This window comes from Eleutherodactylus coqui, chromosome 4, assembly GCF_035609145.1.
Source record: "Eleutherodactylus coqui strain aEleCoq1 chromosome 4, aEleCoq1.hap1, whole genome shotgun sequence".
NCBI lineage: Eukaryota > Metazoa > Chordata > Amphibia > Anura > Eleutherodactylidae > Eleutherodactylus > Eleutherodactylus coqui.
In genome coordinates, this window is record NC_089840.1 from 235,692,138 (window position 1) to 235,836,316 (window position 144,179).

At 45.0% G+C, this 144,179-nt stretch overlaps 1 protein-coding gene across 3 annotated transcripts; it reads left to right on the forward strand.

Annotated features, from left to right (window-relative positions):
- The first annotated feature begins 9,643 nt into the window (after positions 1 to 9,643).
- On the forward strand, positions 9,644 to 107,178 carry NT5C2 (5'-nucleotidase, cytosolic II). 3 transcript variants are annotated; one of them, XM_066600903.1, is made up of 18 exons: positions 9,644 to 9,715; positions 38,251 to 38,366; positions 54,127 to 54,200; positions 68,112 to 68,229; positions 69,804 to 69,899; positions 72,835 to 72,926; positions 75,946 to 76,003; positions 76,162 to 76,255; positions 77,491 to 77,544; positions 77,783 to 77,866; positions 79,425 to 79,481; positions 81,855 to 81,962; positions 82,415 to 82,481; positions 84,250 to 84,420; positions 87,329 to 87,380; positions 89,197 to 89,257; positions 94,020 to 94,196; positions 98,983 to 107,178. In XM_066600903.1, the coding sequence occupies exons 2-18, from the start codon at positions 38,266 to 38,268 to the stop codon at positions 99,223 to 99,225; spliced, it is 1,707 nt and encodes a 568-aa protein (XP_066457000.1). In that variant the 5' UTR covers positions 9,644 to 9,715; positions 38,251 to 38,265; the 3' UTR covers positions 99,226 to 107,178. The 3 variants fall into 3 exon arrangements, with proteins under 3 accessions (XP_066457000.1, XP_066457002.1, XP_066457003.1); XM_066600905.1 differs by having other exon boundaries at positions 79,425 to 79,466; XM_066600906.1 differs by lacking the exons at positions 9,644 to 9,715; positions 38,251 to 38,366 and adding an exon at positions 44,416 to 44,646.
- Positions 107,179 to 144,179: the final 37,001 nt, after the last annotated feature.

Consider the following 144,179-nt stretch of genomic DNA (forward strand, 5'->3'; position numbering starts at 1 on the left):
CCTTATCAGAGCACACAAGCCCCTTCCCCATGACAAGGGGGTATTCATGGAAAGGATCAGCTGTGAACTGTTGTAGAAAATTTAGCCAGTTTCTGGTATGCATTATAGTAAATTTGTAGGTCCGCCCCCTTCTGCTGAACCCCACCCATGTTTTAGAAAAGAGGTGAGGGCAACATAGAAAAAGTTGCATATTTTTGCACAATTTGCACAAAAAGTTGTGAATTTTTTACACCAGAATTCTGGCCCAAGTTTTGTATAACAGCTCATTTTTATTAATACCATGTGTGTTTGGTGTGTATGTTAAATTCCCCATAGCCTATAGCCGTGCATATAAGGGGGGGATTTGCGCGGTTGGCAAAAACGCTGATCGCAGCTGTTGCTGGTGTGTATATAGCGAGCTTGGCTCCCAAGCGTGCTGCATACACACACATCCGACGTGTGTCATACATGTACGGCGCATATTTAGAAAGGGTTAAAAAAATTACTTAAGAATGCATAGGTGAGGAGTAGTTTGAATAGAGCGATGGTCAGGACTATGTCCCGAGACTGATGGGAACAGCTGGGAACTATTGCGCCAGAATTGCAATAAATTTGCATCAATTACCCAGAGGAGCGTGCATGGCCTTATAAGTCTCCTCACCCACCTCTCAGGTGTCTTCTCACACCCCTTCTGGGTGTTCTCCTTGGGAAGAGATGATGCCATCCCCCGACCCATTTGCCCCCTAGGTGTCGTCACACATTTTTTGGGTGCTCTCCTTAAGGAGAGACGACACCCCTCTTGACCTAGTATCGCAATACGAACACTATGTAATCACTGGCCTATTGTATATCATGGGCTGATGCAACAGTTTTGTCTTTTGCTTGATTACTTAGATTAGATAAAATAATAATATGAAGCCGTTATATAATAACTGTCTACTTCACCGCATCATTAAATTAGATAATGTACACAACTTGCTGTATCCTGTATTTCTGGAGAAGATCCATGGATATTTGCAATGTTGTTGAGCTAAGTGCTGTGCTGAAGGCCAAGAAAACACAAGCCAAGAGGGAAATGAAAGGGCTGTGCTATCTTTTCCTCTCCGAAGGTTCAAACTTCTCTTGCTTCATTATAATTTGCTGAGCTGGCCCAATCAGGGGGGCCGAGGCTGCGGTGCAAGGGATCAGGGACAAAGTGCTTCATTTTGACTGTGATAGCAGAAGACACTGACGTAAAGAGGAATATACACTGGAGGATTATGAGGCACGTACAAAAACAGAATAAAGTTTGATTGCATGCAGTTTATAGCATAAGCTGACTGATGACGGGAGGATCTTAACCCCTTCACGACCAGGCTGTTTTATACCTTAAGGACCAGACACTTTTGGGGGGATTTTACCCATGTGGCGGTTTTACTGCCCTATTTTTTTTTCTTTTAGCTACCAAAATGATTTTTGCTGTGTTTTTTTTTCCCATGACATATAGGGTGATTTTTAATATCTTTTTCATTGACTTTTTTTTCTCCGTTTTATTTTGTTTTATTGGGGGTAAAAAGCTAAAAAAATGATTTTTTTTTAACATTTGTACTTTTTTTTCCAATTAATATATTTATGCAAAAATAAAGTATGGGAATGGGTTCCTCATTTTGTTTCGGATGTTTTGATATATAATATGTATGGTTTTGGATTACAGGGCGCACGTGGCGACAGTTTTGGTTGGCTTTGGGTTATTTTCTTTCTGCATATATTTTTATTTTATTCTGTAATTTTTTTTTACTAATTACGTAATTATGTTTTTTTACTATCGATGTCCCTCATGACTTCATATAAGACCTCTGGGGGATATTCACATGGGTTTTTTTATTTTCCACTTTATCTAGGGCATCCATGGGTGCCTCAGTTACAGGAGAAACCAGCCCCCTGTAGTGACATCAGTCACTGACAGAGCTGATCAGGGTCAGTTAGGACCCTGCAACTCCACTGTGCAGGGAATCCTGTCGGCTCGCGTAGTGGAAGAAACACTTCCACTTTCACTTTTTAGTACATAGCGCTCATTGAGTGATATGTACTCAGGAAAGAAGAAAGTAAAAGTGGTTAAAAACCGCTTCTTCTCCGGGTTCTCACCAACCGTTGCTATAGATGTACAAAGCTACAGAAGTAACACAGCCCCAAAGACCAAATAAATACTGCGGACTTAACTGACCAGCAAACGCTGACCGTGACCAGAACTTCCACCATGCAGATGAATAACTGCCGCCTCCCAGAGGAGGGGTTAGAGTAACTGCACATTCATAATGGCTGATTGGCCAAATAGGGAACACCTCCACGTCAACCAATCAACCAACACACCAGCACCATGACATCACTCCTGACCACAGCCATTGTCCCGCAACAGGTTGCCCCAAAATCAGCACGTATTTCTTATCTATAATGTCTGATCACTGGCCTATCACTGGCACTTGCCTTGATCATGAGAGTAGGGGTCCCATCTCCCCATTTGAATGGAGCTCTAGCTGAATATGTGTACTGCCATTCCAATCAATGCTTCTGGGACTGATTGAGATAGTTGGGAACAGCACTTGGCTATCTTTGTCAGTCCCTAAATGTTTTAATGGCGCTGTTCCTTGCATGCGCAATTAGGGACAGAGGACCCCAATTATTGCCATTGGTGAGGATTTCAGCGGTTTGACTTAGAGCTACCTCTAGAGGCCGAATAAACTGAATTTTGTGGTGAAGATAAAGAGTTAGGCCCAATGTCCACAGGCGGATTTGAATTGCGGAATCCGCGGGGAACACCCACGCGGACGATTGGCAGTTCAAGACGCTCATAGGGAAACTTGGGTGCCTACAGCTGAATTAAAGCATGCGGATTTGCTTTGCGGATCTTTGGATGCGGAAATCAAATTGCAGTATGCTCCATTTCAGTGCGGTTCCTGCATGGACGGCTTCCGTTGAAGTCAATGTCCAATGTCCAATCCGCGGCCCATCCGCAATTCACATTGTGGATAGGCTGCGGATTCTGCGGGAAAGCTGGAGTCGTATTCCGCTGTGGGCTCCCGCATACGGAATCCGACCCGATCGTGGACATGAGGCCTCAGAGCAATCTTATGCCTCCTTGCACCACATGGTGAGACAGGGTCTGTCTCTAGGACAGATGCACCACTAGTGCCTTTTTTTTGGGACCCATTGATTTGCGTGGTAGACAACATACACATAGGCCCCCGTGTGAATGAGCCCTTTGTGGTAAAGGTTGTTGAAATCAACTAGAACAATGGATGTATTCTTTTGGTGTCTCTGTGGTTGTCATTTCTGGAAGCACGGATCGCCCGGGCTTACCAGGCTTGTCTAGATTTGGATATTCGTGAGTTTGAAGCTTCACTGCATTGAATCCATAATTGTACTGAAACAGGAGAAAAGCGTTTGTACATCTGGGATTTCTACCGTTCTATTCATGCTTGAGCATTGTTTGCTTTTTGCTTAGAGATGAACTATCCTTGATCCTTGATGTAGTTTCCATAGCTGCAGCAATTAACCTGCAAGTGCGTCTAGAATATATTCGACACATGCTCGGAAATAGTATAAAGCACCACTGACGGGGATTTACTGACAATATTTCTACTTATCAAAAACGCTCTTTTCATAAGCAATGACCGGGAATTGGAGGCCTTTAAAATATAACTTTTATTGACTAACACAAAGATTGCACAATCCCAGTATACGCTGCAGACCTGTAGATTTTATATTGTGGCTTATTACTATCCGCATTGTCAATGCTATCCCATATTCAGAGAGCTGCCAGTCTATGGATATAGGTATATTTGCATTTGTTACTCACCGGGTCAGTACTGGAGAGGATGATCAAATGGTCAAAAAATAAATGGGGCGCACATTCCCCTTAGGGACCAATAGCACAAAATAAATTCTCCTAGCTGGAGGTGCAAGGAGCGTTTATTTTGTGCTTTTGGTCTCTATGGGGAACGCACGCCCCATTTATTTTTTGACCATTTGATCATCCTTTCTGATTCCCTGGATCCAGCGAGATCTGAACGTTTATCATTCAGTGTAAATGCAGGCAGAAAACTGAACGATGAACCTTGGGATAGGTCTTTAATAGTTGATCAGAGAGGGGCTGGTGATCTAGATCCCTGCCAATCAGCTGTTCGTTTGGCCTGCTGTCAATGGAGTGGGCTGGACATTGTCATAGGTGGTCAGGGGAGGAAGTGTAATACCATTTCCCCCCAAAATAAGCCCTAGCAAATTAAAAAAAAACCAAAAACATCAATACTCACCTAGCTGGGGGCGTCTGAGTCTCTTGTGCCCTGGGCTGCGGCAGGCGCCGTGTCCTCTGCACTGACACAGAACTCTCCATCTGGGGATGGGGCTTTGAATACCCCGCCTCCAGCAAGTGAGTGCTGTGATTGGATCGAGTGCCAGCCAATCAGAACCAGCGCTTGATCATTCACAGCCATTCAGTGAATGACATCACTGAATGGCTGTAACTGGCTCTGATTGGCTGAGCCATGGCGCTCATGAGCCAATAACAGCACTCGCTTGCTGGAGGTGGGGTATTCATAGCCCCATCACCAGAAGGAGAGTTCTGTGTGAACGCAGAGGACACTGCAACCTGCCGCATTGCCGCCGGAGATTCGCAGTGCCAGGGACCCAGATGTCGCGGACCAGGTGAGTATAAGCCCCCCTCTTCAAAATAAGACACTGCGCCTCTTTTGGGGCCAAAATTAATATAAGACAGTGTCTTATTTTCAGGGAAACACGGTAGCTGGCTTCACTCCCATTGAAATCAATAGGAATGCTGTCTTCTACTACTCTTATGGCTTCTCATTGCGGTCAGTTCCTTTGACCGCAGATGTCGGGGATCAGTCAGGCTTTTCTTTATAACTGTATGTGAAACCCACCGAAATTGGACAGGCCTGCTCACAAAAATAGAACTGAAACAGGACATTAGAGGATTTATGTCTCACTTCTGTTCCATGTGGCTTTTTGCACTATTTTGTGTACTGTATATTAATGAACAGGGCTTAGTCAGTGAGCGCCCTGGTGCGACGTGCCAAGCCAATAACCCCCATTCTATAGAGTGTGACAGTCATGGAACTCGCTGTTCTTTTCACCACTACTATCACTAAACCTTACTATCAGAGCCGCACAGAGCTCCCCAAGTACAGTACATACTACCCAGGGCGGGGATCAGATGGTTTGTACTTTCTACAGTACAGTCATCAAAGTAATTTTAGGACACATCTGCAGAGTAGTTGTAATGTGGTGTCACTCTGAGATAAAAGAGGGACAGGGCGAAGTAGAGAATCTGATCCTGCCATCGACTTCTTTATTTTTAAAGGGGCTCTCTGGGATACTGGTGACCTGTCATTAAAATAAGCCATCAATATCAGAATGGAGGGGTTCAGACTCCTGGCAACCTGGTTGTACTTGGGCGAGCACCGCAGCCTCCTCCTCGCCTATGGTGCCACATTCATTGGTCACATGGCCTTTGTCCCATTCAAGTGATTGACATTGAGCTGCTATATCAGGCGCAGCCACTATGCAATGTGCTTCAAGCAGCTGATGGGCGAGGTGTCGGGAGTCAGACCCCCACCGTTATGACATTAAGTCTCAGGTGACCCCTTTAATAATGCCCAAGGAAGCAGAAGTAAATGTAATATTTTATATTATATGCAAGTGGCCATATTGTGACTCCATATGGTGCAGAGCAGTATTAGAGGGCCGTGAGCCTCTACTGTAACTCCCTGTGCCACTGATTATATATAGTTTTACACAGATGGAGTTTTGTCTGTCAGATTTCATGCTTCTAGGGGTAAATGTATAATACACTGCAGTACAGTGCATAGTTTGGTGCCACGTTTTGGACTATATTGTGGTCTGTAATACACGTGGTCATATGTACAAGGCACCCGAAAGTAGCAAAAACATAATGTACAAAAAATTTCTTTAGGCCCATGGGTGCAGCTAAAGGCTCATGGGTGCAACTAAAGGCTCATGGGTGTAGCTAAAGGTTTATGGGTGCAGCTAAAGGCTAATGGGTCGTGGTTAGAGATGAGCGAGCGTACTCGGATAAGCACTACTCGCTCGAGTAATTGGCTTTATCCGAGTATCGCTGTGCTCGGGTCTAAAGATTCGGGTGCCGCTGCGGCTGACAGGTGAGTCGCAGCGGGGAGCAGGGGAGAGCGGGCGGGAGAGAAGGAGAGAAAGATCTCCCCTCCGTTCCTCCCCACTCTCCCCTGCAGCTCCCCGCTCCGTGCCGCTCTCGAGCGAGTAGTGCTTATCCGAGTATGCTCGCTCATCTCTAGTCGTGGTGCAAAAGTCCAGCTTAGACACCCCCTAGTTCTTCATGGCTACTTCATGGATTGCCTACAACTTTCCACAGCATCGCCGCGTCTCTTACGTGACCCATCAATGCAGCACTAACCAGAGATGTTGCTAGAGTCGAAAAAGATCAGCGCCACAAGCTCCAAAACACGTCCATCACCCGCTTCCCTCAGTAAAAAAACTATAATATCTCATAAACAGCATATCTATAAGACTACTTTTATAACACAGCGGTCTCTGATACAGCAACTCAGCTCCAGTATACCTCTAAATAATGCAGTTACTGTATAATAGTCAGATACCCGTTCTACACAGTGATAGTGATTACAGTCCAGTTACCTCCAGTGATTACAGGTGGCGCCTCCTTTGGCAACGCAGCAGCAATAGCATGAGTCAGTGAGAATGAAGTGAGTCCACATAATGGATGGAGTTGCGGGGCCGGGTGAGTATAGTGCAAGGGGCCCCCTGGCTTAGAGGCCGGGTTGCAACTGCGACCCCTATAGCTACACCACTGTTTAGGCTGGTTTCAGATTTTTGCACTTTTATTATGTCCGCAACTCCAAGCTGAACTGTGGATTTAAAGAGAACCTGTCACCAGGATTATGCTGCAGGTACAACGGGCACAATGAACCCGGGACAGATATGCCCACTTGGCCAATATATGCTGTATTCTGCATTTACACGGCAGTGTTTCAGAATAACTCATACATTGAGTTGGGCATATCCGTCCGGGGTTTGTGGATCTCTGATTAGTTGGGGTCATTATACTCGCAGTTTCTTCTGGGATTTACGGCCATGATATGGAAATGACCTAATAAACCTGCCGTCATCTATTACAGACCGTCTTATAACCCAGCACAGAGCTGCCTGGAGCAGAAGACGGGGCAGGGAGGAATCCTTCAGATGCAATAACCACATCTTGTAGCAGTGAGATCTCATTTTGGGCCGTCTCTGTGATTTTTCTATACAGGGTGGTCCGTGGAGTAGTGGGCCGGCACCACACTGTTATGTAAGCTGTCTGAAATAAAATTTGCCTTTGTCGCCCGTAGCAACCAATTACAGCACAGCTTTAATTTCTTATACTGCTGAGGTAAAATGAAAGCTGCGCTGTGATTGGTTGCTATGGGGAACAAAGACAGATTTTCTTTTAGACAGGCTGTGGAGGCCGATGGGCGATGCTGCTCCCCGCTGGACTGCAATCTCCAGTTCTGCCGACCCTGTCACTGTCTTCCCCAGGCGGGGTGGCATGTTCCGCTTCCCACCTCCCGGGATGCAATGCTGCCGTAGCCCCTGAAGTCGGGCCCCCTCTCCCATGCCTGCTGTGACTTGTCCATGCGCTACTCTGCTGCCTCATCTCTCCGTCAGCTGTCTCCCCCTCCATGTCCGGTGCTCCAGTCCCGTCGACGCCTGCCACTGGGTACGCCGACGATCCCCCTGAGAAGCGCTGACATGTGTTCCCCTGCCAGAATCCCCGCTGACGCCGCTCTCACACATGTCGATACTCCTCTCTGCCTTCCCTGAAGCTCCTGGATGGTCACTGCTCTCTGCCCTCACTCGTGTAATGCCGGTCCCCCCCCCCCCCTCCAGGCACTGTGTGTGCCAGAGGGCTTTCCCGCTTACTGATGCTTGTCTCCACCCATCCCTTCCGGTGGAGACAAGATACATCAATACCCCATAGTATTTCCCCGGATAACCCCTTTAACAAGCTAAGAAAAATCTGCCTGAATGGCATTCAAGAACAAACAGACTGTGACCGACATGTTGAAATAATACAAAGATTTGGGACGCAACATGTCCCTCAATGTACATCTCATGCACTTGCACCTTGACTACTTCCAGTGACTTATCAGATGGGCAGGGTGACAGATTTCACCAGGACATACGTGCAATTGAAAAATAGTATAGAGGAAAGTGGATGCCGGCTGATTACTGCTGGAAGATTCCAAGGGATCTACACATCTTCATTCTACTGTTAGGGCTCATTCATACGAGCGTGCGGTAAAACACTGTATGTATAACACAACGTTTTACCGCAGTGTGATATGGCGTATCGCCGCATCCGGCAGCCATTTTGGAGTGCACATGACATCGTATCTCAGGTTTCATTTTTTTTTAAATTTCCCGCTCTGTCACCTAGTGACATTAAGTATACACGACGCACATATGCAGTGTAATAGCGTATGTACAGCGCTCTATATGCACGCATTGGCCTCTATCGCGTAATACGCAATACAACAGAACGTGCCGCGTTTTTTATGCGCGTTTATGCACAATGAAAAAACCGCTAGTGTGAGTGGGTCAGCGAAAACGAATGTTCTGATTAAACACTGATTGTTTGGTCGCTCTCATTCATTGGACCAGCGAACGGAATGATTTAAAAAAAAAAAAAAAGATGTGTTTGAACCGACTGTCCGAGCGAACTGTGACATCATCTGCTCAGGCGAATGATTTCTCGTTATGTGTAAAAGAACCCAAAGACTGGTGTCACACGAGCGTATTTGCGTATGCAGAAGTTGCAAGCCCAATAAGCAAAGAATAAAACCGCTTACGCGGGTGTGATGCTGGCCTTCGTTAGGAGTTTCAGGCTGGGTTCCCACAGGATGGAATTCCTGCGGAAGTCGTGCGGAATGTCTGCAGCGGGAACACATGGAAATTCTGCAAGATTTCCGCAGCAGTAAGACAGCTTCAAAACCATTTGGCGCGGGTTTGAAGTAGCTTTTCCGCCTGTATTCCGCTGCGCAAATCTCTCCCAATAGAAAGGAGAGCCCGCAGCGGAAACGGCGACACAATTGACACATGACGGATTTAAAGTCTGCGCCGCATGTCAGTTTCCGTGCGGCTTGTGATTTTTGCGAATCTCGTCCCCTTTGCTGCCTAGTCTCAGGTTTAAAAATGCTGGCGTAATTTCTTTGGCAATTCCGCCCCGTGTGAACCCAGCCTTAGGTTATTAAATGTACATATTGTATGGCCACCGAGTCCCATAGGGGCCGTGAAGAAGGGCACATTACACGCGGACCCCACTGAGGGGTTTCTAACAGCCGACAGTGGGGTCCGACAGTGACCGTGCCAACAGGCCCGTCTGCAGTTGCAGCATGCAGAGCTATGCAGATACTGCAGTGTGTACAGGACGGGTCGGGACTGCTGCATTTGTATTACATGAAGAGCCGTTTTGGAGCCAAACGATTCGGCTCACACAAGGGCCAGAATATCCATCACTGTGAGGGGGCGACGCGAGGGGTAGCGGCACTGACGTCTTCCGGTGACGTCCCTATACAAAGTATCTGCTCTCTGCGCTTTCGCCGGAGTTGGGAATTTGCCTTCGGTCCCTGAGTACGGGGCTCCGCGCATGCGCACTGCTGCTCCTTATTTCTGGTCGCTCTCTTGACAGGAAAGGAAGGTGAGTGCTGGTGACGGGGCGTCCTGAGCCGGGGAGTAAGGCCCGGGGCTTACCGGGGCTGGAGGGGGGTTGGTGGAGGTGACGTGTCCTTGGGGAGCCGGGACTGTATAGAGCTGTACTGTAACCGCTGCTTATACAAGGGACGTGCAAGGACAGACATCTGCCGCACACAGCCGCTTCCATGTGAATAGATGTATACCGAGCACACTGTATGCATCATGTATTCTCCTCCAGTATAGTATATAGGAAGTTCTGCCAATACACATGTGTTCAGACAGCCAGGATATAGGGGGGGACGCACAGAGCCGGGCGCTGGTATACAGGGGGGACGCACAGAGAGCCTGGATACAGGGGGACACACAGAGCCGGGGGACGCACAGAGAGCCAGGATACAGCAGGACACAGAGTGGAGCTGGAATACAGGGGGGGGCACACAGAGTGGAGCTGGGATACAGGGGGGACACACAGAGCCGGCCGTGGGGATAGGGGTAACACACCGAAAGCCAAGCGCCAGGATACAAGGGGGACGCACGGAGAGCCGGGATTCAGGGGAACGCACACAGAGCTGGCCGCCGTGGTAGAGGGAACACACCGAGAGCCAAGTGCCGGAACACAGGGGGGACGCACAGCGAGCCAGGTGCCAGGATACAGGGGGGGACGCACAGCGAGCCGGGTACCGGGTTACAGGGGGGGACGCACAGCGAGCCGGGTACCGGGATACAGGGGGGGGGACGCACAGCGAGCCGGGTACTGGGATACGGAGGGGACGCACAGCGAGCCGGGTACCGGGATACAGGGGGGACGCACAGCGAGCCGGGTACCGGGATACAGGGGGGACGCACAGCGAGCCGGGTACCGGGATACAGGGGGGACGCACAGTGAGCCGGGCGCCGGGATACGGGGGGGGGGGGGGGGCGTGACGCACAGCGGGTAACGGGATACAGGGGGGACGCACACAGAGCTGGGTCCCAGGATACAGGGGGGATGCACAGTGAGCCGGGTTCCAGGATACAGGGGGGATGCACAGTGAGCCGGGTCCCAGGATACAGGGGGGATGCACAGTGAGCCGGGTCCCAGGATACAGGGGGGATGCACAGCGAGCCGGGTCCCAGGATACAGGGGGGATGCACAGCGAGCCGGGTCCCAGGATACAGGGGGGATGCACAGCAGACAGGTGCCGGGATACATGGGGGATGCACAGCGAGCCGGGTGCCGGGATACATGGGGGGGACGCACAGCGAGCCGGAAGTCGGGATACATGGGGGGGACGCACAGCGGGCCGGGTACCTGGATACAGGGGGGGACGCACAGCGGGCCGGGTACCTGGATACAGGGGGGGACGCACAGCGGGCCGGGTACCTGGATACAGGGGGGGACGCACAGCGGGCCGGGTACCGGGATACAGGGGGGGACGCACAGCGGGCGGGTACCGGGATACAGGGGGGTGACGCACAGCGGGCCGGGTACCGGGATACAGGGGGGGACGCACAGCGAGCCGGGTACCGGGATACAGGGGGGGACGCACAGCGAGCCGGGTACCGGGATACAGGTGGGGAAGCACAGCGAGCCGGGTACCGGGATACAGGTGGGGAAGCACAGCGAGCCGGGTACCGGGATACAGGTGGGGAAGCACAGCGAGCCGGGTACCGGGCTACAGGTGGGGATGCACAGCGAGCCGGGTACCGGGATACAGGGGGGGACGCACAGCGAGCCGGGTGCTGGGATACAAGGGAGACGCACAGAGAGACTGGCGCCGGGATACAGCGGGGAATCAGAGAGCCGGGCGCTGGGACACCGGGGGTACGCACACAGATCCGGCCGCAGGGATAGAGGAAACACACCGAGAGCCAAGCGCCAGGATGCAAGGGGGACACACAGCGAGCCGGGTGCTGGGATACAGGGGGGACGCACAGGGAGCCGGGTACCGGGATACAGGTGGGGAAGCACAGCGAGCCGGGTATCGGGATACAGGGGGGGGACGGCCAAAGCGAGCCAGGTACCAGGATACGGGGGGGGACGCACAGCGAGCCAGGTACCTGTATATAGGGGGGACGCACAGTGAGCCGGGTGCCGGGATACAGGGGAGATGCACAGAGAGACTGGTGCCGGGATACAGGGGGGAATCAGAGAGCCGGGCGCTGGGACACCGGGGGGACGCACACAGATCCGGCCGCCGGGATAGAGGGAACACACCGAGAGCCAAGTGCCAGGATGCAAGGGGGACGCACAGCGAGCCGGGTGCCGGAATACAGGGGGGCCGCACAGCGAGCCGGGCGCCGGGACATGGGGGATGCACACATAGCCTGCCGCGGGGATAGAGGGAATACACCGAGAGCCAAGTGCTAGGATGCAAGGGGGACGCACAGCGGGCCGGGTGCTGGGATACAGGGGGAGACGCACAGCGAGCCGGGTGTCGGGACACAGGGGGGACGCACACAGAGCTGGCCCCTGGGATGGAGGGAACACACCGAGAGCCAAATGCCAGGATACTAGGGGGATGCATAGCGAGCCGGTTGCCGGGATACAGGGGGGATGCACTGTGAGCTGGATGCCGGGATACAGGGGGGGACACACAGCGAGCTGGGTGCTGGGATAACAGGGAGACGCACAGAGAGACTAGCGCTGGGATACAGGGGGAACTCAGAGAGCCAGGCGCCGGGATAGAGGGAACACACTGAGAGCCAAGCGCCAGGATACAAGGAGGATGCACACAGAGCTGGCTGGCGGGATACAGGGGGGCCGCAGAGCGAGCTGGGTGCTGAGATGCAAGGGGGACGCAAAGAGAGACTAGCGCTGGGATACAGGGGAAACTCAGAGATCCAGGCGCCGAGACACAGGGGGGACGCACACAGAGCTGGCCGCCGGGATAGAGGGAACACACCGAGAGCCAAGCGCCAGGATACAAGGGGGACGCATAACGAGCCGGATGCCAGGATACAGGGGGACGCATAGCGAACCGGATGCTGGGGTACAAGGGGGATGCACAGAGAGACTGGCCACGGTATACAGGGGGAACTCAGAGAGCTGGGCGCCGGGACACAGGGGGGACGCACACAGAGCTGGCTAGATAGATTGAACAGACCGAGAGCTAAGCGCCAGGATACAAGGGGGGTGCATAGCGAGTTGGCTGCAGAGATACAGGGGGGACGCACAGCAAGCTGAATGCCGGGATACAGGGCGGACGCACAGCGAGCCGGGTGCCGGGATACAAGGGGGACGCACAGAGACTGGCGCTGGGACACAAGGGGGACCCACACAGAGCTGGCCACCGGGATAGAGGGAACACACCGAGAGTCAAGCACCAGGATACAGGGGGGGGAGACGCACAGCGAGCCGGGTACCGGGATACAGGGGGGGGACGCACAGCGAGCTGTGTACCGGAATACAAGGGGGGACGCACAGCGAGCCAGGTACCTGTATATAGTCGGGACGCACAGCGAGCCGGGATACAGGGGGGACGCACAGAGAGACTGGCGCCGGGATACAGGGGGGACTCAGAGAGCAGGGCGCTGGGACACCGGGGGGACGCACACAGATTCGGCCGCCGGGATAGAGGGAACACACCGAGAGCCAAGTGCCAGGATGCAAGGGGGACGCATAGCGAGCCGGGCTCCGGGATACAGGGGGGGACGTACATAGAGCCGGACGCCGGGATACAGGGGGGGGGACGACGCATACAGAGCCGGGCGCCGGGATACAGGGGGGGGACGCATAGAGAGCCGGGCGCCCGGATACAGGGGGGGGGGGACGCACAGCGAGCTGGGTGCTGGGATACAGGGGGGATGCACAGAGAGACTGGTGCTGGGATACAGGGGGGACTCAGAGAGCTGAGACATGGGGGACGCACACAGAGCCGGCCGCCGGGATACAGAGGGGACGCACCGAGAACCAAGCGCCGGGATACAGGGGGGACACACAGAGAGCCGTGCGTCAGATACAGGGGGGGCACCAAGAACCAAGCGCCGGGATACAGTGGGGACGCACAAAGAGATGGGCACCGAGATATAGATGGGACTCACAGAGTGCTGAGATAGGGGGAGGATGCAGGATGTCGGGATACAAGGGAAACACACATAGAGCCGGGCCCTGGGATACGGGGGGGGGGGGGGGGCGCACACAGAGCTGGGTGCCTGTATATAGGGGGGACGCACACAGAACTGAGCACTGGGATGCACACAGAGCCGGGTGCTGGGATATAGGGGGAATACACTAACTAGCAGTAGGCTGCATTAACACTGTGATGTATACAAATACCTTGGTATTGTTTACAGGTTGGTGCAGATTTTCTTTAGCTGATCTGCTGCTGCAGCCTGTCCGCTCCGTGTGAACATGTCCTTAGTGATGTACAGAAAGTAGTACTGTGATGTATACAAATACCTTGGCAGCGCTCTACAGATAGATGCCCACAGTTGGCATCAGCCAACAAAGACTATTCGGGGTGATATTTTAAGCCAAAACCAGGAATGAGCCTAAATACAGGAAACCCAATGAGGAGGGTTATCCTTCGTGGGCCTCCATGAAAATACGGATATAAAATACCAGCTGAATCTACACTTTGTGAAAAAGGCGTAATAAAGGCAGAAAACTGGGCATCACATGGCTTTAGGGTTGCCATCTTTGTCACCTAAAAATACTGCTGAATGCAAAAAGGGGCATGGTTTAGGGGTGTGGTTAAGGGCGTGACTCGTCATGGCATGGTTTTACAGTCCTTATTCCAGTGGCCCCACAGTAATAGTGCTCCCTTTCAGTGGCCCCAACTGTAATAGTGCCCTTTTAGTGGCCCTAGTAATGATACTATCCCCTCTTGATGCCCTCCCCTTTGGTCAAGCCTGCCATCAAGTTCTGTAACTCGCTGCAGAGCTCTGGTTGGGGCGGGACGTTGCTGCAACTTACAGAGGATCCTGACTCCTCCCAGCATCTGCGCTATGTACAGTATGTGCAGGTACGCAGATGCCGGGAGGAGGAGTCAGAATCTTCTGTTAGCTGTAGCGGCATCCTGTCCTGAGCTTCACAATGAGTTACAGCTCTTGATGACAAGGCAGCTGGGCGCCCAGAGGTGCTCACATCGGGTAATGTTGCATTTTGTTTTTCATGCCATATAACATGGGCGTTAAAAAATGAATGCCAGCATCGGCCGAGACGGTAGTTTACTGGCCATTTGGTACCCATACATGGCATATACCTCAGTACACTTCCATTTACAAATCCTGAGCCTAAGAATCAAAAGGCTTCTAGGTAACTCAGAATATACACTGTGTTCCAAATTATTATGCAAGTTAAATATTGAAGGGGCATTCTGGCCTTAGTTTAACTAGTGACCGATCCTTTGGATAGGTCAACAGTAGTTGATGGCAGGGGTCCACTGCTCGGGACCCCCTGTCCATCAGCTGATTGTCTGGCCCACTGTCACTGCAGCGGGACCAAATGTAGTCATCAGAGGATAGGGGAGGAACCAGGCGCATTGGCTTCACTACCAGGAAAATCAATGGGAGCGCCGCGCTACTACGGCACTTCCTGCTCCTTGTTGAAAAAAGGTCGCAATACCTCTTTAAATGAGCAATTAGGTTTTAGTTTTTAAAGTAAAGTGTGTGTGTTTTATTTCTCATCTCCTTTTTAGATGTGTGGTATGAATCTCAGACAGGTTTGTTAGATTGCCAGGGGATCTTGGTTAAAGGGAAATCTACTTATTTAGCAAGTCCCAGTTCTCATGCAGTATGGGGAAGAAGAAAGACCTTTTTTGAAGACGAAAAGCGTCAGATAGACCAATGTGTTGCAAAAGACATGAAAACAATTGATATTTCACGGAAGCTGAAGAGAGATCACCGAACTGTGAAGAGATATGTGAGGGATTCCCAGCACAAGCGAATACGGTCTGATAAAGGGTTAATAAGGAAAGTCTCTGCCGGACAAATTAGTCTTATTAAAAGGTCAGCTGTAAAAAGGCCATTGAGGAGCAGCAAGCAGGTATTTGAAGGTGCCGGTGTCACCGGAGTGTCCCGAACCTCTCGGTGCCGGATCCTCCAGAGACTGGCGGTTGTGCATAGAGCTGTAGATCGCCCCCCCCCTGACCAAAGCTCACAAGGAGAGGCGCGTGCAGTGGGCTCAGAAATACATCAAGACTCATTACCAGACCGTTCTCTTCACCGATGAATGCCCGCCGCACTGGATGGAGCTCTGGATGGCTGATGAACGGCCCCCCTGTTCCTACAAGACCGAGCCGGCAGCGAGGAGGCAGCGGAGTGAGGTTTTGGGCTGGAATATTGGGAAGTGAGATGGTAGGCCCCTTTAGGGATCCCGGGGGTGTCAGAATGGACGCTGAACGATATGTGGAGTTGCTATCTGAGCATTTTCTGTCCTGGTATAAAAAGAAGAATCGTGCCTTCCGAAATAAAATCATTTTCATACAAGACAAGGCACCGTGCCATGCTGCAAAAACAACCACTAACTCCCTGGCTGCTATGGGCATAAAAGGGGGTAAAATCATGGTTTGGCCACCATCGTCTCCTGACCTCAATCCTATTGGGAACCTGTGGAGCATCCTTAAGAGGAAGATATATGAGAATGGGTGTCAGTATACCTCAAAACAGCAGCTCTGGGAGGCAATACTGGCAGCGTCTAATGGGATCCAAGCAGAAACTATACAAGGACTTGTCAGCTCAATGGATAAGAGATTGGCTCAAGTCATATCAAATAAGGGCTCATATATCGATCTGTAAGGGTGGTTTCATATCTGCGTTAGAACCTTCGGCCGAAGACTCTGGCTGAAAATACAGGAAGAAAAAGGGCCGCACTTCTTCTTCCGTCCAAAATCCAGCCAGCTAGGCTGATTCCCCTTTCCTGGTCGGTTTTCGGAATACCCAGCGCTGGTGTGCAACCACCATAACTTGTTCTGGAAATAAGAATGTTTGGTTTGAAGACGTGTTTATGTTTTTGCTAAATTCCCTGTGTCTGCAGCAAATAACACGCATGTTGGAAGTGATAGGAATGCGTTGTGTTCAAAAACCGAAATCGTCGTAATAATTTGGAACAACAGATTTTGTATTCATTTCAAAGTATTATCAGAACTTCGGCTTGTAATAACCTCCACATTGTAATAGAACTGTTGAGGAGTTAAAAAACTAAAATAAAATCCTTGCACAGGCTGTCCGATTGGGAAAAACCAACAAATGGCACGTATAGTAATTTGGAACAGAGTGTATTGGGCTTGCTCACATCAGTACTGGAGGTTCCATTTGAAAACTCCATCACTGGAAGAAAAAGGAAGTGCCTAATGCTGACATGATCGAACCCTTAGAGGGGTTTTCTGAGCAAAAACTATTGCTGACCTCTCCTCAGGACAGGTCATCAGTAGTTAATTGCCAAGGACCTGCCGCTCCGGATCTTCACCGATGAGCCGATTGCCCAGCCCTCTGCCAGAGCAGCGAGGCCGGAGGTTGTCAAAGGGGATGGCAGCGGAAGTGTCATAGCTGGCTTCACTCCCCTTGAAATCAATGGGAGCAGAAATGATCTTGACCCTTAGTACTCTTCCGTCACTTCTGACCCCGGGGACAGACGTGGAAATATAATAGCCGTTTCAGCTTCTACTGATTTCAATGGGAGTGAAGCCAGCTATGGCACTGCTGTTGCCTATGACAATGTCAGTGCAGCATGGCCGGGCATCCTGAGCGGCGGGGCCCCGCAATTAACTATTGATGACCCATCTTGTAGATAATCATCAATAGCTTTTTCCCCTTTTAGATCTAACAGTACATATCGTTCTATGCGCTCCCCGATGTTCTGTCTTGGCACTACATACATGCAGCATAATATGTGTCCATGTACACAGAAAGTAAAGGAGGTGGTGAGCAACTATTCTTTCCACTGCAACTCCCAAGTGTCTGTTTACCACCTTCAGGGTTTATACGTTTCATTTTTTTAATCTAGAGGGTAATGCCCTTTATATAAACACGGCGAACAAACTAAACCCACATGTGATGCCTACCAGGTTACATATCTGTTACTGCAGATGCCAAGCTAAATACCTACTTTAACACTTTCTCATCTAAGTGGCAACAAATGTATCCACCAGTATAGTCCCATCTGTCCTGCAACATTAAAGGGAAATCCAGTCTAGATGTCGGGACTACGGATGGGTTACATATGAAATTGCATCATTGATATTATTTTCTACTGGAGCAAACATGGATCCGTTTTTATGTCCGACAGAACATAATAGCGATGGCTACACCTACAGACGCTTCCATATGTTAATCCGTTTTCATAGACTAGCATGAACATATCCTTCATGACAAAAGGAGCGCTTGCCCCGTATTTTAAACACAGACATGAAAAAAATGCGCATGAAGAGCCCAATCGATTGTCAATGGCTCCGTAAAACACGGATGAAATACAGATTTCATGTTCATCTGAAATGGGCTTAGAAAATGCATGTGGAGGTAACGCGACACATTGGTTTATCCAACCACACTAAGGCTAAATTCACACGGCAAGCATGATATCGGACCGAGAAAGTTGGGCCAAAATCATGCTTGCTGACGTGTTTTTTTTTGTTTTTTTTTTCATGCCCATACGAGGCGTATTTAATTCAAAAACCTCATGTTTGTGTTTCACGTGTGGCAGAGGATCGCCAGTGTTTCCCATTGATTTCCATGGGAGACTTCACATCACGCTTGCGTGCACATCACACGGCGTGCGAGTACCGTGCAGTGTCTTTTATAGGCAACACCCAAAGCTGCGGATTTTATCCAGCATGCGCCTTACTGAATTCACCAAAGTATGGTCAGCATGGCTAGCTACATCGGAGACTGGTATTTAAAGCCCTTGGAGGGTGTTCGGATCTCTGATCCGTTTTGGGTCTCCGGACTTGGTGCCGCCAACATTCCCCCACCACCACCACACCCCTTCGCCTTTTTTCTTTTTGTTGCTGACCGACTAGCTTTTGGTTGTATGTTTATACGGTTGGAGGCTGTGCCGTAATCTGTGATTGTGGTGCGATAGGTTTTGATGGTGTGGACCAACTGTGCCGTTCGGTCTGGAATTTTTTGTTCATCTCTGTTCTATGCTGTCTTTTTGGTTGTATTTGTAATCCGTTACATCAAACAGTCTCTTGTGGTTGTTTTGTATGTACTTTAATTGTTGTAAAATTATGAAGAAGGACTTATTATTACTTTTTTTGTTTCTTCTTTTTTTTTACGTGATGGGAGATTCAGATCCGTATGTGAAAAAAAACCTCATTGAAATGGATGGGCATTTGCTGCAGAATGGGCGCAGGTTCCGTATCGGGTCCAGGTCACAATCCGCTGTGTGAGCACGGCCTAATTCCCAGTCTAGCATACAGTGACATATGCCGCTGCTGGCTGTGCTCAGCAGATGTTGATGGCATTGAAGCCCCATTGTACTGATATCCGTGTCCGGGCGTAATTAGCTATTTCAGCTTGTTACACGCAGTAATTGCAATTGGTTCTGCCTTTCTCATTTTTACAGCCATTAGTGACTGGTGACTCCACTGATGTGTTTAAGTAGGGACTGTGGAGTTTTATGGTGCTGAAGTCCCCTGGGGAGACTAATGACTCTCACGTCATACAGATGATAGTGGTGCTTGTTATTCACCGGCTAGTAGAATTTTCGGTTGTCACTAGAGAAGAACGAGCACGCTCGTTTAATGCTCGACAGGGCGTCGGTCTTTTCGAGTAACTGCTTACTCATCCGAGGAAATTCAGGGGTGGCGAGGGTGAGCGGGGGAGAGAGAGGGAGGGAGATCTCTCTCACTACCCCCCCCCCCCTGCATTTGCTCTTACGAGTAAGCAGGTACTTGAAAAGACCGATGCCCTCTCTAGCATCAGCCTTAAACGAGCGTGCTCGCTCAGCTCTAGTTGTCACTAAGGACTGCTAAGACTTGTGAAGAACTACCATACGACAAAAGGTACAGAGGTCCAAGCATCCTGCTGTGGCTGGTGGATACATTCAGACATCAGTGTACTGTATTTAAAGGGCCTGCATCTATCCCAATGGGTTCAAGTGTCTCTCCATTCTGTTACCTGATTCACATCTAGTTTCTTATATCAGAATATATTTGGCTTTAATAGGTGATGTTACTTGTATTAGTGATAGGATGTTTTTGTTTATTTTTGTGAAACCAATTACTGGATTTCCTCTACAAATCCGACCCCCAATTCCACAAAAGGGACGCTACGTAGAATGCAAAGATAAAAGAACGCAATGATTTGGAAATCTCAGATAACTATATTTTTTTCACAATAGAAAAGATATAAGAAGGTGGAAGGGAGACATTTTTTTCAATTTCATTTAAAAAGTGTACTCCTTTAGAAATTGATGGCAGCAACATAACTCAAAAAAGTTGGGACAGTAGTAACAAGAGGCTGGAAAAGTCAGTGGTGTTAATGAAAGTCAATGCTAAACCATATACTGCACCCATCACAACGGCATGGCTTCACAGAAGAAGAGTCCGGGGGCTGAACTGTCCGCCTGCAGTCCAGACCGTTCACCAATAGGAAACATTTGGCGTATTATGAAACTAAAAATCTGACAAAGACGACCCGGGATGGCTGAGCAGATAGAATCCTACATCAGACAGGAATGGGACATTATACCGCTCTCTAAACTCCAGCAACTGGTCTCCTCACTATGCAGAAGTTTAAGGACTGTTGTAAAAAGGAGAGGCAATGCTACACAATGGTAGATACGGTCTTGGGCCAACTTTTGTGAGTTGTGTTGTTGCCATCAATCACTTTCTCCTATTTTTCCCTGACCATCACCCCACCTCCTGTGATTGGCACAGATCACCCCATCTACCCTCACCGAGATGGGCATAGATTTTCACCCATGATCCCAGCTTGTTCTTGCCCAGTGTCTGAGTGAGCCTCTTCTTGTCTGGCTTGTAAGGGGTCATTCCTGCACCGCTGATGTAGTGCCTAATGTTTGTTCCTATGCCCCATACAAGGAGTCAGCCGCAACCTGTTGGTCACCATTACTTTCTGTTAGTTTTCAAGTTTATTTGCTTCCAAAATATACGTTCACGCGGGATGCATACACTGTGTACCGTTTCCTTGAAAGTAAGACCGGGTCTTATATAAATTTTTGCTCCAAAAGATTTTTTTTTTTTTTTTTTACATGTAAAGCTGCCTGGATGCTATTTAAATTGACTTTTTTATTAACTGTAACCAGGGCTAATTTTTGGAGTAGGGCTTATATTTCAAGCATCCTCAAAAACCCTGAAAAATCATGCTTCATCCTCAAAACTCCTGAAAAAGCATGGTAGAGTTTATTTTCAAGGTAGGTCTTATGAGGGAAACCGGGTATTTTACCATAGATTCATGTGGGGCAAATACACACTATATTGCAGCAGAGTAGATGGGATTTACAGAAATCTCATCCACACAATGCAGAAAAAATCTACCAATGAACCTGTGGTATAGATTCTAAGTCCACAGCGTGCCATTTTAGGTTGTGGATTTGGCGCAGATTTGTTGCGGATTTTCTCCATTGAGTCAAATCTGCAACAAATCCAAATTGGGGATTTTGCTGCGGATCTACAGGTAGTAAAAAAATAAAATTTACTCCCCACTTCCCCTCTCCCCTGCAGTCTCAACCCATGTGACTGTAGCAGATATATACATGTGTGTGTGTGTGTGTATGTATATATATATATTGTGTGTGTGTGTGTGCACGCAACAGCGGTTCGTCTGAAACTGCCAATTTACTTTAATGGGTCTGTGTGCTGTCCATATTCAGTCAGCAAAAAATAAGGACTGATCATGGACAGTAAGTAAGCCCTTAAGCCGGTTTTGCAAAAGCGCAAGAGTATTTGCGCGCACATCGTCGTACTTTTTGTGTGTGCAACTCGTGTCTGATTGTGCGCGCAAAAAAAACAAGCACTGATGCCCTCAGTCATTGAAATGGGCAAATGTTTCCTGAGTTCAAAATCCTCTTTCCCTGCGCAAATGTGTAGAAAATTAGAGCATGTTATTTATTTATTTTTGGCGTGACCGATTTGCGCATACCAAATACGTGAACAAACCCATTGAAATTAATAGGTTCTTTTTTTCAAGGTTTTATGTGTGCAAATTTTTTTCGTGTTAATGCACTCGTGTCAATCCGGCCTTATATTTCAGAAGACTGTGGTCTCCAGTAAGGTGGGTTACACACGACCCTAATACCAGCCACAATTTAGTTTCCATATTAGGACCAATGCTGCAAAACTTAGACCCCCAGGATGCTACTGAACCAAACTCGGGCCATAGCGGTCTGTGCTGCTCTGGGCATTGGACAGTGTATGGCCGCTGTAAGATAATGGAAGCCCCTTGTAATTGGTTTAGGCTGTCATCACTCACATGAGAAATAGGCACTGGGATCCATAAAGGGAACCTCTTGGTCTTGTCCGGAGGAGAAGGCTTGTTTTTGTGGACTGTCTTCCAGGAACCATTCCTGAAAGATCCCGAAGCCTGGCTTTCCTTAAGTTAATATTTACTGACCTCATTATGCTAAATGTCTAGCTGTAGCTCCTCGGCTCCCCGTGTGCAGGTGACAAGTCTGCTCATGTAGGAGGAGGATGAGGATAAGATCTGAAGGAGGTGTTGTAGCACCCGGCCTCCAAAGCTTTCTTCAACAATCATAGGACCGCTTACTCCTCTAAAGGAACATGCCTATCCGACCTCCAAGAACAAGAGTAGTAAATTGTATTAAGAGACAAGAACAGATAACAAGGTGGAAGTGAACCTTCAAATTTAGGGCCTGTTCACATCAGCGTTGGAAGTTCCATTTAGAACCTCCGTTACTGAGTTCTGTTAAAATGCAGGATGAAATCGTGCTGCCTGCAGAGCTATTCCATTCTGTCCAATGCATGCTGACCGTCCGTTTGGGAACCAGACGGACCCCATCATATCCAGTGGGGTCTACTTGGCGACATTTGGGTCCGTCCTTGACATTTCTGTTCGGCCAGTGGGTTCTATTTTCCTGCTCCCATAACGGAAATCTGTCCGTGGGAAGGAGCCCTTAAGGGCTCTTTTATGCCTGTTACAGTGCCTTGTCTAAAGGAGCCCATCTTGAGTTATAATACAATGTAACAGGTTTTCGTGGAGTGTTTTGTGTTAGTTGGTGTAAATGGGAAGATGGAACAATACCTCTGCAGCGCCACCTATTGGAAGCAGCATTCCTGCAAGTCAAAGTCAATTTCAAACGTTTTAAACAAGTCTTGTAACAATGACTGGGAATTGTGAGCCAAAGCCAGAATAATCATACACAGACAGCAGTTTCGAGGTTTTTGCCCCTCATCAGTGTGCAGCAGGTTTCAGGTTTTGCTAGTGAGAAGCCGTGAGTCAGGAAGGGTATTGTTTCTTCTTAAGGAGGGCACCTAGAAGGTGTGAGGAAACTTATGAGGCCATTCTGGGAAATATGCAAATGGGAAGATGGAACTATAGCTCTGCAGCGCCACCTATTGGAAGGCAGTGTGGGACATGAAAACCTTGCACAAACATCAAAAGCGTCTGACTGCTGTAGTGTCGTCCCAGAGTACCGTCTTTCCTTTGGATTGGACTCAGTATAACGTTAGTGTCTGCATAGACAGAAGGGGTTACTTAAATCTTGAATGTCAGTAATGGATTACCCTGGAAAGTCCCAGAGTGTCCCAAATCCAAGGCAGAGATAAGAGTGTAGGAGAGCAATGGTTACAGGAGATGTGGCACCATATGGCAATGTCATGGTGTTACTGTATAGCACGCCTGGAGGTAGGGCCGACCCTGATCCACCTGGGCAAACGGTAAGGATACCCGGTGCCCCCCACCCTGTGTGCCAGCGATTCCATGTTTCCCCATTATTTTACACCCGGCATCAGACGCCGGCCGTGTTTCCTAAGGATTTACCTGGAATATGAGACGTGACTTTCACATGTCCCGTGATCCCAGATGATTTCATCATTCATCTATTCATGAATTGGCCGCCACTCAGCAAACTGCATTTTTTCCCCACTGTGTATTTAAGTACAGACTCTTGGCTTAACCTTTAACCCTTCACTCCTCTCGGTAAATAGGCAAACCTCCCCCCCAAGTGATTACACATGGAAAATGTGCAGAAAAGCTCTTTTTCTTTTCGGAGATGAGCCTTTAATGGTCACGGTTCTCCAGCGCTATTAACTGGCGGTGCTGTAATACGGAATATGTCGTAAGGGAGTTAAGAATGGGATTACTGCACTTTAGTGTCAAGCGTGCCTAAATGCTGTAATGCACCCGCTCTTCGGATCATATTGTATTGTGGCGCGTGCCTGTTTAGTCACACGTGTCCATGTGCTGGGTCTGGTGACAGCGTGCTTCAGGGATGCTCTGTATGGACGCAAAGGTATAAACGCACGTTCTCCGCTGACCAAGATTCACGAATGACCTAATATGGGCATATTTTTTCCTATATTATGACTTTAAAGGTCTCCATACAAATTAGGGGGAAAGTTATCCGAACCTGCCGATTTTGACAGGACCGGCTGACTGTGTATGGATGGGGGGCCTTTTGACTCTCCCACAATAGATGATGTCTTGGGGGGGCGTTTAGCGCAGTGTTTGAAACGCTGTAAACCGCCGTCTCCACTGATTTCAATGGGGCTTCTCAGACGAGCGACAAAAAAAAAAAAATGGCATGAGTCTAACCTGAGTCTGGCCGCCCTGCACGGTACAATGTGTTTGTAGCTATACCCATCTTTCCCTGGTGGCGGTGTGTGGGTAATTCAGTAATACCTACTAGAAGAGCAATTAGCCACTGCTCAGTATTATGGATGCCACTGACCTTCTCTTCATCCTGTAATGGATATATGTTAATTAGGCTTGGCAGTGCCAAATGTCACATCATTTATGCTAATGAAATTCTGTGAAAGGATAGAAGCAGCCGGGCGAGATCCACCGCAACGTGACTCGCTGTCAGCAAATTATCTGTCTAACGAATTTCTTTGTGTCAGTCCGAGGAACGCACTCTGTGTGAGTGCCGGGAATGTGGAAGGTGCGCTGTCCATGTATCAGTGAGAAGGTACAGGCTGGGAACGTCCCAGCACGGCTCCACTTGACTGACTGAGTGAGCAGAGGCATTGCGCTTTACTGTGACTGCACTTCGTCAACCCATTCTGAGCCCCCTCTTATTAGCCACGGCAATAGGGTACTAACTACCCATGGCTGAAGGAACACGTTGATCAAACCAGAAAAGCCTTGTTATGGGCAATATCATCCAAAAATTAGGATATGCTGCGATTTCTCTATCCCGCACTATTGGCATAGGCAAAAAAAATCTGCTTGTGTTACTTAACCCATTAAAATCAATGTTTCTTTTCCCCTCACGTTCCGTCCATATTACAGTTGAACGAAACCCTTTTTGGAATATCGTTAGTGTGCGCCCTTAAGGGCACATCTGCATAGCACGGCACGGAGCGCAGTAGACTCGGTACCGCATTAGCCAAGTATGGGAGTGTATGCGATGTGAAATATGAAACATCTCGAATTTACCGTCGGATTTTCCTGCGCCGCGTGTTATTTAAGGTCACCCATCGTCAAGAACATTTAGAGGAATTTGCTTCCAGCAGATAGCCACAGCAATAAACTGATCTGTGCTTCATGGATGCAGAGTAACACAAAAGCCTTTAAACCTTACAGAAAGCTCCTGCCACAACATCAAGTCATTTTCAGAGGCTTAAACAGGACAAGCTTATAACGTTGGAGCAAGTCCAGTGCCGATATGTACTTATGGGAATATTCAGGGAGCTTTTATATTATATAGAAAAGACGGAATCCAAGGCTCAGGAATTAATCGAAAGGGGGATTGGGCATGTTACTTCATTATACCTGCTGATGCAGAACTGTCATTTGTTACCCTGCATTGACCATGTGTATCACTGAAGCTGATATGTCGTATATTACTGCAATAATTAGGCAGATTTGCTTTTCCGGTACCTGCGAAATCTCAAAGTCCTGTAGGAGTAATGATGGCTATATTGGCTCCAAGTGTAACCAAAAAAGAACTGCACAGAATAGGACTACTTAGAAACCTTTGGGCTTACCAAGATCACAAGTTATCCTCAATCCACTGGATAGTGGATAACTTGCTGATCGATCTGGGTCACCATTGATTTTCGGCACCATGTAATACTTTTTATTTCCCCTGTGGGGGCACTGCAGGGAAATTGAACACTCCCAAGCAGATCTGCTTGCTGCAGTGGGACAGCCTGTGATCATATTATTTGATCACAGCAGTAAGGTGTTTTTTTAAAATAATTTTTAGGTGATGGACTAATAGTTACATTAAACCCTATTTTTTGACTTTTATAGGCAAGTTTTGCTTTTCCGGTACCTGCGAAATCTGAGTGGCAAGTCCTGTAGGAGTAATGATGGCTATATTGGCTCCAAGTGTAACCAAAAAAGAACTGCACAGAATAGGACTACTTAGAAACTTCTATTAACCCCTTTGGTGGCATGCCTAGAAAATCTCTGGGGATTGCTGCAGTGAAATGTGCTGAAGACTACCTTAACCTGCTACTGAAAGGGTTAAAGGGGTTTACCAAAATCACAAGTTATCCCCTATCCACAGGATAGTGGATAACTTTGTGATCGGTCTGGGCCACCATTCATTTTCGGCACCGTGTAATACTTTATTTCCCCTGTGGGGGCATTGCAGGGAAATTGAACACTCCCATGCAGATCTGCTCGCTGCAGCGGGACAGCCTGTGATCATCTTACTTGTCCACAGCAGTAAAGTCTTTTTTTAAAATACTTTTTAGGCGATGGACTACTAGTTACATTAAATCCTATTTTCTGACTTGTATAGGCAAATTTTTTTAAATTATTCATGATAATTAGAGTTTTAATAAAGGGAAATCCTCATCCCTAGATTTTACTAATTAAAACCAGATAGCGAAACATTTTACTTTACAGCAGCCTCAATGGGCCGTAAAGACAGGAAAAGACTCATTGACCTTTGTGGGAGAGTTTTGTGGGCATGCTCACTGACCTGTGCAGGAAGGAGGAAGAGGTGAGCTGTGACCATCACCTATTGTGAATAGTGGATTCTGTGTCTGCTTGTCTATTTACCTCCTTTCATAGTAATCCTGCCTGTGATGATGATAAGATGACTATTGAAAAGTTATCCTTACTGAACATGAAGTGTCAGGCTATCATCAAATTGCTTTTGTGTTGGACTAGCCTGTGTATTTTAGCATTGCCTTTAAGGTACCGTAATAATGTCTTCCTTTTTCATTCTATACTGTCACGAAATGGTTAATCTGGAAAGAATTCTCAAGTAGGGAAAGAATGCTGCAAATCATCTTCGCAGGCACAGAGATTAAGAAGTGCAAGAAAAGATTATTGATTTACATGACGCCTTTTATTGTTTTACGGCCCTGGCGGTATTAATTTGGCTGCGAATACATTTCCATTGTCAGTGTCAGCTGCCGTGCTTTGCTGCTCCCTAAGTGAGCGGAATGATACCAAGCAGTCATATTTATTACACTTTATGTAATTAGTTGCGTTGTGTATTTAGGAGGCTCAGAAAGGTTAGCGGCAGCCTGCGTAATAACATAATGCTGGATATTCGCCAGGGATAGGAGTATTCCATCTTGGCAAGTCATTTTTTTTTATCTCTAGGATATAACGTCACCCCCGCCCCACTTCAGGAACTCGCCAGTCGGGTGAACGGAGGAGCTGAGGACTCACTGGCACTTAGACTGGTCTCACATGAACGGATTCCGCGATCGTTGTCTGTAATGCTGATTGAAATGCATTGACTTTCACTGATTCGCTCACACTTACAGACAGGAGCTGCAGATCCCGCAAATGGAAGAAAAGTTGCAGCATGCTCTGATCTCCACGGCTTTCACGCGCATGAGCTCCATTGATCTCTTTGGATGCGTTCGATCCGCAGTGTATATGCAATTGCGTTGCATATGCACACGGATTCGCTTGCAAGTTGCTAGGAGAACAGATAGCAAATGGTATAAAGAAAGCAGGAAATTGTGGGCAGACAATGCAGGACAGAGTCTCGGGAGCCACACACCCATCCAGACAGCTGGCTGCAACCTCTGCTTATTCTTCTAGGCTCTTCTGCCACAAGAATAAGTGTTTTGGTTTTTTTTTAAGTGGTTTATACTACTTCCAAAATAAGTAGTATAAACCAGCCAAGCCCAGAGAGCAGAATCCCATTCAGAAGGCTCTTAGAACGGCTCTCACCATGACTGCCTGGGCGGCCACCTGAGTGATTGGGGGGTGTTTCCAGGGGCTTGGCCAACTTCTTAATGTCATTCGTTGCTTGCTTTTGTTCTTCCATGTGGACAATACGTTGTCCTTAAATGTACGATTCATTTTTGCAATCCTATGCAGGCCTTCCGCTGCGGATAACCGACCCGATTGTGTGAGCCCGGTCTTACACTGCCCAGTACCCTTTCTTCTCACCTGCAGCTCAGTTGTATTTAAGTGTTCTGAGTGCAGGGCAAAATTGAGAAGTTGCAGTGCCGCTTGCCCCTTATCCTAGCTTTTGGCCCGCCATCTGGTTAGGAAATGATGGCATATGGAGCCTCATGTGGTGTAGAGTGCTAAGGCAGCAGAAATGCTGTCCTAAGCTCTCGCTCATAACCTGAAGGTTGTGGGTTCAATCCCTGTGTGGTTCAGGTAGCCGGCTCAAGGTCGACTCAGCCTTCCATGGTCTGTAAAATGAGTACCCAGCTTGCTGGGGGATGGTAAATAAAATTACTTGAAAGTGCTGTGGAAGAAGTTGGAGCTATACAAATAATTTTTTTTTACTTTTCTATATTAATCCTGTTACGGCATCTTTATCCTTTGCTGTCCCTCAGCAACAAGTGTAGAATATTTTTTTTCTGGTTTTACTATTTATTTTATGTTTTTAATATGTAACATTGAAACTACTCAGTTATAATAGAAACCACGTAGATCTACAGATCCCACGGCTTTAGCGAAATGTCATGTGTCTGCAGACAGGGATTTGTATTGTGTGGGAGGAAATTGGGTTCAGTCAGTGTAAGTTCAGCGTTGGTTACAAGAATACGGTATCTTGTGTGTATGTGTCACGTATGGCAGGGCTGGATGATAGGCTTGAAGTTGAAGTTCATTGCAAAGGCACAAAGTATTCTGCGTGCAGACTTGTCACAGAGGTGGTGGCAGTTCTCATTCTAGCCTTAATCCCTGGAATGACTTTTGTACGATAACGATATGAAGATTGCCGTGTCCTATTGCAACATTGTATCTGATGACCGTCATTGGGATCGCGTTGCAACCTGTGACTGCAATACAACTGTTGCAAAAAACCCAGGACTTTTGGACACTATTTGCTATGATAGCAGCAAGGTAGTTGCAGCTTCTTTTTGCCATAGGAGAGCATTGAGTTTGCGGTGCAGTCGTGGTAATCCATCGTTTTTACGGCACTTCATGAAAACACCTTGAAGCTGTGCCCTAATATTCCTTATTTAATTACTATTCCTTTTTTCCCCCTTTTTCCTTACTCTCCATTTTTCTTTGCACTTAAAGGAGACCTGACAGATTTCTTGGTTGTTTTAGTAAGTTATTGCATTACCTATGGAATATTTTTTTTTTTCTTCGTAGAACTCTATATTTTGTTGTTCCTCCTCGAAATCTAGGCCTCCCTCACACAGGCGTTTTTGTACAGCGTTTAGCACTGCTTTTTCAGAACAGCGCTAAATAGTGTACAACGCTCCCATTTATGCTTTGACAGCGTTGCATGTTCCATTTTTGGCCGTTTTCAGCCCTGTATTGCCCATTGAAATGAATGAGTAGCGGTTTCAGCGCTACTTGGTATCGTGCTTTTGGCTGCGCTAAATGCCCAAGCTTCGCTGCCTGAGTCAAAATAAATAAATAAATACTTCCCCGACAGCACTCTCTGGACTTGGGAACTCTTTCTCTGGTGACGGGGATTTGTAATCCCCGTCTCCAATGAGAGATTACTCTGATTGGCTGAGCGCCGCTGAGTGACAGCCCACTCAGCCGATCACAGCCAGCGCTGGATGAGTCCAATCACAGCTATTCATTCATTAAATGGCTGTGATTGGACCCAAACAGTGTTGGCTTTGATTGGCTCAGCCAGCTGTCACTCAGTGGTGCTTAGCCAATCAGAGCAATCAGCCGGCTTCACAGTGGCATCAGGGACAGCGACTTCACCAGCTAGGTGAGTATTGATTGTCAAGGGAGTTTGGAAAGGTCTGGGAATGATTTGTGAATGATTTAACGATCACCTATTGCATGTAATGACTAACGAATAACGAGCAATGATTTTTATGCTTGCATAAAGCGAGCGACTCTCATATGAGATGGCTCCCTAGACCATCACACCAACCGTTGGGGCAGCCTGTTGCTCCACAGCAAAGACATGCTTGACACGCGCACCACGAGGCCTCCATACTCGGCACTGACCATCATCTGCTCCCAAACAAACCTGTATTCATCGCCAAAGACCATACGGTTCCTGTCCGTAGTGGTCCAAGTTATTTGTTCACGACACCACTGCAAACTAAGGCGAAGATATTGGGGTGTTAATGTCAGACGACGTAATGGGCGCCATGACCTCAAGTTTCCTTGGTAAATGGCACGGGCAGAGACAGGGTTAAGTAATGAAAGTGCCACTTGTGTCTAGATGGTGGACCGTGAAATTGTTGGATCTGCCTGGGCTTATTGGTGGATCAAACGACCCTTTCGACTGGTGGGCCATCAACCTGTTCACCTTGTGCGCTTGCCCTCTCCTAACTAGTGCTCTCAACACCTCCTAAAAGCTTGATCAGAATGACCATCCTGCTTCTCTCCTTCCACCGACGAGCCTCCTATCAATCTGTTAACTGGGATAAATGCCTTTAAGTGTATCGTTGAGATGTCTAGTGGTCAACGATCTCTCATCAAGAGGTCCACTACACAAAAGTAGCCTCTGAGAGCCTTTTTATAGGGCAACTGGGAGGCACTTGTATGGTCTTTGATGGTAAGACCAAACATCTAATCAGACCACAACTGTAACCATATACATATCCGCCTGAGACATAACCGAGTTTTGCCGTTATGACCTTTCTATCTGCGGGCATAATTCTGTATTTTTTTTTGTCAGTGAGTGGGCAGCAGACGGGAACTCTTTATAAAGTTCCTCTATCTAGACTTTGCTTCTCTCTTCTGCATTCAGGAGGCAGTAAGTCAACCAAACAATGGGTGCTAGTGTTGTCTTCTTTTCCTATGTCCGTGTCCAAGCCATTAACACCACTTCTATTTTTGAAGGAATATCGATCGGGTTACCGAATGTTTCTATTTTAAATGCCCTGTGGGTCTCCCTGCCAGGTTCTAATTTAAACGCCTCATTTGCACCGTCTGTGCCAGCTGGGGAATGACAGGTGCCCTTTATTTTCATAAATAGCCAGTAATAAAGAGCCGCGACTCTCCAAACCACAACATTGGCAGTTGGATTATCAAGATGATGAGACGCAACCATTCAGTGAGTGTAACTCATACGTGCGCCCGCCGGGGGTACCCTCTGTAGTTGTGCCGCACGCACCCATTTATCAAGGTTCATATAGCGAAAATAGCCGGTCGGCGAAGGAAGACGCTTCGTGTTACAGTACTTAAGGTCGTTCTCATTGACTGCTTGCCCAGTCTGAACGGAAATGTCTGTGTTATTTATGAATGTGCCGCTTTCTGCCCTTCACTTCAAGATGGTAACTTCTATTGCAGGTTTCTTTAAATCGTTTTTTGAATACTTTGTATTTAATACTAATAAACGTGTATTTATTTTAGTTACATTTGTAAAAAAAAAAGTAAGTTTGTCTCATTGTAGCAAAATGTCTTGTATGGAATGTTGTTTCCCTGTTATACCTGCTGTAGATCCTTCCTGAATGTATTATACATTCTTCCTTTTGGTCAAATTTAGAAGTTTTACTTGGATTTCTTTTTTAATCTTGTAAATATATACAGTAGTTTAATAAATGCCGAAGAGCAGCACAAATCGCATATCGGGCGGGGGTAGAGAATATCTATTTCATACGACCCATATAAATAGCAAATAGTCCCTCCTATAATATGTAGCAAACAGAAGAAAAGAGAACTGGAGTGCAGGACTTATGAAAATATAGATATTTATTACATAGAGAAAATTGATATAAAGAAAACACACAAAAATACAAAGTATAAAAACACATTAAATCTAAAAAAAAAAAATTCTCACATAACGATATGAGTCCCTGAGAGCATAATACAAATCAAACTAGATACATATCAGTAAATATGTCCAGGGCAATAGCCATCAGTGCATCTGCAGTATAACATAATTCTTTATATGAACTTTCTATATGAAATTATATATATATTACATAAGTCCTGCATTCCCGTTCCAAATATATTAGTGCCGCCATTGAGCAGTGGCTGCTGGCAAGGTCTGGTATTTTTATATACTGACAGCTTTCCTACCATGTCTGTTTTAGTAAAAACTTGTATTCCCCATTTAATAACAATTTTGAAGCTTTTTTTTTTTTTTTTTTTTTTTTTATTTCTTCATCTTTTAAAAAAAATTTTGCATTGTGCTGTTCCTCAGTTATTCATCCTGGAAGTGTAATGAATACGTAAACAACTGGGTGTTGGAATTCCCCTTGATAAAAAGGGTCTGTCGTTTCGACTCCCTGACCCCTCATACCCCTCCCCAACTCTCCCAGTTATATAAAAATGTTATGTAAAAGTGAATTAGGATGACATTTTTATTTGTGAAGCCAAAACAGCAAATGCATCTGAAATGTCAAAGTTTGTCCTGATTCAATAAAAACAAGTTTCAAAAAAAAAAAAAAAGGGTCTGTCTGTGCATCTCTGGTAAATAATCTGTGGCATTGGGGCTGCGTGAGGCCTACAGCACTATTCTATGCAGCCCCAACCATTGTAACATGCTGGTCTGTGTCCTGATGGGCCCTTTGGATGGAGTGCTGTCATCGGTTGTCTCTCCCCTGCGCTGATAATAGATATTAGAGCTGGATGTGGGGAAATACATGTGATAAGCTGCCATCAGCGCTCTCACCCCGTACTGATCATGGATATCAGTGCAGGACTTGGGACAATAAACATGAGCATCTTCTAGTTGCTGCTCACATCTATCAGCCATGTCATAGAGAAGAGTAGTGGGATAGATAAGTAGGAATTGGTGGATTTCTGTCTGGCTCTGTTGTGGGGGGACACTGGCTGGCTCTGTTGTGGGGGGACACTGGCTGGCTCTGTTGTGGGGGGACACTGGCTGGCTCTGTTGTGGGGGGACACTGGCTGGCACTGTTGTGGGAGGGGGACACTGGCAGGCACTGTTGTCGGAGGGGGACACTGGCAGGCTCTGTTGTGGGAGGGGGACACTTGCAGGCACTGTTGTGGGAGGGGGACACTGGCAGGCACTGTTGTGGGAGGGGGACACTGACAGGCACTGTTGTGGGAGGGGGACACTGGCAGGCACTGTTGTGGGAGGGGGACACTGGCAGGCACTGTTGTGCGGGGGGGGGGGGGCACTGGCTGGCTCTATTGTGGGAGGGGGACGCTGGCTGCCACTGTTGTGGGAGGGGACGCTGGCTGGCTGTGTTGTGGGAGGGGACGCTGGCTGGCTGTGTTGTGGGAGGGGGACGCTGGCTGGCTCTGTTGTGGGAGGGGGACGCTGGCTGGCACTGTTGTGGGAGGGGGACGCTGGCTGGCACTGTTGTGGGAGGGGGACGCTGGCTGGCACTGTTGTGGGAGGGGGACGCTGGCTGGCACTGTTGTGGGAGGGGGACGCTGGCTGGCTCTGTTGTGCGGGGGAGGGGGACGCTGGCTGGCTCTGTTGTGCGGGAGAGGGGGACGCTGGCTGGCTCTGTTGTGCGGGGGAGGGGGACACTGGCTGGCTCTTGTGCGGGGGAGGGGGACGCTGGCTGGCTCTTGTGCGGGGGAGGGGGACGCTAGCTGGCTCTGTTGTGCGGGGGAGGGGACGCTGGCTGGCTCTGTTGTGGGAGGGGGACGCTGGCTGGCTGTGTTGTGGGAGGGGGACGCTGGCTGGCTGTGTTGTGGGAGGGGGACGCTGGCTGGCACTGTTGTGGGAGGGGGACGCTGGCTGGCACTGTTGTGGGAGGGGGACGCTGGCTGGCACTGTTGTGGGAGGGGACGCTGGCTGGCACTGTTGTGGGAGGGGGACGCTGGCTGGCTCTGTTGTGGGAGGGGGACGCTGGCTGGCACTGTTGTGGGAGGGGGACGCTGGCTGGCACTGTTGTGGGAGGGGGACGCTGGCTGGCACTGTTGTGGGAGGGGGACGCTGGCTGGCTCTGTTGTGCGGGGGAGGGGGACGCTGGCTGGCTCTTGTGCGGGGGAGGGGGACGCTGGCTGGCTCTGTTGTGCGGGGGAGGGGACGCTGGCTGGCTCTGTTGTGGGAGGGGGACGCTGGCTGGCTGTGTTGTGGGAGGGGGACGCTGGCTGGCTGTGTTGTGGGAGGGGGACGCTGGCTGGCTGTGTTGTGGGAGGGGGACGCTGGCTGGCACTGTTGTGGGAGGGGGACGCTGTCTGGCACTGTTGTGGGAGGGGGACGCTGTCTGGCACTGTTGTGGGAGGGGACGCTGGCTGGCTCTGTTGTGCGGGGGAGGGGGACGCTGGCTGGCTCTGTTGTGCGGGGGAGGGGGACGCTGGCTGGCTCTGTTGTGCGGGGGAGGGGGACGCTGGCTGGCTCTGTTGTGCAGGGGAGGGGACGCTGGCTGGCTCTGTTGTGCAGGGGAGGGGACGCTGGCTGGCTGTGTTGTGGGAGGGGGACGCTGGCTGGCTGTGTTGTGCGGGGGAGGGGGACACTGGCTGGCACTGTTGTGCGGGGGAGGGGGACACTGGCTGGCTCTGTTGTGCGGGGGAGGGGGACACTGGCTGGCTCTGTTGTGCGGGGGAGGGGGACACTGGCTGGCTCTGTTGTGCGGGGGAGAGGGACACTGGATGGCTCTGTTGTGCGGGGGAGAGGGACACTGGCTGGCACTGTTGTGCCGGGGAGAGGGACACTGGCTGGCTCTGTTGTGGGAGGGGGACACTGGCTGGCTCTGTTGTGGGAGGGGGACACTGGCTGGCACTGGTGCGAGGGAGGGGGCACTGTTGTGGGGGGGGGGCACTGGCTGGCACTGTTGTCGGGGGAGGACACTGGCTGGCACTGTTGTGGGAGGGGGACACTGGCTGGCTCTGTTGTGCGGGGAGCACACTGGCTGGCACTGGTGCGAGGGGGGGGCACTGTTGTGGGGGGGGGGGCACTGGCTGGCACTGTTGTCGGGGGAGGACACTGGCTGGCACTGTTGTGGGGGGTGGGGGGGAGAGACAATGGCTGGCACTGTTGTGGGGGGGATGGCTTTGGGGAGCCTGGGCCTGTAACCCCTCATTTTAGATGTTGTTTCTTGCACGCTGATCATTCATACACATCTTGATGTCATTTTGTATGGTCCGTTTCTGATTCCATGAGCAGGTTTAGTGCCAGGGTAGAAATTTGGTGAAGAGCAGCACCAATCAACAACTATAATCCAACTATTGTTTCATTAGTTCATCTTGGGCTCGTCTGAATAGTTGACTCCACTGTGTTCGTGCGCCAATATATTACTACATGGCTTACACACGGGGTGTAATTTTGCATAATGCAGGATTCTTTGATCTAATGATTGTGGGAGTAACTTGTTGGGGTTTGATACTTTGCTCTTCCATGGATCCCTGTATGTCCATTGATTTCAGTGGGTCCGTACAATGTCTTCTTATGGAGAACGCCTGGTAGGTGTGAGGAGACTTATTAGGCCATGCATGCTTCTCTGGGAAATTTAGTATGCAATTGGGAGATAGAACAATGTCTCTGCAGCACCATGAGGCCTGTTAAAAGGTCAGATATTGGTTTGCAGGAATGTACCTTCTAATGGGGGGTGCTGGAGAGGCATTGTACACTAATGAGGAGCATAAACCCCAAAACAGTCTGTCTGTACATGGTTATCATTTCCTTTTGGAGAAGACTCTGGCTTTGGCTTATATTCCCAGTCATTGTTAAAAGGCCAAGCATTGACTTGCAGGAATGCTGCATTCCAATAGATGGCGCTGTAGATGCAGTGTTCCATCTTGCTATTTCGTACTGGGAGCAGGGCTGTTCTTGGCTCTTAGATTTTGTTAATAAGGGAAAAGGGTCTAATATCTGGACATACCCTAATGTGGGACTTTGATATCAAGTTGACTTTGGCAGACAGACTACTACTCTCTATCTTGTGTATATGGATTGGAGGTTGCAAGGTACCACCATGGGGACTTCAATGAAAAGTATTTAGTATGATGATATTTCAATATCCTGACCTCCACAAAAATATATATACTAAACCATATCAGTCTATTTCTTGGTGTACTAGGGATCCATTAGATCGAGAGGAGTCGTACTGACTTGCCATCAGTTAATTTACTACATTACTATACCCCTAGGCATTTATTATATTGCATTACTAATCAGGGAAAGTAATTGTTTTATATTATGAACGGCAATGAAGTCAATATTGTAATTAATGATTAGGCAATTCCTCTTCTCCCTATGGAGTTATGGCATGCCTGCACACATCACATCTTGTAGCCAAGCTAGAGGCGGTACAACAGGGTACTAGAGCCTCCATGCCGCCTATATCACATCTTGTAGCCAAGCTAGAGGCGGTACAACAGGGTACTAGAGCTTCCATGCCCACCCCTATCACATTTTGTTTTCAAGCTAAAGGCGGTACAACAGGATACTAGAGCCTCCATGCCGCCCATATCACATCTTGTATCCAAGCTAGAGACTGTACAGCAGGGTACTAGAGCCTCCATGCTTACCCGTATCACATTTTGTATCCAAGCTAGAGGCAGTACAACAGGGTAGTAGAGCCTCCATGCCCGCCTGTATCACATCTTCTATTCAAGCTAGAGGCAGTACAGCAGAGTACTAGAGCCCCCATGCCCATCCGTATCACATCTTGTATCCAAGCTAGAGGCGGTACAACAGGGTACTAGAGGCTCCATGCCCACCCATATCACATCTTGTATCCAAGCTAGAGGGGGTACAACAGGGTAGTAGAGCCTCCATGCCCACCCATATCACATCTTGTATCCAAGCTAGAGGCGATACAACAGGGTACTAGAACCTCCCTTCAAGGGGTCAGTTCTTAATTATCCTTCTTTTCCTGATCTTGTAATCCCTTATACGTACGTTACAATCACACAGAGAAAGTTTCATATGATTCCGCAACTCTTTTCTGTAACAATGAGTGTATATATGTATATGCTTAAGACTAATGAGAGACATTATCACCCCCACCAATAGGCATCCAGACCCATCTCCTCGTATGTACTACAATCCCCATCCTTTGCCCCTCATTCACACGTTATTTATGTGCCCCCTTGTCTGCTGTGTATAGTTGGCATTCAGGCTCAGAAGTATCCCACTGGCATTTTAAAGCAGGTTGTGGGCAGATATCCTCCTTCTGTATAGCTTCCCTCTCCTTCAGGAGCCTCCCTGCTGCTTTCATCTAAGGTTTTGAAGAGTAACTGATCTGTACAAAGCCAATCCAGATCCCGTTACACAAGTCAATCACGTCAGACCAGCAGGAAAGTTTTAGTCAGTATGAAATATTTTTTTTCCCTGCTTTTCCGTTGCTGAAACCTGGGGTGCGCCCTACAGTCAGGCGCGTCTTATAGTCCGAAAAATACAGTAATCTTATTATTACTCTCCATGATAACAAATCTTGTTGTTCCCAAATTCTATTCAATGTTGGAAAGAAACTGCACAATTGAGAAATCCACAGTCCACATTGGCCTGTAATGCTGGGATAGCGGCCTTATCTAATCCCATATTTCCCCTTGAGCTATACGGTTCCTGTGCATATAGATAGCTCTAGGTTATTTCCTGTATGAGAACTCTGCCAAACAGCATAGATCTCAGCTCCCGGGATGGGCGGAGAGTTTGTTTAAAGGGGGGGTTTCCCACAACTTCCAATGAAGTGATTGATAGGGGCACTGGCCGTCCTCCAAAAAGTAGACTTGAGTACCCAATGTGTTATTTTATGGTCAACTCTATATTGATTGATGGTTTGGCCGAGCACTGAATTTCCAAGGAGCAATATTTGCCAAGTGGAATGGCTGCCAAAAAGTGTGTTGTCTAAAGATACATTTCTAATAGTGATTAGATCTGTGTGGTTCTATGATTACTATAGGATTATTTATGTGGGTCAGACTGTTTGCTTTACATGGCTTGAGTAAGTATTGAAAACCCTCTTACATATGAACATGCTTATGACAAGTTCTAAAACACTTTGACGAACTGTTATGGGCAGGATTTTAGGATCACAGGTCTAACGCTCAACCGCTTGAAGGCCAAATACCTATTTTGAGTGATTAAACATAATTGTGCAGGACTCTGGGAACTTGGCTTGGGTGTCTAGGGTCTACAATATACCCAAAGTTTATAAATGTTGTAGCTTTATAGGTGGTTTCCAATATAATGACCCGGTTTAGCTACGTTTTTTTAAGTCTTGTTTTTTTTTGTATTTTGTACAGTATCGAGGTTTAAAGATGACGACATCGTGGAGCGATCGTTTGCAGAATGCTGCAGATCTTCCTGCCAACATGGATGGGCATGCCATGAAGAAGTATCGAAGGGAAGCTTATCACCGGTATGCTGGGGAGGTTTTACAGCATTTTATTGTTTTCTTCCTTTAGGTCATTGAGGAATACCTTTCAGGGGTGGGGAGGCATCATTCTGTTGCAGCCACTAGATCATATTTTCATGGCGTCTTATTTTCTTGGTATTGAAGCAGCTGTTTATTATAAATCATTGCAACGGCTCAAGGTAATCTTCACATTGGGACTATACATTGTGAAAGTTTGTAGAAAATTCAGTAAAATATTGGCTGAATAATCGCTCAAAAAAGCAAATGCAAACAACCGTTTTTCTTTGTAAACATGGCCACCAACAGGGTGATGAGCGATAATTGGCTCAGTAGTCGCTAGTTGTTTCATTTTAGCTCACCTAAATACCTTAATAGTCACAGCTGGATCCAAAGTCATCGGGTGTAAAGTCACAGTTATTTGTTTATGAACAAATCCTAGAATCGGGCTCCAAGAACAATGGAAGCTATTGCAGGCGAATGGGGAAGGGGGCTGAAACCAAAATTAAAACAGCGATGCAATCAGCAGTGTAAAAGTATACAGCCCATCCGGCTTGTCCGAACACCAGACAGATCCTCTTTAAAAGAACACTACAGGAAAACTGATGCACTGTATTAAAGGGCTACTCCGAGCATTTACTACTGATGATGTATCCTCAGGGTAGGACATTAATACCGTAGTTGATCAGCCACTCAGAATCCCAACCACTCAATTGATCCTCCGGCCTGCTGTCAGTTTAGAGGAGTCGGATGTCCCCATCGAGTTCAGAGCCAGAAGTGTAATGGATGGCTTAACTTCCAATGAAATTAATGGCAGTGATGCCTTCAATTAGACTTCCCTCTCTGATGAGAATGAGGAACTGGAAGTGCAATGGGAGGCATCACTCCAACACATTTCAATGGGATTGAAGCCATCCATTACTTCTAGAGAAAAGAAGGTTTTGACACTGGCCGAGAAGGGGGTTCTTTACTGTAAGAGCAGTGAGACTATGGAACTCTCTACTGGAGGATGGGGCGATGGCTAATTAGATAAACGAGTACAAGAGCAGCCTCGACGCCTTTCTTGAGTGTAACAATATTATATGTTATAATCATCAATAACTTCAGGGATTTTTCCGATTGTCAGATTGGAGTCTGGAAGAAATCTTTCCCCTTAAATGGGGAAAATTGGCTTCTACCTCCTTTTTTTTTCTTTCCTTCCCCTGGATCAACATTGGGGGGTAATAGGCTGAACTGGATGGACATATGTCTTTTTTTCGGCCTTACATACTTTATTACTATGTTTATCCTCCATCCTCTCTTCCTTCCTCTCTCTTCTTGTCCTCCTTTTTTTCCCCTTGTCTCTGTCTCCCTCCTCCTAATCTCTCTTTCTGCTTCCCCCTTTCTCTCCCTCTCTGTCTGCCTCCCTTTCTCCCAATTCCTCTCTATCTTTCTTTGTTTCCAGCTCTGTCTCCCTCCCCTCTCAGCTTTCTTTCTTTCTCACTCTGTCTCACTCTCGCTTCCTCTCTCTATTTTTCTCCTGCTCTGTCTCCCTCCTTCACTCTCTCCCTCTCTATCTCCCTCCTCCTCTCCCGCTTCCTCTCTATCTCTCTCTCCCGCTCTGTCTCCCTCCTTCGCTGTCTCCCCTGCTCTGTCACCCTCCTCCTCTCCCGGTTCCTCTCCATCTCTCTCTCCCACTCTGTCTCCCTCCTTCACTCTCTCCCTCTCTCCCCTGCTCTGTCTCCCTCCTCCTCTGTCTCCCTCCTTCACACTCTCCCTCTCTCTCTCCCCCCGCTCTGTCTCCCTCCTTCACACTCTCCCTCTCTCTCTCCCCCGCTCTCTCCCTCCTTCACACTCTCCCTCTCTCTCTCCCCCGCTCTGTCTCCCTCCTTCGCTCTCTCCCCTGCTCTGTCACCCTCCTCCTCTCCTGCTTCCTCTCTATCTCTCTCTCCCCTCCTCTGTCTCCTTCCTCCTCTGTCTCTCTCCCCTTATAGAAGCAAACAGACATTAGTTGTTTGAACACTATCATCTTGCTTTAGGACTATTCCAGACAACTATTGGACTGATAATCGTCCTGTGTTAAGCCACTAAGGAGGCTTTTTGAAGTTCCTGACTCTCCCCTTCTCTAGTTTCCTTGTGGTTAAGTTTCTCCTGTCAGCCTACTTTTGCTTGAACGATCTTGAGATATCGCGGTTTGGGCTAAATGCACTTTATAAAAATAGATTGAAGCTTCGGCTTGAATTATCAAGGTGTTACCTTTTATCGCGGTACAGATGTGTTTTTACACATTTGGTGCCGATAGTATATTAAAATCTAGAGTCACCTTAGTTGAACCCACAACATGAATAACAAGTAATTACATTACAGCGGTTCACTTATAAATGTGCACCTATTATTGGAATTGCTCTCTTTCATTTTTATAAGTGGCGGCATTATAATCTTCTGAAAGGAAAATAAAAAGCTCTGGTTGTTAAGGTTAATATCCTTGCAGTTGCCGGTGTGATTTTTGTTTACATCTTATATGGTGCTGTTTGTAGTACTGTATGTGAATGGATCATATACACTATCCTACCAAACGTTATTGGACACCTGAGCAAGAATCAAGTTATTTATTTACATATGTTAATAGTTATTGGGGCTCCTTTGACCCAATGATATCAGATTCTCTCCATGGCTTTCCTTCTACTAATGTCTGATACACTTCAGCTGGTATTTCCCTCCATTCATCCTGCAAATGTCCGGTGAGTTCTCTCAAAGAAATGTTCAAATTAGCTGCCCTGACATTCCAGTTTGTGCCAAAGATGTTCAGTTGGGTTCAGGTCGGGACTCGGCCAGTACAATCGTGGAACATCCATATCCTCAAACCAACGTAAAACAGTATTGGATTTGTGACAAGGCATGTTGTCTTGTTTGAAGTATGGCTGACCATTCCCAGAGTATTGTCACATTGTTGGCAGCACATTATTGTCTAGAATGTCAGGGTACATCTTCGTGTTCATGGTTCTTCATAAAGCATTCCCAGACCATAACGAAACCTCCGCCATACATAGCTGTTGGCCCAACACACTCAAGCAAAGGGCACTTCCCTGGCATCTTCTGCACCCAGTTACATCCATCTGATCTGAAGGTTGAGTAGTGTGATTTGTCACTCCATAGAATGCTCTTTCTTTGCTCAACTGTCCAATGACGACACCCCTTGCACCATTATAGACAGGCTGATGCATCTTGTTTGAGAGAATTCGCTATACCTTTGCAGGATGAATGGAGGGAAATACCAGCTGAAGTGTATCAGACGTTAGTAGAAAGTATGCTATGGATATTATCTATTAGGGCCAAAGGAAACTCGACTAAGTATTTACATATGTAAGTAAATACTACTAATCGAGGGGTGACACTGTTGAGCACAAACTCCTCCTCAGTATGCTTCGCTCCATCGGCCTAAAGGACACTGCTCTCTCCTGGTTCTCCTCCTACCTATCCGACCGCTCCTTCAGTGTCTCCTTTGCTGGCTCTACCACCCCTCCCCTTGCCTTGCTGTTAGAGTCCCCAAGGGCTCAGTCCTCGCCCCCTCCTCTTCTCCATCTTCACAGCCCCTATTTGACAAACTATCAGGAGATTTGGTCTCCAATACCACCTCTACGCTGACAACACCCAGCTATACACCTCTGCCCGTGACATCTCTGCACCCTTCCTCCAAAACATCACCGACTGTCTGTCCGCTGTCTCTAACACCATGTCCTCTCTCTACCTAAAACTGAACCTCTCAAAAACTGACCTTCTCCTGTTTCCGCCCTTCACTAACTGACCTCATCCTGACCTCTCCATCTCCGTGTGTGACACCACCATAACTCCCAGCACACCCGCTGTCTTGGGGTTACATTCGACTCCAATTTCTTTTTTACCCTCTACATCCAATCTTTGGCCCGAACATGTCACCTGCACCTCAAGAACATCACAAAAATCCGCTCTTTTCTCACTGTGGACACGCTAAAAAGGCTCACTGTTGCCCTCATCCACTCTCGGCTCAATTATTGCAACTTGTTGATGATCGGCCTCCCCTGCACCAGACTCTACGCCCTCCAATCTATCCTGAATGCGGCAGCCAGGCTCACATCCACAGCACTGCACTGCCGTACATTGCCTCCCTCATCTCAATTCATCACCCAGCCAGCGCCCTCCACTCAACTAATGAAATCCAACTAAGTGCCCCTTTAATTTGAACCTCTCATTCCCACCTCAAAGACTTCTCCAGAGCAGCACCAGTCCTCTGGAACGCGCTACCAAAAGCTACCTGGGCAATCTCTGGCTCACACAACTTTAGGCGAGCTCTAAGAACGCACCTCTTCAGGGAGTTATACCATATCCCTTAAACCAAACCCCTCTGTACTCCGCCTGATAACATGCTCCCTGTCCTACCAACTGCAGTTCCTGCTAGCTACCATCAACTGCCCCTGCAGTCACACCAATTCAGCCACTATACAACCTGACCATTGTCTGTGTGTATAGCATCCCTCACTCTCCACCTCGTCATACCGTGCCGTGGTCTCGTTTTTATTCCCTGTCTCGTAAATCAGCTGTCCTATTGGGACTTTGGATTTTCTTAGGACCTGTTCACATCTTCCTTTTCTTTCTGTAGCCGGATTCCGTTGCATCCAGATGGAAACCCTGATGGAACCATAAGCTTCCATTACTGAAACCTGCTCAGAGACCAATAAAGTCTCTCTTTGAGCAGGATTGCTTTCATTTCCAATGCTTGCGCCAAAAAGAATAACAATGTCCACCATGTTTATTCTCTCCAGCACAAATGGCAGAATATCGCGGATAGAGATGAGCGAGCGTACTCGGAAAAGCACTACTCGCTCGAGTAATGTGCTTTATCCGAGTATCGCTGTGCTTGGGTCTGAAGATTCGGGTGCCGCTGCGGCTGACAGGTGAGTCGCAGCGGGGAGCAGGGGAGACCGGGCAGGAGAGAGGGAGAGAAAGATCTCCCCTCTGTTCCTCCCCGCTCTCCCCTGTAGCTCCCCGCTCCGTGCCGGCACCCGAATCTTCAGGGACGAGCACAGCGATACTCGGATAAAGCAAATTACTCGAGCGAGTAGTGCTTATCCGAGTACGCTCGCTCATCTCTAATCGCGGATCTAAGAAGGTCTTCTTTTGAGCAGGTTCAGCAATGGAAGCCTGTGATTCCATCCAAGTTTCCATCTGGATCACTGAAAACTGCATCCAGATGGAAACCTATGATGGAACCCAGTGGAGAGACAGACAAGATGAAAATAAGCCCTTAGCTATTTAGCTTTATTACAGGCATACTCTGCCTAAGGGTGGCTACCCACTAGCATTATTTTTTCCTGCGATGCGAGAGTGAGTGAAAACACATGATTATGAAACCAATGATTTTCAATGGTTCCATACTTATTTGTGATTTTTTTTTTTTTTACTCTTAAATTTGCGATATCGCGCAGTGTTGTCAAGGGGGCCAGCGGCAGCAGCACTAGGCCCATTGAAAACATGGGGAGTACATCACAGACTTCTGCCACAGCTCTGATAGCTATGGCAGAGGATTCCTTCATCTACACGGGGATGTAGCAGAAGGCCGTGATGCTATCCCATTGCTTTCAATGGGGTCGGCACTGCTGCCCCCGCGGGGATGAAGGGATTCACTGCCATAGCTATCACAGCTATGGCAGAAGTCCGCAATGTATTTCCTATGTTTTCAATGGGGCTGGCGCTAGTGGGTAGCCACCCTAGAGAGGACAAGTCTAATAATCGCCTTGTATACGGGAATTGCCATTTATGCAGTTCTCTAATGTAATTGAACCTACATTTCATACAATTGTTGTAGTCATCCACATACAATGGAGTTGTCCCTTCTCTGTATATCGGTTAGTATAACTTTCAGGCTCAGGTAGATTCTTGTGCCTTTATGTCATCCAGTAAGAAAAATGTAAAGTACGTTTTGCATTGGGAGTGACGTAAGCAACCCAGCGAACATGAACGTGTGAGTAACCCTGGCATATTAATACTGAGCACTCGCTCCACCCTCATCTTGGCTACGTTGAGCTGTCTGTCCTGTAAAAGGTGTTTGTCAGTCACTCTTATAAGAGCCATCGCTGTATAGAAGAAGGCAACTAAGGGAATTGTACTTGTTGATTGAGGTCATCACTTCTACCCCTTTAAGTGGCATTGATCTAAGTAGGAGACGGGACGTTAGTAGACTCTTTCCAACACATTGGGTAGAGTCCAGTATGGAGCTGTCCCAGCCACCCTCCATCTATGTGGACTGCAAGGATCTTGATGCCGCTCACAGGTATCGTGCTTTATCATCTTAATTTATATCATTTTTTATATCTTTTATCTTATCGGCAGATCAGATTCTATAATTCCTATTTCTACATACAACAAATGTTTGACTCCAGATCCAACCAAGTTCCAGAAGAGGTACATGAGCAGAGAGGTTACTCCAGTGCTCCTTATATTTAAAGTTACTTGGTCGTTGTTGCTGTTTATTTTTCCTTTTTTTGTTTTGTCTGATTTTGTGCCTTTGAGATGGGTCTGAACTGCAGTGCCTGGCCCATCCTCTATACAGTGTACGGCGCTGTGCCTGGTCATACATGCATATTATTCTTCCTATGTGGGGAAAATTACTTATAGCCATTTTAAGTTTTCAACCAAATCTTGAAGAATATATATAAAAGAACTGATTCTTAGTATTACAGTTCTCATCTTGTTTATGTGGAAATATACAGAATACTACAAACTTTTATCTGTCTTTATATTTGTTAAAGTTGTGGATTCTAATTTTTTATGTAAGAAACTACTGAGATTAATATGAAAACTGAATTGCTGTTCTGCAAAATTGGTTGATCTCTAGGCTAGTTTTTTGCTGGAGGTGTTTGGTTGTTTTGTGTATTTGTAGCTATGGCTAAATCCAGGCCTCTGCTTGGAGATTTTGGCCCAAGTGGGACAGTCGTTCCATTAATTGCTACATTTAAGGAAGTTTCTTAGACTGTAGTATTGACTAACATATTAATGGGCTATCCTCAGGATAGGTCATCAGTATCCGTTCAGCGGGGGTCCGCTTCATGGGACCCTCTACTGATCAGCTGATTGAAGAGGCAGAGGTACTTGGGTGAGCACCACAGACCTTTCTCAGACCTGCGATGTCATGTTCATTGATGACGTCGCCTGACAAAAGTTCAGTCCTAGTCAAGCAAATGAGTCGGAGCTGCAGTACCTGGCACATCCTCTATACAGTGTATGGCGCTGTGCCTGGTAAGCACCAAAGCCGCCTCACCGCTCACACAAACGTGATCGTGGGGGGTCCCAAGTGTCAAACCTCACCGATTAGGTATCAATGACCTGTCATTATTTTTTAGAACCTATTGTAATCAATGGAGAAAAAAAGTGGAACTCTTTAATTCCACTCTAATTCAGTTTCTCTTTTCCAGAGAGACGCCATGAACTCCGACTCAACGGAGGTCTGAACGAGATCTAAGTGGATGTCCAGTTTAGAAAAACCCCTTGTCATTTACCCAATTTGATATTGCTCAGTTAATACAAACCCAATGACCCGAATGGAAAGTGGTTACAAAGTGCGCCTTTTGTATCCCTTTACCAGATCTAATCTAGTAATAACCATCCCACAGTCAATATCAGTAAATGAGTTGCTCTGTTCCAAGAAAAAAAAGGCCATTTTTATTCTATGAAACCCAATTCACCACTTTTCCCATTTTGAGCCATTCAGAAACATCTTGTTCCCTTATTAGAAAACCTCGAAGAGTCTTGGCTAAAAATATGACACAGAAACGTCCTTCCTGACAGAGAAAGGAGCTATATTTTATTATTGCGCCCCTTATAACAGCTATGGTACTAGACTAGCAGACCCGGGGAGTTACGGAAACATTGTAGCGCGCTACGCTGCTTCCATAGCCTCCATTCACTTCAATGAAGGCTACGGAAACACTAAGGGCTTACATGGGCGTATGCCTCCCGCGTATTATGCACGTAAAATACACAATACAAAGCAAATACGCATGCACATGCGTATTTGCTGCATATGCTAAATCCCCACGCACCAAAATAGAGCATGCTGGTTTTTTTTAAATGTGTGTAATACACACGTAAAAAAAAACCAAAAAACGCTGGTGTGAGTGACCCAATCGAAATCGTAGATTTTTTTTTAGCATCACATATTACGCATGTAATACGCGGGCAAAATATGCCTGTTTTAGCAAGCTCAAAGTGCCCGACTATTTCCATGGGCGCTGACCCAGGGTCGGTAGCCATGGCAGTGGTTACCCATCTCTGCTATGAAAACCCGAGGTGGAAATACCCCTTTAAGGTTAGGTCCAGATATGGCGGATAGTTTCTGCCGTGGATTTGGCTTCAAAATCTTGACAATTTCATAGCAAAAGGTGGTTTCACACTTGGCTGGGGATTATGCTTTCCTGCTCCGTTTGGGGAATCCCTGCGGCTGAACGGTACTGTCTCTAGATGTAACCGAACAGCGCAGGGCGGACCCCGTTGACTATACCCAGTATTTGCACCCAGATCTCCGACGGAGCCTCTCCCATCCACTTGGATTGTACTTTTAAATTGCGGCGGATTTGTGGTATGGAATCCGCATTGCAAATCCACAACATCAGGGCCTACCTTAATTAATTGGCTGTGGTCATGTCTATTTCCATACCCTCAAACACATATCGTACGCACGAAGGACCGCATACACGCACGTGCTCTGACAAACCGGTTCTTTAAGAAATAGGAGACCTTAAAACTCTGAACTATGCCAGGAAATTAGCAGGGTGTTTCCAACTCCTAATCGCTAATTATCCTATATAGTTATGTGCTCGTGCGTATAATTACCATCTCCTGGAATGTATGTGTCATGTGACTGATGATATGTAGGGATTTTTATGCAAATAATTACCGTAGGTCCTGCAGGTCATTTATGTAGCGGTGTGAGGAATGTAGCACCGTCACGTACTCGGACGGTCGCTAGGTTGTTTGGTAAGCTGCTGGTGACAGCTGTAACATCACATCGCGGGTACAAATCTGCTTCATCACAGGTCAACAGCCATGTAATATTTGCCTGTCAAGGAGATTTAGAGTAATCCGTCAAGTACAGAAGTAAAATAAATTGGCGCCCGTTTTTAGAACTGTCATATTTATGAGATTACATTTTGGAAGATCACAATTTGTTCTTATGGTCACCCCCACAGGCTTTTAGTTAAAGGGGCGGATTTATAATCCAAGACATCATTTATCCATAATCCATATCGATTGGGTCACTTTGATAAGATGTATCACCATAACCTCATGATATACCTTAAAGCTCGAAACTGTGGGGCCAAATGTTACAGATAGTATATGTCTTCTATAAGGACAGTATTTATGTTCACCAAGGTCAATCGGAATAATCTTCGGATCACCAACTCTTCTGAAGTTATTAGTGACGGTATTGTTGTACCTTGATGCCACCAGGGGCTTCTTGACAGGGCTTAGATGGAGGAACGCCCCTGTCACATCCATAGCTTCCAATTGGCTGGCGACCCAGCACAGCTTGGAGAGCTGACAGCAGCATGGAAGGAGTTATGTTGTGGGATGGAGGGTTAGGGTTAGGGGTTGTTTCAGTGTCAGGCTTCCATAATTAGCTGTAAATGCTTCCATGTGAGAGCTGGTCAGCATTTACATGGAAGCATTGCCACATAATAATGTAATCCTAACTGTGAAACTACCCATAAGCCTCCATCCCAGGCAAAAGTTTGTGCTTGCTGCTCGAACCTTTTCATCGGCACTGAGAACTCCTGGCAGCCTGTGCTGCCGCCGCCAGCACCTTGCCGCCCGTGTCAGCTAATGTCCACTGACGCCTGAAGGGGACATTAGCTCACATTAGCACAATACAGAGTGCCGGAGGGGTGAGTCCTGCCTATCAGCGGCGCCCCCGGAGTGGTGAATGCAACCAATCAGCCACTGGGAGCGTGACTGCCCGTCAAGCTCCTTAACTCTTGGCTACACCTACCACTTCCGGTGGCGTCAAGGTACAATAGTACCATTAGTGACTATAACATGTAATATTGTTACACTCAAGAAAGACGTCCAGGCCCCTCTTGAACTCTTATCGAGTTTGTCATCCCCACGTCCTCAGGCAGAGGGTTCCATAGTCTCACTGCTCTAACAGTAAAGAACCACCTCCTGTGTCGGTGTAGAAGGCACCCCCTTGTCACAGTCCTGGGTATAAACAGATGATGGGAGAGATCTCTGTATTGTCCCTTGATATATATATACATATTTATTAGTTCGACCCTCAGCCGTCTTTTTTCTAAACTAAATAACCCCAATTTTGATAGCTATTGTAGTCCGCCCATTCCATTTATTACTTTAGTTGCCGCCTTTGTACCCTCTCAAGCTCTGATATGTCCTTCTTGAGTACCGGTGCCCAAAACTGTACACAATATTCCCTGTGTGGTCTGACCAGTGACTTTTAAAGAGGAAGAACAATGTTCTCATCATGCGCCCCTAGACCTCTCTTGATGCACGCCATGATCCTATTTCCTTTAGCAGCAGCTGCCTGACACTGGTTACTCCAGTTAAGCTTACAGTTAACTAAAGTTCCTTTCCATGTCGGTGTTGCCCAGTGGTTTGCTATTCAGTGTGTAATGGTGACATGTATTTCTCCTATGTACGGAACCTTCTATTTGCACCCTCACATTTCTCCTAAAAGTGCCTTATCACCCTTACCTTCCCCTCCTCCCCCCTCCCCCCCCCCCCCCCCCCCCCCCCCCCGTTATCAAACGCTCGCAGCACTTGGCTTGGTCTGTAATGAAGGGCACTGATGTTCTTGCATCCGCCAACACCTATTTGCCCCGTGCGCCAGGCATTCTCCTGATATCTATTACAAATCAAGTGGCTGCTCTCATGTAGGGACGCCGTATTCCTCTGGGTCATCAAAGCCGCTCTCATCTACTTGTATTTCCTCTTCTGACTTGATGAAATTGATGTTCTGTATCTTTTTATCTCCTCTCCAGAACAGACGCTTCACTCATCTGTCTACTTCGTTAGATTTTCCTTTCATGAGATGGGTGCTGTGTGAGGCATTTTCATAATGAAGATGGGCAGATATAGCAGAGCTGAGCTTGTCATTTAAACCTCTTGGGACAAATGATTTTTAATATCTTTATTTACAGTCAGTGAATGTGGACATTCCCTTTTACATAAGGAGGTTGCTAACATCAGCTCATCTGTGTTCTCTTATCTGCTAGACTATGTCAAAGGGGTTTCACAGGGAAATACTATCTCAGGATAGGTCATTAGTTGTTAATGGGCTGGAGACTCACCGTTCAGGACCCCCACCTATCAGCTCAGACCCCTGTCTGCGCCGCAACACACAGGGATATGGATTGGAAGCTGCTGCTCCGACCCTGTGTAGTGGCTGTTGCTTGTAACTACAGGTGCAGCTTCCATTGTTTTTAATAAGTTGTGCCTGCAGTTACAAGTGACAGCCACTAGAGTCAAATCTGATTGTGTAAAGCGGCACATTCTGCCTCCATTTACTGGGCGATCACTCATCCTGTGTGAAAGTACAGGAGCTATAATCGTTGGGACAACTAAGCGCCCAACAATCGTCCCATCTAAAAGGATCCTTGGACCAATGAATTGTTCTCCAGAGTAAGGAGCATCGATCAACAAGCGGGTCACTTGGCGCTCCCTTACATTTCTTTTACGTGGGCTTAAGGTTGCTGAGAACAAGGCTTTAGTACAATAGTTTATCCTCCTAGGCCGGCTGTACCTCTCCTCTTTACAGCAAGCCGAAAAGGAACGCTCAGCCGACCTATGAGCCTTTGCTCATTTATCAGCTGATCCTTGCCCCTTTTACATGGCCTGACGATCGGCAAATGAACATTTCAAGTGAGCAGTCATACTGTGTAAAAAGGCATTAAAAAATGGGTGGGGGGGGGGGGGGACATTCGACGGGGGCAGAACCATAAACTTATAATTACAAGGCTTGCAATTTTGATACTAATGAGTATTGAATCTAAATAGTGGATCCTTGGGAACATCTTTCACTAAATAGTAGTAGGTAAATCTGCATTGCTAGGAAAATACTGGAAAAAAAATACATTGGGCCTCGTTCACACGGGTGACAAAGTCGCATCATTTTGTTGCATTGCTACGATGCTACAAATCGCATGTATGTGAAGCCCATGCTTTCCAATGGGTTACGTCACACGTGTGATGTTTTGTAGCATGCGACAAACAAAAACCTTGCGGGTCCGGTGATATGCACACGACTTGTGAGGTTTTGTAGCCCATGTTTCCCTATGGAGCCTTCCTCTCTGTTGCCTCACATTGCACGAAAACGCGATTTTTGTTCGGTGCGATTCAACTTTGACAGTAGGAAATCCTACGGTCAAAGCCATAGCCTAATCCGTAACTGCAGAAAAAAAATATACATACATCACTTAAGAAACGCTGTCAGCCCGGCCACGTTTTCTTCCCGGTCCTCAATACTTGTCTTTTTCTTCTCTTTTGTCCGGGGATTGAAAAATCCCCGCCTCCTGGAAGCGCTGCCTGTGTTTGGCTGACGCTTAGCCAATCACAGCCAGTACTCAATGAACCAGTCACAGCCATCTCCGATAGGCTTAAGCGTCAGCCAATGACAGCTAGCGCTTCCTGGCGGCGGGCATTTTTCAATCCCTGAGAGGAAGATGATCAGTGCCGGGGACCTGGGGAGACGCTGCAGCAGAGACATGGACAACCCGTCTAGGTGAGGTATGCTTTTTAAAAAAAATGTCTTCAGCTACGGCTGATTTTTGGGGTAGGGCTTATATTTAACCCCCCCTCCCTCTAAAAAAACCTTGCATGTGGTGCTACAAAGTCGCACAACTTTGTAGCACCATATGCGTCTTTGTAGCACGTCCAAACCATAAGAAATCTGTCTTAAAGCACTATTGAGTCTCGCTGGGTTAAGGATAAACCCCTTTAGCCTAGTTTTCTTACGTCTTGTGTTTTTGATCAGATACACTTCAAGGACTGCGGCTTGCAGCAGATTTAGTTTCACCTAAACTCTAGGTATTGTGAAGTTGTATTTCCCGTGACCTTACATACTATGCCGTTGTCATTGGATATGATTTACAACCTCAGCATGTAGCTGTTGCATAAACACACTGTATAGCGGTCGGTCTATTATTCTGTTCTTCTTGGAAGAAGATGGATCTGCAGGAGTAATTGAGGTTACTTACGTACAGCAGGCAATCGGGAGCAATCATCGGTAGACATCAGAAAGAAACTTTGTGAGGTATTAAAGAGAAGAAGCCGCAGCAGTAAAGCTGTGTTTAGATCATGTTGTACTTAGCGCGTTTCTAATGACCCCCTAACTCCAAGGTCTCATGTCTACAGGGAAATTCGGGCCCACATGGATTCCCCGTGCAGAATCCTGCAGCCGGTCTCTCATGGCCCGCAGAAATGAGGCCAAGAAATAGATTATACTTACCTGTCCAGGCGCTGCGGGTCTTCCCTCCATCGCTGCCGGATAATATTTCTTGTGCCTGGCAGATGTGCTCGGTACACCAGCAGCGTGCTGCGCGCATGCGGCTTGCACACTTTTTTTTTTTTAAACTCCTGCTGTCTTGCGGCACAGCACAATAACAGCTGCGGGTGTACCGCGGGACCGGATGGCTTCCATTGGCTTCAGTAGAAGCCGTGGGAGCCGTCCTTACGGGCAAACCGCACAAAATGGAGCATGCTGCAGGTGGTTTCCCACTCGTGCACGCCAGGGAATAATGACATTAGCAGGTATTTAATTACCTGCTGGTGTCCAATGATTCCCTATGGGCGTGGATCGCTCGCGCGGATTTACTAGTTATATTTTGCCCATGGACGTTGGGCCTATTTCAGAGACCATAAAACTGTCACATTTTTATGAGTGGACTATTTAAGTATTTATTTATTTCTCTACTCATCCTGTTGTGCTTTTCTTTTAAGATCAAATTAATCACATCCATGTCTGTGCCTTGTTTCATGTGTGTGTGTATATATGCATGCCTCTTCTGATCTATTTCATTATGCCTGAGGAAGAACCCTGAGAGGTTCGAAAGCTTGCTATAACATCATGTATTTTTGTTAGCCATTAAAAGGTATCATATCTACAAGATTATTTGGTTTGTCTCGCTGGGAACAATCACTTTTTAATGGGCAGTAACTCATTGTAGTAAAATTTACATCACTCTTCAACTTACCTGCAAATGATGTATGCAGAGAAAAGAGCTTAAGGCCCATTTAGACACAACAATAATCGCTCAAAAGATGTCGCTCAAGCAACTTTTGAGCGATTATCGTTGTGTCCTTTACAGCGCAAGATGATCGCTCAAGATGAGCGATCACCTTGCGCTCCCAGCGTGCTGCCCCCGCTTGTCTTCTGCAAACAGCTGTTCCCCCGCTCCAACCGCCCAGCTGTTATGCAGCCGAGCGCTGGGAGCGGAGGATGCAGAAGACAAGCGGGGTGGCCCCGCTTGTCTTCTGCATCCAGATGTTTTCTGCACGGAGCGCCCAGCTGTTATACAGCCGAGCGCTCCTTGCCAGGTATGGAGAACACAGCTGTTCTGCTCTGTTCTTTATACTCAGCCTGTAATCGGGGATGAAACAATAGTATCAGCTGTATCCCTGATAAGGCTCGCTGAAAGACAATGATGAGCGACAGGATAACAAAAACTGCACGATGTCAGTGCAGTTACACACAACGATTGTCTTTTGAGCAAATCTTGAGCGATAATCGTTGTGCCTAAATGGGCCTTTAACACAGATAATCTCTGATGAAAGGTGACAACTGATTAGAACATAAAGGCATTGTCACAATTGGTCATCCCCTGTTTAAATGCCTCATTTACCTTCCAGACCTCTGGAGGGATCTCCCATGTATATCAGGGTAACCCATTGATTTGCATGAGTCGCATATAACGCTCTCTTCACTTCTACGTTATACTCAAAATACATTAAAAAAAACAGGAACGAAATCCTTCAGCATGCCGTGATATTTTTTTCTGGTAAAATGACGGAAACCCAACATACCTCATTATAGTCAATGAGGTCAGCCACAGTTAATGTCTGCCATGTCATGGATCCCTCCGTGCCTGGTGCCTTTTTCTTCTATTCCTATGACCATCAATCACAAAGGGCAGGTAATGGTTAAAAATATCAAACTAAGCCATAATCAATGCCCAGATCTCCACCGGTCGAGATCCGCCTCCTGTTTACATTCCGAATACGCGGGTGCCCCCCACAGCCAATTATTGGCCTCAGCGGGCTTGAGCCGTATACTGCTCTGGCTAGTAATTGGCTGCAGCTGTCACATGTGTATATAGAACTTTACAGCTGCAGCTAATGCAAACAAAGACTGGCGGAGAACACAGGATCGGCGGTGCTTGCGTGGTAGGGGGTCGGAGGAGTTAGTATGTATTAGTTTGTTTTAAACTTTTTCCCGACCTCTATAAACTTTCCGACTGATGAGTAGAGTGGCTGGGTCTGTATAGTGATGTCTACGCTGATGTCTCTACACGATGGATTGTCTGCAGAGAACTGTCATCTTCTGCTTGTAGAACATACGGACTTGTATTGTTCTGTGCAAGCCTTTCTGTAACAAGATCTTGTCCCTGTCATGGACATCTCTAGGTAAATGTGACCTCTGAAGGAAACCATATCTGTGTAGCCAGTTGCCTCCGCCGGCTATCTTTAAGGTCATATCAGTGCCCCCTAATCATCTCTCATGTAATTTTCTTTTCTTGTCCTTCAGGGTCTTTGTGAACAGAAGTCTCGCCATGGAAAAGATCAAGTGCTTTGGATTTGATATGGATTATACACTTGCTGGTGAGCACGGAAAGAATGCTAAGGCCTCTACAAAGCCGCTATTTATAACTTTTTTCCCTTTAGTCCCTGAATGTTGTCACCCTTTCTTAGAACAGTTTTTCGACATGATTATTTAGGTCAGCTAAGCCTGGGAAATCTTCTCTGAGGGAACTTCCAATGGTAGAGAGGCATATAAATGTTTCTGCCAAATTGGAGGGGTTTTAGTCTATTGATCCATTTCAGAAATCCAATAACAAACCTCACATCTGTGTACATAAAGAATTACATACTAACCTAGTATGTTAGGCCGAAAGAACACAATGTCTATCTAGTTCAGCCTGTTTCCACCGCCCCTTGTTGATCCAGAGGAAGGCAAAAAACCCCAATGAGGCTGAAGCCAATTTAGCCCATGAGGGGAATCCTCTTGGATCAAATGATGGGATATATCCGATGGGATATATGTTGCATTTTATGAGGTGTTGCCTCTTAACACACACACACACACACACTATATACTTTACGTTCCAACAATCGGCTGTCGGGGTAAGCCGCAGGCGGTATACGTTTTTGCTGCAGGGGAAACGGAGTATTGTATACCACTCGTTCCGTACAGATTCATGCCATTGATTCCAATAGCTTTCTACTCTGGCTTATTGAGGGAATTACTGAGCAGAGGACCCACATTTATATTTTACCTATACCTGTGGGGCATATAGAAATGGCTTGTCAAGATGGCGGCCTCTGAGACCGCTTAAAGAGGACCTATCATCTCCTCATGCCAACAGGGCCGGCTGTATAGCTTTTGCAGTCAAGGTCCCTCTGTCTCCAACAATTCTTTGTTTTGTTTATTTATACTTACCCCGTATTGGGCTCTTTCGGCGCTGTGAATGTGTCAAGTGGGCAGTACCCACCACTCACTATCAGTTGGTGACAATGAGCGGTGAGGTCCACTTGACACATTCATGGCAGTGGGAGCTGAATCTAAGAGGAGTCTGAACAGGGAAATGGGGGTGACTATAAGCGAAGGAAAGATGGTAGTGGAGTCGGCCGTACCATGGCTGCAAAGCTATGCAGCCGGCAGCACACACAGGAGGACATGAAGGTCATCTTTAGACAACTTTTTTCCATATTGGAACATGTTGATTAAATGAAACTGGGTCCAGTCGCCATAATCACTTGTGAAATCTGATTGTGGGTGCGCCTAGCAGCCGGACCCCGTATGATTGTCTTTATTTTTGGCTGGCTCAGGGTGTCCAGGTCAGACAACCCCACTGAAAAATATTCCTTTGTTGCTCCACTTTTGTACTAATGCAATTTTGGGACTATCAAAAGGGTTCTCTAGGACTTTTACGACTGATGACCTTATAGTATGCTCAGGATAGGACATCAGTGGTTGATCACTGGGGGTCTGCTGCTTTGGATCCCTGCGGACAGTGCTGGAAGCAAATAGTGCTGTCTGTGTTGCGGAAGCTCAGGTTGGTACTGCAGGCGCTGCCACCATTAAACTCAATAGTCAGGGTGTTTTAAAAAGTAGCCTAAGGGCTCATGTCCACGGGCAAAATATGATTTAGGATCCGCAGCGGATTACCTGCACGCGGATCCGCACCCCATAGGGATGCATTGACCACCCGCGGGTAGATAAATACCTGCGGATCGTCAATAAAATGGATTTAAAAAAAAATGAAGCATGAAAAAATCTGGACCATGCTCCATTTTCGTGCGGGTCTCCCGCGGGGACGGCTCCCGCGGGCTTCTATTGAAGCCTATGGAAGCCGTCCGGATCCGCGGGAGACCTAAAATAGGAATTTAAAGCATTTACTCACCCGCAGCGGGCCGGGAAGCTCTTCTCTTCCTCACGGCCGCATCTCCCTTGCTTCGGCTCGGCGGATGTGCCCGGCGCATGCACGCGGCACGTCGACGACGTGCCGACGACGTGCCGGCGACGTGCCGCCGGCGTCAGGAATTCATCCGCCGGCCGAAAAAGAAGATCCGGCCGTGAGGAAGAGCAGAGCTTCGCCGCCCGCTACGGATAGGTAAATTCTTATTTATTCTCCTTTTCAGCCCTCATGTCCGCGGGGCAGGAGGGACCCGCTGCAGATTCTACATGTAGAATCCGTAGCGGGCCCGATTTTCCCCGTGGACATGAGGCCTAGCGGCAACAAATGTGGTGGGGTGTCATAAATAACGAAAACTTACCTGTGCAATCCCTGGCCGCTCCAGCAGTTGGCACTGTTCTGTGTTCTCTTTGCTGTAGTAGTGCCATCACTTACAACCATGTGGCTGCTGCAGCTAGTCACTAGCCATGTATGCAATAAGACCAGCCATGGGCTGCAGTAGTTACTTGGATATATGTGATGTCATCACTGCAGGACAAGTCAACTAAGACCGCTAGGGACCACCCAAGTGTTAGCAGGGGAAATTAATAGTCAAGTTGTTGTTTTATTTTATTTTATCACCTTTACTACTGTTTTGCTGCAACCTCTTTAAGTCCAAGATGCCGGGTTACATTGTATACAGGCAAAGGCTGCTCTTCAAGTCATTCTATACAGTTTTGCATTTTCCATAATGTCAACTCGGGGAGAGTTCTCTTCTCTGCAAGCGGCTTCTCAAGATAACGCTATTTCGATACTTGTGGATGAAGTTACTTGGATCCACTTAATCCTGTCCAAGTTCACGCCTCTTTGACATTCAGTACATTAGAGAGATAGTACAGTGGTTGCATTTCCAGCAGGGGTATTGAATGGCAGTTTATGGAAACATTAGAGTGTCAGAACTGGAAACGAGCTGTCAATCACATGTGTTTACTTGTAAACAAGGTCGGCTGCCCCCCTGACCCTCCACAGCTCCAGCGATCCCATGACCCCTGATTCAGTATACGGGTTATACACGGGCACGCAGTGTTTACAGAGATCCTTCTATTTCAGCCCAGTGAATAGGAGTTTTGATAACCAGCAGTTTCATTATCTTTGTGCTTTTTATGTACGTTGCTCGTGTTATTGGTGTTGGGTTAGGTGAGGGTCACAGCATCTTTTTGTTCGCATTCATCTGCTGTTCGCATTTTTTTTTTTCAAAAAGTTTTTAAAGCAGATTTTTGACAGGTGCACTTTAGGATATTTTTCTCCCCAAATTTCTGTAGTACAATATGTAAATGGAACACTTATAGAGAAAAAGCACTGGTTGGTAGGTGGTATTGCAGAGCTTTCCGTCTGCCGTTCTCCTCAAGTCTCCAGGCATGTTCTGGTTTTCCAACCTAAAATATCTCCTTGGCCTTGAGGAACCATGCTTATTATAAGGGCTCCCACCCACTAGCGTTTTTTTTCACTGCGAAATTCGCACTTTTTTTTTTCCTACAGGGGGTCTATGGGACTTGTAAAGCTAAAATCGCGATCGCGCAAAATCGCGATTTACCGCGAAATCGCGATTTTGTGCAATCGCGATTTTAGCTTTACAACTCCCATAGCCCAAAGACCCCTGCAGAAAAAAAAAAAACGCTGCGAATTTCGCAGTAAAAAAACGCTAGTGGGTGGGAGCCCTAAAGCAGGTGCAGACAGACCCTGTCTCCTTCCTGGTGGCCCATCTGCCACATCAGTGCATAACAGTAAGTAGTGGCAAGTGCTGCACAGGAGATATAGAATTACATGCTGACCATTTAAATAACCGGCTGAATGGGTAATACTTGGCCTGGTTGGGTTTGCCACAACGAAAGTTTGGATTTGTTTGTGGTTCTTTGCTCTTGCTAAAAGAGGGAGACCACCTCACCAACAGCGAGGGCAGTGTGCTGCTCCACAGCAAAACCAGGATTGAGGCGCTCAGCCCTAGGTCTCCCGATTTGAACACGACAGTCGTCAGTGCCCAAACTTAACCTGGATTCGTTACTGAAGACAACCCTGTTCCACTCCTTAGCCGTCCAGTCACCACTATTCATTGCCCGCCACCATTCATAGTAAACGGGCATAGTAAATAGAGAACGACTGCCTATTTTCACCGAGTCATAACGTAACATTTTTTTGGCAGACTGTTTTTGCAGGGGGGTTTGCCATTGCCTTCCCAAGTCATCTTTTACCCCCCCCCCAGTAAGCTGGGTACTCATTTTAGCAGCCCCGGAAGGATGGAAAGCTGCCTTATCTGAACCAAGTGTGGATTGAACCTGCAACCTTCAGGTCATGAGCGAGAGCTTAGGACTGCATTTCTGCTACTTAATACTCTGCGTCACATGGGGCTCTATAGACCGATTTATCGTCAGGTTTTAATGCCTGCATAAAATGAACGATAAGCAAATTCATTATCATTCGCCGTTCAATCGTTGACCATGTTTACACTGGACGATCAAATGATTGAATGCTAATTGCTCTGTATAAAAGCGCCCTTAGATATACCTGTCCTTAGGAGAGATGAGTGAGCCTACTCGGTAAGGCAGTTACTCGAGCGAGCATCGCTCTTCTCGAGTAACTGCTTAGTGATCCGAGCAGGCTCGGGGGGACGCCTGGGGCGGGGGGGGGGAGCGGGAGGAAGAGTGAGAGTGATCTCTCTCTTTCTCCTCCTCCCACTCCCCCCCCCAGCCCACCCGAGCCTGCTTGGATCACTAAGCAGTTACTCGAGAAGAGCGATGCTCGCTCGAGTAACTGCCTTACCGAGTAGGCTCGCTCATCTCTAGTCCTTAGTATATATTCACACATTGTGACCCTGTTCTGTTTTGGGTTTTTTTGTAGCAGTTTTCAACCATTTTAGTTGTATTAAATATGTAGGAAATAATATGATCAGACAAAGAACAAGTAAACTGTATTAAAAAAATCAGGAAATTGGTTAAATTACAGTCTCAGTTGTTGACATTTAGATCCAGAATGTATTTGGCTCTGTAGGTCGTTTCTTTGCTCCAAGCTGGATGGAATACATTAGTGATGTCTAGGATTACCGTCCTCTTCCATCCGGTGCCGATTTGGAAAGAAATTGCTGCAGGGTTTGGGATAAAAGAACCTTTGTGGTTTCATCGATTCTTTTTCTACTCCATTCTTTGAAGGAGAGCAGGCTTGCAGATTATAAACTTCTAGTAACATTGCTTTGAAGAAGATGGCAGAATACAGCAATGATGTAGAACCAGTTACAGGATATGGACGCTTCAGACTTGACATGTTAAACTTCTGCTGCCCACTGCTTTCTCTCACATATGTTCTGGGCTTTGGTTGAGTAGTCGGAATAGTCATTTTAGCGCTTACAAATCATTTTTGTTCTGTAATTAAAGATATTTTGGACATTTAAAATGTATTTAAAATAAAACTGTAAGTCTGATTGTCAAACAAATCAAGCACCGAGCAGTTGTCTGAATGGAATGAAACCTTCTCTGTGATTTGTAACATTGAAATAATTAAATGATCGCAATATCAGAGCAAAAGGATAATTATTGTGGAAAACCGACCCCTTGAAGGGGGGCTCTAGTACCCTGTTGTTCCGCCTCTAGCTTGGATACAAGATGTTATACGGGTGGGCATGGAGGCTCTAGTACCCTGTTATACCGCCTCTAGCTTGGATACAAGATGTTATACGGGCGGGCATGGAGGCTCTAGTACCCTGTTGTACCGCCTCTAGCTTGGATACAAGATGTTATACGGGCGGGCATGGAGGCTCTAGTACCCTGTTGTACCGCCTCTAGCTTGGATACGAGATGTGATATGGGTGGGCATGGAGGCTCTAATACCCTGTTGTATCTCCTCTAGCTTGGATACAAGATGTGATACTGGCAGACATGGAGGTATACAGGTTCTGTATGGTATCCTGTGGCATATTGCTCCACGTTTTCAGTAACTGAGCCTCTAGATCGTGCAAACTAGTAGGCTGTCAAAGCTGGTGTCCCAGATGGTCCCATACATGTTCTATTGGATATAAATATGCTGACCGGGCAGCCACGGAAGTGTGACAATGTTATGGAGGCTCCTGTGACCCCCTTTGTGTGTGCGGCGGAGCATTATCCTCCTGGGAAATACCTCTTAGAAGCCGCCATAAGAGGAACACATGTGTCTGCAGGATGTCCTGAACATATCGCTGAGCTGTCATTGTCCCTCGTACCACTACTAGGGGTGACGGACTGTTGTATGTGATGCCCCCCAGATCATCACACCAGCAGGGGGCAGTGTGCCGCTCCACAGCAAAGGTAGGATTCAGGCGCTCACCCCTAGGTCTCCAGACACAAACATGCCGCCATGACTGCTCGAACTAAACCTGGATTTGTTGCTGAAGACAACCTGGGTACACTTCATAGCAGTCCAGTTTCATTATTCACGACAGCACTGAAAACGGAGGCGACAATGGATGGGTATCAAGAGCAGTACATGTTATGGGTGCCGTGAGACCAAATGTCCTTCAGCCAAGCGCCTGGAAATGATTCGGACAGACACGGGCCGGTAACGATGGTGTTGCCTGTCTCTGGATGGCGAACAACAAAGCAGTTAAAGCTGCTCATGCTTGTTAGATGATCAGTCGATCCTTTCTACTGGTGGTTGAAGGCCGGTCGCCTTGTTTGCATGGCGTCAAGCATCTAGTGGTCCCAACACCTTCTAACAGTCTGGTCAGAACACCCGGTGGCGGGTAATTCGTCAATACTAGCATCCAGCTTCTTGCATTCCAATAATACGCCCCTCTCAGACTCTGGTAACGTGGTAAAATCTCTTCCATTGCGTCGTAGGGGGGTCTAGTGGTCAACAAGCTCTACACAAGTGGAAAAAGAGGTCACTACATAAAAGTAGTCTCTGAGAGCCTTTTTATAGGCCAAGGGTGGAACCACTTTTAGGGTCTCAGGTGGCAAGACCGTTCATCTAATCACACCACAACTCTAATCATTTGCACATCTGCCTGAGATGGAACTGCATGCCGAGTTTTGCAAGCAAACAACTCCTCCTAGGTGCTTTGATTTTTTTGACAGAGTGTATACCCTTAACTCCACTAGACCAGCAGAAGCAGTTTACGAATGAACATGTGAAAGGTGTCCTCAGTGCATAAGTTCTCACTATATAGCCATCCTGAACCACAGCTCTGGGGTCTTTGGGCTATGTTCACACAGTGGAATCCACTGGAGAATTTTCTTTTCAGAGGCCGCCTGTAAAACCACGGCAGAAATTCATGGCCTATAAAACTATGGCTATTCTGCTGCTGATCCACACCCGGAATTAGACCTGTCAAGGGGCACGTTTCTGTATGAAGAAGTGGCATGTCACTTTTTGATGGCAGTCTGTGCAAAATTCCGCATTCGGACATAGCCCATTGACGGGTCTAAATCAGGGAGATGGAATAATACCTCCACAGGGCCACCTATTGGAAGGCAGCATTCCTTCGAGCCAAAGTTCGACTCTTTATACAAGCCTTGTAACAATGACTGGGAATTAAAAGAAAAGAGAAAAGAAAGCGTTTCTGACCCCCTTCCCAGGCCCTGAAACAGCTGTCTGTGCATGGAGTCTGGCTTTGCTTTTAATTCCCAGGCATTGTTGCAAGGCCTGGGTTTGCTCCACCTCTTTCTTTACTAACATGCAAGAAAACTTTATGGTTTGCGTAAAATTGAGAAACTCATTGCTACAGATGCTACATAAAATCACTGCCATGTCTCTAGAGGGAGTATCTGTAGCAGTTGTGCCTACTCCAGCTGTACTTCACTCCAGTAACTGAATATAAATGAATTAAAGGGATTGTCTCATGGTGACATACCCTGTCTCTATGCCCTATTACTGCATCCCCTATTGGGACTCCGCTCTTTGTCAGAAATTGATGTGCTTTTACAGAGCGACTCTCTATTCTGCCTCGGACTAAAGCCATTCTTTTATTACGTGAGCAGCCCTTCACTTGAATGGTTGCCATATAATGCTACATCTACAGGGGAAATGCCTGGCCGGTCATGACCTCTTTAGCAAAATAGTTTGGTCGTAGAGGGTGCCAAGAGCTGGACCCTTCCCTATTTGCTGCCCCAGGGGGTTGTGTCTGAGACAGTTATGTGACTCGCTGTTTTTAAAGACAATAAAGTTGGCTTCACAATGACAAAAAAATCGTGTTCTATTGATTATGAAACCAATGATTTTCAATGGTTTCATTCTCATTTGCGATGTTTTCACTCCAGCGATGCTGCTTGAGGAAAAAATTGCAACATGTCCTATCCTTTTGTGATATCGCCAATTGTATCCAATGGGGCCAGCGGCGGCAACGCCAGCCCCATTGAAAACAATGGAAAAATATTGAGATCGCGCTAGGGAATCCCTTCAGAAGCGGGGATATGGGAGGGAATCCCCGCAGGGATGAAGGGATTCCCCACAGTTATATGTGGCTTTCTTCACAGGGGTTTCACATGGATTGCGAGGGCGATATTGCTGTCACCAGGGTGAAGTAGCCCTTAGGGTGTGTTTACACATAGCGGATCAGCATCACAATCCACGCCATTTGGTATGGGTTTTGACTATGAGCCACAGTCCGATTTCACCTTTTCAATTAACAATCTTCGCTGTGGAATTTTCCGCTGCCGAAGATCTTTAGGGAATCCTTCACATGTGGACGCACCTCAAGGTTTACTTTTCTAATTTTATCTTGGCCTAGATAGAGAACGGGTGCCAAGAAATCTTTCCCAACTCCTTGACTTTCTCTTTGCGTGACCCGTGCTGCAGCTCATATAGGTGAACACCACCTACATCATTTGTGTAGTGACACGGTAACAGGGAGTTACACTGGGTTCATAATGATTCTACACATGCCATTTGTTTTTCCCAAGCGGACAGCCTGTGCAAGGATTTTTTTAAACAGTTCAACAGTTCTATTACAATGTGCAGGTTATTACAAGCCGAAGTTCTGATCATGGCGATGGCTTTATTTATATTACTTTGAGATGGACACAAAATCTGTTGTTCCAAATTATTACGCCGGATTCGGTTTTTGAACACATAGCACATTTATATAATTTCCAACATACATGTTATTTGCTGCATGCAGAGGGAATTTTGCAAAATATGTAAACACCTTAGATCCAAATTAATTTACAGATCGATATAGGAGCCCTTATTTGATATGACTTGAGCCAGTCTCTTATCCATTGAGCTGGTGAGTCCATGTATAGCTTCTGCTTGGATCCCATTAGATGCCGCCAGTATTGCCTCCCAGAGCTGCTGTTTTGAGGTATACGAACGCTGACTCTTATATATCTTCTACTTAAGGATGCTCCACAGGTTCTCAATAGGATTGAGGTCAGGAGACGATGGTGGCCAAGCCATGATTTTATCCCCTTTTATGCCCATAGCAGCCAGGGAGTTGATGGTTGTTTTTGCAGCATGGCACGGTGCCTTGTCTCGTATGAATATGATTTTATTTCGGAAGGCACGATTTTTCTTTTTATACCAGGACAGAAAATGCTCAGATAGCAACTCCACATATCGTTCAGCGTCCATTCTGACACCCCCGAGGACCCTAAAGGGGCCTACCATCTCACTACCCAATATTCCGGCCCAAAACCTCACTCCGCCGCCTCCTCGCTGCCGGCTCGGTCTTGTAGGAACAGGGGGGCCGTTCATCAGCCATCCAGAGCTCCATCCATCAGGCCCATCCAGGGCAGCACGGCATTCATCGGTGAAGAGAACGGTCTGGTAATGAGTCTTGATGTATTTCTGAGCCCACTGCACGCGCCTCTCCTGGTGAGCTTTGGTCAGAGGGGGGCCGATCTACAGCTCTATGCACAACCGCCAGTCTCTGGAGGATCCGGCACCGAGAGGTTCGGGACACTCCGGTGACACCGGCACCTTCAAATACCTACTTGCTGCTCCTCAGTGGCCTTTTTACAGCTGACCTTCTAATAAGACTAATTTGTCTGGCAGAGACTTTCCTTATTAACCCTTTATCAGACCGTATTCGCTTGTGCTGTGAATCCCTCACATATCTCTTTACAGTTCGGTGATCTCTCTTCAGTTTCCGTGAAATATCAATTGTTTTCATGTCTTTTGCAACACATTGGTCTATTTGATGCTTTTCGTCTTCAGAAAGGTCTTTCTTCTTCCCCATACTGCATGAGAACTGGGACTCGCTTAATAAGTAGCTTTCCCTTTAGGACGCTTTCACTCAGCCGAGAAACTCGCACAAGATCTGTGCGTCGCGAGACGCGCAAATATGAACCCTATTCTTTTGAATGGAGTCATATACACGAGCGTTGTTTTAGTTTTCCTCGAACGCAGCTCCCATTGATCTCAATGGGACCTTTAATACATCGCATGCTGTGCGATCTGAAGTTTCCCATTGAAATCAATAGGAAACACTTTTGACCCTCTCTCGTACGTGAAACTTGGGCAAGAGGATTGGAATTTCTACAGATGTGATGCATTTTTGCCTAAAAATCGCCTTAAATTTGCTGGTAAGGCCTGACGTACACGGGCAGATTTGCATTGTGGAATCTGGAGCAGCAAGTACCACCCAGAGCACGCTATGGAAAAGTGATTCTTCATGTACGTGAGCAGAAACCGATTGCGGTTTCCGTTCACAGAGGAAAAATGGCAGCATGTTCCATTTTTGCGTGGATTCCGCTCTGACAATTTCCATTGAAGTCATTGCGAAAACATCACGGGAAAAGTAGGAGTCTAAAAAAAAAAACCTGTACATTACAGATGAAGAAAAAGGAAAGCAGATACGCACTGATAACATTGCTGCCAGGGATGGATTCCACATGCACACCAAGATACTGTATGGCGGTTGGCAGCACGCAGCAAGTCATAGCATGCTTGCTACGTACCACGCGCGTGTCTCCCATGGACGACACACAGAGAATTACAGCCGTCTGAGCCGGACTTGGGGGATCTAGCAGCAATTTAGTATTTTGACACAAGTCATAAACAGTGTGCTTGCAATAGTCTTGCTGTCAAAAATACCAGAACCATCACAAAACCCCAGGAAGACCCTATTAAAGTTATTGGAGTCTATTGGATGGCAGTCACAGCCTCATGGCTTCCACTATAATTTCCAGTTAGGCAATAAAATGGTAGGAAAATTGCACAAAATTGATGGCACTTCACAATAAAAAACCTACAAGACAAGGGGAGGATGTGCTGAAACCAGACGACTCGTATTTCGGATTCTTAGACTGTCCATATGGCCACTGTGTTTGGTTTCATCCACATCGCCGGTTCCTGTGTTGGTTGCGGTCCTGATCGCCCTCATCATTGTAACTACTTTCTATGCCGAACTGTTCCTGTTTTCCGATGTGGAGGACGTCCTTTGCTGTGGAAACTGCTGAAGAATTTGACTCTTATTAGAGTGGGGCCAACTAAAAATAATACACCTCTGTGTTTAGTGGACTTCTGCCAGACTTTATGTAGCATTTAACTAGATTGAGTCTGGGCGAAGTATGCAATGTGTTTCACAACAGCAGACAGCACATGATTCCAGGCAATCCCCTGGGTGGCTTCACATCTTGCTGGGTTCATCAGGTTCAAAGCCATTACCCAGCAATTAATCATATGCTCCTAGGATTTCCACTCCAAGGTGTCTGACTTCTTACCAGGAGTGACTGTTTAGAAAAGTTTCAGGTGGGAGTACTTCAACTTTTTGAATAATGTCCAACTTCTTTTCTTAACCAGCGTACTGCATGCTGAAGCCAAGTCTACACATGGGTGACATTATGTACAAGGAAGTAATGAACTCTCTCTTTCCTCTTATTAATGCGCAAACAATTTAGATTACTCAGGAAATTATACAATGTGTCCTTATCCTGTTTTGCAAGTGCTATATCTTTGCTGAATAAATAAACTTTACAGGATTTACAGCTTCACAGACAGTTCAGGAAGCTGAGATCTATAGTGCTGTTGGGATGCTACTTTTAGCGGTCACCGAAATTGCTGTAGAGTCAAAATATACATTTTTCACTCCGTGGCCCCACCGAATTCACCTTTTATTCTTGCCATGTTAGACAGGTAAAGTTGTTGGGGGAGGGGCAATAGGAATGGGGTATGATGCAGATTCGGTATACGATGCAGCCGAAGGAGTTACAAAAATATACAATATTTGTGTATGAGCGAAGGAATGAAAACCAATAATGTTGTAATAACAAGCAGGCATTTCTCTTTTATCATAGACTTAGGGCCAATGACCACGGACAGATTATCGCAGAGGAAGCTGCGCCCAGAAACCCGCTACGAATTCCGCAGCAATAGCCATTCATAGACCTGCTGTACTAAATGATTTTCTTGTGTCCAGGAGCGGAAATCAGCTGCGAATTTCTGCTCGGGGGAGAATCGCAGCATGTTCTATTTTGTGTGGAAAAACGCGCGGAAGACTTCCATTGTAGTCAATGAAAGCCGTCCGTCCCACGATACTCCCGCTGTGAGCACAGCTGAGGTATCGCGAGAATACGCATCACCGCACAGCGCCAGCGCGTCGTACGCTGCACTGCACATGCTCGCCGAATGGGACTCTTGCAGCGGATCCGGAGAGGTGAGTATTGGGACCTCTGGGGGGCGGCGTGTCGAATTACGCTGCCATATTCTGCTGGGCATAAGGCCTCACCTGACGCTAACTATGACTAACTAAATCTGAATTCTATTATATGCACAATACAAAATTACAGCAATGCGGAAAACAATGTCAGTAGTGTTAGGGCTCCTGCACAAGGGCGGATCTGACTTGCGGAATCTGGGGCCGGAGGCTGCCCTCTGATTCCACAGCAAATACTGTCCACAGCCTCCTATGGAGAACTGCTGCTTCCTGCACACGAGCGGAAATCATCTGCGATTTCCGCTCATGGCAGAAATAATGCAGCATGCTCCATTTCTGTGCGGTTTCCACCTGGACGGCTTCCATTGAAGTCAGTGGAAGCCGCCAGTCCCGCAGCCCTTCTGCAATCATTATTGCAAAAAGGTTGTGGGATCACCGGTGCGGCATAATCTGTACTGCGTATGTGCACCGGTGCTTCCGCAGTACAGATAAAGAAGAATCTGGGCAGGTAAGCAGCGTCACTAGCCGGGCACAGGGTCGGATCCCGCTGCGGGGTCCTGCATGCCATATCCGACCCTGTCAGGTGCAGGAGGCCTTATAAAGATGTTAGTCCTGTTAGACAGAAATCACACATTTAATACTTTAAAAGGTTAACCCTTTGCTAATCACAACATAGTCTACCTGGAACATGGCAATCAAACTCCTATGGCTCTGTCTCTATCTCTGTTCAGACCCGTGAGCACCAGTGCAGTCCAGGTCCTTCACAACAGGCCTGTTGTTCAACTCTTTGCATCCTCATGGTGTGCACACCTAGCCGCTTGTACTAAGGCTGGCCTCACTTACAAAAACATTGACAAGGACCTCCTCGGTGTCGTCTTTGGTCTCGGTATATTGCTCTGCTGTGCTGTTCCATACTGTCTGTCCTCCAGACGGCTCTTCTCCCAGTATCTCAGCATTCACTCAGGCCGTACAACAGCAACTCGAACTGCCCTTCTTACATCCAAGGGCTCAGGCTTCCGCTGCCTTTTTCTCTCTGGCTGCAGCAGCGCCTCCACTCACTAACACAGTCTCTGCACTCTGTGGTGATGCAAAAAATCCTTTTATAGTGCTGACATCTCAGTAGACAGTTCCCAGGGAGCATGCTCCATCATGGTGGGGCGGCCATCTTGGCGCTCCAGTACACCCTTTAGGGCAGCCACTTACAAACCAGCCCTGCAAGCAGCACCATAGATCTCAGCGTCTTAGTTTCCTGTGGATTTGGTTTGTGATGATAGGATTGAATAAACTGTATGACATGATGAATTTTCAAGTTTGGGTTGATTTAGACTTAAGGAAGTTTTTTATCTCCCTTTGATTTTTCTTCTCCATGTACATAGTTTTCTACATTATACGTCATGACTGAGGCTGCGGCTAGATTAGTCACTACAAGATATATCTAATACCTTTTAGCTGTATATATCTGCATGTAAATTATATCTAATTATTTTTCTGTTTTCTCAGTATACAAGTCTCCAGAGTATGAGTCTCTTGGCTTTGACCTGACTGTTGAAAGACTGGTGTCCATTGGTTATCCTCAGGAGCTTCTAAGTTTTGTTTATGACCCAACATTTCCTACCAGGTGAGACAATGTTGTGGATTCCTTCCTTCTATTCCTCCTTACCCTTCCCACCACGAAAGGAACACTTTCTCTAATTGTAGTTGTGTGCATTATTGTGATGGCACATTGCCGCCGCTCCCCTGCTTTAACTACCATATCAGTGGGTGCCGTCATGCTGCATTCAGTGCTGTGTCCCCCTCTCCATCCCTGGTGTCTGCCCGTCGAGTGTGCGCATGCTCACACCCTCTCTTTTAAAGGGCCAGCATACGCTGAATAAACCTGCCCCTCCAAACCCCTTCCTGCACCTGGTTATTAGGCATCCACACCCTAAGGGGGATGCCTAAGCAATTAGTCCTATTTAGCCATTTTTGACAAAGTCCTGGTTTGTGTATATTCTGGTTCAGCCCCTCGCCTGACTTCTGTGCTGCCTGACCTCGGCTCTGATTACCCGACTATGTTAGCGCTCGCTGCCTGCCCTGACCTTCTGCCTGGACTTCACTATTGCTATTTGGCTACTTTTCCAGATAAGCATCTGTTCCCACCATTAGGTACTGTGCCTTGGCCCAGTGCAGTGGTAGCAGCCACACAAATTGGACTATCCATGCAAATAATGGCGTGGGGACCCCACAGCAAAGACGATATCCCGCTTGGGAGGGGTCAAGAGTAAAAAAACAGGGGTTCCCATATGCTGCCTCCTCAGTTAGCCCAAAGTCAAACTGGTGTGTGGCAAGGTGGATCCACATCCGTCTACCCGACAATTATCTTTCCTCTCCATCAAAACTTCTTCCAGTTACTACTTGCCTGCTACTGCCCCCGATATTTTTCCTGCTACCAATGTTTTGCAAGCTCTACTTCTCAAATTGCCCAATAACACTGCCCGTGGCGCCACCTTATATTGCACCTACTGCGCCCCCTGGATGGTATTGTGCCAAGGTTAAAAGCTCTCCTACCATAGTGAGAGTTGGTGGAGTCATCAGATTGTTGAGGAACCACCCACTGGGACCATCACCAACCACGAGAACAGGGGCTACATGCTCCGTTGTGTGAATGGAAGGAGAACCAAGCATGCAATCACCACTCCATTCATTTCAATTGGTCTGATGGATATTGTTGAGCTCTTGATCTTGGCCGTCTCCAGCACTCTTAATGAAGTGAATGGAGTGTGCTATGATTTATTACCTACTTCTAAGCATGCTTATGCTGTGACCCCATGTATTGTGCCAACTATAATCTCACTTTTCCATTGGCATCTTGGTCCCGCACCTTCCAGGAGGAGTTGGTGGCTCCACCTGTTGGCGGCTCCTTCATGCAACTGACTTTGCCTGGTACACTGTGATAGGGCCACTTGTTGGCAGGTCCCATAACGGCCACGGTTCCCAGTCCCTCCACATCTCATTTTTTTCTCTTTTTCTACCTTCCTCCCTTCATTTTTACCTTTTTAGTATATCCTATATGTGAGTGTAGCTGTATGTCATATATACAGTCTGAGTCACATAGAGATGTTTACCTGCATGCCTTCTCTTGTAGCTGAGGCTTATATTCTGTATATATGCTTGAAAGCTAATTATATGTCCAAATGTCGTCTTTTTCTCCAGAGGTTTGGTGTTCGATACTACGTATGGAAATCTTCTAAAAGTGGATGCCTATGGCAACATTCTTGTTTGTGCTCATGGCTTTAACTTCATGAGAGGGTAAGTACAACTGTTATACCTTTTAGCACATTAATCCATCATTTTCAGTATCGTATTGCTTCATTGTTCTGAAATTAAAGGGGTTGTCCAGCTGCTGGAGGAATGCTATAAAGTAAACCACCAGACTGCTCTCTCTTCTTTTGCACCCCCTGCTGCTCCAGTTTCTCCAGTCTCCACTCACTTCTAGGTAGTACGATCACTTGTCACCTGAGCATGTCAGCACTGTGGCCAATCAGTAATACCAAGGCTCATGCCAGGGATTGGCTGCAGTGGTAATGTACATAGATGGCAGATGGCCAGCTGCCGGGAGACAGGCTGAGACCGATTGGTTCAGAGGGACTACAGGGGCGAGTATAGTGTGGATGTGAACTAACATTTTGTCCTATAATGACTTCTGTCATGACACAGATGCTTGCTAGATGAAAGGGTTTTAACACTGCTGCTTCACCAAGACCACGTTGGTCAGCATTGATTTCTTTGCGTTGCATCATTGACCTATGAAGTAGGCAGAAACAGAACTGAAGCTTGGGGATCTGTATCACTGGCACTCAGCATCCTTGGTTTAACTTCAGACCTACTCTGCTACTAATCTGACATTGGGTGTGGAGAGACGCCCCTGCACCCTTGAGGGGGGGCAGCTGACGAGGCAATCCTGAGTGTGGTGCATGGGGTCCAGGAACTACAATGAGTCCCGTGAACGATACTCACAGGATGTCGGGCAGCTGCCCCCGTACCTGCAGCTAGTGTCATTGATCTAGCTCTATGGGCACATATACATTAGATACATTACTTTCATACTGCGCTCTGTCAGGTTTAATGTACTGTTGGTGTATCATCTCAGGTAGCTTCCACACCACCTGCATTATTACTGATGGAGGTAGATACCTTCATTTAACGCCACTGATGACATTTTGCCTTTTCTTCTTTTATATAAGTTTAATTTGAAAAAGATAAGATCAGGTTTGTATATAAATGCCTCCTCCGGCATCCACCCACTTGTTATTCCAAGCAAACAATGGATGAGGCAAGGAGACTGCGTGTAATTGTAGGAAGATGAAGGATTTCTGATTACACGACTGTTGTGCTGCTTCCTAGAATATTAGCATTACGTGTCAGAGCCATTTCCATAGAAACACTAATTACTCGGCTATGCCTCAATATTGCCGCTTGTGCTCGTATACGTTTCAGCAGTATGTGCATTGCAGATTTTATATATATATATATATATATATATATATATATATATATATAATGTAGTCCGTGAAGAGTAGCTGAGTGGACATCTACGTCATGCTTCACGTTCCAAAGACGGACCTGTCAGGTTACAAACGCCAATGGCGCCCAATGGACACCATTGACTTAGGGCCCTTATATATGGTAAGATACATTGTACAGAGCATGAAACCAGCGGTGACGTAGCCATCGTATATCATTCGCTCGGCGTGCATTGACATTGAACAATAACTGAGTAGTTCTGATCTTTCATTGGAACATAACCACTCCGCTAGTCAGCCCTTCTGCTTCCTGTTCAGCAAATCATTACAACACCCATTTTACACGCAAGAATTCGCAGCGGACGAGCTATGAAGTTTTGGTCCGCATGAAAGAGCTACACAGCGAATATAACAACTTAGGCCTCCTACACACGGGCGGCTTTGCATTGCAAAATCCAGAGCGGGATTCCGCCTCTGGATTCTGCAGCAAATCCAGCCCATACCATGCCATGGCAAATCGTGATTTCCTGCCCACGAGTGGAAAATCGATTGCTATGGACTATCTCAGACAGACACTAAAAAAAGCAATGTGAAAGCAGCGGGACGTTGCAGATGTTCTATCAGCTGCGTACAATGAGGAAGAACCAGTCATGTCAACACTCGCCACAATGTACCAAACAGATGTTCCCTTTGTGACGGTCCTGCTCTGTGTCCATTCTTTTTGCAGAGGAGCTCAGTATACCTGCTGTGTCCCTTGTTTGCTTTCTGCCTATGATCCTAGATCCGGCTGCGTCACCATCATCTGCTTTTGCATTCTAGTCCTTATTATTCCGCAGTTTCGTACTGCAGTGTATTAGTTCCTGGGCAGTACATCAGCCTAGTCCTTCCTATCATCATGCCCTTTATTACTCCGTCTAGAGATACTCTGAGCAAAGAGCATGCAGCTGCCACATGGCAAACACAATGCTTTATTGTTCAATTGCCTTTTGAAATCTATGGCTGTTCTTTTGTAATCCTCGTTCATTACCAGACTGGATTTTGTTAGCAGGACCGCTGCCAGGCTCTCTTGGCTCCGTATCACCCAGTCTTGAAAATCAATAATTATATACCTGTTTTTTTTAGTTTGTTAATAAAGAAAGTCAACACACAGTTTCATCATCATCATCATCATCATCCAGCAAGCCTGCGAAGCCGAGCGAGAGAGATCACAGGCTTGCGTAATTTTAGATAGGGAATTGAAGAGGTTCTTCACCTAATTTTTTTTATTTTTAGATAGTTCTGATTAACGATGGGGGGTGGAAGGACGTGACAGCAAATCTTTCTCTTTCAAAAACAGCAAGTTTGACAAGACAGTGATCATTTCTGAGGATTCTTTATGTATATCTGTAGATACAAAAATCTAGAGGCAGATAATGCAGGATCCACTATATACAATAAATGGTGTTCAAAGCTCACCTCCTCCACCTCCCTGCACAACGACCTCTGCATAGGTCACAGAGCATGCCCACAACACTCTCCTCTGACTGAGGTTTCTTACATACAGGTGCCTACTGGAAAGCAAATCTTTCTCCCAGCACAGCAGCTCAGGCACGATGGCTGATCTGATAATGTTGTTTTTAGAAAAAAAAGAAAATACAACCCCCCAAAAATTTTTTTTTCTTCTTAGTATAAATTTTTAATTAGTTAAAAAAGATAAATGACCTCCTTCTTCTTCTCTACAGGCCTGAAACAAGGGAGCAGTACCCAAATAAATTTATTCAGAGAGACGATACAGATCGGTTCTACATCCTTAACACCCTGTTTAATCTGCCAGGTAATAAGATACATTTTATGGTTTGTAAAGGATTATTCAGATTAGCGAGTCTGTATTGCGTCCTCTAGAAACGGACGCAAAAATAGACAAAAAGGGACTCCAAATAAGTGTGGGCCACTGCGTCACTGACTGATGTGGCTATAGACTACTCCTGAGGGCTGATGTATGGGGTCCCCTGGTTTTCACCTTTTAAACCCTTTTTGAGGGATCTGGTCCTTACTGCAGGAAACCCCCCAGGTTGTTTCCCCAGGAATGGTCTTGATGCATTGACTCCTGACCTAGGTAGGTCAAAAGGCATGGGAGTATGGTACCTGAGGGGCAGGCTAGAGTTTACTCAGTATAAAAGGTTGGAGTTCATGCAATACAGTAATCAGGCTGGAGGTCAGGGCAGGCAACAGTCAGGCAAAATGTAGTCAGTCAAGGGGGCAAGGTCAGGATATGCAGAATTGGGGAAAGTTGGGTAATCAGTCAGAGGGTCAAAACTAAGCGAGCAGAAACAAACACCTTCACCTGGAACCTTTTACTGAGGGACCCACTAATGATGGGAGGTGCCTTTAATTACAAAAGAATGACTGGGATAGAGTGGAGACAGACAAGCTGAGTGTATGTTTTGGCCCTTTTAAGAGGCGGGCCGAAGGCAAGCGTGACCTACGGGCAGAGGCGGTAGCGAGGGGAATAGTGTGGCATCTGCCACACAGAAGACTAAGACCCTGGGGAGGGGGGATGAGAGAGCGTCTCTGACCTCGATCGGTGGCATTAACAGCAGCTCACTCAGTGTAATGCAGAGTTGACCCTACAGTGCTCAGCATTACTAATACTCAAACATTACGCCTGCCTGTCCACGAGCTTTGTGATATTCCGCGGCGGATCTCCACTGCAGGAGCTGCCGCCTGGGAGCAGGAGGCAGCTGACGGATCTCCCCGGTGAGCCTATCTGATAGATAGGCTCACCGCGGAGAATCGCGGCAATTCGCAGCATGCTGCGATTTGCCAGCCGCAAGCGGAGAATTGCTGTGGACAGGGGGCAGCGCTTTCCATAGTAACACTAAGGAAAAGGTTTACTGCGTTCCCCGCAGCCAGATTATCGCCCTGGGGAACGCAATGAAAATTTGCCCGTAGACAGGAGCCCCTAGGGTTTCTTAAGCTAACCATACACATTAGATCTAGATAAAACAAACCTGAATATTTTCATAGGACCAGCTGATCATCTAATTTCTGTAGCGGCTTCCAGACTCTCCTCCAATGGCAGACAAGACTGAAGCATTTTGATTGCAGCTGCCACCAATTTTCTCCCCCCTTTTTCACAACAAGCGTGTGTATGTATAGAGGGGTCTGGAGAGGTAGCCGTTGGCCGAATGCTCATTATTTTAACCCTTTCCAATCCAATTTGAATTCTGGTTTTCCTAGGGGGCTTACTCTTTTTCTGCCGTTATACAGCAGCGCTATCTGCTGGCTAAAGCCAGTACTGCATGAGGTGACACGTTGGATAGGCTCCTACAGCAGAGAGGCTGGCAATATACAGTAAGAGAACCCCGACGGATGTCTTTGGACATCTGAGCTGTACAGCCTTAAATCATAATGTCTTCAGAGGTCAGACAGTGGATTGGAAAGAGTTAAAATATATGTGAATTTAATCTGCAAACCAAAAGAGACCTCCACCGATGCCACTTCTGACATTTTCTAAATGAGGTTTCGGGATGTTCCTAAAACTAGAAGGGCATTTTGGAAAAAAAAATTGATGACAAATGTAGTTGAACATTAAAAAAATGTTCATATCTATAAAAGTGGAATAGTTTGTTCTGCCTAATAACCATGATCCTCCTGCTGAGACCATGATATCGTGTTTCTCATCATGGGTGTAACAACATCTTTGTTCTGAACATTAAGATCTGTGCCAGCATGTATGCCTGTGGAAACAAGGAGTTATGTAATGCGGAGCGTCTGACCCAGATATATGTATTTTCTTCACTTTCATAGCAGATTAACTGTTCTAGGGGAAACTACAGCAAAATTAAATATTGAAGAACATGCACTTTAGATTGCTGGACCTGTTATGGGTCTGCGCTAGAATATTGGGAGGTCGTTATTACCTCTGCAAAGGCGTTGAATTCTGCCGACATATTTAGTGCAATGCAAAGCTAAAGAGAGAGAGACATCCCTACCAGACAGCAGAAAATCACCTTATCCAGAATAACCGTTTACGGTGCTACTATCATGAGACTCAGGCACTCAGTTCATCAGTAAAATGGCAATAAAGGGTTAAATTAGCAGGTCCTAAAATCTCCCAGCATTAGTGCTTAGATGGTTATGTACTGTGCCTAGCATCCAGCTGAAAAGGACTTTTGGGAGGAGCATTGTGAGAAGATCCCTGCCTGTACGCTGCTCTCAGCCAATCAGAACTGCTGAGGAACCCACCTGACTGTTTCTCCCAATTGTGCTTTTCAGCTGGATGCTGTATGTGGCCTGCAGCCCCTAAATGCATCACGTCGTTAGCAGTCTGTTTAGTCGGTGCTCATAGCGACCACCAGTTTACTCTTGATGAGGCTTCAGTTTAATGTGCTTCTGTCTCATAATAGTAACACTTAAAATAATTCCTTGATATATTTTTTTTAAAGTGACCTCATGATTGACTAATAGGAACACATTTATCTGAGACCGGTATTTCATACTGCCGGAGTAAGATGCCACGAGCGTATTAAGAAGTGTATAGTTGTATCTATGCCAGCCATTAGCTGGTGGAGATCTGTGCTATAATTTATGCAAGTTTAGGGCATCATTTCTAGAAAACTTATTGGGACGGGGTAACCCTCGCCCCTCCACTAAGCCCCTATTTAAAAAAATTTTTAAAGTGATAACAACAGCGTAAAAAAGCCAAAGAGTTGTAAATTTTTGCGCAAGTACTACTTTTTTACACCTGAATTCTGGTGGAAGTGATTTAATAAATCCCCCCTAATACTGTTTTTTGCTTATAACTCTCACTGATGCATGAAAGTTAACGCTCATATTTGTATTCTCTCCAGAAACCTACCTGCTGGCTTGCCTGGTCGACTTCTTCACTAACTGTGACCGGTACACTAGGTAAGTGCCTGTCGTTTCATGTTACTTGCAGTGTAAAATGAATCAGCCGGTTCTTCACCTTAACCTGTGACTATAATATACGGTGCTGCTCTCATGTACACACTTATGTTATTTCCACCTTCCCAGGCTCATAGTGCTTTGATTTTTTTATACTGCAGTTGCGAAAAGGGCTTTAAAGATGGCGATCTCTTCATGTCGTTCCGCAGCATGTTCCAGGATGTCCGGGATGCTGTAGACTGGGTGCATTACAAGGTATATCCTGAAATGGGACCCCAACCACAGAATAAGGGCCCTTTTACACGGAACGATTAGCTTTAAGTTAATCGTTGGATCGTGCGAAACTGAGCAATGATAGTTCAGGGTAAATAGAGTCAACGATTGAACAACCAACGGAAGTGCATGCATAAAAGCCGAACGGTAATCGGCCTCGTTCATTTTTTGAGGATCCTAATTTTCACGCTTTTTAAAGAATTCTCCATAAAATAACTATTGGAATATCTATTATTTAGAGTTCTGCACTGCGCTTCCACTGTTACGGCTTATGGAAAAGGTTGAACAAATCGAAAACTGGATGTTACCATTCCTCTTGTTAATGGGACGTATCCTGACCTAGTCTGACACTGTCCAGTCGGTGCTCATAGTATCAGACTTTGTAGGGAAAGACCATTTTTGACAGTTGATTCACAAATGCTTTTTTTTAATCTATGACTGTGTTCACATTGTGATTATTCTCAGTACAATAAATCAAGTGATCTTGTAGATATGTTACCTTTTAACGGCCAACAAAAATACATGATGTTTTACAGAGTTTTCGGACCTCTCGGGGTCCTTCCTCAGTCATAATGGAACAAATCTAAAGACATATTGACTAAAACACATGATCACATAGAAGGGCAGGAACATGGTCAACTTAATTTGCATTAGATAAATACCAGAGGGTAAGAGGGCACAGACATGTTGGGACTAATAGCATTTAGATAAATACCAGGGAGGGATGAGCATAACAGTAAATAATTAGTCCAGTGACAAGGAATGGGAAATCTCTCCTGCAAACAAGGAAAATGGAACAATACTTCTGCAGCGCCACCCATATGGCTGGCAGCATTCCTTCAAATCAATGTATACCTTTTTACCAGGTCGGTAAAACAATGATTGGGAATAGCACCCAATCAAGGTTTCCTTCACTTTTAACAGGCTGAATAGTGCAGCATGCAGATCTAGTCTATTTTTGCCATTAAAACAAGATCTTGACAGCCCCCCCCCCATGTTTCCTGTTAGCAGACAATGAGGTGTATTGTACATTGTCTGCATCCATCATATGACGCATCCAGCAGACTGATGTGACTTCTTTTCCAAACGGCTTTCAACGCTGCTGTTGCTATCAGCTCTGATATTGTAAAGGACATTAATAATATTGTCTTCATTGCAATTTTAATTAGCAATGAACATCTGTCAGGGCAGTTAATTTATGCATCTTTCTTTCCCAGGGATCACTTAAGGAGAAGACTGTGGAGAACTTGCCAAAGTATGTTGTGAAAGATGTAAGTGTGTCTTTTTTTTTTTTTTTGGCTGGGCCTTAAAATAGCAATTGTCGGAGAAAGGAGATGCGTGATATGATGTAATATCATTCCAGAGATGGTCACATGATCTTCCAAATTAACTTTTTATTGTTGATTTTCATTTAGGGAAATATAGGTAAAATTATTTTTTGTTTTTCGTTTGACATTTTGTTCTTCCACTTGAATCTTGGCTTTTAACCTCTTCTTCTTTTCCTTCCAGCCTAAACTGCCTCTCCTGCTGAGCCGGATGAATGAAGTAGGAAAGGTTTTTCTGGTCACAAACAGCGACTATAAATATACCCACGTAAGTGCTAATTAAACATTCCCATCACTTTACGTTGCCTGGGTACCGGGAGGAGAGTGCGGTCCTCTCTGTGTGAGCGGAATGTAGTAATGTGACAGAATTGTTTTAAAGGGACCAGATAAATGAAGAGTAATGGTGCGTTCACAATGGAGTATGCGTAAAACGCTGCGTCGCAATTGCGTATCCCTTCAATTTTCCCTGCAAAATACAGCATGCTGCAATTCTTCTTACCCGTGTGACATATACGTAATTACTATATGCAGGTGTGAATGGATCAATACATTTAGGGTTCTAGGTGAAGTTCCTTCTTCACTGGCAGTGATTTGAGTCATCAACTAATTGGGTCCTTTTATGGATCGGATATATTGATGACCTCTTCCTGTGGAACTGAACCAAACAGAAACGCCATGACTCTTATACTTGCGGTTAGAAGAGAATCGAATTTCTTGACCTTCTCCCCAATTCTACAGATTATAGGCAACAAAATAATTTTTTTTTTCTGTCAAGGAAATCACTAGTATTTTCACATTATTTGGATAACAAACAAATGGTTATTAACAGTTATTGAGCCAAATCCTTCATCGTCACATTACTGACTAAAGGCCCATTTACACGGAGCGATGATCGCTAAAAAACCGTTGAAAAGCAATCGTTTGAGCGATAATTATTGCGTCTAAACGTGCGGCCATCGTGCACTTTTCGTGGACTGTCAGCTAGAGATGAGCGAACACGTTCGGCCCCGCCCCTTTTTCGCCCGAACACCGAACTTTGCGAACACTTCAGTGTTCGGGCGAAAAAGTTCGGGGGCCGCCGTGGCAGCGCGGGGGGGTGCGGCGGGGAGTGGGGGGGAGAGGGAGAGAGAGAGGGCTCCCCCCTGTTCCCCGCTACTGCCGCCCGCGCCGCCGCGCATCTCCCCGCCCCCCGGCGGCACCCGGACACTTACGCGCGAACACTGCAGTGTTCGGCAAAGCGGGTGTCCGGGTGCGGATGTGTCCGTAACGGACACGTTCGCTCATCTCTACTGTCAGCTGATCGTTAGATTCAGTCCAACCTAAAAATCGTCAGTCAGCCTTATCAGCAGTTCTCCACGGGTAGTGCTGATAGCATTGTTTCCCGCTGGAGAACAAAAGAACTGAAAGCTGATAAGAGCCCTCAGGCTATTAACTGCTTTCAGGGTTCATTTGCACACTTAATTGCTCTTAAGTAGCTGAGTAGCTACGTAATAGTTTAGCAAAATGATCGCTCAAAGCGGTCACTCAAACTGTCCTTTGAGCGATCTTTGAGCGATCATCAGGCTGTGTAAATGGGCCTTAAGATTATTTGAACCAGAAGGGTTTGGCTACAATAATTTTATCATTGATTGATATTAGAATAGCTAGGAAAAGCCTTCTATCTAATCTCTATCTTGAAACCTGTGGTTATTCACACATCGACGGTTGAGCCCAGTCATGTCACAGTCCATAGAGGGAAGTCTTCTTTATAATGCAACGTCAAATTTTATGGTTAAATACGCTGAATTCAATTCTAAGTTCTTCCTATTTTTTTTCCATTCTCCTAGAAAATTATGACCTACTTGTTTGACTTCCAACATGGACCAAAGGTATGTTATCACTGTGTAAGTCCTACTTTATTCTCTCTACCTATGCGTCCTTAACCTGCTCAGCATAGCACGCAGGAGCTGTATGTAAGTGATGAGCTTTTGTTTTATTATCTAATGTGAAAATTGTGACTCCCCGTATACTTTATACAACTCTCATCTAGTTGAATAGCAGCTGTTAAAAAGCGAGAGACAAGATGAGAGTTGTCTCACTAAACGGACTGACAGAGCGGTCCAACAAACAGCTGATCTTGACACCCTCTCTGCTGTGGCAGCTCAGATGAAAGGGCATCCATGTTATGTAATATATTACTGTTGTGGCTCACAAAGGGGGATGGTACACTATATGTCACCCATATGTCCTAATAGGCCATATGAACCCGTATTGATTTGATAAGACCATCCCTTTAATGTTTAGTGGGAAAAGGGGCCCATTCTGACTTGCTATGGGGCCCTATGGTTTCTGCGATGGGGAAAAAAAATCATAACAGAAACAAAATGTTTACAAAGTTACTCAACTTTTTTCAACTATAGCAAAAAGTTATTCAAAGAGGGTGTTTTATTTAAAAAAAATTACCATCTTAGAAATTTATACCTGGTAAGTGCGGGCCTCAAGTCTATTGCCTAAATCACTAAGAGAACAGAGCCCCCGTGATCCAAGACAGCCGTCGGCTGCCGTTTTTCGTCATTGAATCCAATGCAGAGGTTACCATGCTTGAGCATAGATCTTTATTGAAGTGTATGGGAGTTAAAGGGGTTGTCCTGGATTAGGAAAACATAGTAAATTGGGTCAAAAAAGACATATGACCATCCAGTTCAGCCTAATACCTATCCCCAATGTTGATCCAGAGGAAAGGCAAAAAAAACCCTAATGAGGTAGAAACCAATTTTCCTCACTTAAGGAAAAAAAATCCTTCCAGACTCCAATTAGCCAATCGGAATAATCCCTGGCTCACCAAACCTTCTGAAGTAATCAATGACTATGTAATATGGTGTCTCACAAGAAAGCCATCCAGGCCCCTCTTGAACTCTTTTATCGAGTTCGCCATCACCACATCCTCAGGCAGAGAGTTCCATAGTCTCACTGCTCTTACAGGAAAGAATCTCCTTCTATGCCGGTGTAGAAACCTTCTTTCCTCTAGACATAGAATGCACCCCCTTGTTACAGTCACAGTCCTGGGTATAAATAGATGGTAGGAGAGATCTCTGTATTGCCCCCTGATATATTTATACATAGTAATTAGGTCGCCCTTCAGCCGTTTTTTTTCTAAACGAAATAACTCCAATTTTGTTAGCCTCTCTGGGTATTGTAGTCCGCCCATTCTATTTACTACTTTAGTTGCCTGCCTTTGTACCCTCTCATATATGTCCTTCTTGAGTACCGGTGCCCAAAACTGTCCACAATATTCCATGTGTGGTCTGACCAGTGACTTGTTAACAGGACTGCTTTTTCCAGAAACGGCACCACACCTGGTATTGCTGCTCTATTGAAGTGAATGGAGCTGAGTTGCAATACCATACGCAACCTGTGCATGAATGTGGTGCTGTTTTTGGAAGAAAATAGCCGTGTTTTTTTTTTTTTTTCATTTGTTGGTTTACTTATTCTGTACAACCCCTTTAAGAAAAGTGCCAAGCTGTCCCTTCTGTATAATTGCTTCAATCGCTGAACGTCTGGTTAATGGCTATTCTTCCCGACTCCCCAGTACACATGGACGCTCAACTGCGCTAAGTGTGCACTTGTTTTTAATGTGTTTAGGGAGACGACTCCTGCTGAGATTTCAGGTACCTAATTAGAGGAGTATTTGTAGCATGAAACACTAATACTTGTTACTTCTTTGTTTCTGTAAGGCTGGGTTCCCACGGGGTGGAATTGGCACAGAACTTTCGTGTGGTCATTCTGCACGGAAATTCCGCCGGCAATTTTTATCCCGGGATGAAGCAGCAAAGTGGTCGACCTTTGCAAAAATCTCGTCCACACACTACGGAGAAGCCGATGCAGCCAAGCCGCAATGAAACTAACATGCCGCGCAGAAAACTAACATGCCGCTTCAAAACCCACACTGAAGAGCGCGGGTTATGAAGCTACCCTTCTGCCGTGGAAATCTCGCTGAATTTCCGTGCGGTCGTTCTGCAAAAGTTTTGCAGGATTTACGCCCCGTGTGACCGCAGCCTTAACAGCCCATGTCACTGCAGTGCAACCACAACGGCCAAAGACAAATATACAGGATATGTATTAACAATCACTCTGCCACTATTGTACTGTACATAGCCAAGTGTGTAAACCTGCAGTAGACTAAATGTGCTTCATGCCAAGTAATCTCAAGATGATGTTTTTGGCTCATACTGGAAATCATTAATCATCATTTATGTCTCTGGCTTCTTCTCATGCAGCCCGGCAGCCCACATCGGCCTTGGCAGTCTTACTTTGATTTAATTTTAGTAGATGCAAGAAAGCCTCTCTTTTTTGGAGAAGGGACTGTGCTGAGACAAGTAGATACTGTAAGTGCTTCTCCTGTTTCCCTCTTAAGCATATTTGATGTATATAATAGGAAATACTATTTCTTTTAGTAAACCTTCAAAGTTTGGCAACTGTCACCCAAGGGGGAAGTAAAGAAACTGACCTGTTATATAATTAAGAGTTAGTGACTCGAAGGAGGGTGGATTGGCCTGCCCACAAAAACTACGAATGTCATCAAGAAGTTCTAATTGTCACCTGGGAGAAGGAAAAGCTCCCTTGGCCATAGACAAAGACCAGAAAGTGGGTCAGCAAGTGGCATAATGGGGCTGGTTAGTATTGTGCCGTCCATACTGATCTGATAATGTTAGTTATACACATGGTGGTCAGATTTGACTTGTTGGGTCCGACCACACCATTATAATCTATCAGCGTCTTGTGTCCTAAGTTTTAATTAAGGTGGTTTGTCATGCTAGACTATGCTTTGTATCCACAGAACACTGGCAAGCTGAAGATTGGCACCTACACAGGACCATTACAACATGGGATTGTCTATTCTGGAGGTGGGAACCGCATGTAGATAATAGTGGCGTCTAAAAGGCTTTCGTATATCTCCCACTAGACTTGTAGGCGATGCAGCCGTGTTGTCGGCTGAACCAGTTAGGATATAATAACATCTGTAGAAACTTTTGACTTCCTGCCTGATAACCGAACACCATATACAAATGTGCTGGTTCTTACCTTGGTTTCAATTTTCTTAAAGGGAACCTGTTACATTCTAAAAGCACCATAAACGAAGTATTCATTTACTCCTTCCTTGTCTCCGTATGGAGCAGGCTCGGGAGTGGAGTCCTCTACATATCTGGCGGGTGTTGGCCATCTTTGACAGCTGACGCCCTCCAGCAACAGCTGCGATCAGCGTTTATGCTGATTGCAGTGGTTAACCCTTTGAATATCGATGTAAAGTCTGACAGTGGCATTTAAATGCTGCAATCAGCAGTGGGGCTCGCAATATGTCCTTCTGAAGGCTTCCAGGGTTGCCATGAATGATGGCTTATCAAGGCTTACCTGTGGCACATCTTGATAGACTTCCTGTCAGAATACAGTATAATGCAATACTATGGTATTGCATCATACTGTATGAGTGATCAAATGATCGCAAGTTAAACTCCACTATGGGGGTAAGAAAATTATGTAAAAATAGGTTTTAAAAAAATTAATATTATTAATAAAAATAAAATAAAATATATTTCCTGTTGTCTCAATAAAACAATAAGAAAAATGTAAGAAATAAAGTTGTAAAATCACTGCGCCCACAAAAGTCCAATTAACAAGACCTTACATTATTAATATTGCACGGTGAACAGTAACAGAATAGGTTTTTTTTGCAATCCGAGAAGTTTTTTTGTTTTTTTTGTCATCCCATTTCTAAGAAAAAAATAAAAGCGCTAACCCGCTAAAAACGAGCCTTTATGCAACCCCATCGACAGAAAAAGGTTATAGGGGTCAACAGTTGCCAACAGAAATTACACAATTGCGGTTTTTTTCCTATTTCTCCCCACTTGGATTTTTTTTTACATTTTCCAGCATATTGTATGGTATGTTAAGTGGTACCACTGAAAAATACAACTTATCCCATAAAAAACAAACCTTCATGTAGCTATGATTTTTTTGAAAGTAGGGTGAAATTTAAAGAAAATGAAGAAAAAAAAGCTGGATGGGGGTTACATTTGGTCTTTTTTTTTTTTTTCTCCATGGGAGCCAAGGGGCGATGGATGGCATCCACTAAACTTAGACTTCACTTCTATTACCTATAGCAATACATTGGAAGCCTTCCTTTGGTCTGTCAGTGCGAGGAATGTGCCAGCACAATCTATGAAGGTTCCTAGTGTGTAGCCGAATATACCATCACTTTGATTAGTGGGGGTGCAAACTCTAGGATCCTAATGGATCATGATAATACCCCTTTAACCCTTTCCAATCCACTGTCTGACCTCTAAAGACATTATGATTTAAGGCTGCACAGCTCCGATGTTGGAAGACGTCCGTCGGGGTTCTCTTACTGTATATTGCCAGCCTCTCTGCTGTTGGAGCCTATCCAACGTGTCACCGCATGCAGTACTGGCTTTAGCCAGCAGATAGCTTTGTTGTATAACGGCAGAAAAAGAGTAAGCCCCCTAGGAAAACAAGGATATATTTGGATTGGAAAGGGTTCAATATATTTGTTATCACATCATTTATTTGAATGGACTCCAGCGCAGATCATAGAGCGCATAGCGTATCCGGATTTACATCAGTCTCCGTTTGCTCAGAATATGTTTGTCTCCGTAGGATCTTCCGACATTGTGTGTGACCTGTTGGGAGCGAAGGGGAAAGATATCCTGTATATTGGTGATCACATCTTTGGAGACATTCTGAAGTCCAAGAAGCGCCAGGGGTGGAGAACATTCCTAGTCATTCCCGAGCTGGCACAGGAACTTCATGTCTGGACCGACAAAAGCTGTAAGGGACCGCAAACCATAGTAATGCTAGCGTGATAATTGAGTTATCTCATCAGCGGCTATACTACTATAGAACGTAGGCTGCAAAGCTATCAATTAATTTTAAGCATCATTTAACTTTAAGGGAATTAATGCATTTATAATGTAGTGTGATTTAATGCAGGGCATGGAATATATGACAGTATTATATACTATGCATTGAGGTAGCCATAATTATTTAACCCTTTGTGTTTCTAGAAGAATGAGAATCGTAGTGTTTATAACATACGCAATTTTATATGTTTATTGCTGCGTTTTATATGAGGATTGGTTGGGAAGGGGTAGAGCATAGATATAACATAAGGGTAATATTGTGTTACTGGGAGACCCTTGTTTGATAGAAATTGATACAAGCTTTTATGGGAAGGGAGCGGCCTTTTAAAACTGCCTCTGCATATGCTGACTCTGTGCATAGGGTAACATGCAAGTCTTAAGGCCCTTTTACACGCAATGATTATTGCTCAAAATTCGTTCAAATGACCGCAGACGAGTATTCTGCCGGTAGCCCCAATGTGAACAATTCAGCTGCTTGCCGAGCAGCATGTGTAATTAGTCACATGCGGCGCACTGTAAACAGCTCATGGAGGCCCTTTTACATGCAAATGAAGACGATAAAGTGTTAATGGACATTTGTGTCCATTAACACTTTATGCAAATAGATCGCAAAATCTTTCAATCTTTGAAAGATTATCTTTGTGTGTATATGGGCTTTTATGTGATGATTGCAAGCAATTCTCCTATCTCCATTTACAAGTATTTCATTACGTAAAGAGAGGTTGTGGAGGTGTTTTGAGGTATTAGTGTTAACTCCCATTTACACGGAGCGATGATCGCTCAAAAATCGCTAATCGGCGATCTTTTGAGCAATAATCGTTGCGTCTAAACGCGCGGCCATCATGCACTTTTTGTACACTGCTAGCTGATTGTTAAATTCAGTCCAACCTAAAAATCGTCGTTCAGCCTTATCAGCAGTTCTCCACGGGGAGTGCTGATAGCATTGTTTCTTGCTGGAGACCAAATGAACTGAAAGCTGATAAGAGCCTGAGGTCGGTAAAATTAGTACCCAACTGCTACAGACATTTCGGAGCTGCAGGGTTACTGTTCTAAACCCTTAGCATCATGGCACCAGGAGAATGGCTGGTGAAGCTGCAGTAGCCTCTTGCTGATGTCATCTTCAACAACAAAACTGGGATCATTTTCAATGCTGTGACTGACAGCCAGCCCCCTGCTGCAACAGTGGGGATCAATGAGAACATCAATCCTCGCTGTTAAACCCTTACATGCCGCGATCAATGTCGATCGCAGCATGTAAAGGGTTTACAGAGTGAGGGCGCTCACTCTGTGACATCATCAGCCTGCCACAATGTAATTGCAGAGGGCTAATAGATTGCCACGGTAACCGAATGCCAGACAATGTTGTCAAGGAATAGCAATAATGCATTGCAGTACAGAAGTACTGCAATGTATTCTCATAGGGTCACAGGTTCAAGTCTCCTACAGGGACATAAAAAAATGATTTAAAAAACTACAAAAAAACAGTAAAGAAAACATTTTTCCACACTTTCCCCTCTTTGTTTAAAGAAAAAAATTAAAAACCCATGTTTTCTGCCCTCCAAAAAAATGGTTTGTATGTATCCCAAAAAATGGTAGCAATATAAACTGCAGCTTGTTGCGTAAAAAAAGCAAGCCCTCATTCGGCCATGTCGATGGAAAAAAAGGCTTTTAAAAAGGGGAGATAAAAATCTCCAAAAATCGTTGCATCCCTTTGGCTTTAATAGGCCGTATCACTGAGGAGTTAAGGATTTTCAAAGACGGACATAGAGACGTCACAGCTGGTCCTCAGTCCGCCCCCCACAAACATCACCTGATGCAGAATGTGCAGCACAGAATCCTCATGCAGAAGCAACATGGAGTTTTCCTACTGAGAGCCGGCGCCCCCCTCTCCATAACGCTTGTGTCGTTTACTGTAAGCTGATAGATTTACGCTACTTTTAGACTATTTTTGTATACCTATTGTGTCCATCTGAGAGCAGGGCAGGTGTGACCTAGTGAATATGTATCTGCATATTGGTTACAGTCAGAAGATGATCCCTGCCAGAGGAGTGCAGGGTGAGGGTTAAAATCTTTATATTGTGCAGGACATGTTTTCATGTCACCCTGAGGAACTTTAACCCTACATAGGATTGCAGCATCACATGTGCATGAGGTGCCTCGTCAAGAGTCCACCACCTTTTTTGCTGAATGCCAAAAGTAAGATTTAATTTTTTCCCCCCCTTAATCCTACTCGAGTGCTGCTTCCAATAAAATGTATCTTTTACCAGTATATATATAAATACGCACATGTACGGTGTCTCTCTTCTCTCGCTTTTTGGTTCTCGAATCCACTTTCTACGCTCTTGTTTCTCACCCCGCTTCATTTCCTCCCCATCTTGGCTGTTCCCTGACGTGTCCTCAGTTCCCACGTCATGAGTGTCGCCTGACACCGCTTCATGTGCTCACTGACTTGTCATTTGACCAGCGGCATGTCCAGTCAAGCTTGCACAATGGCAGAGCCATTTCTCCTTGGCTACCAGAGGGACCTGCCGCTTGAGTAGTTGACCCTGTGGTAGCTGATTGGGATAGACCCAGACTGTGCTTGTCATGAATCGGGCAGTTTGTCTCTCTTCATAGTGTCTCACGTTGGGTGTCTCTAGTGTCTCTACCTTTCTGTGCCTTTTTAGTAAGCTCTTGCCTTGATGTTTTACTTTTTTTTTAACTTTCCGCCGCCTCTTTTTTGTGTTTGCCTATAATAGACACCATATTTAATTTAGTTTCCGTTCATTACCTATGTCACGTGCTTCATGTGCTCCTGTTATTTTATCCGATTTTAGCCCTTTTTGAAGAGCTCCAGAGCTTGGACATCTTTCTAGCAGAACTGTATAAGTAAGTAGCACGGGATGGATGTGAATGTGTCATTAGTTGTTACCCAAGCTTGTGTAGACACAGGAGGGAAGTTACTAAAGACGGGCAGTCTTACACAAGTCCTTAGCAGCAGTTTGCTGGAGAAGGCTGGGCCAAATTCATTAAGGTCTCATGTCCACGGGCGGGTCGGATTCCGCATGCAGAAGCCCGTAGTGGAATCCGACCCTGCCCATGGATGGCGACCCTGCATACCTGTCTGGATCTTATTTCTTCTCTACATCCCTATGGGTGTCATGAATTGCAAATCTTCTGCACAAGTTCCCCACAACAAATCCATCCGTGGACATTGGGCATAAAGAGGAACTGCATTTTTTAAAAACTTTTGACACGTCAAAGCGATATGTAAAAAGTTTTGATCAGTGGAGGTCCAGCTGCTTAGATCCCCTCTGAGTGTTAAAATGAAGAGTCTACAGCAGGGGTCCTCAGGGACCACCAACAGGTCATGTTTTCAGGATATCCTATGGTAAGAACACCTGTGGCAATGTCTGAGGCACTGACAATAATTACATCACCTGTGCAACACTGAGGAAATCCTGAAAACATGACCTGTTGGCGGTCCCTGAGGACTGGAGTTGGGGAACACTGGTCTACAGCACTCACCCAAGCATTGTCCCCTTTCGACTGCCATCATTTCCTGATGGCTCCTTTTCTCTTAGCAGCTGAAGACTGACGCATGCACTTTTTAGAACATCTTCAGCTGCAGAGAGGAGTCAAAAGGCAACAATGACAGCCGATGGGGAGCAGTGCTTGAGTAAGTGCTGGAACCCCTTCATTTCAGCAATTAGTGTGGTCTCTTTACCAGAACCCAACTGATCAAAACTTATGACGTCACTGTGACATGTCAGACGTTTTTGTTAAAAGTGCAGTTACTCATTAAGAGTCACACAACTCTTAATAAGTTTAATGCATCTTTGGCTGTCTGTGAGTCAGAAATGCAAATCTACGCAGCTACACCAATGCCTAGTGTCTGTTATAGTAGGTTTAGCAGGCTGCGGTGGCCCTACATACATTCACTAAGACCCATAAAAAAAAAAGGCAAGAGTGGTGTTAAAATGAAGAGAGGTGGGTCCCAGAAGTCAGACCCCTACTTATAATGTTCTGACATAGCGACAGATAACTCCTCTACCACAGTGTTCTCTCCTGTCTGTGGCAGATGCAGAAAACTTTGAAACTTAAGGCCCTTTTACACACAATGACTATCGCTCAAAATTCTTTTGAGCGATAACCGTTGCGTGTAAATGTGTGCCCATCGTGCACTTTTCGTCCATCGCTGAGTTTAGCTCAGCTTAAAATCCATCGTCCCTGATAAGACGGACCGCACAAGGTGTTCTCTGCAGGCAGTGCTGATAACATTCTCTCAGCAGCTGTCCCACTGGAGAACAATAGCGATGTATTTAGAGAAAAGACCACCCGCTGTTCTCTAAATACATGCAAATTAAGCTAGTTAACTTCTAGTGGGCTGATTAACCCATTAGTAGCTAATGCAAAATGATTGCTCAAAACTGTCAGGTTCTGACAGATTTTGTACGATCATCTGTGTGTGTAAATGGACCTTTAGAGAAAATTTCGGTTTAGGATTTTCCATTGTCTTACAAAGTATGAAGTTTTGTCATACACTTGATCTGCGCTATTATTCCTATCGCTGCAGTAGATATAGCGGGTTCTGTAATGCTCTGGATACACAGCAGAAACCTACAAAAATAGGTTTATTAGACATTTCATATGCTTCAAGCCTACCGTAGGAACGTTATACTAAAATTTTACCATTCCCTTGCAGGCATTTGGACAGTAGCAGTAATGAGAGACCTGACATCAGCTCCATCCAGAGGAGAATTAAGGTATTGCATGTTCAAATCTGTTTATGACATGATTTGCAGTGAATGTGATATCCTGTTCTTGCACCTGCTATAAGATGACTGATATAAGATAACTGTTCAAGTGTTAAAAAGAAACTGTCTAGTGGGCCATTCTGTCCTGAGCACTGCAGCTCTTATCCTCATCTTATAAAGGATAATTAGGAGTTCATAGTCTAATATCCCATACTAAGACACTAATATTACTTATTTGGTGGTAATAAGATAATGTAACTAGCTAGGTTTCTAATTAGAAAAATTGGCATAGTTGTTATCATTATACCCTAATGCCACAGTAACGGCATCCACATAGTATAATTGATGGAGGTTGTTCAGTTTTAAACTATTTATGCCCTATCCTTAGTAGATCAGTAGAGTTCGGCTGCCCAGGATCCCCACCAAACAGCTGTTTGCCAAGGCCAGCACGCGTGTGCACTGAGTTGATTTCTATAGGAAGCAGACAGCTCCATTCTTATTGCAGTGGCCAGACTTGTTATTGCAGGTGGACTTCCAGTTCACTTCAATGGGAACTTGGCCTGCAATACCAAGCCTGGCCACTGCAGTAACAACAGAGCTGTCTGCTGCCAGTCCAAATCAGTTCAGTGCATGAGTCCACCGGTCTGGTGAACAGCTGATCAGTGTGGATTCTGGATGACATTTCTCTACCGATCTACTATTGATGACTTGACCTGAGGGTAGATCATCAATAGTTTACAACTGTACACCCCCTTTAAGTTTGTTGTCTTTGGACTACAACCATTCTCTACGAACAGTGCAGAGAGCTGCTATCCTGATGGACTTGGTCTGGCCGAGTATTACGTATCCATTTGAATGGGCTCCAGGTTTTCCTCGCTGCCTGAAACAAAACCAGGTGATTGGCAGGGGTTTGAGGAGAAGGATATATGGCATACAGGGGGTGGTCAGGGATAGCTTTCTTGGCGTTACAAGTACAGATCAGTATAATGTTATGATGAACATGTCATTTTTAGGCTGGGTTCACACGGGACGGAAATCCTGCGGAAATCTCGCAGTTTGACCGTGACTGAAAAACCGCGGGAGAGACACAGCTTCAAAAAAAGCAAAATGCCGCAGGTTTTGGAGCGGTTCGGCTGCTGGCATTCCGCTGCGGCTTTCTCTCCCCATAGAGAGGAGTGAGGCCGCAGCGGAAAAAAAAAAACTTAGCATGCGGCAGAATTCTGTTCTGCGCTGCATGTCCGTTTCTGCCCGGCTTTTCCGCAACACATTGACCGCCGCATGTGGACGAGATTTTTGCCAAATCTCGTCCACATGGCTGGCTTATCCCGGGGGTAGGAGGCACAAGCGGAATTGACGCACGGGAATTCCGTGGCAATTCCGTCCCGTGTGAACCCAGCCTTATGGTTTACAGGGTTTATCCGGGACAATTACTTATTACATTACTGCTTGCAACCAGGTTTTTATAAGTATTACTCACTGCCGCTCCAGCACCGCTACTCTAGTGGTGCCCACTGGTCTTTTCTGTTATTTAGCAGTGATGACATTGCCACTGCCGCATGTAAACACTGCAGCCAATCACGTTCCTCAGTGGTCTTGTGCCCCTATGCTACCATTACTATTGAGAACAGTAGAGCTTTCTATCATGGAGGAGGAATGATTCATAGCTGCACGGTTATCCCATCCTGCCCGGTAATGATATGATCAGTACAAGAAGGAAATCTGGATACAATGCGCACCTACCTCACTTTCAGCTTCCTGACGGGACACCCCGCTGGAGCCTGGGACGTAAGTAACCACTAGACCACCAGCTATATAGCCACACAGATATATAGACACTCATTCTGTACTAGGCCATTGTGGAATGAGACATTAAAGGGGTAGTCTGGGCATTTAACCCCTTGTAGTATTGATGACCTATCCTCAGGATAGGTCATCAATAGTTGATTGGCGGGGCGATCAGCTGATTTAAGGCCCCGCAATCACTGCAGTGAGACGGATGTTGACTGTTCTGTCTGCATTGGGTGAAGTGCAATAGGAAGTGTAGCTGTCAACCTGGTTGCGTCTCAGGGCTCACTCACACGGGTGTATTTAATTTTGGTCTATGAAAAACGCGCTGTAATCACTGCATAGGTATGTGCGTGTTGCGTGCGTTTTTGACAAGGCCCAATTGATGTTACTTTTTTCCCACTGTCTCCTGGAAACATACATAAAAAATGCAGTGAATACGCGTATTTGCCGTGTATTTACTCGATCCCATTGACTTTTAACCCCTTAAGGACATGGCCTATTTTGGGCTTAAGGACGCAACGATTTTTGGCGGATTTTCTTCTCTATTTTTCAAAAGTCATATCTTTTTTATTTTTCCGTCGACGCGGCCGTATGAGGGCTTGTTTTTTGTGTGGCGAACTGTAGTTTTTATCGGCGCCACTTTTGGGTACATAGACTATATTGTAAAACTTTTATTTTTTATGATAGCAGGGTGAGAAAACGCACCAAATCTATGGACGGAGCTCTGTGAGGGCGTATTTTTTGCGAGATGAGCTGTAGTTTTTATCGGTGTCATTTTGGGGTACATACGGCTTTTTTGATCACTTTTATTGCGTTTTAGGGAGGCAAAATGCTAAAAATGTGCAATTTGCCTCAGTTTTTAGCATTTTTTTTAAACGCTTTTTTCTGTGCACAGTCAGAAGCATGTGCAACTTATTGTACGAGTCGTTATGGACGCGACAATACCAAATATGTGGGGTTTTAATTTGTTCTACCTATTTTATGCTAATATGAGAGAAAGCATAAAAAAGCATTTTTTTTTTACATTTTTCTTTTTTATTCAATTTTATTATCTTTTTTTCTTTTACACAATTTGTGTCCCTCTGGGGCACTTACAGTACAGCACTGATGATCGCTGTGATAAGGCATGGCAGCGCTTCTGCTCTGCCATGCCTTATCGCTTATACAGCGATCACAGGCTATGGCAATACAGGACGCCAGTATTATATCACGAGAGCCCAGTGACGTCACACAGGGAGCGCGCTCCCTTTGTGAACCCCCTCCCATGCCGAGATCTACATAGATCGTGGCAGGGAAGTGATTAACAGCGGGGGGGCGCATCTCCAATACACCCCCGCTATTGCAGCGGGAGGCTGGCTATGACTGACAGCCGGTTCCCGCTGTGGGATAGCGCAAGATCATAAGTGATCTTGCGCTATCCCCAGGACATAAGTTTACGCCCTGTTGCGGGAAGTACCCCACTGCCAGGACGTAAACTTACCCCCTGGAGCGGGAAGAGGTTAATGGGTGGTTTCAGTCAGTAAGTATGGATGAAAATAGGACATGCTGCAGTGATTTTTTTTTTACGTGCGGAAAATGCGCACATCTGTGCAAATCAATACTGTCTATATTACATCCTTAAAAAATACGCATATAATATGGAATGAAAAATCGCCCGTGTGAATAGGCCCTTATAGTCAGAAAAATATGGTTATAACTAAGACCTGTCAGAAGATCTGACCTATTCTCTTGCAAACATGCAGTACCGTACAACGCCTCGTTTTCATCCAGTCTATGCTTTAGGCCAAATTCAGACGACGATGTGAGTTGTGCGCAAGAATCTCAGGCGCAACTGGCATCCGTGTGCTGTGTGGGGTTAGTGAACATTGGATATCCTAATCTTGTTCGTGATGCCACCAGGAATAGGACATGCAGTGATTTTTTTCATATAGACCATTAGTCCGTATGAAAAAGCCCTTGTGTGTATATAGCTCCATAGGCTATAACGGGTCCGTGTGCTCTTCGTGAAACACACGGACCAAAAGTACGGCTGTCTGAACAAGGTCTTAAAGGGGTGGTCTCGCGAAAGCAAGTGGGTCTATACACTTCTGTATGGCCATATTAATGCACTTTGTAATATACATCGTGCATTAAATATGAGCCATACAGAAGTTATTCACTTACCTGCTCCGTTGCTAGCGTCCCCGTTGCCATGGTTCCGTCTAACTTCGGTGTCTTCTTGCTTTTTTAGACGCGCTTGCGCAGATGCATCTTCTCCCTTCGGCTGGTCTTGGAAGCATCAGAGTTTTGGCTCCGCCCCCTTTTCGCGTCATCGCGTAGCTCCGCCCCCGTCATGTGCCGATTCCAGCCAATCAGGAGGCTGGAACCGGCACACGTCATGGGGCGGAGCTACGCGATGATGCGTACAAGGGGGCGGAGCCAAAATGCCGATGCTGCCGAGCGGAGCCGAAGGGAGAAGAAGGGAGAAGACGGATCTGCGCAAGCGCGTCTAAAAAGGCAAGAAGACACCGAAGTTAGACGGAACCATGGCAACGGGGACGCTAGCAACGGAGCAGGTAAGTGAATAACTTCTGTATGGCTCATATTTAATGCACGATGTATATTACAAAGTGCATTAATATGGCCATACAGAAGTGTATAGACCCACTTGCTTTCGCGAGACCACCCCTTTAAGGTGATAGAGCGTGAAAGCCTGGAGCTCCCTTGTCTTGCAGAACTGCTGAATGCTAAATTTCATACTGACGTATTAATCTGTAAACGTTTGCAACTTGACGTTTTCTTGTTTCTCCACGTTTAATGTGTGTCTCTTCAATTTCTGAGCTGAATGTGGCTCCCGAACATTTCTCAAAATTGACTGTGGCCCTCAAGGTAAAATTATTTGGGAACTTTGCTGTAGTGTCTATGATGAGAGTAGTAGCAGGAACGAATGGCCGTAGAATAAACAAGTGATTAATTCACAAATGTCACTTTGTGTTTCATGCAGAAAGTCACCCACGACATGGACATGTGCTACGGGATGATGGGAAGTCTCTTCCGCAGCGGCTCGCGTCAGACTCTGTTTGCAAGTCAAGTGATGCGCTACGCAGACCTCTATGCGGCCTCATTCATCAATCTCTTGTATTACCCATTCAGCTACCTCTTCAGAGCCGCTCATGTTTTGGTGAGTCCCAGCAAACTCTACACATCACCGGATACTTATTGCTCAGTATTGGATAAATAGACCATTTATTGTACCTTTATATCTTTTTCACTGACTTTTTTTAGTAGTTATTGGGGGTAAAATGCTAAAAAAAAAGATTTTTTTTAAAGATTTATAGTTATTTTTTTCATTTAGTATATTTATGCTAAAATAAAGTATGGAAATGGGTTACTCTATTTGTTTCGAATGTTTTGATGTATAGTATGTATGGTTTTGGTTTATAGGGCGCATACGGCGACGGTTTTAGTTGGTGTCGGCTTTGTGTTATTCTCTTTCTAATGTATATATTGTTCTTGTATTCTGTAATATTGTTTTACTGATGTATGTTGTTATGTTTTTTACTATCTATGTCCCCCATGACGTCATATAAGGCCTCTGGGGGACAATTTTTATTATTATTTTTTTTTAATTTGACACTTTCCCACTGTAGCTGCGGCATCCATAGGAGCCCCGGTTAGAGGGGAAAACAACCTCTGTAGTGACAGTAGTCACTGGCAGAGCTATCCAGGGTCTAGTGTGACCTTCCAGCTCTGCTGTAGCAGGATACAGTGCTCATTGAGCACTGTGTACTCGGGGAAGCAGAAGGCAGAAAGGGTTAAAACCCCTCCTGCCTTCTTCTCCGGGTTATCAGCTGTCTCTAACAGCTGATAACCTGTTCCTGCCTCTGATTGATTGCAGAGCAGAGGGCTTAAAGCGTCACTGTAATTTTACATACGGTGGGCTTTAAGCCCAGGACCAGGCGCCGTAAATTTACAGTGCCTGGTTCTAAAGTGGACTTAAGGTACCTATACACAGGACGACATTTGGATGGATAAGTGTTGAACGGCTCCTTTTTACACAAGTTGACAGTCGCTTGGTTTTTAGTTCTGCTAAAAACCGAGTGACTCCAACAGGTGAGCGATTTCTCGCTCAGTGCTTTGTCAGTGGCCGTGTGTAGATGGGCGATTATCACCCGAATTCGCTGTTTTCAACAAGACTTTGGGCAATAATCGCCCCCTGTAAAGGTACCTTTTAAATGAGTTGTCCAAATTCGATCAATGATTTAATAATCCCTTCACATCAATGAGGTTGCAACGGGTGTATGGAGCGGGCTCAAGAGCCTAGTCCACTCCATATGCAGAGACTATTGGCTGTTTTTGACAATTGACAGCTGTCTGCAATTGCCACGATTTAGAGGTAGCTCCAATGGCGGCAGTTGACTATTTAGACGTTCTAGTTAAAACTCACAACATGTATAAGTAGCCACCTGGAGGTGGGCTCCATTACAACTTCCCCCTTCCATCCCAGGCTTAAAAGAGAATGTAGAAAATTACTATATACTGCAATACTGAAGTATTGCAGTATAGCAATCAAGCATTTGCAAGTTCAAATACCCCATAGGGCCTAAAAAAAATATGAAATAAGGTTTAATAAAATTTTGAAAACGGTAAAAAATATTAAAAGTTCCAGAAAAAAACGTTCCCCTTTTTCACATAAACATCTAAACAATGAAAAAAAAAACCACATTTGGTATTGCCATGTTTAGAAAAGTCCAAGCTATTATAATATTGTAGTATTTATCCCGCATGGTGAACATTGTAAAAACGGGCAGAATGCCAGAATGGCTGATCAAAAAGATGTATGTGTCCCAAAATAGTAGTAAGAAATAAGCTTGCCATTCAAAAACTGAGCCCCTGCACACTTATGGAGTCTAAGACTATAATTGTGGAAAGCACGCTGGGCCATTGTACAATGTATGTAGCAGTTTGATTCCAAAGCAAAGCGTCTCCATACATTAGAACACCAGCTGCAGTGATCAGCTTATTGTTGATGGATATCGCCGGTCAGCTACTGATGACGTATCGTGAAGCTAGGTCAACAAAGCGTCTCTGTACATTAGAACACCAGCTTCAATGATCAGCAGGGTTCATGGGTGTTGGACCATGCCAAAGAGCTACTAAAGACTTAGGCCTTAGTCAGACAGGCGTTTTTTCGCGCGATTTGCGGATCGCATGACGGATGCGCATCCGCAAATCGCGTGACCAGTGCGCGCAAGTCGCCCGAAAATCTGCTCCTAGCCGCGTTTCATTAGAAACGGGCCGGAGCTGTCCAGCGCATTGCATTCAATGGAGACGGCAATAGAGCCGCCTCCATTTAAAGCAATGCGCTGCGGGCGAGCCTGGGATGAATTGTCGGGAAGGGCTTAAATATATAAGCCCTTCCCTGCAATTCATCCTAAAATGTGTAAAAATAAAAAAAGATTGTATACTCACCTTCTCCCGGCAGCCGGAGCTCCGCGCGGCCGTCCTGCAGTGGGTGTGAAGGGGGTGTGAGTCAGACCTGCCCCCTGATTGGCTCAGCGCTGAGCCAATCAGAGGCATGCCTCACTCACACCCATTCATGAATTCATGAATGGGTGTGTGAGTGAAACTTGCCTCTGATTGGTCAGGGCTGTGACCAATCAGAGGCAGATCATTCAGCAGGCGGGGATTTTAAAGCCCCGCCGGCTGAATAGTGCCGAGAAGCAGTTCAGGAGAACTGACAGCAGCCGCGGCTGGACTCCGGCTGCAGCGGAAAGGGGAGTATACAATTTTTTTTTATTTTAACACATTTTAGGATGAATTGCAGGGAAGGGCTTATATATTTAACCCCTTCCCGACAATTCACCCCGCGCACGCCGGCAGCCCATTGCTTTCAATGGAGCGGCTGTATTGCCGCTCCATTGAATTCAATGGGCAAACATCGTTCTTCTCTGTCACAGCTGTTACAGCTGTGGCAGAGAAGAATGATTTGTCTTCTATATGTTCTCAATGGGGTCGGCGCTGCTGCCGCCGGCCCCATTGAGCGCATATAGAGAAGAGAACAGGAATCGCAGATCGCAGATAGGTGCGATCTGCGATTTTTTTTTTTTTTGTTCTATAATTTATCGGACGAGCGCATAAAAAGCGCTCATGTGTCCGATACCATTGCAAAGCAATGGTTTTATAAAATCGCCGGATGCATGCGCATGCGCAAATCGCGGCTAAAAACGCCCGTCTGACTAAGGCCTTACCCTGTACTACAGGTGGCCATCAAAAAGGTCACCAATGTGACCTATAATTTGCATATGGTAACAAGACTACTATCTTGTCACCATATGCAACTAGCCCTGCTGCCGCTTTATTGGGACTGTAGCTTTGAGACGTAAAGAAAATAACCTTACTCCCTGCTTGTTGGGTAGCGGGTAATATAATGTCTGGAATGTGTGACATCACGTGACTTTCCTGTCATGTGATCACTTTCATGCTTTCTGGGCAACCAACCAGGAGCAGCACTTAGCATTCTATGTGCTAGACCTGCCCCCAACACTGCTTACCAGAAATGGCAGCAGGGTAAGCCGTGCAGCGCTGCATGGGGGCATGGCATCAAAATCTATATCAAAATTTGCATTGGTGCTAGTTTAGATGCAGATCTACAGCAGAGTTCACCCCTACAATTGAAAGACACCTACAATAAAATCTACCATGTGTGAACGCAATTTTAAGAGCTTCCACCGCAGACTTTACTCAATTTTGCTAGAATAAAAAATAGCTCAGCTTGCAGCCCTTTTTTTTCTGGTAAAATGCTGGACACCATAATGAAAACCTGATGGACCCCATTATACTGTATTTCCCTGAATATAAGACCCTGTCTTATATTAACTTTTGCCCCAAAAGAGGCACTAGGTCTTAGTTCAGGGCATGTCTTATTATACTTGCCTAGCAGGCTCCGTCCAGGTCCCTCCCGCTCCTCTTCATAGCTCCGGCGTGCACTTCCCGCAGTCCTCGGCGCTCGTACATGATCACTTCCTGGTTACGGGATCCATAAATTCCTCCTCCAGGAAGTGATGGCTTTGATTGGCTAAGCAGCGGTCGATGAACCAATCAATACAGCGCTAGTTGAACCAATGCGACGGCTGTGAGCCACAGCCAGCTAATTCAGAAACCCCGCCTCCACAATGCAATGGCTGTTAATTGGTTGAACAACGGTTAAAGAACCAATCACAGTCATCACATTGGTTCATCCGGCGCTGCATTGATTGGCTGAACAGTGGTCGATGAACCACTCACAGCCATCGCTTCCAGGAAGTGATGTTGTACGAGCGCAAAGGACTGCGGGAAGTACTCGCCGGAGCTATGAAGAGGAGCTGGAGGGACCTGGAAGGAGCCTGCTAGGTAATGTATTCCTTTTTTAATGCAGTGTAACTAGAGCTTATTTTGGGGTAAGCCGAAAATCTGGCTAGGGCTTATTTTCATGGAAACACGTTAGTCAATGGAGTCGATTGGATGTCATTGCAAAGTTCCACCAGTGTGCCCAAAGACTCTGCAAATGGTGACAAGATGTTTCCGTTTTCTCACTACTTCCAACTGACTCACAGCTGTAATGAAGAAAAATCTCTACTGCATCTAGTAGGTATACATCACACTAGGCACATCCGTTCGATCACTCCCTTCCAACAGGACTTCCTGCACACTTCTTTTCTTCAATCTCTACTTCAGCTAGTTGCCAGCCTACATAAGTAATGTTATTAGCAATAATTATAGATGTATTTAATATATGAATTTCAGTTTTGGAGCCAATAGCTTCTAAGTAATTTTTTTAGTCTGGAGCCCTGCGCCAGCCGTCTTAGAGGTGGGACAACCCTTTAGAGGATTCCCATAGTCCCACCAAACCTGATCTGAACCTAATCTAACCATATGATTGTTTATCTTCCTCTGTAAACTTTTGTTTGGTTTCCTCTTTCCTCTAGATGCCCCATGAATCCACAGTGGATCATATTCACGTGGATATTAATGAGTCGGAGTCACCGATGGCCACACGGAACCGCACTTCCTTGGACTTCAAAGATTCGGATTTGAAGCGGCATCAGCTGACTCGCTCTATCAGTGAAATTAAACCACCCAACCTATTTCCCCAAACGCCACAAGAAATCACACACTGCCATGATGAAGATGACGACGAAGAAGAAGAAGAAGAGGAGGAGGAAGAATAAGCATTGACCTGGGGGGATATTGAAGAGATCACTGTAACATTGTACAAGGAAACTTTTGTTCTTTTGGAACACATTTCCATGAACACGGAAGATTTTTATTTCTTTTTGTTAATCCCGTCCAACAGTTATGAATGCAAATCACTAGATTCCTCTAGGTCCTACATTTCTGTCAGAGAGTACTGATACTGATTAGACATGGCACAGTATTTACCAATTAGTTTCCATATTGTACCATTTTCCTATCCAATGCCATCCTGCAAAATGTCATCTGTGAATTAACAGGGCATAAACCTCCCGTGAGGGCACACGTCTTGTACGTACAATGGCGGCTTTCATCATATCTAGTACCGAAGGCAGAATCCTAAAGTGGAGATTTCTCCCTCGTTGTAGATTATATAATGTGATTACCTCTATGTGGATGTTGGTTGCGGTATTTTGCCACCTTCTCATAGTAACCGAACCGTGCAATGACCAAATTATATTGGCCAGGCCTTATCTGCTGCACATAGACCATGCATATTTTCTTCTTAGCTACTAGAGAAACATCAATCTGACATTCTGAGCCATTTTCTGAGTAAGTAGTCTATGAATCTATCAGCAGTTCAGAACACTCCGGCTAAGGGTGCTTTTACATGGGGCGACTGGTGGGCGCTTGGGTGTTTAACAGGCGTCCCACCAATGATCGCTCCTGATAGTCATACAGTGAACCACGTTAGGGATCCCTTCCTGCCATCGGCAGCCATTCACATTTAATAGGTAGTCATACTTTAACATTGGACGACCATCATTGGGAATCGCTTGTTTGAGCAATTTTTTGCCCGATATTCCACGTAAATGTACCCTTATTTATCTGTAGTGCCCTAAAGGAAAGACAGATGCCTGCAAAAATGGTGCAAATTGCATCAAGTTCAGCAAGATGGGATATTGTCTTGTAAAGGAGTGATAGCGTGTTCCTAAGAATTGGGGCATTTGAAATATGGTTCTCTAAACCAGACTATTTATAGGTTAAATTTGACGCATATCCGTTGCGCCATTTTCTAAATTCCCCGGAATGTGACAAATGACAATAAATGTGTACATTGCACAGTTGTTTGCTGGTTGCGCTCATAAAATGGCTCGTTGTCGACCACGTTGCCACTCCGTAGCTAGAAGTATAAGTTCTATATTGTAGAGCAAAGTTATTTTTTTTCCCTTTATTTTTGAAGCTGTGATTTCCGCTTTGATGTACAAAAAGCCGCTATTTTCTTAAGCTCTGAAAAAGTAGTTTTGTTAACCTTTCCTACTAGAATTACTGTAAGGTTTTATGTTGATGCATATACCGTCTTGGATTGTTTTAGTACTTCTTATGGAGCAGCTCTATACAAGGCAGCATACATATATATTCACCAAATAGTGCCCAGTAGCAGTTGGGCGTTTGCTCCCCCATGACATAAGCTGTCTAGGTACTTGCAAGTGCACCCTGACCAATGGAGAATGCATCTGCTTATATCTTATGTCTGCCATTGAACAGCATCCTCAACTAGGTCAAAATTTGGATAATTCCTTCATAGGAGTCGGAGCTTCAATTTTCTGATAGTTAAAGGGATTGTCCGGTTGTCAGGTGTTTTATATCAAATTATAGCCTCAAATATGGTAAAATGACAAAAGAATTGGTACTTAGCCTTCCTCTACGAGGCAATTCAGCACTGCAGCCCTCCCGGTCTCCATTGTGAAAGGATACCCCCTGACGGCTGCAGGCAATCAGAGGCTACCATTGGTCAGGTGCTATTCTCCTGCTATCATGGCTCTCAGCCATGTGACCTCTGATTGGCTGCAGCGATCAGTTGGTGTCCAGTCTAGGAGGACTGTGAGGCTATAATGCTGGATAGCGGGGCGAGAGGACAGGTAAGTATTCCTTGCTATTACCATTTTAACACATTTGAGGTTGTACTTAAAAAAAGAAATAAAATCATCTGGTACCCAGACAACTTCTTTACGATCACCTTCATAGATTAGAGCTAAAAGATACCATAGCAGGCACTACTAGGGGGACTTAAGAGCTAACTGCATATTGTATTATTCTGTTTAATGCATATGTTAGAGGCAATGTGTGAAATGAGTCATTGCATAGAGTGCCAAAAATGGGACATCAGATTATGAAATGGTGAATATTTCACACATTTCCTAGGCATCCCAATGCCGAGAGATGCAGTGGTGAAATAAGGAAGGAGGTAGAGCTACTGTGCCGAAAAGAGAACTAGCAACATGTCAAATACTTCCACCAGCAGTGGACTGCCTCCCTTCCCTGGGCACCCCATTTTTTCCCCACACCAAAGATACAATCCCAGCTTTCGAACCATCAGTCTTCATCATCTTCCTCCAATGTCCCACAATCCAAACCCCATCATCTTCCAGTGTTTCACAATCCAACCCTCATCATCTTCCTCCAGTGTCCCACAATCCAACCCCCATCATATTTCTCCAATGTCCCACAATCCAACCCTCATCATCTTTCTCTAATGTCCCACGATCCAACCCCTCTCATCTTCTTCCAATGTCCCACAATCCAACCCCCATCATCTTCTTCCAATGTCCCACAATCCAACCCCCATCATCTTCCTATAATGTCCCACAATCCAACCCCCATCATCTTTCTTGAATGTCCCACAATCCAACCCCCATGCTCTTTCTCCAATGTCCCACAATCCAACCCCTCTCATCTTCTAATGTCCCACGATCCAACCCCTTTCATCTTCTCCCAATGTCCCACAATCCAATCCCCATCATTTTCGTCCAATGTCCCACAATCCAACCCTCATCATCTTCCTCAAATGTCCCACAATCCAACCCCCATCATCTCCCTCCAATGTCCCACAATTCAACCACCGTCATCATTTTGCAGTGTCCCACAATCCAACCCCTCTCATCTTCTTCCAGTGTCCCACAATGCAATCCTCATCTTTTTCCTCCAATGTCCTACAATCCAACCCCCATCATTTTCTTCCAATGTCCCGCAATCCAACCCCTCTCATCTTCGTCCAATGTCCCACAATCCAACCCCAATCATCTTTTTCTGATGTCCCACAATCCAACCCCTCTTATCTTCCTCCAGTGTCCCACAATCCAACCCTCATCATCTTCCTCCAGTGTCCCACAATCCAACCCTCATCATCTTCCTCCAGTGTCCCACAATCCAACCCTCATCATCTTCCTCCAGTGTCCCACAATCCAACCCTCATCATCTTCCTCCAGTGTCCCACAATTCAACCCTCATTATTTTCTTTCAGTTTCCCAAAATCCAACCCCCATCATCTTTCTTGAATATCCCACAATTCAACCTCTCCCATCCTCTTTCTCCAATGTCCTACAATCCAACCCCCATCATTTTCTTCCAATGTCCCGCAATCCAACCCCTCTCATCTTCGTCCAATGTCCCACAATCCAACCCCCATCATCTTTCTCCAATGTCCCACAATCCAACCCCTCTTATCTTCGTCCAGTGTCCCACAATCCAACCCTCATCATCTTCCTCCAGTGTCCCACAATCCAACCCTCATCATCTTCCTCCAGTGTCCCACAATCCAACCCACATTATTTTCTTTCAGCTTCCCAAAATCCAACCCCCATCATCTTTCTTGAATATCCCACAATTCAACCCCTCCCATCCTCTTTCTCCAATGTCCCACAATCCAACCCCTCTCATCTTCCTCCAGTGTCCCACAATCCAACCCTCATCATCTTCCTTCAGTGTCCCACAATCCAACCCTCATCATCTTCCAGTGCACCACAATCCAACCCTCTTCATCTTCCTCCAGTGTCCCACAATCCAACCCTCATCATCTTCCAGTGCACCACAATCCAACCCTCTTCATCTTCCTCCAGTGTCCCACAATCCAACCCTCATCATCTTCCAGTGCACCACAATCCAACCCTCTTCATCTTCCTCCAGTGTCCCACAATCCAATCCCCATCATCGTTTTGCAGTGTGCCACAATCCAACCCCTCTTATCTTCCTCCAGTGTCCCACAATCCAACCCTCATCATCTTCCTCCAGTGTCCCACAATCCAACCCTCATCATCTTCCTCCAGTGTCCCACAATCCAACCCACATTATTTTATTTCAGTTTCCCAAAATCCAACCCCCATCATCTTTCTTGAATATCCCACAATCCAACCCCTCTCATCTTCCTCCAGTGTCCCACAATCCAACCCCTCTCATCTTCCTCCAGTGTCCCACAATCCAACCCTCATCATCTTCCTCCAGTGTTCCACAATCCAATCCTCATCATCTTCTTCCAATGTCCCACAATCCAACCTCCATCATCTTTCTCTAATGTCCCACAATCAAACTCCCATCATCTTCGTCCAGTGTCCCACAAACCAACCCCCATCATCTTTCTCTAATGTCCCACCATCCAACCCCTCTCATCTTCCTCCAATGTCCCACAATCCAACCCTTATCATCTTCCTCCAGTGTCCCACAATCCAACCCCCATCCTCTTTCTTCAATGTCCCACAATCCAACCCCTCTCATCTTCCTCCAGTATCCCACACTGAAACCCTCATCCTCTTTATCCAATGTCCCACAATCCAATCGTCATCCTCCTCCAAGATGTACTCCTACAGTCCCGCAGTCATTCACCTTCCTGCTGTCTCGCAGGAAGAGACTTAGAGAGATAGAGCTGAGTGCTAACTCACTGCTAAAGTGTCCTGAAGGACTCGTAGACACAGGCACTGCGCACCGCTAGGTCAATACTATTTTGTTTTACTTTGTCTTGATCAGTAAGAAAGTCCTAAACTTTAGTTTTATTTTTCTCGTTGCGTTTTTCATATACGTCTTTTTTTCCCCATAAAGGCTTTCATGACTCTTTTTATGCTTAAATAGTACTTGTCATTCTGTTTAATGCCTAGGTATTCTATACCATGCCTAGGGAAAATATGTAGCATATTTAACTCAAACACACATTTCATACTCTGCCTAAAAGCCTTGCACGTTCCGTAGATTGCCTATGCATTCTATACAATTTTGCTTTTCACACTGCTTGTATTCAATGAGCTCCTCCTAGTAGTGGCTGCAGAAAGCCAGAATATAATCTCTTTTTAAACTCTAGTCATTTGGTGACCTGTGTCAGGAAGTTAGAGCTCCAACCCCTAGATTTTTTTATAAATTGATTACTACAGTATTTATGACCTAAAAATGACATGGTGTGGTTGGTCACATTAAACCCTAACTGCACACACATAGTATTTAAAGGGGTTGTCCAATTGCCAACTATTCGTGGCCTATCCTTAGGATAGGCCACTACTAGTAAGTCAGTGGGGTGTGACACCCAGGACCCCTACCAATCAGTTTGTTGACAGGGCAATGGACTTATGTACTAAGCTGATTTCTGAAGGAAGCAGGCCTGGTATTACATGCAAAATTCTCATTCACTTCAATGAGAGCTGTGCCTGCAATACCAAGTCTGACCTCTACAGTGGAAACGGAGCTGGCTGCGTTCCTGCAGATATCAGCTCAGTGCATAAAGCACAGTGGCCTGTTAAACAGCTGTTCGGAGGGGGTCATTGATGGCAGGTCCTCACTAATCTACAATTGATGGCCTTGCCCGAGGAAAGCTCATCAATAGTTGCCAACTGAACAACCGCTGTAAAACCTTTACAGAATCTCTGTCTCTTCTGGCAGAAAGCTCTCCTGCAGGGTGTATCTTCTGCGGGTAGTACATGTTGCCGAGCAAGCATGTGATTCCTGTACGGGTGGCCACTATCTGTGCACATGATGCTACATGTATAGATGGGGTCCTAGGATATTCTTTCTGTACTACCTCGGCATAAAGCCGTAAGAATACTGCAAGATATGGCGGCTTGGGGGAGTTTAATCATGTAAGTGTATGCCTGGCCATGGGTGACTATCCCGGTATGTGATGTTCTACTTAGCTTCATCTATTGACAGATGTCCGTTACCAGAAGTTGTGACCACAGCGGCCAATGATGTCATATGATTGTGGAAAACAGTGTTTTGGTCGTACGGAAATCCCCTGAAACTTCTCATGATAACCCATCTCGGCCGGTGGTCTTGGTATCCGGATACTTTGTCACAACCCGCTGTCCTTGTATTAATGTTGCTATAACCTTTTTATTTTGAATCTTCCATTTTCTAAGGTTTTGTGTGTTTAATGATGACCGACCGATGCCGCGCCGTTACGTCTGGTTTCCTTCCAGGACGTTTTACGACACGCTTATCCGGTTTGTTGCATTATTTTGTTTACTGAAAGTGACCAATATATCGTAGTATTATTTCAGCGTTCTCATTTAGGGCAATGCTCTGCAGCCTCTGGACCTTCAGCAAGTGGGAAACTACAAATCCCAGCATGCCTTGCACAACAGCTGGAGATTCACAGGTGGCAGAGCAGGTATTCAGAGCTGTGACTGTACGGTAAGTCTGGTGCATATTCCCAGATTATTACCCTTATACTACTTTTAATCGAAGATGATTTATATTAAGTATGTATTAGAAACCTGTAACTATTCAGCAGTTATGGTACTGTATCTATCGTGCTTCCTTGCTGCCTAGAATCGGATAGGCATGCTGGGACTTGTAATCCAACAGCTAGAGAGCTGTAGTTTGTCTCTAAGTTCTGTTGGTAAAGTTCACTGGTGCCTCCACCCCATTACCTTACACTATATAACTACTCTATCCCCAAACTGGTAACTGGTCTATCCAATGGTAACTAGCAAATGGATCTGAGGCTGCATTGTTTTAGGACTTTTTAAAGTGGTTGTCCTATATCAGCGCTTCCATGCTGAGATGAGAAACTTGCAGCTGGTTTTCTGACCACCTCGCCAGCCGTTACGGAAGCAGCAGAGTTCAACAGTCGTAATTTGTTTCCATAATTCCCACTGAAGTAAATGGATGTTACAGAAATGGTGTAAGGCTTCCATGCTTGGCCGTTTCCTTAAAGGAATATTCCACAGGATAGAGGATAACTAGCTGATCGATGGAGGTCCTACTGCTGGAAACTCCACCGATCATGAGAATGGGGGTCTGGTTGGTCCCCAAATGATAGGAGCGGAGATCACACAGACGTACTGCCATTACCTTCACTTTAATGAAAGCATTGGAGATTGCCAAACGCTTGAACTTCGCAATTTCCGGCGCTCTCATTAAAATGAATGGAGCAACAGTGCAGCTGCGCGATATATACTTTGTTCATATGGAATCTGATCAGACCAGTCCTTCTCAGATCCCAGCGGCGGTCAGACCTCCACCGATCAGCTAGTTATTTTCCCCGTGGCTAACTTGTTGAACCCAGATCCCCCTTTCAGTTGTGGAATTAGCTGCAGGTTTCTCATCTCGGCTAAAAAGATACATTAACTAATTAATAAGCACAGAACTATGGACCTAAAACGGCATGATGAAAGTGGAGATTCACTTTAATGGGGGTTTACCCACAACATTTCTTTATGGCATTTCAACGAGCTCCTAAGAGCAAGAGTATTTACTGCAATGGAGCATGACCCCCACATGCATGGGAATGGGTACCGAGCATTGATCGCACTTCCTCCACGGTGTAAGAGAAGCATTCGCACGTGCCCCCTTCTGCTCGATTCTGTTACACTTAGCTTTGAGACACAGTTTTGCCGAATGATGTCTAATTCCACAACGCTGTCCGATTCTGATCGGTGATCTAGAAAGCACATGTTTGTGAACCCTGCACAATGAAACAGCCTTTCTACGGATACTGAACATTTTGGGATGAAAAAACGAACTCCAGACCGCCACCCATTGTGACATGCTGGAGCTCACGTTCTCTGCACCGTAATCGCAGGCATGCTTCTGGTTTAGAACACAGCTTATTTCTAATCGTGATTGTTTTTTTCCCCCTTTTCTGATATTTCGATCTGGAATTGGTTTATTTTCTTTACTGGTTTGTAAATCGCACTATACTGTATAATCAATAAATTTTAAGAAATTGACATTTTCATGGTTTTGCTTTCAGTCTGGTGTTGTGGTGTTCTGTCCTGGACAAATAAAGGCAGTAAAAGAGTGAAACAGAATCATTGCCAAAAAAAGTAAAAATAATCCAAAAATATATTGTACACCCCCACCTTACTGGGATCGTAGGGACTCTTTAGGGGACTGGGTGGATTAGAGCTCAAGGACAATGTTCAAATTTAGGATTACTCAGTTTGGGTTGAAAAAAAAGGCAGTTTAGGGACAATCTAATGACAATAAAGGAGAAGGAAGTCCACATAAAAGGTCAACAACAAGGAAATCAAAGTAGTAAATAGTTTCGTATTCCTTGGGTTCCTGATTGATCATAGTGTCAGCTCGACAGGCGAGATAAAGCTTCTAATAGCACTGGGGCGTACGGCCATGGTGAGCATGGACACAATATGGAAGTGCAAGGATGTCTCCATCAAAGGAAGGTTAATCATAGCCATCGTCTTCCCGATTGCAACAAATGGCTGTGAGACGTGGACATTGAGGATACCAGACAGCAGAAGAATTGACGCTTTTGAGCTGTGGTGTTGGAGACAAAGTCTACGAATCCCCCTAGACAGCTAGCGTCACCAACAAATCTGTCTTGGGCATATCAACCCAGAGGGGTACGGCCATGATGAGCATGAACCCAATATGGAAGTGCAAGGATGTCTCAGTCACCATCCAAGGAAGGCTAATCATAGCCCTTGTCTTCCCGATTGCAACATACAGCTGTGAGTTGCGGATATTGAGGATAGCAGACAGCAGAAAAATTGACGCTTTTGAGCTGTGGTCTTGGAGAAAAAGTCTACGAATGCCCTAGACAGCTAGCGTCACCAACAAATATATCTTGAACCGTTTCAACCCAGAGGTGTACCTGGAAGGCAAGATCACGAAACAGGGACTGACTTACTTTGGACACATGATGAGAGCGAATTCACTGGAAAAAGAGATACTACTTGTAACGGTCAGTGGTAAAAGGAAGCAGGCAAGAGAAAAGACACGTTGGCTGGACGCCTTCAAGAAGGATACGGGAATGGACATCAGGCAATGGAAACAGGCCATAGAGAAGCATGAAGAGGACTACAGAATGTCCAATAGTCGGAAACGACTGAATGGACAGAATTGAAATTTGGAATAACAAATGTACAAATATCTGAATGGATAGTACAGAGATCGCTCTAATGATCTTTTTACAGGACTGTAATAACAGAGGCATCTTCTGTATCTAGAGGAAAGGTTTTACCATTATCATAGATGGGGATTCTTTACTGTAAGAGCAGTGAGACTAAGGGACTCTCTGAAGAAGATCAAGAATAGTCTGGATGCCATTCTTGAAAATCTATTACAAATTATGTGTATTTGATTTTCGGAGATGAGACCTTGACCCATATAATTGCATATAATTTTTACTGTTGGCTGTATTTTGGCGTTGCTTTATTAAAGCAGAATTTGTAAATAGATTTTCTAATTTACCTGCATTATTTAAAGGGGTTGTACCAGAATTTCAAGTTATTCCCTATCCACAGGAATAACTTGCTGATCGGTGGGGTCTCACCACTGAGACACCTGCCAATCTTGAGAATGGGACTCCCCTGCCCTGCTCTCCTATCACTGCGGGAGTCGCTTCTCCCCCTACAGTAACGTCACTCTGAATGGAGTGCTGGCTGCACATGCGCGGTCAGTGTTCTATTCATTTCTACGGGGCTGACGAAAATATCGAAGCTGTTGTTGCTCGGGTATCTTAGCAGTCCGATTGAAAGTGAATGGAAACCCTTTGTTTGAACACTTCCATTGAAGGAGAACTCACCACCACAATCGTATATCATTTTAATCATACCAACCCACACAAAGAAACTTATCTCATTTACACCACATAGTGAATGTTGTAGAATTGATGTTCTGTTCACTCTCCTCCCAAAAAATAATAAATTATGTAATACATTATATATTCCCCGTAGTGGTACAAATAGGACTTACAGCTGGCCATGCACCGACCAAGCCCTCATACTGCTAGGTCAATGGAAAAATTAAAAAAAGTTATGGTTTTTCAAAAGTGGAGATGAGAATCCCAAAAAATTAGATCCAAATTAGGCTGCGTCCTTTAAAGTGGTTTTCCAGGGAAATACTATTGATGACCCATCCTCAGAATAGGTAGAGAAGGAACACCAGCAGCGCTCGGGTAGAACTGCATGCAGCAGGGGGGAAATAATTGTAGAGCCACCTGTAAGCAGACCTAAACCACAGTCCCAAAAGGCATCCAGAATAACGTAGAGGTGGCAGCATCCACGGTGTAATTAAGAGATACTTTTATTAATTTCCATCAAAGACATGCAACTTTTCGGCCAAATGACCTTTTTCAAGCATAAGAACAGACAAAATTAGAGAGACCTGGAGCAAACTCATACGGCGTTTGTCAATATAAATGAAGTATCTACAGACAGTTGTGACCGTCGTTGTCGTGTCGCCATCTTGCTGCGTTCCCCAGAGCTTCAATGCGCCTGCTAGAAGTCATGAAAATCACGCAAGAACACACACAGGGCCCACATCGATCCATGGAGCAGGGAGACATAAGTGCGCATGTGCGCAACTATTCAGGTCTCATGAGAAGCAGCCGTCACCAATACTTGGAGGCGCAGAACATAATGGCACCTCTGTGAAGGCATGGCTGTGTTACCAGGGAGACAACTAAAGCCAGCGCGGACTTGAGCAGATCAAGCGCTCAAATGTCTCAAAATAAATCCCCATGTCAAAAAGTATGCCATCCTATAGATGGAATCAGCTGTATAGTTATATATTTCATAATACTTTTAGGGAAGTAACTCTATATTCATTCTTAGTCTAATCAGCCATAAGCCTGCTAATAAATATCACCATATCCATGGTGTTCCATAAAACAATATTCATATATACCCAAAGTGTAGCAAGAAATTAATCACTGAAATGACCCAGTTGTTACAATGAAGTGCGAAAGGAAAAAAATATTTTATATATCTGATTCACTATTAAGAGTATTGATAAATAAACCACAATGAGGGATAATAGAACAGTACAACAATAAACTTTTATTAATAAAAAACTGAAAAAAATATTTAAGGGAAAAGAATGGAAACAAGAACACTTGGAGGAGAGGACGACACCGCAAAGGAAGCGCTGCATCATCAACGAGGAAAATCTGAAAAAAATACAAAACCAACATTAATATTTAAAAACCGTTATCACAAAGACATTATAACATAAACTAAAATGGTCTTTCTTTCTCTTGGGGACCACGAGTTCACTCTGCTTCCTTCTCACCTCCTCAATAGTTTTTTTGATTAAATCAGGGGGATAGTCCCTACCAATAAATCTATTCCCAATTTCAACTAATCTTTTAGAGAGTTATCAGCAATCCTATGAACCCGTAGGAGCTGGCTCCAAGGGAGCGAATTGACCATGCTCCTTGGGTGATTGCTGTTGTGATGTAATGTACTATTACGATCTGTGGGTTTAGTGAAGAGGTCTGTTACCAGTTTTTTTTCAACTTATCTCATATAGAGAACCCATTCTCGCATATCCTATTAGGACGCCCCAGCATTAATAGTGTGTGGGGAGTATGCCTCATCTATGGGGTGGAGCAGAAGTGTCTTGTCCTGAAGGATGTAGCAGCTCATGTACAGCATTAGATAGGATATTCAGACATTGACCACTTGTTGCTGTGATCCCTTAATGCCAACCATCTAGTGTGGAGCAAATACAAGTCCTGGACGGTATGATGTCCCAGTCTGGGGAGTCTCATACTCACTTGTTACTCCAGGGTCTTGGTGGTGCAGCAGCACAAGATGGATCTAAATAGCCTAAATATGGAGAAAAAGAAGTGTGAGACCAACCAGAACAGACAAGTGTTGTGGCGACAGCAGAGATTAGTGAATAGAGTTTATACTAAAGAAAAGAGCAATAGTGGGGAGCTTCATCAGAGATGACAGTGGAGGCTGGTGACATAAAGGAGCTCAATGGGGCCTATTCATAAAGCCTTGGATGACAAGATTTTGTTATCCAAAAGTGGCAATTTTGGTACATGTGCCAAAACTGAAACTTTAGGGGCATTTAAATTGGGCCTTGGCACTTTTTCATAATTGGGCAAGCCTCGGCTTTAAGGGGATGGCTGCGTCCAGCTCATCCCATTTGCTATAATCTTTGGCAGAAACTGGCATAGATTATAGCCCAAACCTACTCAAGCTCATAGCTGGCATATGTTAGCATCTGGAAGCTCGCACCTCTTAACACATTTGTCGCTCATAGATGAGCACAGTGTTTGCTTAGACCTGCGTGTGAAGCATCAATCTAAGTAAATAGACACCGATGGTTGTGATGCATGCAGGAGGGATAGGAGAGACACAACCTCTGTCTTCCTTGCATTGCTCCGTGCACAGTTCTATGGTAGTATTAATCTAAAACCTAGTAATCATGTGAACATTATAACATGTGCGTTGTACTTAGGGAAATACAGCAGAGAAACTAAATCTGTCCTCCCTGCTTCAAGGAATCTCAATGAAAGAAATGCAAAGTAAGCATTATTGAAATTAGAATTTACCGAGATGGAAGACGGCTGCTGGTACGGCGGCTCTCGCTGCTCCTGCTGTGGAGAGGAATATCAATGGAAATACTGTCAATATCCAGTTATATAATACTTCAAGGCAGTGGTGTAAATTGTGCCATATAATATCTGTAAGTTAAAGGGGTTGTTTGGTTACCTGACAACATGTCCTCTTAGCACCCACTTTACTATTACTAATAGTTTTTTTATTTTATCACAGTGGGCGCTTAAGGGGCCATGTTGTCTTGCAACCAGAAAGTCCCTCTAATTTCTTGCCATCCTGATTGGCCAACTGGAATCACCTAGCTATGGCCAATTCAGGATGCCATTAGCAGAAGTATTTCCTGTAGAACATCTACTGTATTAGATACAGTGATTTACAAGGTCTGTTCTGGGGGCAAAGTCTATATCAAAACGATACAGGAGCTACCGAGATAATGCCACTAAATGACTTACATGTTTCTCCGCAGACATTTCGGAATCCACCATTTTCGGGTTCTGAAAACAAGACATAATCAGATACAATGGATGAGAGGAGAACAGATGATATTATCAGTCCATAAGATTCTACATATGGATATTGTTCTGTGTAATGTTCTTCAGCTACTACCATAAATGAGACAACACTACCAGTGTGGAGTAGAACTGTTTCAGGTAAAAAAAAAAAAATTAGTTCTGTTGCAGACTAAACTTTTAGCAAAGTTTGACTCAAAGAAGGTTTCACTGATTCGGTTTACTCAACAATATCCTTTAGTAGAAATCCAGCTCTGTACCTTCTAGAATCTTCCTGGAGGGATTCCATGCTTGCCCAAGCCTGCTTTACACTGTGTTGTATAGGCCTATAATGGAGAACGCAGGTCCAGTTATAATCATTTATAGTTGTTCAATTGGAAACTTACAAAAAAGAATCTCATCTATAGAATCTGTTCCTACCAAACTGAAGGACCATAAAATGCAGATCCAATAGTGAAACCGTCTGGACAACCCTAATCTACAATGTTATAAAACGCATATAGTCACCATATAATAGGAAATAATAAACTTTCTACCAACCTGCAGATGGTCTCTTCGACAAGATCTAATGTCTCTACTTCGTTCTCCACATCGTCCTCCCTTTAGAATAAACAAGGTAAAACATAGGTACAGAATTCTGAAAGCCAATAAGAAAACAAGAGCAAAAACCTAAAGTACAACTATATAGTGATTACACACTTGGCCAGGCCTCCTTTTACATGATGTTTCATAGGCCTACAATGGAGAACGCGGGTCCAGTTATCATCATTGATAATTTGTCAAGTGTGAACATACAGAAAAAAAATCTCATCTGTACAATCTGTTCCTACCAAAGTCAAGCATCATAAAATGTAGATCCAATAATCGGTCTTGTCACCTCAAATCTACAATGTTCTAAAATGTATATAGTCATCATATAATGGGAAACAATAAGCCTTCCACAAACCTGCTGATGGTCTCTCTTTCATTCTCCTCCTCTTCCTCATCTTCCTCCCTTTTGAATAAATAGGATAAAATATAGGCACATTATTTTGAAAGTCAATAAGTAACTAAGACCAAAAAGCCAAAACTACAACTATATAGTAGACAATAACGTATACAACAATTTCCTCACACACTGCTGGAACTGATCTCCCTCTCGTAATGAGTGGGGGTCCTGATCCATGACTATGGCAGTGGCAGAGAAGTCATGTAATAGGAAATAATAAACTTTCTACCAACCTGCAGATGGTCTCTTCGACAATATCCAATGTCTCTACTTCGTCCTCCACATCTTCCTCCCTTTAGAATAAACAGGGTAAAACATAGGAACAGAATTCTGAAAGCCAATAAGAAAACAAGAACAAAAACCTAAACTACAACTATCTAGTGATTCCACGCTTGGCCAGGCCTCCTTCACATGATGTTTCATAGGCATATAATGGAGAACGCGGGTCCAGTTATCATCATTGATAATTGGTCAAGTGTGAACATACAGAAAAAAAATCTCATCTGTACAATCTGTTCCTACCAAAGTCAAGCATCATAAAATGTAGATCCAATAATCGGTCTTGTCACCTCGAATCTACAATGTTCTAAAATGTATATAGTCATCTTATAATAGGAAACAATAAGCCTTCCACAAACCTGCTGATGGTCCCTCCTTCCTCCTCCTTCTTCTCCTTCTCCTCCTCCACCTCCTCCTCCTCTTCCTCATCTTCCTCCCTTTTGAATAAATAGGATAAAATATAGGCACATTATTTTGAAAATCAATAAGAAACTAAGACCAAAAAGCCAAAACTACAACCATATAGTAGACAATAACTTATACAACAATTTCCTCATACACTGCTGGAACTGATCTCCCTTTCGTTATGAGCGGGGGTCCAGATCCATGACTATGGCAGTGGCAGAGAAGTCACATTCACCAGCTGTGCCCAACCTTCTTATAAATGTAACCCTGCTTCTCCTATAGACTTACGGAATTGGCTGCACACTTGGCCACAAAGACACTTCATTGTATTTGAATCTCCTACAATAGAAAACAGAACTCTGGTTAGAATAATCAATAATCATGTGACTCTACACAGAATCCATCTATATATAATTCATCTCTCTCAGGGAAACACATAGGAATACATTGTAGCATCTCCTCCTCTATATATAATGATAGATAACACAAGAAGATTGTATTTTATCTAAACATTGTATCCAAACAGCCTCCTCCTATATGACTCCGTAGGGTAACATTAGAGAAATACAAGCATTATTCTATATGGTAAGTACCGGAATAATGGCCTTGCCTCCTTCACCTTCTGCATCCAACTGTTATAAGAAGAAACATGACAAATATTATATATACAAGTTATAGAAAGTACCAGGAATATACATTATACCACTGGCATCAGATATAACATGCAGTACAGTCAAACACTGGAGCTCCGGCCCATAGAGGATAGTGTTATATCTATTGGGTGATGTAAACTAGATGTTGGGGGTAAAAGGCCCAGTAACAGGGGCCACACAAATTCTATAGGACTCTTTACAATGATTACTTTGGAGTGAATCAAACCAGTAGAACCCTGTTTCGGGTCACACTTTGCTAAAAGTTTGGTTTGGCATGAACGTGAACTGAGCTTTTAGCAGAGTTCTACAAAAAACAGGGTTCATCTGGTTCAGTTTGTTCAAAATTAGTCCTGAACACTGGTGTATAACACTGTCTAAGGGCCATAAAACCCCTGTATATCACTCTGAGTGTTTTATAGGGCTTTTATAGCTCCTAGACAATGTTATACATCGGTTTTAGGGGTTTTGCTGAACTTCTAGTTTGGTTCAAACTAAGAGTGAACACCCACTTGTGTTTTTTTAACACTGCGACATCGCTGCGTTTTTTACGTGATTGTCAATGGGACTTTCTAATGTTAAAAATGCATCGCAAGTTTGTGCTTTGTGATTTTTGTGCGATGCGTTTTAACATTAGAAAGTCCCATTGACAACCGCATTAAAAAAAGCAGCGATATCGCAGCGTTAAAAAAACACAAGTGGGTGTTCACCCTAATTCAAACTGAATCAAACTTTTTACAAAAGTTTTGCAAACCAACTGAATTTCTCGAAAGTTCACTCATCACTAAACATGACACACATACTTCTCATCAGGGTAATCCTCCTCCTCCTCCTCATCTTCCTCCCTTTTGAATAAATAAAAAAAACATAAATACATAATTTGGAAAGCCAATAAAAAAACCAAGACCAAAAAAGCATAAACTACAATTATATAATAGGCAACTTATATAACAATTCCCTCACACACTGCTGGAACTGATCTTCCTCTCGTTATGAGCGGGGGGTCCTGATCCATGACCATGGCAGTGGTAGAGAAGTCACATTCACCAGCTGTGCCCAACCTCCTTATAAATGTAACCCTGCTTCTCCTGTAGACTTACGGAATTGTCTCCAGACTCGGTGGCCATGAAACTTCATAAAATTTGAATTGCCTATGATAGAAAACAGAACTCTGGTTAGAATAATCAATAATCATGTGACGTTATACAGAATCCATCTATATATAACTCATCTCTGTCAGGGAAACACATAGGAATACATTGTAGCATCTCCTCCTCCTATATCACTTAGTATGGTAACACTAGAGAAATACAAGCATTATTCTATATGGTAAGTACCGGAATACTCGCTTGGCTCTCTTAACCTTCCGGATCCATCTGTTATAAGAAGAAACAGGACAGATATTATATATACAGTTTATAGAAATATACATTATACTATTGGCATCAGATATAACATCCAGTACAGTGTTGGTCTATTGGGTGATATAAACTAGATATTGGGGGTAAAAGGCCCAGTAACAGGGGCCACACAAATGCTATAAGACTCTACAATAATTAGCATTAAGCGAATCATACCAGTAGAACTTTGTTTTGGGTCACACTTTGCTAAAAGTTTGGTTTGGCTTGAACTCAAGGCAAGCTTTTAGCAAAGTTCTACCCAAAACAGGCTTCTACTGGTTCAGTTTGTTCACAACTAGTCCTGGTGTATAACCAAAAATGATACACATACTTCTTGTCTGGGTAATCCTCCTCTTTCTCCTCTGAACTTTTCTTCATCCTAATAGAGAGTAAGGAAGACAATGAGAATTAAACATCAATGACTCCTGGGACGTCTTAAGATGTAGACAAACATTTATAATAGACAGATATGTACTTCTAATTTACTAGACCCAACCTGAAGCTAAGACCTTTACCTCTATTGTATTTATACCCAACCTGTTTCTGCACCTCTAGACCTGAACCCAAAGCCTGAGCACCAACCCATCGATCCCCAACATCTATTAACTACACAGTCAGAGAAACTGTACATTTACAATAGAGATGAACTTACCTGAAAATATGACAATCGTTCTCCAATCGCTCAGCAATAGCTCAACGCTCACCAATGCTACTAGAGGGGGAAAGAAGAGTTTACAGAAAAAAGATCACAGTATTTCCCTGAGAAGTGTCTGCTGATACACTTATAGGATGGAGAGTAGTGAGAGCGGAGAAGAGCGGACAGCTGGACTCACATAGGGGAGACATATGGGAAGAGGGGAAGAAATGCCAAAAAATAATGGCGGACACAAGAAGATCCTCAGAGAGCAGACTTACCTCCACTAGCAACTACAACCCTCAACAGAATGTTAGCGCTGCGGCTCCTTATATACCAGGTGCAATGTCATAATCCCAACATTCCGTGGCCATGAATGAAAACATCAGCTGTTATTTAAAGGGACAGTACGAGGCCATACAGCCAATCCCATGTAATGTAGATGAAATGGGAAATTCTTCCCATCTGACACCTGATATATAATATTATTCTGGTGTCATTGTTTGCCTAATATACACCTGTACATACATATAGCTATAAACCACACATCTGTACACAAATATGACATACACAGTACATATACAGGTACACATACATACATATATACTATACAGGTATTGTGTACAGACACATATATATGTGAACACACAAATCTAAGTATATAGACACCTGACAAATCCAGGCACATAAATATTATCTATCTATCTATCTATCTATCTATCTATCTATCTATCTATCTATCTATCTATCTATCTATCTATCTATCTATATATTGATATATTAATATATATATATAGAAAGGCAAAAGTCCTCACTGTCTGACTGACCACTACTTCTCTAACTTCCCGGTGTCGCACTAGTGTGAAATTTGTCATGACCATTCTTTAAGTCTTAGATAGGAAAAGTAAAGGGGTCACAACTTGATTTTTCAATCGTAAGTGTAAAAGTAAGTGAACCCTATGTTATGTAACTTCCCGGTGTCATAGAAAGATGACATTTTACATGACTATTCTTTTGGTCATAAATAGGAAAAGTAAAGGGGTCACAACGTGATTGATCAATTCTAAGTGCAAAAGTAAGTGACCCCCCTATGTAATGTACCTAATCTGATTCTCTAACTTCCCAGTGTCATACAAACTTGAAACTTGGCATAACCACTCTTTAGGTCTCACATAGGAAAAGTAAAGGGGTCACAACTTGATTATTTTATTCTAAGTGTAAAAGTAAGCGAACCCTATATTACATAACTTCCCGGTGTCATACAAAAATGAAATTTGGCATGACCATTCTTTAGGTCATAAATAGGAAAAGTAAAGGGGTCACAACTTTATTGATCAATTCTAAGTGTAAAAGTAAGTGACCCACTATGTTATGTAACTTCCCGGTGTCGTACAAATGTGAAATTTTGTATGACCATTCTTGACGTCCTAGTTAGGAAAAGTAAAGGGGTTGCAACTTCAGTATTCAATTTTAAGTTAAAAAATAAGTGACTCCCTATGTTATGTACCTAATCTAACTCCATAACTTCCCAGTGTTGTATAAACTTGAATTTGGCACAAGCATTCTTTATGTCCCACATAGGAAAGGAAAGGGGTCACAACTTGATTATTCAATGCTAAGTGAAAAGTAAGTGAACCCTTATGTAATGTACCTAGTCTGATTCTCAAACTTCCTGGTGTTATACAATCTTGAAATTTGATGCAACCATTCTTTAGGTCCTACATAAGAAAAGTAAAGGGGTCACAACTTGATTATTCAATTCTAAGTGCAAAAGTAAGTGACCCCCTATGTACTGTAAAAAATAAGATACATATGTACTGCACAAATGTGAAATTTGGCACAAGCATTCTTTATGTAGCAAATAACTGACCTCTATGTGTATATACTGAGAACAATCTAACTGACCTCTGTGCATATACTGAAAAGCTGTAAAGTATATAAGGAAGCGGCCATGGACTGCAGGCATGGAGCATGCCTTTAAGGCTAAGAAGGGTGAGCAACCCCCAGTCTGGGGTTAAAGTGGGATAAAAAGGGGCATTACCTTTAAGGGTAAAAAGTGAGGACAGTGGGAGGGGTGGCACATTCTGCCAAGAGACATTGGAACACGCAGTTTGAGGAGAATCTAACACTCCTCTATATTATTAAGGCAAATAGAAAAGGTGTCAAAGCGTAACAAAGTAATTATTATGGGGGACTTTCATTATCAGAATATAATATGGGAAAACGAAACCTGCAAATCTCACAAGGGTTTATAAGTTCTTGAGAACAATTAAAGATAACTACCTTACCCAACTTGTGCGGGAGCCAACTAGAGGGAGGGCCACTCTGCACGTATTGTTAACCAACAAACCAGACAGAATCTCGGGGGTGCTGGTTGATGAACACTTGGGAAATAGTGACCACAATATAATTAGCTTCCAGCTGTCATTCAAGAAGAAGGGAGCGACAAAAAAACTGAACTTGAGTAAAGCAAAATTTGCTCATCTCAGAACTCTGATGGGTAACATTAATTGGGACAACATCCTCATAAATAACAGTACATACGACAAATGGGAGAAGTTTAAAAACATCCTAATGACCTCGTGTAAACAGTTCAAACCCTTTAAAAATAAAAAAAACTAGAAGTAGATGGAAACTAATGTGGCTCGACAAGACGGTAAGGGGGGCAATGAATGAAATAAAGAAAGCGTTTAAACTACTAAAGCAAGAAGGCAATAAAGAAGCGCTAAAATCATACAGGAAAAAAAAGATAATCATGTAAAGAAAAGATCAAAATAGCTAAGGAGGAGGCAAAAAGATTGATCGCCAAAAAGAGCAAAAATAATCCTAAACTATTCTTCAGTTATATAAACAGTTAAAGGATTTGCACGGAGAGCACTGGCCCTCTAACAAATAATGCAGGAGAAACCATAGAAGACGATGGGGGAAGGCAAATCTATTAAAAAGTTTTTTTCGAGTGTATTCATGAATGAAAATGAAATGTCACACGAGATGCAGGGGGATAAAACGAACCCCCAGCTAAATATTGCATGCCTAACGCAGGAGGAAGTGCAGAAGCAGGTAAAGAGGATCAAAATCGATAAATCGTCAGGCCCGGATGAAATACACCCAAGTGTTCTAAGGGAACTAAGCAATGTGACAGCTAGACCACTATTTCTTATATTTATGGACACTACTGAGACCGTGGTTGTACCACTGGATTGGCGCGTTGCCAGTGTGGTTCAAATATACAAAAAGGGGTCTAAAAGAGAGCCTGGTAACTACAGGCCAGTTAACTTCAATAATTGGAAAAATATTCCAGGAGTTTCTTAGATATGCCATCCTAGAATACCTCAAGGCAATGGCATAACTCCTCATCAGCATGGCTTCATTAGAGGTCAATCATGTCACACCAATTTGATCAGCTTCTACAATGAAGTAAGCTCTAGGACCTGGGAGAGTCTATTGATCTTGTATACCTGGATTTCTCTAAAGCATTTGAGACCGTGCTGCATAATACGTTAATATATAAAATGAGACAGCTCGGATTGGGCGAAAACGTGTGTATCTGGGTAAAGAACTGGCTCAGAGATAAAAAGCAGAGGGTGGTAATAAATGGTTCGTACTCAGATTGGACCACCGTCGCTAGTGGGGTGTCACAGGGTTCAGTATTAGGCCCCACTTTGTTCAATATATTTATCAATGACCGGATAGAGGGACCGTACAGTAAAAAACCTGGGGGTACTAGTTGACTGTAAACTTAACTGGAGCAATCAATGCCAATCAGCTGCTGCAAAAGCAAACAAAGAATTGGGGTGCATTAAAAGAGGTATAGGGGTGAAGGACGAGAATATAATTCTCCCACTATATAAGGTACTTCTCAGGCCTCACATGAAGTACTGTGTACAGTTCTGGACTCCACTGCTCAGGAAAGATGTGGCACTGCTCGAGGGGGTCCAATCAAGGGCAACTAAATTAAGAAACTGAATGGGAAGACTGGAATACCCAGAGCGGCTATAAAAATTGGGATTATTTGCCCTGCTCTATTCAAACGCCAACTGATTCCATGTGCCTGGCTGTAGTGTAGTGGTTAGAGCACACGTCCGGGGTCGCAGACGGTTCCAGATCAATTACCTGCACCTCATTTGTGGACACCACTTTTTTTTTTACAATTTCATAATTTTTTTAAAATCCACCCAAAGTAAACACAAACCTTTTACCTGCTTTTACTTCCATGTTTAATGATAAATGGGCACACACATGGGCATGCAGCGGGTCCATAGCTGGTGGGCATGGGCAGTACACGGTACAACAGCACTTCTGACCGCCTCTTCAGCAGTATTGCAGTCACGGCGTCAGTTTATTACTCTGCCTAACGCCGTGATTGGTTTACATGATAATAATTTGCCGCCTTCATTTCTCTTCAGTGACGGATTTGTATACATGTCGCCTGAGATCATTTAGGAAGCGACGGCACGCTTTCTGTCTTGCGCTGTAGAGTGCAGTGATGGACGCTTGTAAATTGGCTTTCTTATTGTCATTGACAGGGCATCATCTTAGGACCTTAATGAAAAAGAATGAAGAACAGCGCAGAAAGCACACCGCCGGGCGCGTGACGGTCAGAAGCAAGCCGCGGAGCAACAGAAGAAGAAGGCGGGCCGGTCCAATGAACTGCGTTCTCTTTGCCGTCATGTGGACGGTCAGGTGCGTGTGCATCGCTTAATGCTTCACGTACCGTGACAGATTTCTCAGGCGCTACAGTGCCAACGTGACAGATTAAAGGGGTATTCCCATCTGAGACTTTCCTGGCATGTCCACAAGATATGCCATGGAAGTCTGATAGATGCGAGTCCCACGTCTCAGGCTCGTACCCACCTCTAGTTTTGGCATCCCTGACCTCCTGCCCAGCTGGATGGTGGCGTCTGGGGGTGGCGAGGACTTACGGAAACAGCCGAGCGGATGAGCTATGCGCTTTCCGTATGTCTGGAAGTAAGTTGGCAAGCAAGGTGTGATGCTCTGGGCAATGTTCAGCCTATAAACCTTGGGTCCTGGCATTTATGTGGATGTAACCTTGACACGTACCCCTCCTTAAAGGGGTTTTCCCATTACTTAAAATTGCTTCACAGCCACTCTGCCCTTCCTGGTTGCTGTTGAGCAGGATGTGTGACTGCTGCAGCCAATCACCGGCTATAGGAGGTCACTGCTGTGGCGATTGACTAGCTCCAATAGTCACAGGTGCTGGTCAGTAGGAAGTACAGAGTGGCTGGGAGGCAATTTACAGTGGTGGAAAGACCCCTTGAAATGTTTTTGCAGCCCAGGTTCACCCTTCGTGGCATGAAATATAGTAAAACGGGCGTCGCTGTAAAGGATCCAGCAACATGGCAGCTGGCTACTTGATATTTGCCTATATGTGTGACCTTTCAGCCCTCGCTCATGGGGCCCGACGACTGTGGGCTGAAACGTCACACCTAGAATTGAAGTATCTGTATTTTTTCAAAAAATGTGTTGGAGTGCTGGCTATTTTTATGTTTTTGATCAAGGAGACACAGAGTTGGGGTTACAGAGACTTCCTTCCTTCCTTCCTTCCTTCCTTCCTTCCTTCCTTCCTTCCTTCCTTCCTTCCTTCCTTCCTTCCTTCCTTCCTTCCTTCCTTCCTTCCTTCCTTCCTTCCTTCCTTCCTTCCTGCCTTCCTTCCTTCCTTCCTTCCTTCCTTCCTTCCTTCCCCCATGCAGACAGAATAGCTTCTTGCGGTTGTGGCAAATTACATGGCGGTGCTGGGAACAGCTGACTTGAAGAATTCATGGATTTATGCTGCTTGTGCCAAATTCTGGCCTTTCCATCAGCGTGGCACAACAGAGCAGGGTTCCCCTGTAAACCCAATATTTTTTCACTGCTCGGCGATCCCATTTTTGCCTTCTTTTGTCCGCCGGAGTCTGTCTTGCTTTCTAGTTTCTCTTAGACACAATAGGACATAAGCCAGTTATTTGCTGTTACGGCCTGTCCGTGCTGAGGAACGGGGAGTTGTGCCTTGGGCCATTTAGTTGGAGCCCGCAGGCGTTTGATTGGTTTGCTGTTTGATGGACTGTGTGCGGCCAGGTGGTGGGAAGTATCTGGACAGCCTCCTCCGGCCCCTTCTGCGGAGGATCCCCTTTGGCTGAGTGTTCTTCCTGGAAGACTCCATTGTGGGTGTACTCTGGACAGAGCTGCAGGAGGGGAGCCCAGAAGTTGTGAGTTTTTGAAATGCGGGCCCTGCCTAGTCCTGCGGCCATGACAAGGCCTTGTGGGAAGTGGCTGAGAATGGTGGTTGTAATATGGCCGAGCAGTGAAAATTGTGGCTGTAGGAACGTTGTGAGTGCAGTTTTTGGTGCTGTTCCCCGGGGTGAAGCGTGTAATTTCCATCCAGGGAAGCTGAAATGGTGAAAGGTCAGCCGCTGGCTGTAATAATGCGGCTGACCGTTGGGTTATAGTAGAGGCCGGCGCTGCATTGTGGCCTGGAAAAAAGACTGTTAAGGGGCGATCAAATAACTATATATAAATACATTAGGGGACAACAGAAGGCTCTCTCCCATGATCTGTTTACACCCAGGACTGCAAAGGTAACGAGAGGGCATCTGCTACGTGTAGAAGAAAGCAGGTTTCATCACCAACATACAAGGGGGTTCTTTATTGTAAGAGCAGTGAGACTGTGGAACTCTCTGCCTGAGGTTATATCTTCATGCAGCCTAACATACTATGTTACTATTATCTGAACAAGGCCTTAGTTATGCCTCCGACCTGCGGCTTCTCCCTTCCCTCTGATTACCCAGTATACAGGAACACTGCATGGAGGTTATAAATCAGGTCCAGCACTTACAGTTATACCTCCAACACTTACATTTCCTATAGGACATACCGGAGCTGAGCCTGAATGGTAAAGCCTGCCAACTACACCCTCTCTGGTGCCAACGCATTTTGGCATCTCCGTGTGCTGACACATAAATCTGTGCCAAGTTGAAGCTGGAGTAGATTTCTGGTATATTTTACAGCAGCTTCTGAAGTAAATGATACACAAATGTGTCCATGTGCATGAAAATTACAAGTACATAGATGCGAGGCGATGCATTTTTTTAAGCAAAAATGCATCGCGCTCACATCCAGAATTGGAATTTACAAGTGTGATATCGGTCTGAGTTTCTTGGACTGATATCGCACTCCCCCGTGTGAATTCACCCTCAGAAGAATGAAGAGCGGCTTCCGGAAGAAGTGGATCAGTGACCAAACGGAGTGAAAAGAGGGCGACAGATACCAGAACTCTCCCCCACTTAGTCCTTGGGCAAATGTGTCAGGGACTGGAGGATTGCTGTAACTGCTTGTTATTTAGGGGCGTGCAGGATGTGCATATTGGCTTTACGGAAAACAGAAAGAAACATTACATGCTGGCAAAATGGGGCAGATTTACGAATACTGTCTAATAGTGCAAATTTAGACTTAACAGTCTTAAAATGCACCAGATTTATCACAGTGTCTCAAGCTAGATGATAAATCTGCCATATCTTTGGACTGTCTAACTTTATACCATATATTAGTTGGCTCAGTTTTTACACCAAAAATTGCTAGAAACTGGCAAAATTTTTGTGCAAAATGTCACATTAATTCAACACCCCCTTTTCAGGAAGCCACTCCACATAAAAAGTGCATGAAAGTGTCTAAAACACATGATAAATGTGACACAAATATTATAACACACTTTTCTAGGGCAATTTGTGCCAGAAAATTGGCAAATTTTCAATGGTAAATCTGCCCCAGTATGTTGTATATCAAGTCACAATAAAAAGTAAGTAGCTCTAAGTCATCTATCTACCTAGCTTCCACGTTACATTGTAGGGAAGAAGTCATATATGAGGAAAGTTTACTTCTTGGACCAATATGAATACAAATTGCAGAATTCATCATTTTCATTGGGAATCAGAAGTGATATCCACTGTGGGGCTTTCTGTTTGTATTTGATTCCTAGTCAGTATTAGGCTTCCTTCACACGGGCGACACGATATGGATGTGAGAAAATGGCAGCAATGTTGCATCGATGGTCTGTACGATATTGCAGTGGTTTCTCATGGCAATACTGCGATTTTGGGGCACTACAAAATTGCAAGTGGTGCTACAAAGTCGCATGACTTTGTAGCACCACTTGCAAGCATTTTCAGGGGGAGGGACTTGAAATATAACCCCTACCCCGAAAAAAAGCCCTAACTGCAGAAAAAATAATAAAACAAAAACTACATCACCTAAGAAGCTCTGTCAGCTCCGCTACATCTACTCCCTGGCAGTTGTCTTCAGCATCTTTTCTGACCGGGGATTGGAAAATCCGCACCTCCAGGAAGCGCTGCCTCTGATTGGGTAAGTGCTGTGATGCTGTGACCGGGGAGAAGACGGACAGCTTCAAAATACAGTATAATTTCAGGTTTTTTCACAAATCATGAAAATGTGAAAATTACAAAAAACTGAATTTTTCAATGACATTCATATATGACAACATACCGAACATTTACCACTTGGCTTCCCTTTAAATGTCCTCTTTTTGGATTTTCTTCTGTGTTCGTCCGTACAGTCTCCGCATCCAGCAATAGTCGGCCATCATATGTGCAGTCCACTTTTCCTGATATCTCTTTTCCATCACTTTAATATCCTGAAAGCGCTCGCCATGATCTTCTGTAAAATCACCAAGATTGTCAGGAAAGTCATTTAGATGAGCATGAAGAAAGTGAACTTTGACAGTCATGTTGCAACCAAGCAGTTTATAGGATTCCAACATCTTATTGACTAAAATGGTGTAATTTGCAGCCTTCGTGTTCCCCAAAAGGTTTTGTACCACATTTCTAAATGCAGTCCATGCTTGCAATTCGCACTCACTCATGGTTTTCTCAAATATGTTGTCCACCATTAATTGTTGTATTTGTGGGCCTATTAAAATGGCAAGTTTGATTTTTTTAGAAGTGATTGATGGAAACTTAACACCAAAGTACTGAAAGCATTTACTGTCCCTGCTTAAAGCCATCACAAATTGCTTCATTAAGCCTAGTTTTATGTGTAACGGTGGCAACAGTATTTTCGAGGGATCAACCAGTGGAAGCGAAACAATGTCTCTTTCGCCAGGTGTGAAGGTACTTCTGACTGGCCACTGCTTCCAAACCCAATGTTCAGTCCTTGCTCTGGAGTCCCATTCACACAAAAAGTAAGGAAATTGGGTGTAGCCTGCTTGTTGGCTGAGCATTATTGCAATCACCTTGAAATTCCGGCACACAGACCATTCATGAAGCTTGTGTAGCATTCGAGTGCCAGGCGCTTGGCCAAGGAGACAGCGGGGTACAGATAGCAGTAGGTCACGGGTGGCTCTAGTGTCTTCTCTAGATGGGTGACTAATAGTCTGACCTCTGATTACTAACAGGGGAGGTCACAGAGAGTAACTTTGGTTACCTTAAGTAATTCTTGTTTGTCATTGTGATGCCAACGTCCCTGGACAAGCGATGAATCACCAGTCCTGAATTAAGAGTAGTCCACACACAAGTACTTTTTGAACAAAAACCGGGGACATGCGGTTTTGTCCTTTTACTTAAAATAGCTTTTTTCGTCCATACAATAGAGAATAACTGGTACTTTGCAAATACGTTTGTAGAATGAATTGTAGGCTTATATCTCTGGCCTCATTTCTTATACTCGCACACTTTGGGTTCCCCAGGGCACATACATCCTCAGTCGCAGTTATCTGATGGATCTCCTTCTTGGGTGAAACACTCTCAACCGCATGGCCTTTCCAACACGTTCACACTTGTGACTAGAGTTAATTAGTTTCTTACTGGTCTTGCTTAAGCTGCAGTTCTGCGGGGGAGCATGCAATTCTTGCGCTCTCACACCCATGCGTGCTCTGCATGTCCTGCATTCCAATCCATGGAGGGGAAAGACTTATCACAAGGAGAGACTCTGCCATGGCTGGGCTCCGGCTGGAGCAACAGCCCATCTCTCCTCCATCTCCATCACACCTTGCTTCTAGACTCTTCTCCTCTCTTTGGGAAATGGGATTAATATAACTAAGTATTAGTGAACTTTTTGTCACCTACCTCATAACCTTTAGCTTTTTTTAAATACTTTTCAGATATAAATATTAGGTAAATGAGTGGGGAAATAATGTCTCCACAGCGCCACCTATTGGAAGGTAAGTACCCTATGCGTCAATATCTAATGGCATGCAACATGGGATGTAAGTAGAGATGAGCGAGCACCAAAATGCTCGGGTGCTCGTTACTCGAGTCGAACTTTCAGTGATGCTCGAGAGTTCGTTGCGAGTAACGAACCCCATTGAAGTCAATGGGCGACTCGAGCATTTTTGTATATGACTGGTGCTCCGCTAAGGTTTTCATTTCTGAAAATCTTAGCAAATCACCAAAGTCATGTAAAAAAACACAGAAATGGATAGGGCAGGCGAGGAGCAACATGCAGGGCTGCATTTCGGGCTCCGAGGTCTCACTATTAAGCCACAATAGTGGCAAGAGTGAGACCCCTCCCCCGCACTGTCAGCATAACGATCGTTCTCCTCTGCCACAGCTGTAACAGCTGTGGCAGAGAAGAACGATGTTAGCCCATTGAATTCAATGGAGCCGGCAATACAGCCGCCTCCATTGAAAGCAATGGGCTGCCGGCAAGCGCGGGATGAATTTTCGGGAAGGGCTTAAAAATATAAGCCCTTACCTGAAAAAAAAAGATTTTAGTGTAAAAAAGAATAAAAATGCAGGCATTCTCTTCAATGGAGCCGCTGCTGCTGCCGGCGACTCCATTGAAGACAATGGTCCGCTGGCACACCTGAATTCTTTTTCAGGGAAGGACTTTACATATAAGCCATTCCCTGGAAATGAATTTAAAGTGATTTAAAGAACAAAAAAATACATACTCACCTCTCTTCAGCTGCCGGGACACAGCCGCGTGTTCTCCTGCTGTCCCCTGCACTGTGGTGCTGAACTGCTGTCATTCAGCTGAGAGCTGCGCTGAGCCAATCAGAGGCAACACTCACTCACCTTTTCATGAATTCATGAATGGGTGTGAGTGAGATCTGCCTCTGATTGGCTCAGCGCTGAGCCAATCAGGGACATGCCTGACTCACACCCCCTTCACACCCACTGCAGGCCAGCCGCGCCGAACTCCGTCTGCTGGGACAAGGTGAGTATATATATATTTTTTATTTTTACACATTTCTGGATGAATTGCAGGGAAGGGCTTATATATTTAAGCCCTTCCCGACAATTCATCCCGCGATCGCCGGCAGCCCATTGCTTTCAATGGAGCCGGCTGTATTGCCGGCTCCATTGAATTCAATGGTCAGTGCTCGTTTAATCGATACGAGTACCGGCTGGTGCTCGTCTCGAGTAACGAGCATCTCGAGCACCCTAATACTCGAACGAGCATCAAGCTCGGACGAGTATGCTCGCTCATCTCTAGATGTAAGCCAAAGTAGAATATTCTTGTAGAGACAGCTGTTTTGGGGTTCTTGCCTCTCATCAGTGCACAGTAGGGTCCTGGTTGGTGAAATGGCTAATTGTATGACTTACTGATGTACATGGGTATTCTGGTTTGGCTTATATCCCTTGCAATGTTGTAAGGTCTGTTAAAAGGTTAGACACTAACCCATAGCAAAGCTATGTTTCAATAGGCAGTACTGTGGAGAGTTATTCCCCCACTAATTTGCATAGGCTTTTTTCCCAGGGAGCATTGCATGGCCTATAGAAGACTTCCTGTAGCCTTACCACCTAGACTACAGTATAGATACAAATGCTAAATTGGTTGTCTCATGAAGACAACCCCTTTTTGAATGGCATGGCAATATTTTTTGTCGTGTTTCTAGATTCTCTAACTCCCGACCATTAGCTGTTATCACCAGAGAGGTATGTGTCTGGTCATACAGTATACTTCCCTCTTGCAGGAGAAATATACATTAGTACTGTCAGAAGAAACCAGGCAGGTATTGCAGGTATTGAATACAATGAGAGCTGCACCTGCAATATCTAACCAGGCAGCTGTCATAAAGTCAGCCCAATGTGCTTTCCATTAGCTTAACTGGAGCAACCAGTGTCAGGCAGCTGCTGCCAAGGGAAATAGAATCATGGGGTGCATGAAAAGAGGTCTAGGGGCACATGACAAGAACATTGTTCTTCCTCTTTACAAGGACATACCAGAGCTTAAGCGGGTACAAAGGCGGGCAACTAAAGTAATAAATGGAATGGGCGAACTACAATACCCAGGGAGGTTATCAAAATTGGGGTTATTTAGTTTAGAAAAAAGGTCGCTGAGGGGCGACCTAATAACTGTGTATAAATACAGGCAGGACAATACTGAGATCTCTCCCATGATCTGTTTATACCCAGGACTGCGACGTTAACAAGAGGCCATCCTCTACATCTGGAGGAAAGAAGATTTCTACACCGACAAAGAAGGAGGTTCTTTACTGTAAGAGCAGTGAGACTGTGGAACTCTCTGCCCAAGGATGTGATGATGGCAAATTTGATGAAAGAGTACAAGAGGGCCTGGACGTCTTTGTTGAGCGATACAATATTACATGTTATAGTCACTGTGTTGTGGCCCAGAGTTAGTGGGGCCCCTCCATAATGTTAGATGTCTGTCTCGTGCCATTGTCTTCTCAGTGTATTATGTGTAGTATGCATTTGGTTTATGTGTATTGCACTTCTGCAGGAGCCCAATGTGCTTTCCATTAGCTTGACTGGAGCAACCAGTGTCAGGCAGCTGCTGCCAAAACAAATTGGATCATGGGGTCCATCAAAAGAGGTCATGGGGCTCATGAGAAGAACATTGTTCTTCTTCTTTACAAGTCACTGCTTAGACTACACATGGAATATTGTGTACAGTTTGGGAAAATGTATTGTTGTGTAAGTCATGTGACTATGTTTTATATATTTGTATGCGCTTGCAGGGATGCTAAGCAAAATAGAGAGAACAGTCTAGTCTAGGAGTCTGTAAATTAAAAAGAGTCAGTGAGTGAGCCACACAATCACTGATCGGTCTGTGTGAGGAGAGAATGGAGGAAGCTGAGCGATTTCCTTGTGCTTGCCCTGGGCCCAGTCTGCCCAGGATATGCCGGTGCTACCACTAAGTATTGAGAGAGAGAAGGACTGCAGCTTGGAGAGGAAGGCACGAGTAATGTGAGTGTGAACCAGTAGAGAGTGAGAGAGACCCAGGAGTGGAATCACACAGATAACTTGGACTGTGAACTTATCCAGATATCCGATAAAATCCTCCCTGTTGCACCACTTTATCTTGCTGGCTCTGTGCCAGAACTGTTAATGTACCTTGAACGTTGCCAAGTTACAGTAAACAGACATTAGTGACCGTTCCCGGTTTTGTCCAGAAAGTTTTCCCTGTGAGTGGACAACTTTATTCCATTGTCTAGTTTCACCATAGAAGACGAAATGGTGGCATCACGTGTGACAAATGGACTACAGGTAACCTTCAGTTACTTTCTCTGTGATCTCCCCCAGCAGTGACTTGGTTGGGTCCCGAGCTATCCCCAGGGGAGGAGATGGTAGAGCCCCATGACAAGGTCTTTATCTACCCCGCTATCTCCTCGGCTGTGGGCCCGCTCCTCGGACACTGCAACTGATTACTTCAGAAGACTCAGTGATCCAGTGATTATTTGGATTGCCAGATTGGAGAAAGGAAGGATTTTTCTTCAATTAATGGGGAAAATTGGCTTCTACCTCATTGCTGGATCAACATTGGGGGGGTAATAGGCTGAACTGAAAGGACAAATGTCTTTTTTCAGCCTTACATACTATGTTAGTATGTAGTGATAGCAATACTAGTAATCAGCTGATCTGTGGTGATCTGAGCGACGGACTCCCACCAATCTTGATGACCTATCCTGAGGACAGGTCACTGTGTGGGATTAATAATGTGACATTTTAAGAATCTGGAGTTTTGTGGACAGAGTGATACCAATTTTTAATTATTTTTTTAAATAATTTTTTGACGTCTTGAACATTTAAAAAAAAATCTTTTAATATATTTTTTTGAATTGTTAAATTATTTTTTCTCACTTTTTACATTAGTCCATAACACGGGAGTTGAGATCATTTGATCACTAATACAGTATAATGCAATACCATAGTATCACATTATATTGTATTCTGATCAGCAAATTTATCAAGATCTGCCCCAGGCGTGTCTTGATAAGCGATCATTTCTGGCATACCTAGGAGCCTTAAGAAGATCCCAGGCTGCCATGACAGCAGCATGGCACTTTGCTACTACATGGTAACCTTCACCTAATATCTTGGCCAAAGTATCATCTCGGTATAATAAGGAACATTCTTATGAATTCTGAAAGATAATATCATGATAATTGTTGCTAAGCTGTGGAGAGAAAGGAAGCAACAATGTTTTTATTGTCTGGCCAAATGCCGGACAGCTGAGCGGAAACCAACAGACCTCATTATAGTCAATGGGTTCCGTTTGGCATTGTTTAGTTCCGTCATAAGATGGATCCGTTCTGCAAGAGAATTTCCCTCTTTGGCAGGAAAATGGAACCCCCGCAGAAGATGTGAAAGCAGCCTTAGGCCAGATACACAACTTGCATAGTTGCACGCGCTTTTGTGGAATGGGCGTTGCGTATTTGTGCTTGGTGTATTTCACTGTACTTTTTGTTCACGCAATTGAGCACACATAAAAACACACGGACGCTCTCAGCCATTCAAATACCTAATAGTTTCATAAGTTCAAAATGTTTTCTTTCCCTGCATAAATGTGCAGGAATATAGAACATGCTGCATATTTTTTCACGCAATAGAATTACGCATGCCAGATAAGCGCATGTGAATGAACCCATTAAGATCATTGCTCTTCTATTTTCTGCGTGTTGTGCTCGCAAATATGTTCATATGAATCCGTCCTAACTCCTGGCATGTAATATATTATTCCCAGCTGTTTCCTTGCGATGCGGAGCGGTTTTAACACATATCACAACATTATCACCTATTAGTTTACTAGCCAGAAACTAAATCTGACAGATTGTAATCATGCGTGGAAGGGAAATAATCCGGATTATTGTTGATGTATCCTATACATTCAGATATAACATTAGTGTCCTCCTTCCATTCAGCCAGTATGTCATCAGTGAAGCCTCCGTAGCGATGAACATATATTTTTCTTCGCACCATGAAATGTAGAGGGTGGCAAGGGACGAAGAAAAATTTATAGCCACAGGCGTATTCTGAATCAAGCATAGTTGTGTTGTCCGAGACACTTCACAAGTCCGGATACATTCTGAGAATTCATCATGGTAAACACTAATTCTTTAGGTGAGAAGCTAAGGCCACCGAAGCAGCAGCAAAACAGGTGACATCACTTTGGCCTTCTTGTTTCTTTTTGCGCACATAGAAAATGCAGCGAATACAAGTACAGCGTCCGAGGAGCGGGCCACGGCCTAGGAGAAGGCGGTGTAGAGTTTTGGCCCTGTAACGGTGGCCCTACCGTCTCCCACTCAGAGGGTAACCGCTGACAGGTCCAAGGGCCGAGGGCAGGTTAATAAAAGGGGAAACCCAATACTGGATTACATTAGTCTCGTTCATCACGGGTGACGCCACCATTTCTTCTGCAGCGGGGAATTCCTAGTTGTCGGAGTAAATCCTCTCTTGCGCAGCTTCCGTGGGGGAATTCCAAGTTGGCGGAGTACATTCACACACATGGGAACTTTTAAGACACAGCCTCCAGAAACGGACAGGCGACTGGTCATTTTACTTCAATTTCCAATAACCAAACAGTTTCTTGAAAAAAGGTGTGACAGAGAGACCTCACGGGATCACAGGAGAAACCACAGCCAAAGTCATCTGTAGGTCCTGGCCCGGCACCACGCTTGCTTTCCTCTCTCAATCTCTACACACTCACGAGTAGAAACAATTTAAAGAACTTCTGGGGTTGGCAGTCCCCGGCAATCACTAGTCCATTCTCTAAGCTTCCTCCATTCTGTACCACACAGGTTGAAGGTACCTGTGTGGACTTCCTGCAGAACTCCCCACACTCCTCTGTCTGACAGGACCCATACAGAACTCTCTTCTCCCTCAGAACTCTCTCTGCACACAGCTTGCAAACATCATCACATGATGGACAAAAAGATACAAAACCCAGACAGACATCTCACATACCAGAATCTTAACCCTTTCAGTGCTGCAGCTATGCAATACACATTATTCTTGTGTGGGGGGTCTGGAACGCAGACCGAAATGCGAATGTTGCCTGTATCCAAATTAAGAGGAAATATTATATAGAGTACTCATAGTTGAGAACCATAATGACCCACTATACACAGACTGTCTAGTAAATCAGAATGAATTCTGTTTATTGTTGTACATTGCTAGTTTATATGCAAGTTGTAAAGAAGGCGTTTCCAAATGTTACCTGATGCCTGGTTACAAAGTACTTTTGGCGACTGTAAATCAACAAGCTTTTCTAAACAAAAGGTATCAACAAAACTGTTTGAAGTAGACATAGAAACAGTTACAGTGTGATAATAAAGACTGACTCTTGGCTGTCTACTTTTGTTAATTACATTTCTCGTTTGACTAGAAGTGTAATCTTCAAAGTTCATCAGCAATTTGCACATCAAAAGAGGGGACATTGTTTCTAGTTTTCACATAGACAAAACTGGTTCGGCCACTTACTCGGGAGTCAGCATAAAGTTGATAAGTTGGTATTCAGTAAGATAGCTGAATAAAATCTAATTAATCATACATTTAGTATTCTAAAATCAATATTCAAATAAACGCTTGAATATACCTTTTTACATATGATTCTATATCCAAATTCTACTAGCAACTTCCGGAATGTTTTACATATAATACATAACATTATATAACCAAATAACTAATGTCACATTCATTACACTGTTTCCTTATCTTTCTTATGTTAGGTTAATGATTAATATTGATTGACCCCTATCATTCCCCCATTTGGACATCAGAGCCACCATTATCTCCTGGTTCTGTCACCCATAGGTGCCGGGTTCCCAGGTAGGAATGGTGCACTCTATGTCCATCAAGATATGAAGACATAATATCAAATATTGCAAGTCAATCAAGTTTACAATACAGTAATCTTTAGATTTATCAACATCAATATCGTCATCGTCATATTAGACACTTAAAGGGGTGTAGAAAATCGGCATTCAGTACATTTAGCTATGCATAAAATTATTACCTTAATTGCAATATATATATATACACATAAGATTATACTAGTCGGACGATTGCAGAGTAGTTGTTACTTCTGTTGCCTTAATTCGTTGGCATTTCCCGATTTCATTAGAGTCACAAGTAAAATTACAACATTCTTCAGCCAACGCAACATTTCTCACCTAAAACCGAGTTATATTCGTCCAATGTATATATTCAATGGTATCGCAATGGGGACAATATTCAAATAAATTAAGGAAGGTGTTTTCCTGAACAACATTGTCATCTACTACATCACTATCATTGTGAACTATTGAGCGTATGTCTCGAAGAGTCTCTACAGGAGTGGGGACAGATAATAGAAAAGTCCGCAAAATGTCCTCTCCACTCCTGAGGTTGGGCATACATGTGTGGGAAATATTTGCCCATCCAGTCCATCGCTTCTCCATGTGGATCGTTCGTAGTGGTGTTTCCCAATAAGAAGACAGTCCAATAAGACAAATGCAGAAGTCAAAATCAAAATGTCCATTACCTCCCCCACCCAAACAACGCCGGGATCCCACCCATCACTTTTCCTCTGGCTCGGGAACTTTCTTGCAGTGGGAGGCATGTATCCACTTTTACAGAAGTAGGCGTTGACAACAGAACTTGGTATTGTCCGTCAAACCTTGGGTCCAAGGCCTTTATTACGTGTCTTTTTGCGACCACCCAATCTCCAGGTGGCAAGAAATGAGTCCCCTCTAGGTTGTCAGGGTCTGGAATTGGGGAAAACACTAGATCGGGTGTTATTTTCAGTTTACGACATAGTTCTTGTACATATTCAATAACCTTATCACACCCCTGCTGTAGGGCCTGTGGATGGTACAGGCCTAATCTTGGCATAGAGCCAAACAACAGTTCTTTTAACTTAAGCATCTCATTTCAGTTCTTTCAACTTTGTCTAAACTCTGCGGGTGGTATGGAGTGTAAAACGCTTGTTCCACTCCCAGGCTGACATCACCTCTCGCATCACTTAACCTGTAAATTGTGTACCTCTGTCACTCTCAATTGTCTCTAGTACCCCAAATCTACATACAAGTTCTGACACAAGTTTAGCCACTGTACATTGTGCGGTGGCTTTGAACAGGTCCACGCACACAAGGACGTACTCATACCTGCCTGATTTGGGAAGCTGGATGTAATCGATTTGTAATCTCTGAATAGGATACAGTGGTCACTTCACATGCCTTCACATATGCCTTTGCCAACCTGTCGAACCCTGGAGCATACTATACCTTGTCCACAACAGAAACCATGGCATTCCGAGAGGCATGCACTTTCCCGTGAGCTAGGACGGCGAGGTGGGTGTAGGCAGCCGCTGGTACATCATCTACGTCCCGTAGGACGCCAAATCCCAAATCAACAAGAGTGGTGGGACCAAGATCCAACTTACAGCACAAGGGGTCTTGCGTCCTGTCCTAGGAGAGCTGCAGCCTTGGCTGCCCTATCCCCTTGCTCTCTGGTGACTGCCCCTGCGTGTGTGCTTTAACCTTTATTATGGCCACCTGTCCTGGCAACATGATAGCTTAATGGGCTTGCCTTGTGCCGTGAGAAAGCTCCTGGACCGCCAGATGGGTCCATAATCGTGTGCAGTACCAAAGGCGTACCTGGAATCAGTGTAGATATTAGTAGTGGTATATTTTTCAATCGTACAGGCCTCAGTTCCTGCGCTGACATGTGTGGCGGCAGTGGTTTTTGTACAAGTATCTCATTCAGTGTGACTACTTCAAAACCTGTTACAAACCTTCCTTCGTCATTCAGGTATCTAGATCCATCCACAAACATTTCAAGGTGGGGGTTTAGGAGGGGTTTGTCAGTGACATGTGCGAACCCAGCTGTCTCCTTCTCCATGAGCGCTGCACAATCATGCTGGTGTTCTGCGTCAAAGGCCTCCTCTTCATCAGTCAGAGAATTTGCAAAAAGCTGGTCCTCTGTACTTACTCCCCCATTTGAATCAGTGTCACCTAATGGCAATAAGGTGGCCGGATTCAAAGTGGTGCAACGTTGAAATGAGACATTGGATGAAGAGTGTACTGTAAGTTCCATTTTGATCTGTCTAGCATGGGACAGATGTCTACGGCTTACCTGTGGCAGGATACCATGTATGTCATGTGGGGTGTAGATCACCATGGTGTGATCTAGGAAGTTTCTCTTTGCTGGCTTTGCAGCCATTCTACTCTGATGGAGGAAACACAAAAGGCTTAGTGATGCATTGAGGTAACTATTTGTGTCAGCAGTACATAAAAGTAAATTAAAAACAAATCATCAACATATTACAAGAGGGCTGTGCCCTCGCGAATTGGCCAGGCGTCTAATACCAGTTTCATGAATCTGGTGAACTGGTATTGGGCTATACTGTGCCCCTTGTGGCAGCACTATCCAACAGTACTGCTTTCCTCTGAAATTAAATACAAACAAATACAGACAGTCTGTCGAGGTCCGTCTGACTGGTAGCCCAAAGGCTCAAAGGAACGACACTAAGAACTTGTTTCTCTGCGTGCGTAAGAGTGAAGACAGGGAGAGGTGTCGCTAGGTCTGCTGCCATCCGACCGAAGGTCGGGTGACTTTCAGACCTGGGGTGTATACGAGTCTCACCGGACGGGTGAAATTCGATACAAGATCCCAAGGGTCCCATCATTTCGGTTCCCAATATGCTTTCAGGACTTTCCAGCACAAGGAAGCGCATGAGGCATCGTGACCCTTTAAACATTACCTCTAGTGGTTCAGTTTCTGCCAGCTGAATCGGCACTCCTGAAACCCTTTGCACCGATTACTGCTAGACAATCAGGCTGGTATTCTATTTAAAATAGATCAGAACCTTGTTGCAAAAAAAAAAAAAATTAAATTTAAAAATTTTGAAATTGCTGACCTGCAATACCTGGATCAACTATGTCAGATGTCCAGTTCCTTGGGCTAAGCAATGACTCAGGAATTGGAGTTTGTCTTGGAGGTGGCTTACTATTTGTCAGGACCTGCGGAAAGCTGAGTTTCTGCAGTGGCTATCAAGACAAATACATGAGCCGGATCTACCAAGAGAGCAGTTAGTTTACAAACCTCCTCTGAACTGTAACTTGAGGTCTCAACCCGTATCGATCCATCCGGTGAAAATTTGATGGATGCAGATAAGGCTTGTAAGATATTAGTACAAATAACAGACATGAATTACAACAAGGCAGAATAATCCACAAACATGTATTCATATTGGAATATGATATTCTTTAAGCAAATTCATTATTAATCTGATCCTGCCTGCAATGTCTCATCAAATTTAAGAAGGAAAAAAAAACTTCCTAACTGCCCAAGCTCCTCACCCCCTCCTTTGTAGACAAAAGAAGGATGAAACATTACCTACTTTTACATTATCTAGCTCCACCCCTTCGATGCTGGTTGTTTGCATGTCTCTCCTACAGAACATTCTCTCAGAGACAGTGCAGTACTAACAGCATTTAGCAGTGATATAGACGTCCAACCAATTACAGAACTGACATTTACCCAAAAAGCAAAAATATATATATATATCTTAAAATCCCTATGTTCTCTATTTTTTTTTAAGACCGTATAATTCACATAATTCATTACAAGTTTCTTATTTCATCAGCGTCTTTCTTCCTTTCTATGACACTGAATTTTATCTCTATGAAACAATAGCTAAGATATTAATAAGCAACTAAAACATTCAGACTTTAAACAGCATTAATTATTAGTAATTACAAGACGTATACTTCTCACCTAGGCTGGTCTGTGTTGAGGGTGGAGCAAGACCTCTTCCTATTGTTCTTCCCTCCCATCTCCTTACATCACCTAGCTCCACCCCCTGTGGTCTGGCTCAGCGTTTGGTCTTTCTTGCCTCATTTAGTTTCTAGCCACCGGACAGTATATACCATATAACACAAGTATCTCATGTGAAGTAGAAACTGGGATTGTATTTACTGTTCATAGAACTTCCCATATTGAACAAAGTATATATATATATATTTAATATAATACAACATAGGGGCTTTTTCCTGTGCAGCCAAATATAACCAATTCTCAATTCACATTTCTTTGCAAAGACAAGTAGGCCCTCTAGTCTACAGAGAAACTTCTCCAGACAGATAGCAAAGCTGTATAACAGGTTCCACTGCCTGTGACCATCTTCTATTGTGTGTAAATAACCTGGGCTGTCTATTTAAGATTAACCCAGAATGTAATACACTTGCCCCCACCTTACAAAACTGCAAATTCACACTCACTAAGGGGTTGTTTTTTTCTTCATTCCTATACGGACTGATAATATGTGAAGTAGAAATTGGGATTGTATTTACTGTACACCAGACTTCCAATAATGAGCGAATTATGTATAGATAAGAAAAACTCTTAGTACCGCGGTTTTTACACAATTCGCTCAGAATAGTCTACCCAATGACAAACACAATACAACTTATGCCCATTTCTACCCACATACTGATATTCATCACACTGCGATCATTCAGCGGCCAATATATTATAGGGGGCTTTATTCCACCCTGGCATAATTAACAATTCATCGGACACTTCTTTGTCCTTAGCTACCGACATTTTCGTACTATTGCGGATTTTCTTAAAAGGCGACATTTTCACACTTCAAGATTATCACAAGAAATTCTTCAACTATCAGTTTATCAAAATTTTCCTTTAAAACAAACTAGTGTATTACTCTCTGCGTAATCCTGTTCACAGCGCTATTAATGTATTGCTGCAAGGAGCAAGACTTAGTTCAAATTACGCTTTATAGAGAGTAAGACACTATAAAAGGTTCATACTGTAGTTGATTGGGACCCTAATAAGTGGGATGGGGACCAATATTCATTTGCCAATTTCTTTAGCTATCTTTCACACCTTATCCTCTTTACCAGCAGTATGGACAATGGCTGGCGGCTTATGTACACCAAGAGGCTTATTGTTTTGTATTCTTTCACACACATAAAACAATTGTGTTTCACTATTTTCTGTGCAGTCTTTTACTATTTCTCTAGCTGATTTCCATATAGGCATACTACTTGCCCTGTACGTTTCCCATATTGTCTGTTCCTTTATCTAAACCGGCGTCTCTGATATCTTTCATATGCTTTTTTTTCCCGTACTATTGCCAGAACCCATAGTTAAAGGTTCCCACTTTTCTAAGTCCTATCTTTCTATATTTTATACGTTTGTCTGCGTACGTCTCCCCCTTCCCTTTCTCTTATGGACTTACCTCTTGATTTACCACTGTTACACAGCATTGAGGATGCATACGGCTTTCCTCAGATAAATCTGGCGGTCCCTTCTGCCAAGTCCGAAACTGGCAGGATAACTATTTATTTTATTTCCCACTATTCATCACTAAGTAAACAGGACCTGATATCACCTAGTAAACTAAGGACCCCTGGTACCTGGTCCTGGAATAGTTTTACGGACTCCTTAAGGGGGGGTTTAGGGGACTTCTGGTGATATTATAACAGACTCAGTAAAAGCAAATTATGGCTAACATGACACAGACTATCAACGTACAGATTTCAACAATTACTACAGGCAACATGGCAATATACACACAAGGGTTCTTCCGTCTAGCACGGTCACTAAGAACACCGTAAATAACAGGCAGAAGCGTCCTATATAACATACAGCAACTCACCCCCTGTCGACACGAGGACTGAATGAAGTCAGGAGAGCCCAGAGCTTGAGTGGCAAGTCAAGAGCTTACCGTACACCGGTGTTTTGTAGATCTGGGGTCCCGTGGCCTCTGGTCCGGCTGGTCGGCAGGTAGTGTAGTCAGGTATCGGCCGCAGGTAAGGAGTTAGCTTCTGCCCCACTTGTCGGGCGCCAAATAAACTGTGGGGGGTCTGGAACGCAGACCGAAATGCGAATGTTGCCTGTATCCATATTAAGAGGAAATATTATATAGAGTACTCATAGTTGAGAACCATAATGACCCACTATACACAGACTGTCTAGTAAATCAGAATGAATTTTGTTTATTGTTGTACATTGCTAGTTTATATGCAAGTTGTAAAGAAGGCGTTTCCAAATGTTACCTGATGCCTGGTTACAAAGTACTTTTGGCAACTGTAAATCAACAAGCTTTTCTAAACAAAAGGTATCAACAAAACTGTTTGAAGTAGACATAGAAACAGTTACAGTGTGATAATAAAGACTGACTCTTGGCTGTCTACTTTTGTTAATTACATTTCTCGTTTGACTAGAAGTGTAATCTTCAAAGTTCATCAGCAATTTGCACATCAAAAGAGGGGACATTGTTTCTAGTTTTCACATAGACAAAACTGGTTCGGCCACTTACTCGGGAGTCAGCATAAAGTTGATAAGTTGGTATTCAGTAAGATAGCTGAATAAAATCTAATTAATCATACATTTAGTATTCTAAAATCAATATTCAAATAAACGCTTGAATATACCTTTTTACATATGATTCTATATCCAAATTCTACTAGCAACTTCCGGAATGTTTTACATATAATACATAACATTATATAACCAAATAACTAATGTCACATTCATTACACTGTTTCCTTATCTTTCTTATGTTAGGTTAATGATTAATATTGATTGACCCCTATCACTTGCAACACAAAAGACACTGACAATACATAGACAATCGAATGTACAGAGCTATGGTGGGGCCCCGTTGTACTGGACCACTACACAACTGTAGCACATACATAAAAAAATGACCCATAGGCACTAAAAGCGCACTGAATACACTCATATACCTGCAGCGAAAACAGTGCGATTTTTATGCGCCGAAACTGCTGCTAGGCTGCATTCACACAAGCGCGAATCTCACACAGGTTTGGTGCATTGTAAGAAGCATAAAACTTGCGAGAATATAAACTCCAATCTTTTGAATGGAGTCACACACATGAGCGACGTTGCGGGGCAGAAATTTGCTGCATGTCCTAGCAGTTTTCTAGAATGTCCAAGATCGGCTGCCTCCAGTCTCCATCCAGGGGTTTTGACTTTGGGACTTTAAACGTACACCCTGATGGGACCCAAGGATGAAGCCGGTAGCGAGATGTGAGCAAGTCCTTTGTTCATCCGGGATTGGAGGGTTGGTTCAATTCCCGATAAGAAACACTAGGGCTTCTGTTTCTCTGCCTACTTGTGAAATGGAAGTGTCTCATGATATCCCTTTTCGTGATTTTCCAAAATCCTTTAAAACCTCCAGATTCTATATATACTTTTTCTTTAGGAAAGTGAACACACAGTAATGAAAGGATGTACTTTTATGACAGGTGATGCCCCCTGTACCTCATTGGCTGTACATCTGCCTTACCTGTAGGTCCTGGCAGGCCACTAACATTAAAGGGGTTGCCCCGCGAAAGCAAGTGGGTCTATACATTTATGTATGGCCATATTAATGCACTTTGTAATGTACATTGTGCATTAATTATGAGCCATACAGAAGTTATCAGAAGTTATTCACTTACCTGTTCCGTTGCTAGCGTCCTCGTCTCCATGGTGCCGTCTAATTTTCAGCGTCTAATCGCTAGATTAGACGCGCTTGCGCAGTCCGGTCTTCTTCTTTTCTGAATGGGGCCGCTCGTGCCGGAGAGCGGCTCCTTGTAGCTCCGCCCCATCACGTGCCGATTCCAGCCAATCAGGAGGCTGGAATCGGCAATGGACCGCACAGAAGACCTGCGGTCCACCGAGGGAGAAGATCCCAGCGGCCATCTTCACCAGGTAAGTAAGAAGTCACCGGAGCACGGGGATTCAGGTAAGCACTGTGCGGTTTTCTTGTTTAACCCCTGCATCGGGTTTGTCTCGCGCCGAACGGAGGGGCTATTGAAAAAAAAAAAAACCCGTTTCGACGCGGGACAACCCCTTTAAGCTGCAGCTGCAAATGCTTTTCATCAAAGGTGGCCTCGACCTCTGTAACTTCTGGGACCCTGCTGCAAGGTGCGCATTGGGCCACCTGAAAGGGCCTTACCTGCCGGCGGCTCAAAAGGCAGCACCCTGCTCTGTGTTGAAGAACAGAGCTGGGTCGGCATGACTGAGGCGACAGTGCCATGAATCCTCTTTGCCGGTGGCCCCGCAGAAGGCGCTCCAAGCACCCCCACATGTATTGATGATTAAGTATGGCAGCAGGGAGGAGACATTGCCAGTGGTGCTGTAAGTCACAGACTGCATGCACAGGCAGCATGAGCCAAGCAGGGATCCGTCATCGGTGCGCTGCACTCCCTGACATGCATGCCCACCAGACTGCATGAGGAGAGCAGGAAGCCTACAGGGATAGTGAACACAGAGTTACAGGCTGCTGCCGCATACACCAGAAGGAGGATAGCTGGGAGCCCACAGTGCGGGGGACGGGGGACAGGCAGTAAGCTGCAGAGGGCTGCTCAGTGCCATTGCTTACAGCTCACAGACATAACGTTTAGCACCTTCCAGGACCTTCACCTATTGACCCTATCTGGAGCTAGGGGTGTAACAGGGGCGTTCCTCCTGTCAAACCTCTAGCTTCCGGTGGCCTCAAGATACCATAATAACGCACTGATATGCTGATTTCATTGGCTAGGTTTCATTTTTGATGATTGACTGGCAGTTAGGCCAATCAAAGGGGTTTTGGCATCTAGTACAACACCAGATTGGTTATTTGAAACAGTGTCTTTTATTGTGATGTCTGTCGATTATATATATACACCTCCCGCTGCTATTATCCAACCTGGGGAATAGGAATTAAACCATGCAACCAACGAAACGACTGTCATCACAGCAAGTAATCCGTACCCTTGCCCATAATGAGGAGCAAAGAAGGAAAGACCTCCATATTTTTTCCTAGCTAAGAAGTTGGTCAGATAAACCTAATGCGGTATTAAGGCAGTCAACCCATCGCCCCATATCTTAGCAAATTTAGCGGGGCATCCTCGGACCATATATGTCAATTTATATAGAGGGATGACCCCATTTTCTTCACGCTGCCAAGCAACCCTAGTAGTTTTTTTTGGGTGCTTCCAGTTAAGCAATATAACTTTTTTAGCAATAAAGAACAGCAATTTATATAGAGTGTATGTTACTGTGTCAACCGGAATGTCCCCGACAAGGACAAAGAGATAGATTTTAGGATGCAGGGTGTCCGGGCCCCTAGGTGTGTCTCCATAAACTCAAGGACATCTCTCCAATAGGTCTGCAGAACACGGCATTCCCAAAACATGTGCATGATAGTGCCCGCACTCATCAATCATCTCGGGCAGGAACTTGACTTGGATTAACCTGTTTCTTGCACTGATCAAGAGCAGCCCTGAGCTGGCCAAAAGCCTGTCTCGGTTGTTTGAGTCCAGGTCTGATAAGCCCCACTTTTCAGGAGCCCCCATCTCTCAGTGAAACAAGACACTTTGTCAGTTGTCTATAAAAACAGCACAGTATCTTCAGAGTATTGGACATCTGTTTCAGCTCCTCTAGTCGGGTCAGCACAAGGGGTATGTTTAGACCTCCAAATTGGACGGAGTTGGCGATATCTAAAGAGGGAGTTATTAGGAAGGCCCGATCATTTCTGCAGTTGTGAGAAGGTACTAAGAACACCATTCTGAACCACATCCCAAAGGGTAGTTATCGCATGACGTCTCCAGAAGATAATGTCTGGCATTCCTTGCAAGTTTGGGAGGTTTTGATTTCTCCAGAGGGAAGTATGAGAGGACCATTTTGCTGCCTGGTCCTGTATCAAGTGGAGGGTTATACTCCATACTTTAAGGGTCACCCACATAGGCATAGGCAGGTTATTTATGCATGAAGTCGGGCCCCTTAGCAATAATATTAAACTTTGTTCAGGCCTTACTATTCTGTGTTCAAACCCCACCACTGGGTTATAGCTAGTAGAGGACAGTCACCACTACGTACATACAAACTGAGTAGCCAGGTAGTCAGCCCCCCCTCTCCCTCTATGGGCAGACAAAGAGTTTCTAGTTTAAGTCTCAGCCTGGATCGTAAAGTTGATATTTTAATACAGTGGTTCCTCCTTGTGAAGATAATGCATATATTATTGAATTGATGATATATACCTTCAGAGTATTAGTTATACAAGAACCCAGGATTATCATGTTATTGCTCACCAGCTAATGGCAGAGTTCGTAGACTGCCTGCTGCTGGTCAGACTGTAGTAACAGGCAAGAGTGTGCAGCCTCATGGTGGATCAGTGCATTAAGTCAGCAAAAGTCCAGAGTCAGGCTTCAAACCACAGATTATAGACAAACCCATGTTTCACTTGGCCAGTGTCTGCTTCACTTCTTGGTTCTTCTCATGGGGAGGCTAACGCCAGTGGATTTCTTCTCTCTTCTTGGACAGGAGATCATGCATAGAAAACTTGTTCAATGAATTTATA

Coding starts and splice junctions, on each gene's coding strand:
- NT5C2 (XM_066600903.1), top strand. CDS start 38,266: ATGACGACATCGTGGAGCGATCGTTTGCAGAATGCTGCAGATCTTCCT. Junction 79,482..81,854: donor CAAAGGTATGTTATCACTGT/GTAAGTCCTACT, acceptor CTTCTCATGCAG/CCCGGCAGCCCACATCGGCC. Junction 84,421..87,328: donor TGTCTGGACCGACAAAAGCT/GTAAGGGACCGC, acceptor ATCCGATTTTAG/CCCTTTTTGAAGAGCTCCAG.